At 39.0% G+C, this 144,179-nt stretch overlaps 4 protein-coding genes and 1 long non-coding RNA gene across 9 annotated transcripts; 3 read left to right on the forward strand and 2 right to left on the reverse strand.

The window, feature by feature from the left end:
* Positions 1 to 17,497: 17,497 nt before the first annotated feature.
* Positions 17,498 to 44,696, reverse strand: ACY1 (aminoacylase 1). Its single transcript, XM_070937063.1, has 15 exons — positions 44,629 to 44,696; positions 43,707 to 43,849; positions 40,073 to 40,137; positions 37,111 to 37,215; positions 34,690 to 34,784; positions 32,318 to 32,394; positions 29,173 to 29,262; positions 28,302 to 28,358; positions 26,475 to 26,548; positions 26,002 to 26,051; positions 24,169 to 24,313; positions 21,072 to 21,140; positions 20,707 to 20,786; positions 20,165 to 20,225; positions 17,498 to 20,054 (listed from the first exon to the last, which is right to left on the reverse strand). The coding sequence occupies exons 2-15, from the start codon at positions 43,816 to 43,818 to the stop codon at positions 19,890 to 19,892; spliced, it is 1,245 nt and encodes a 414-aa protein (XP_070793164.1). The 5' UTR covers positions 43,819 to 43,849; positions 44,629 to 44,696; the 3' UTR covers positions 17,498 to 19,889.
* A 184-nt stretch (positions 44,697 to 44,880) lies between these two features.
* Positions 44,881 to 59,020, forward strand: LOC139312349 (uncharacterized). Its single transcript, XR_011599991.1, has 3 exons — positions 44,881 to 44,949; positions 54,736 to 54,921; positions 58,876 to 59,020. It is a non-coding gene; the product is annotated as an uncharacterized lncRNA (long non-coding RNA).
* On the reverse strand, positions 53,816 to 64,765 carry LOC139312347 (protein ABHD14A-like). Its single transcript, XM_070937062.1, has 5 exons — positions 63,839 to 64,765; positions 60,355 to 60,625; positions 58,873 to 58,988; positions 57,003 to 57,238; positions 53,816 to 54,960 (listed from the first exon to the last, which is right to left on the reverse strand). Exons 1-5 carry the CDS (start codon positions 64,599 to 64,601, stop codon positions 54,778 to 54,780), a joined length of 1,569 nt encoding a protein of 522 aa, XP_070793163.1. The 5' UTR covers positions 64,602 to 64,765; the 3' UTR covers positions 53,816 to 54,777.
* A 7,256-nt stretch (positions 64,766 to 72,021) lies between these two features.
* LOC139312352 (putative protein-lysine deacylase ABHD14B) lies at positions 72,022 to 78,571 on the forward strand. 2 transcript variants are annotated; one of them, XM_070937069.1, is made up of 4 exons: positions 72,022 to 72,105; positions 73,708 to 73,929; positions 76,544 to 76,785; positions 77,853 to 78,571. In XM_070937069.1, exons 2-4 carry the CDS (start codon positions 73,722 to 73,724, stop codon positions 78,033 to 78,035), a joined length of 633 nt encoding a protein of 210 aa, XP_070793170.1. In that variant the 5' UTR covers positions 72,022 to 72,105; positions 73,708 to 73,721; the 3' UTR covers positions 78,036 to 78,571. The 2 variants fall into 2 exon arrangements, with proteins under 2 accessions (XP_070793170.1, XP_070793171.1); XM_070937070.1 differs by having other exon boundaries at positions 72,038 to 72,105; positions 73,711 to 73,929.
* A 10,483-nt stretch (positions 78,572 to 89,054) lies between these two features.
* Positions 89,055 to 138,581, forward strand: PCBP4 (poly(rC) binding protein 4). 4 transcript variants are annotated; one of them, XM_070937067.1, is made up of 15 exons: positions 89,056 to 89,297; positions 98,433 to 98,519; positions 113,537 to 113,706; positions 114,242 to 114,265; positions 114,355 to 114,387; positions 116,291 to 116,407; positions 117,134 to 117,265; positions 117,692 to 117,820; positions 119,236 to 119,310; positions 122,313 to 122,357; positions 123,040 to 123,115; positions 126,245 to 126,297; positions 131,384 to 131,553; positions 136,340 to 136,376; positions 138,455 to 138,581. In XM_070937067.1, exons 3-14 carry the CDS (start codon positions 113,596 to 113,598, stop codon positions 136,356 to 136,358), a joined length of 984 nt encoding a protein of 327 aa, XP_070793168.1. In that variant the 5' UTR covers positions 89,056 to 89,297; positions 98,433 to 98,519; positions 113,537 to 113,595; the 3' UTR covers positions 136,359 to 136,376; positions 138,455 to 138,581. The 4 variants fall into 4 exon arrangements, with proteins under 4 accessions (XP_070793165.1, XP_070793167.1, XP_070793166.1 ...); XM_070937064.1 differs by lacking the exons at positions 136,340 to 136,376; positions 138,455 to 138,581 and adding an exon at positions 132,913 to 136,282 and having other exon boundaries at positions 89,055 to 89,297; XM_070937066.1 differs by lacking the exons at positions 136,340 to 136,376; positions 138,455 to 138,581 and adding an exon at positions 132,913 to 136,282 and having other exon boundaries at positions 89,055 to 89,297; positions 98,433 to 98,489.
* Positions 138,582 to 144,179: the final 5,598 nt, after the last annotated feature.

A 144,179-nucleotide genomic window follows, 5' to 3' on the forward strand; every position in this document is an offset into this window, starting at 1 on the left:
ATATTGGATGTCACAAAAAATGAATAGAAACTTCCTCCTTTAAAAAGCAGAATTAACTACTAAGAATAAGCTGTTAAAATCCTTTTAGAAAGCTGTTTAAACATACAGGACATTGTTATGGACAATCATTCATCATCTTTCATATTTTAAATCCCACCAATCATTCTCTAAAAGAAAGTGGGGTCCATCAAAATAGAAACAAAAAAAAAATCACTTTTCTGAGAAAGACATAAATATATTTTATAGAGCTTCTGTTATTCTACTTATAAATTACTATAACTTGGAAGGACACTAAATATTTCAGTAACACTGTTGACAATCAGTTTTACTGCATAGCTATAAAATAGATATAACATAATAACCCAAGAAAATATGATACTAATTCGGCATCATTAGTGAAAACCTGGTGGTTTTATTTCACTGAGAGGCATCTCAATTTTAAGACTAGAATTTGAAACATTGAAACAATTCGAAGCTGCTTTGAATTGAAAATTTGTTTTAGCATTCCTCTCTTTTAAAGTTAAATTGATGAAATAGTAAAAATGCCATGTCGGGATGTGTCTGTGTCTGGTTTGTGTGTGTGTGTGTATGTACACACACACACACACACACACACACACACACATATACATATATATATATATACACACATACATCAGGGGTGGATTCTACTTACCTTTACTACTGGTTTGCAACGGGGCTGCGCACGCACACCCACTTTGCTCGCGCATGCTCTTCTGCACATGCGCAGAATGCGAAGTGTTCTGATGACGTTGGGGTCGGAGGGGAGAGCCTCCCGCCAGTTTTACTACCAGTTCTATAGAACCAGTGCGAACCAGGGGCAACCCACCACTGACACACATATATATACATATAGCTGATAAAGGGAGGAGAACTTGTGGCTCAGAGGTTAATACAACTGCCTAACATGTAGGTCAGCCCAAGTTCGAATCCAAGTAAGGATATGGCTAGCTGATGAGAGCTAAATAGCTTGAAATAGATCTATACTAGTCTCCCTTTATTTTTTTACCAGCGAAATATAAATTTGATATATCTATTCTCTCTCTCTCTCTCTCTCTCTCTCTCTCTCTCCATACATACATACATACATACATACATACATACACATATACACATATATATTCAAGTGCATTTGCTATTTTTAATCAACAAAATAGTATAATACTTAATTATTTTAATATTAGAGCACTTGGAAATTTATTATACCTGCCTTGAAACAACTTTGCTTTTTACCAGGGTGAATGAATGGATCCGTCATCCGCTACTATCATATTCAAAGATCATCTGCAGGTTTTTTAAAAACAAAGCATTTTAAATTATCTGATGTTTTTAGTCTGATTATCTGAAATAATCTATGCAAAGTAACAGTTGTTGTATTTGTTGTTCCTATTTCATCTGAAGTGTAATTAAATCTATCATATGTATTTGCAAATTTGCAAGGAGGGAACTTCACTTTGATGAAGGGATGAATGAGGCTTTCCTTTCAAGCAGCCTGACAAAGTCAAGGGCCATCTCCCTTCTAAGGCGAAAAGAAGCAGCCAAGTTCCTTGCCTCAGCTTTGCACTGGCTCATCTTCACCACAGCATTTATAGAAGCCAGAAAAAGCTTTTCCAACTTTTGTAACTGCTGGAACACAACGTTTAAGTGATCAAGGAAGATAAAATTGTCAGTTTCTTGCAAAAATCAAATCTAGAATAAGGTGACCAGATTTTAACATTGGTAAAGAGGGACATTGTGGGTGTGGCTTATTTTGTGGGCGTGGCTAGCTGGTCATGTGACTGGGTGGGCGTGGCTAGCTGGTCATGTGACCGGGTGGCCATGGCTATGTGTATAGGGTAAGGTGAACAGATTTTAACATTGGTAAGAGGGACACCATTGTGGGCGTGGCTTATTGTGTGGGCGTGGCTTGGAGGCCATGTGACCGGGTGGCCATGGCTATGTGTATAGGGACTACTCAGAGGGCTGGAAAGTCATTTCTGACAGGTCCTCACACTTTTGACTGGTCCTCACACTTATGACCATCCTCACATTTATGCCCGTGCAGCATTCTTAACAACCATGTCACTCATTTCACAACCGCTTCTCTTCACCATGGTGACAAGATAGGGCAAAAAACGTAAAATGTGAGGACAGTCGTAAGTTCGAGGACTGGTCAAAAGTGTGAGGACCAGTCAAAAATAACTTTTTCAGCCCTCTGAGTAGTCCATATGCACAAAAGGACTAACCAGAGGGCTGAAAAAAGTCATTTCTGACAGGTCCTCGCACTTTTGACTGGTCCTCACACTTATGACCATCCTCATATTTATGCCCATGCAGCATTCTTAACAACCATGTCACTCATTTCACAACTGCTTCTCTTCACCATGATGACAAGATAGGGCAAAAATGTAAAATGTGAGGACAGTCGTAAGTTCGAGGACTGGTCAAAAGTGCGAGGACCAGTCAAAAATAACTTTTTCAGCCCTCTGAGTAGTCCATATGCACAAAAGGACTAACCAGAGGGCTGAAAAAAGTCATTTCTGACAGGTTCTCGCACTTTTGACTGGTCCTCACACTTATGACCATCCTCACATTTATGCCCGTGCAGTATTCTTAACAACCATGTCACTCATTTCACAACTGCTTCTCTTCACCATGATGACAAGATAGGGCAAAAATGTAAAATGTGAGGACAGTCGTAAGTTCGAGGACTGGTCAAAAGTGCGAGGACCAGTCAAAAATAACTTTTTCAGCCCTCTGAGTAGTCCATATGCATAAAATGATACAGTAATTGAGAGGGATGAAGGAAGGGAAGGGAAATTAGAGTAGGAGTGACGGTTAAGAGAGGGAGGAAGAGAGGAGGAGAAGCAGAAAGGAAGAGGAAGTAGGGAGGAGAAGAAGAGGGGGGGAAGAGAAAGTAAGAAGGAAAGAAAAGAGAGGTGGTAGGTTTGAGGAGAAAGATTGCTGTACAATAAAAAAGATGAAAGGGAAGAAAGCCAACCCCAAACAAATATAAAGATATTAAGATAAAGAGTGAATTGTTAAACTTTAAAGAATAAAAGAGAACAAATATGAATAAATAGCAATAATTAGAAACACACATACATACAATGTATTTTCTTTGAACAGAATATTTGGCTGGTTCACAAATTTAAACAGTGTTTAGTCATTTCAATTAAATTTACAATTTCTATATTTCCTTTTTGCCATATTTATTCCTCATCTATTTTTTTAAAAAAACAATATTACCCTTCATCCTCATCTCTAATCTTAATCAAATTCAATTTTTCCCTTCTATTCTATTTTATACCCCTTCCCATTGTCATCTATTTTTATATCCATCCTCACATTGGTTAATTATGTAATTATGTAATACAGTTGTTTAATACAAATTCAACATTTTAATATAAATCAATTAGTTATATAACTATCTTTTTTGTATATTAATCAATATGAACATGAATATTCCAATTATTTCCATGCAATCCAATTTCTTACAAATCAATTAATTATACTTACCAATAATAATAAACCAAATAATTTCCCCCATATATTCCTCCAAACCACAACTTAACCATTTCTGCTTTCAACACAGTATACAATTAATAATATCTCAATTATTACAATTCCCTAGTTAAAAAGAGCTTTTTTTTCTTTTGTGTTTTAAAATCTTGAACTCTCCTCTTTTGCCCTAAATAATTTTCCATTGTTTGCACTTACCTTTTTTGGTGAGGAAAAGGAAAATAAATCTGCTGCCTAATTTTCCAACGTTGCAAGCAAACCGCAAAGCCAACAGCCTGTTTTACTTTCAGTTTCGTTTTGAGCTTGGTTTGCACAAAGAGGAAAAAAAAACTGAGCAATTTAGCAAGAGCAGAGCCCTGTGCAAATCAGCTGAGAGGGGGAAGCCGAGCTAATTAACGTAGGGCGGCCCTTTGAAGCCCCGCGGCAAGAGTTTAAACAGGTTTTTTCCCTCTAGCCATCAGCGGGGATTCAGGAGGCAGCCGGGAACCAGGAGGCAGAATGAAAAATCGGGACTTTTTTAAAACGCCGCGGGACGCGGGACAAATTGCTCAAAAGCGGGACTGTCCCGCCAAAAGCGGGACGTCTGGTCTCCTTAATCTAGAAGCACACACAGAAAACTGAGTCAGTTGGATTCATTAACTTCTTTATATACACAATAATACATGAAGCAAGTTTACAATACCAACAGCAGATTCACAGTTTCATTTCAGCTCAGAGCAGCAGACAAGTTCACACATTCACATTCCGGTTTTTGTTTCATTTCTCTGCACCTACTCAGAAGCTGCAGACTAAGTCACGCCCTGGCTCCAGTCTGTCTCAGCTCCCAATTGGCTGACTTAGTTGCTATGCCTATTCATTGGCTGACCTTGTTACCATGTCTTCCCAGTCATGAATATTCTGACAAAAGTGAAGAAGTAGAAGATAACGCAGCCTTCAAAGGGTTTTGGAAAACACAATATACCAATATGTGTTACTATGTCAGAGATTTTGTGATATTTTAGTGGTCATATTGTACTTAGTGAATTGGTGACTAATGATGTATATGAAATATCAGGTAGATCCCCCTCCCCTTTTTTATGTATACATTAAATTATAATACAGGTTCCCCACCCTTTTTACTCTTTTTTGTACTTTTGTTAGATTCCCCCCCCCACCATTTTTGGTTTGGTTTCCATTTTAAAGATTTAAAATAGAAAGGACTGTTTAAAGATTGTTCTGTTAATTATGTATTTTAAGAATATATATTTTAAAAAAGGAAAAACCAACCTTTGAGGGGAGGCAAGGTCTTTTGTTAAGACACTGCATTACCTCTCTCCCTCTGTGAAAAGGATTACATTGTTTCTGATGTGTGAAGTTTGTGAAGGCATACTTAATTTCCCTTATGGCTGCAGAAAAATATGCTGACATAATTTATGGTGTCTGAAGGATTACACTCTGAGCTACCTCAGTAGCAATTCTGGCACCTATCTTGTCCTTGGGACTTTACAGCAGGGTTAAGATTGGTTGGTGCCTTGATTTTGTCTCCTTTCTGAGTTATCTTCAAACAGCTGTGAATCCAAGAGGGTCTCAACATTATAGACCTGTGCTTTGGGGGGAATGCAAGTTCATCCAAAACTATCATGGGAAAAAGTCCAATGAGTTTAGGTAAACAGTTACTCCACCTTGTTATTCAGATTCAATCTGAGCTTTCTTTATTCCACTAAAACCCTCACAGCCATCAGACCTCGTCAGAACCACAACCTAGGGTAGAAATATATACTGTAATTGTACATCATCAGCAGATTGGGGACACATCATCCTAAATTGACAGAGGACTTGTTCTAGGCAGTTTTATATAGATGTTAAACAGCAAGGGAAAAGAGTCAGATCTGTGGCCAAAGTCTTAATGGTTCATCCTCCACCAAGACTGATTAGGACCAAGCAAAACCAATGGAAAATAACATTACTCACTCCCAGCCCTCCAAGTTGGTCCATATACTGATTAATATTTTTTTAAAAAAACAGCACTGAGTAAGTGGACCTACTTGGACTAAGGGGCCATACTCCTTACCTTCAGGCTCCAAATTGTAGTTTTGCATGATGTCTGTGATCTAAGGCACAGTCTTAGTCAGTATCAGATTTCATGAAGACTCTCTTTCCTATTAGCGTCTGTTTCCCATAAACTCAGGCCAAGTTTTCCCATTAATTCAGATGCTAGATTACTTCCAACTTTCCTTTCTCCTATAATTAGTATAACTTTTATAAGGTGTTGCAGGTTGCCGTTCCATTCAGCATTAACTTACTCTGCGTTATCAGTTAGTGAACCATACACTTAAAACCCAGCAAACTGATTGCCTTGCCTTGGATTCGTATTAAGGTTCTTTTATCTTTGTTTGAGTGGGGGTATCTGAGTACTGACTTTGAGGCTCTTTTGTTAAAAAAATAATGTCTACTGTCATTTTTTAATGATTTTTTTTGTGCTCATTAAAAGTCCTGAACTCTTCAGATGTGAAGTCACCCATTTCAGTCATTTCAGTCCATTGATTCCCAGAGTATCAGTGTTTAATCTTGACATTTCTGTTTTGACAGCCAGTTTACTTTGGTTTATGGGCCTCACATTCCACATAGCAATGATAGCCACATCTTTGTAGCACTGATTTTTTCCTTTGCCTCACCTCTCTCTTAAAGGCTTTGGTGTGTTCATGAATGGAATATCCCTGTAATGTTTTCTTTGAAATCTCCAGAAAGTAACATTAAATCTCTCCCAGTTCTTGCCAACTCTTTATTTTAGGGCAAGTAAATATAAAACACAACATCGACCCAGCTTCAATCATAAATTTAAATTCAATTAAAACTAATGCAAGGGTTGCTTTGCCAAAAGAAAATAAAATTTTCTTTTGCACTGGATTTGCACTGGATTAGTGCAATGTAATGAAGGGGTTATCTCTCTTTGTCACAAGAAAATAAATTTTCTCTTTATACTGAAGTCTTAAAACACCACAAAGTGTTTACGTTACTCAAAAGAAAATTATATTTCTTCCTACATAAGAAGAATCTAACACAATGAAGGCACTGTTCATCTCAGTCCAAAGAAAATGTTACCTCAGTTCAGCAGCCTAACCTGGCAACCATCCAAAGTCTGGACACATCAAGGGGTCTTTCCTGGGTGGGTCAAAATGGCATGCACAAACAAGTGATCAAGGTCCTACTTCTTTTGAACATGCTTTTCGTGGAAGTATAAAGAGGCAGGGCTGAGATCGCCCAGTCATGCCCACAAATTTGACATTGTTGATCTCCCTTGAAGATGGCTGTGACCTCATCTCCCTCTAGTTGCTCCCACATCTTGTCTTCTCTTCTCTTGGAGGGTAGAGCCGAGGATTTTGTACAGTATCTGTATGATAAAATCGCTCAGATTCGGGAACACCTGGACTCCGACGGGGTAGATTCATGGGGGAGGATGGAGAAAGGTCTTGAGAATATTATCTGGGAAGAGTTTGATTCTGTGACTCCCGAAGACGTGGACAGGATACTGAGTAGACTGAATGCTGCCACATGCATATTGGACCCGTGTCCCTCCTGGTTGGTGCTGGCCTCTCAGGAGGTTACACGAGGCTGGCTCCAGGGGATTATAAATGCTTCTTTGAGTGAGGGTGTCTTTCCCGCCATCTTGAAAGAGGCGGTGGTGAGACCTCTCCTCAAGAAGCCTTCCCTGGACCCGGCAGTGTTGGCTAATTACCATCCAGTCTCCAATCTTTGCTTTGTTGCGAAGGTTGTTGACAGTGTGGTAGCACGACAGCTCCCTCAGTACTTGGATGAATCGGCTTATCTGGATCCATACCTTAGGGTGCTGTCGGACAAACAGTGTCAACTGGCGGTCCCCAGGGGCAGAGCCTTCTCTGTGGGAGCACCTGCCATCTGGAACGAGCTCCCCCCGGAGATACAGAGGATCACAGATCTGCGTGCTTTCCGCCGTGCCCTCAAAACATTCCTATTCCAGCAGGCCGGCCTGGCCTAACCTCTTTTTTAAACTGTTTTTTAAATTTTTAAATTTTAAATTTGTCTTATAAATTTGGGGTGTTTTAAATTTTGTTTTCTGGGCCAAATTATTTAATTGTATTTTAACGGTTTTTAAACTTTTGTATTATATATATTTTATCTTTTGGCTGTTCACTGCCCTGAGTCCTTCGGGAGTAGGGCAGTATACAAATTCAATAAATAATAATAATAATAATAATAATAATAATAATAATAATAATAATAATAATAATAATAATAATAATAATAATAATAATAATAATATAGTATTCACCTCTTCCTAATTCTTGCCAATGGAGCAGAAAGAACCTGCAATAACTATAGTAGAGGAACCTTGAGCCTATGCCTCCTGCCCACTGGAATGTCTCCATCATGATCACGAGTCAACCTGTTTTGTTGCATTGAACTGTAGATTTGACTTCTCAGCTTTCCTTTCTGCTATCTGGATATTTGGGGAGGTTTATCAGTTCTCCCTCCCTAGCTCGTGTACTCATGGCACCAGTAGAGAAATACAGTTCTAGAAAAGAAAAGAGGACAAGAGTGACAACATCTTGGCTAAAACATTTTAAATGTGTGGGAGTGGAGTTGGGGGTGGGTGGGACTGGAATTAGAATCACAAGAGTCAGAAGAGGCCTTGAAAGTAATCAAATCTCACCAGGTGATATGACCATCCAGTCTGTTTGAAGACCTCACTGAAGACTTGTAGGGAAAGAGAATGCACCATTTAATGTGGTAGCCTGTTCCACAGGCTAGCACTTCATGCAGTCAGAAACTTTCTTCTGATATCCAGCCTGAATTTCCTTCCTGTAATTTTAATTCATTGATTTGGTCCTGTCCTTTGGGGCAAATAAATCTACTTTTTTTCTGGATGAAAACCTTCAGATATTTGAAGTTTATCACATCTCTTCTCAGTCATCACATCTATAGGCTAAACATAGTCAGTCTGTTTCATCATTCCTGATTAGGGTTGTTTCCAAATTTTTCACCCTCTTATTAGTTTTTCTCTAAATTTGCTCCAATTTCTTACTATACTTTTTGAACTCTGGTATCTAAAACTGAACATAATATTCCAACAGAGGTTCAATCAAGGCAAAGTGGAGCAGAACAATTATTTCCTGTAATTAGAACTTTATGTTTCTGGTAATAACCTCAAGCCAACATTTGCCTTTTTAGCAGCTGCATCACACATCTGATCGTATTTAACTTAGGGTCAAGCAAGGACAAATTTTCCTTTTTATGTCTACTACCAAACATGCCAAACCATGTTTTCTTACCCTATTCGGTATTGTGTCAATGTTAGTCATTGATTTGACTTGACTTGACTTGACTTGACTTGACTTGATTTGACTTGACTACTGTATGGTGCCCGTATTTGGGAACTTCAAAACTGCAGGGTCCCAACCAATGCCCACTAATTAGATCCTTGTGGTTCTATTGTAATTAATAGAAGATAGATCAAAACAGAAATAAAGAAAAAGCAGAAAAGAGAGAGGATTTGGCTTCCCAAAGACCAAAATCACTCCCCAACAGTAACTGACTCACAGGTTTTGAGTAAATCTTGATTATGATTAAAACTGAGTAAAACTTGATTCCCATGTTATTTTGTTTTCTGTGCATCTTTCTTATGCTGGCTAATAGCAACCTCATTGTGTAAAAATTATATGACACTTTACCTTTTCTGCAGAGATAGTTATTGATATCACAATCCATAGCTTTGCCCAGCTGGAATCACTCTTTGTTAGTTTTAAAAAGAGACCGGACAACCATCTATTCTGAATGGTATAAGAATGGTATAAGAAGAAGGTATAAGAAGAATGGTATAAGGAATAGTATAAGAAGGAGAATGGTCGTCTGCTTGAGCAGGAGATTGGACTAAAAGACCTCCAAGATTCCCTTTCACCTCTGTGTTCTACTGATGCATAATTGCAACCAATCAATTGCAGGTATGCATTGACAAAACAGTAACTTTACAGCCAATCCTCACATTTATGACTTTTGCAGGTCTGTAGAGCAAAGGGAAACTGAAGTAAGATCGTAAGCAGAGTTGTGGCTTCCCTTAGCAACTGCTTCATTTAAGGACCAAATTGCCAATCCCAATTATGGTTGTTAAACAAGGACTACCTATAGAGCTTTTTGAGACAGCCTTTCCAGCCCTGCTAGTTGTCAAGACAGAAAGGGAACCCAATTTTGAGGCGGCTGGACAGAAGCCTAGAAGGGCGGGGAGTTTTCCAGTGTCTCTTTTGTTGAAAACAGCTTGTTGCTTTCGAGGATGTGGCAGCCAGCCAGAAATGGAAACCACTGTACTGTGCTGTCTTGTGTCACAAGAGTAAATCTACATGAGGCATATGGAACAGGGACTTCCCTCATTGTTGCAGGGATGTGATTTGGAATGCCATGTATTGTTTTTTCTTTTTGGTTTCCATTCTCTAGCATAATAAATGGAAACTTGCAGCTTTTCATTAGGAGTTTGGATTTTCCAACTAACTACGATGAATTCAGCTTGAGTGGAAATTTCTTTAGGAGAAATTTTCTCTAGAGGGAGCTATACCAATTTGTGAGGCAGTTTGTAACGGTGTTGAAATGTGGAAAGTTGCTTGAACCCTATAAAAAGCTATTCATAATACTTTCGGATAATTTCACTAGGGTCTTGTTTTTAGGTGCTAATTTTAACATAATCAGAGCACAAAGAAACCTGTCGCCATTGACACTGAACAAGCCAGTGCAAAGTTCTGCAAGATCTCCAGGTTCTAAGTGCATATATTTAGGCAAGTCTGATCTACAATTAAACAGCGTGAAGAAATTAATTAACATTCACTTATGTTGGATCATAAATATGAAAGTAGCTTTGTAATATCCTTTTAAATTTTAGTAAATTCTGACTTAGTTTAGGGAACAGCAAAATCCTATTGTGAAAGTCACAGGGCTCCACAGAGCACAGAGGATCAAATTTGACCATCAGCATCCAAAACCTGACATGTGTGATACTGAGTCACTTATCATCAAGTTATTTCTGAGAGGAGCAAACATGTTGCTCTCGGTGTCAACTGAAGCCAGTGATGCAGCAGGTGATAGAGTTGGGAGTAGAATTACACTTTTAAAGCACTGAGTGGTCAGTTCTGCATTCTAGAATATCCTGACAATTCTCCAGTTCTAATATAATCAGGCTATGCTGCATTTATTGCATATAAATTAAAAAGTATTAAGCAATTGATAATAAGGGGACCTTATAAACCAGGGTTGTCAAACTCATGGCCCTTGGGCTGGATGCATCACGCCCGGTTTAGTGAAGGAGGAAAAAGTCCCGATACTTCATGTGATGCCGCCATGACGATGTGGGTTTGCACCCGTTATAAACCATCGAGACCACCTTTCCACTTTAAGGACCTGGGAACAGGGAACCAGCAGCTGGGATGAGGCAGGAGTTCCTGCCCGTGGGCAGAGTACCTGCAAATTCAGCAACATTTCAGCACTCCAAAAAGAAATATTTTTTTTTCCCACTTTGAGTTACATTGCAATTAAACAAGAAATAAATCAGCTCAATTACCAAAGAGAGATGATGTGGGATAACACTGAACACTGATTCTGGGAATCATGCAAAAAAAAAAAAAAAAAGGATGAAAAACCTATTAGCCGTTGGGTGACATAGATACCATTGAGGTATATGCATTTCCAGGAGAAACTGTTTCAAAGGGCAGATGCTGTAATAGAGGAGGCCCACTTCTTGACTCATTACTAGATGGTGTTATTTTTCTTAAAAGGGGTCTCAAAGCAAACACACTCTGTCAGAACAGGATGGGCAGACTCTCAAAGAGGCAATTTGTTAGGATGAATGATATGTCAAAACCCTTTTTTTCCCCCCTTTCCCCTGCCCTGCTCCCAATTTTGGTTCTAAAGATTAATTGAGTTAGCTTTAAACCAGGGTTCTTGGTTTCCCTCTTCAAATTGTTACTATTGTGTTGTAATAATTTACTATGTTTATGTGCAGATATGTACTATGTATGTGTAGCTCTCCTGCTTATTATTTTGTATACAGTGGGGAGTATTTGTGATTTTTTAAAAAATATATACTCATGCTGAGTGTCTCGGCTATCAACAAACCTTAGGGCTCCAAAAGTATATTCTAAGAGCACTTCCAAGCCTTCCTAATATCTTATATAAAAATCAGTTTTATCCCGTAAACAGTATTCATTTTTGTAAGTTCGGTACTGACATGCAAAAGCTATTAAAGGTAAAGGTAAAGGTTCCCCTCACACATGTACTAGTCGTTCCCGACTTTGGAGGGTGGTGCTCATCTCCGTTTCAAAGCCGAAGAGCCAGTGCTGTCCGAAGACTTCTCTGTGGTCATGTGGCCAGCATGAATAAATGCCAAAGGCGCATGGAATGCTGTTACCTTCCCACCGAAGGTGGTCCCTATTTTTCCAGTTGCATTTTTTACCTGCTTTCGAACTGCAGAAACTGGAACAACTAACAGGAGCTCACCCCGTTACACGGCACTAAGGATTCGAACCACTGAACCTTTGATCAACAAGCTCAGTGTCTTAGCTAAATGCTATTAACCTTAGATCAAAGTTGGTCTTATTCCATATCGTTTTTACTTTTCATGATCTATAGACAAATGTATGAACTTTGGCATTTGTATGCTCTGGACAATCTGGAGTTTCCAACATTGAATCTAATTACTCAGTTTCTTTGTTGACTCCAGCTTTCTAACAGATGAATATCCTCCTTACCAAGACCATCAAGAGTCCACTAATTGCAAATTAATTTTAAAAAAATGCTGTACTCCCCCAAAATACAATCCATTTATAAAATTGGTAGTACTGTACTCCCCTGCATACACAACCTACAGTACATACATTTTTTACATTTCATGAATAAAAAAAATGACTTTCAAGAGGCATGTATAAGGGGGACTGCAGGGGAGGAAAACCCTATAAAATAAATATCCTGAAAAGTTTAAGAAGCCTTCATTAATGATTGGGCCTTGCATTCCAAGCCATCATGTCAGGTGGCATCTCTGTAATGGGGAAGTGGGAATTTCTGGCATTTTTTCCCCATTCAGCTGCCTTTCCCAGGAATATTTTACTTTACAGGATGGCGTAGTAGTAATAGCAGTACTGAGGAATGAAAGAAGATCATCTTTAAGCTGAAGCCTTCATTGAAGTTGTTATAATGGGTGGACAAGATTAGAAGCTTGGGGAGAAAAGATAAAAATCCTCTCTAATATAAAAACAGATTGCCAGATGCACCTCTTCTTTTCCATCACTTGCACATTTGCAAATGTAGAGAGGGGCCCTTTCATCTTTGCAACTGATCCACTTTAGAGCAAATGCCTATGGCTCACTTCATCAACAGTGGATTAAATGGATAAATATGGTGCATTAGGCTACAGTGAGTCAACTGCTTTTATGTTTTCTGCACTCTCTGCTCTGCTTTCTCTCAGAAACCCAGAAAGTAATTATGGCTGTGAGAGGAAAGATGCAATGGAGTTAACAAGTTCGTAAGAGGAAGGTAATAAAATTGAATGATAGTATTATGGAAAGCAAATGAACTTTGTCAATTTCTGCACTGGTCATGGAGACAAATACTTTTTGGAAAACCAATCTCAGTATACAACTCAAAATAGATTTTTTGAAAATATTTTATTGACACCATTTTTCAAGGGATGTTTAGTTACAATAATTGGAGTAATTTCATGATGAGTGAAACCCTGCCCCTTTTTATGTGCAGTCACCCCCAAAAATAAAAATATGGGGTTACACTTTTTAAATCTGTCATAATATACTGTATGAAGCTATTCATCACGTTTTTTCAACATTAGGAATTGAACCACTGACTCAGTTTCACATTAGAATATTATTTATTCTAAGAAAATTAATGTTCAAACTAAATTTGTCAGTCTGAACCCAGTAACCTGAAACAGCCCAGGTTGTTTTTACAATACTGAGATGAAACCCTAATCTAAAAATTCCATCTCCCATTTTTCCCATAGAAAAGCCATCAGTCCTAGAACAAGTAGTGGGGTCCCATCTTTTATCTGGGGTTCAGGGCTCAGGAAATTGACCTGTGGGGACTTGCACTGACCCATTTTACCCTCTTTGGATGCCATCACAGCTACTCGCGATCTCCGATCAAGGCATCTGGGGGGCCCTAGAGACAGAGCCCTTGCCTTGGAAGACATGGATCTCATTTATGAAGAGAGGAAAGTTCAGACCCAAAGCATAATATTTTTGCATCTCATCTGATTTCAATTTCAACAGCTGCTTTAAGCCAGCTTGCTGCTTGCTGTTGTGTTTTGAGTAGTGTGGAGACAGCAGGGCGGCAGAGTAAGAGGCCTCGGCAAATGCTGGCATGCAACTTCAACAGACTGTGGTGGAAACTGATCAGCTATCCTCCCACTCCCCAAGGAGAAACCATGCTGTTTTGCGTGATGCCCTCTCTTGACTTCACATTGCACCATGTAGATATTTGTACTGGGATGTATTGTGTACAAAGATGCTAAAGAGCAGACTTGACTCTCCACACCTGGCTTGATTTATCAAATGGGAGAAAATAGCCTGTTTTGACACTCAAAATTTGGAGACCGAGTCAGAGCCAGGTCAAATCACAGATGTATCTAGGCTGTGTCTAACTCAAGAGGTTTTGATCAGATCTCTGTCAAATATCCAAGTAGCAAAGTAGTATCCTGATTTACCTCTTTTTCCCCCCCTTCCATTCAATCATGTCCAATTCTCAGGGATTACTTGGACAAGTCTCTGCAGTTTTCTTGGCAAAGTTTTTCAGAAACAAGTTTGCCACTGCCTCCTTCCCTGGAGCTGAGAGAATGACTAGCCCAGTCACTCAGCTAACTTTGTGCCCAAGGTGGGACTAGAATTTATGGTCTCCAGAGTTCCAGCCTGATGCCTTAACCACTACACCAATGTGGCTCACAAACAAGCAAATTCAAATGCAAGTAGCTTTACTGCAGGGTTTTCAAACTCCCATCCCACAGGCCAGATGCGCGTGGTTTAGCAAAGTGGGCGGAAAGTCCCGATATGTCATGTGACGCTGCCGTGATGGTGTGAGTTTGACACCCCTGCTTTACTGGATCAAAACAGCAGTCACATTTCTCCTCTGGTTGTTTTTGGCTGCCAGTAACAGAACATATTGGAGCAATACAAAATGGCTCCATCCCCTGTGGTTCCATCCTAGTCAGATTTTTTGATAGCTACAGATAGTTGTGGGGACGGCTTCCACAAGCAGACCAGTTATTCCAGGATCCTTTTTTTTCCCCTTCCTCCAAATATTTTTTCTTTCTTTCTTTGCTTTCTTTTTCTATTTCTCTCTTTTTCTTCTCCTACTCCTCTTCCTAGCATTATTCCTGTGCTATGGCAGGGTAATCCTGTCAGCAAAACTATCTCCATTTGGGTTGATCAAAACCAAACAACACGGCCATTTTTTCTAATGCAACTGTTGCTAGATTTCTTGTTGCCGCTGGTACATTCTGATCAATGTGTATGGTCACTTCCTCTTGTCATTTTGATTTCCACTTTTTCAATATGTGATTATCACTGATCACTGAAGCTCTTTCCACTTTGCTTTGAAAAGGAGCTATGCTGTCTTTTGTGGGTGCATTTTCCCCCAGCTTGGTTTTCATATCCTTTTTCATGTTTTTAATAAACTTTCTGCATTGCTAGAGCTGGTTTAATGCATTTGCTTCCTTAAATGATTTATTTGCCTCAGAGTTGTGTAATATCCAAGGCTGATGATGGTATCTGAACCTGAGACTGAACATTCACACAACTTCCTACTCTCCTCAGTAAAAAATAACCATAAATAACATTGTATTCTTTCTTTGAGGACATTCAAAACAGACATCTTGAGATTGCTTTCTATTGTAAAATTACTTATTTACATCTGTTTTTTATAACCAATTCATAAAATTATTTTATGCTACTTGTATGACCATTTCTGCCCAGATTCACACAGTATGTTAAGTCAAAACCAAGACATTATGTCAAGTCCCTCAGTAAAGGAATATTCTCTTGTAAAAGTGTTGCTGACTCTTGCAGAACTTGATGTAAATGTAACAGTGTATTAATATTTATTCTATGAAGTAATTGCTTGAGTAATTGCAAAAGAAAATATTATCACTCACTGTCTCTCAGCTAAAAAAGTTCACACATTGGGCTACTATGTTTGAAAAAATCACCCTTCTATGCCCTATGGGGCATAGTTGGCCTATGAACTGAGAATGGAAGACTCATTTTGCTTCAAGGTACATGTACATAGCTCAATTTTTAGACTATTGTTTATCATGCTATTCTGTTGTTGCAAAAATATTTTTTTAATATTTTAATATTTGTGCATCTTCTCCTTTTACCAAGCAATCATTTTTACTTATTTCTGTGTTATATCCATATATGCAGTGTTGCATCCCACTCCCAACAAATATGAGCAATATCAACAGTATTACCAATATTTGATAGTTGTTCCATAGGTTGAATTATTCCATGTTGGAGGATTTGTAGGTGCAGTTCGCCATCTAGTGGAAAATAGTTCCAAGCTATTACTGTTTGGAACAAAAATGGAAAACTTGAGACAAGCTGGATTACTGGTATACAGGGACACTTCAATTTATGACCATTCGTTCAATATCTGTTTGAAATAAAAAAGGTGCTGAAAAAGTGTCTTCAATCAGTCCTCACACTTACGACCATCGCAGCATCCCAGAGTTACGTGACTGCTGTTTGTGACCTTCCTAGGGAGCTTCTGACCAGCAAAGTGAATGGGGAAGCCAGGTTCAGTTAACAATCATGTGATTCACTTGATCCCAGCAAAAAAGTCACAAAAGTGGATCCAATTCACTTAATGAGTGCATTGCTTAGCAAGAGAAGTTCCAATCCCAATTATGGTCATAAATTGGGGACTACCTGTAGGTACATTAGTTTTGTAAATGGTCTGCCACTACCTTTTTGGGGGGGATGGGTTTGAGTTCCCAGACAAGCCTACAGTCCTAGAATTCCTCATTAGTCTCCTATCAACATGCCAACCAGGTCCCAAGCCTGCTTGGCTTCAGAATTCCAATAAGGTAAGTCAAAGTGTTACCACCTGCTGAATTCGTATCTCCCAAGTTAGCATACAAATCTAACTTTAAAATTTGAGTAACTTTGATTTATTAATTGTATTTTTTCCTTAAAATCGCCTCTATATATAAACTGAAAAAAAATATTTCCAAGATTGAATACATTTCTCTCTAGGTTTAGATAGGAAGGGCGGCAAAAAAACACCTGATTTAAAAAGACCAGGAGCTCCTTTTAAACTCTCATATATGGCCATTCACACAGTCTGCTGAGGAAAAAGACAGAGTGAAATGATAATGCTAGCTGCTCCCGTATATCTGGCATACAAGTTTTATATAGCTGATTTTGTCGACATTTATAGAAACTAAAAATAAATTATATTGTGTGCTGAAAATTATATAGGTTTCTGTCTGTGTAAAAACAGTCTTTCTGTGCTGTTAAGGAGACATATGATAGCTAGTTTGTTATAGTGGCTAAGACACCAGACTAGGACAAGGAGAAGGGTGGAAGTTCTAGTTACGCCTTAGGCACAAAGCCAGTTGGATGTCCTTGGACAGATCGTTCTGTTTCAGCCCTTGAAAGCAGGCAATGGCAAACCACTTTTGAAATCTTGCCAAGAAAATTTTAACATGGGGAATTCTGGGAGTTGAAATCCACACACCTTAAAGTTGCCAACTTTGAAAAGCGTTGCTATAATCCATGGTATGAACTGTACTGTTTTGTTCATGTGGGCACAGACAACTTAAATTTATGTGAGACAAGATGCTGCCCGCCCCCCATCTACCCCAATAGGTTGTATTGGATCAAAGAGCACTGAAAGCCTCTTGGAAGCCCATAAGCAGCTTTCTGTTCATGTTCGTAGTTTTCAATCTAATAACCACATATAGTCCTGTTATTTCTCTTTTCAGCCAAACTTAACTAAGAGAAGCAATTCATCCTGAAACATGGCAAACAGAACAAACAAAAAGCAACTCTAAACAAAATTTTGACACTATAGACTTCTGTGGAAGTGTCATTTCTCCAAAGGAGAAATGTTCATCTAAAAAATTTCCACATCCACATATGCAACAATTCAGTGCATGTTACCAAAACACAACAGGGTACAACAGGACTTTCTACCAAGTAAGATTGTACAAAACAATACAGAACTATAAAAATGCATGAGTTAGCCTTTTTCCCTGGGCTTTTAAAAGAATCCTGATTTAGCCCTATTTTCACACCTGAACATTTTGGGACACAACAAAGCATTTATATTTTCACAGTAAATTTTACAGATTATTATTGTATACATAAGACAAATCAGTGTTCTTATCTGTGCTTCAGTTTCATATTAAAAATCACTTGTAGTTAATAGACTACTAATAAAGGGGGGAAATTTCCATATTCCCTAAGTATGTGTTGCTCTATGACACTAGAAAGGAGTGTAGTTTCTAACAGGTGTTATCCAGTATTAAAAAGAGAAAGTGTACCTGACAGTGTATATCGTACAGTGGATGATCTTGCATTATAGCAGTGTGTGAAAAATAATCCTTCTGGAAGAAATTCAGGTTTTGTTACAAATGACAAGTTGGATGAAGAGAACCTGAGATAAACTATGTCAATATGATATCTGGAGAACTTCTCTCACTTTCCAATCTGAATCAATTATCTTGTATAAAACTGGGGAAAATACCTCTTTCATGGGATGGTTTGCCAATGCTATGAGTGGGGGGAAACATAGCTAATATTCAAGAGGCACATGTATGTTAACAAATTCTTTAGAGAATGGTATCCGATTGAAGGCAATGTGATTGAAAGTTTCTCCTTGTCTTAAACTATATACCTTTACTGACTGTCCTTAATATTTCAGAATTCCAGTTAAAATTTAGAAAAGAATGCCTCAAAGGGAAGGATACATCATTCTGATATAGTGCCAATATCCAAGGTATTCCTGGGAGAAAAATCATCCATGCTATTGGTGGGATCATCGCCATTTCACCCTTAGAAGTTTGGCATTTAAAGAATTCAAATGGCATTCATTTATAATTAGCTGAAATACAGGTTCAATAGATAATTAAGGCAGTCAGCCATACTGCTAGTGAATCCTCAAGGAATAAAAATTCAGGGACATCCCCATAAGGTAGTAAAATAGAGAAGGAAGTTCCTAAGCAGGTTGAATTAATTCTTAACTCCTCCTTCAAGATCTTGGTCTCTCACTGTAATTCAACTTTATTTAATAAAAAGCTGTGTGGCACAGTGGTTAGAATGCAGTATTGAAGACTAATTCGGCTGACTGCAGTTCGATCCTGACTGGCTCAAGGTTAGCTTAGCCTTCCATCCTTCCTAGGTCAGTAAAATGAGGACCCAGGCTGTTGGGGGCAATATGTTGACTCTGTAAACTGCTTAGAGAGGGCTGTAAAGTACTGTGAATTGGTATATAAGTGCTATTGCTATGCTAAATTCCCTTTCATTTACTTTCAAAACATTTTTTCCTCTGAAAGGACTCATGGGGCAAAGAGTAAGTGTCATAACTGATTCTCTTTTACAAATAGGGAAACTAAGAAAAAATGCTCAGTATTATAGCAGAGTTGGACAAATTTTCTCCGTTGTAGAATTCTACATAAGTGTTGAGATGGTCTTCCTTATTAGGCATCCCAGAGAAAGCAAAAGAAAAAAGAATAATTCCACGTCAACCCCATCAGCCTAAATAGCACTCTCACCTGACCCCCAGTGTCTCAAGATTTCAGGGTCTTCATCTCTATTTTGCTTTCTCCTTAGGTTTATCAATGTAAATGATGTTCTTTTTCTTTAAAAAACAAAACACTACACAGCAAAATGGTACGGTAGTAACAGGAAGACAATTAATATGATAGTAACATTTTCCTGCTCAATTGCATTTCAGTAGTGAGAAACTGGTCCTTAGAATTTGCTGATTTAGAAGCCACGAAGACTGTCCTTTTATCTCCAAATGGAGAAATTGTTAGTAGGGGGTTAGTAGGGGTTTTCCGTCTGGACTTGTGAGAAGAAGAGTCTCTACATTCATTAATATGCAGCAGAGAAAAAGTCATTGACATCAATAAGACCCTAATTTACATGTGGTTGCATTAACTGATGCTGCCAGTGTGCTTTGTCCCTTGTGTAACATCCAGGGATGCTGGAATTCCACTTCCTCTTGGCAAAACACAGATGATCAGGCACCATAAGCCCCTCAGTCATAATACATAGTGTCCTTTCTCAATTTCTTTGGTTTTTCTCCCCAATCCCCCTACCACCACCACCACACACCCCAAATCACTGCCATCTGCTAGGATCTCAGGCTTCTGCTTGCAGAGGAGGGACACTGGCCAGTGCTGGGATGAGGTGAGCATAGATCTCAATCCCATGAAGGAAGACCTGCTCATTCAGGAATTCGTTGTGGTCATGCAGCAGCACAGGTGTGTAGTTCATGGGGGAAAAGCCAATTGCAGGGCGACCTGCCTGAAATATATTGGAAGGAGAAGCAGCTGTGAGAAAGAGTCCAGAGCAAGTGAGTAGAAGATAAGCATTTCCACTGGTCAGGTGCCTGTAGGAAAGACATCTATACTCACTGCTCTGATGTAGCGGCTGTCAGTGGCAGCAGGGAAGATCTCACACTTCAGCTTCATATTCCTGAAGAGACAGAGACACAATGGCAGAGACGCTCCCCATGTGATGATTGTTATTTAACCTTGATATTTCTGTAGCTTCAGAAGTTTCAAGCTACTCCAAAAGTAGAATTTATCAACTGAAAAAATGGAACTGCAGGCTTCTGGGATGATCCAGAATTGGAGTAGTTGAGAAGACAAGAGTTATCAGATGGAGTTTCTATATTTTTCCCAACTTGAAGCAATCCAGACATCTTACAAACACTCTGTTGGTTTAGCCCGTCTAATCTCTGAATATAGACAGGTGGCAGTCTGGGAATAGCTGTTCTATACTAGGGGATATCCTAGTATATATCAACCTTTTTCTGAATGCAGTCAATAGCAACTTCTCCACCAAATATAAATATAGTTTGCTCCTATCTAGGAGGTGAAATTGCTCCCATCCCAAAATGATTAAGGAAAAAAGAAAAAAAAATGAGAAAAAGCATATGTAACAACATACTCACATGTCTTTGCAGGTGTCACTGAATGCCTTCCACCAGGGATCAGATTCCTCTGTGGAGGTAACTGTCTGATCCATGTATTTCTAGCCCAAGGGAAAAGGTAGAAGGTGAAACTCGTAGGAGGCAACAGATTCTCAAAATCCAGGAATGTCTGGCAAAAGCTTGGCAGAAGCAGCAGTAGCACTAAAAGAGGCTGTGGAGCACAGGGCACCAAAGAAAGACAGCCCTGTTGAGATAAAGGCCCAAGGAGGAAAGGAAGAGAAAGACAGTGGCAGTACTCTAGAAGGCTATAAGCCGAAAGCAGTTTAGAGCTTTGCTTCTAGAACTAAAGGAAAAGTAATTGGAATGAACTCTCATTTCCCAGTTACCTGCTGGAACTCATATGTAACACCTTCTCCAGCAGCTTTGCACCAAGATGCGAGTTGCTCCTCAAATGCCTGCAAAGCAAAAACAAATCAATATGTGATATGATAAGGCACTTTGTTCTGAGCAATTCTTGGCCAGATACCCTACTTTTCATTATCTTATTATTCTATTCTACAATTCTCTGTACTCTTTCCTGCCTGTTTAAGAATACTTCTTCCCTCACAGGTAAGGAACCATCAAATACATAGCTTCAAAGCTACATATTGATCAAAGGTCTGTATGATAGATACCTGACATTTGTCTCCAGGGCAGCTTTTGTGGGAATGTGTTGTAAAACACGGTTGATCTTTCATTAAACATAGAGCATGAAAGCCCTCAAGGCTACCAGAATTTGGGACGCTTGAAAGTAATCTACAAGCAAAGGAATTAAGATCTCCAATTCTTTCAAACATCAAGAAAAATTATTAAGGGCTTCCATAATAAGAGCTGCAAACGCTGCAAGATTATTAAACAAATTAACAATATTTTATGGGACAGTTTAACAAGTTTTGTAAAAAAAAAAAAAACAGTCAGAAACTGTTTTAAGATTTATAAGATTGCTCATCTCAAACAATAGGTGGTGTACAGCATAAAAATAACAATAAATCAAAAAAGGAGGAAAAAACAAAAAAAAATCCATATATAACAATAAACAAACTATAAATGTAAAATGGCGACAGGCACACAACAAAATCACCACAGGGTAACTCCCATACAACTATCCCCAAATGCCTGAGGGAAGAGCCAGGTCTTAATGATTTTCTTAAAGGCAAGGAGAATTGAGGATTGTCATATATGGGGGAGGGGAGATTCTTCTAGATTTTTTTCTACAAAAAATAGCAGCCTTTCTAGGTCCTGAAGATGACAAGATTTAAAAGAAGGGACCTGGAGCATGCCCTTCATGTGAGAGAATGTGACAAAGGGAGATGTTCTTAGGAGAAGTAATTCAGTCTTATGACATGCAGGGCTTTAAAGATAACCAGTAGCTTGAATTGCATCCAAAAGCATATTGGGAAACAGTGTAGTTCATTGAATAGTGGTATTACATGGGCATAACAAGATATGCCCGTAACTACTTGCAAATAACTACTGTACAATCATTTTATAATACCGTATTTTCTGGCGTATAAGACGACTTTTTAACACATGAAAATCTTCTAAAAAGTCAGGGGTTGTCTTATACGCCGGGTGTCATTCTCCTCTAACCAAGCAGACCAGCCCGAAAGGCTCTGACGAGCCTTAAATGGCTCTGGCGATCCAAGCTCTGACGATCCCAGTTGAGTTGCCTGCTAATCAGGCAACTCAGCTGGGATCGCCAGAGCCATGGAGAAGGAAAAAGCTTTTTTCCTTTCACATGGCTCTGGCGATCCCAGCTCTGACGATCTGCTAATCAGGCAACTCAGTTGGGATCAACTCAGTTGGGATCGCCAGAGCCATGTAGAAGGAAAAAGCTTTTTTCCTTTCACATGGCTCTGGCGATCCCAGCTCTGACGATCTGCTAATCAGGCAACTCAGCTGGGATTGCCAGAGCCATGTAAAAGGAAAAAAGTTTTCTCCCTCCAGCTTGCTTACCTTAGCTGCTAGTCGCAACGCTTGCCTTGCTTCGCTTGCCTGAATCCATTCCATCAGCAAGCCACTCCCTGCCTGCAATCAAGCAGGCAGGGAGTTGTGGACTTCAACTCCCAGAATTCCTCAGCCAGCAAAACAAAGCTGGCTGAGGAATTCTGGGAGTTGAAGTCTACAAATCTTAAAGTTGCCAAGGTTGGAGACCCCTGTTCTATTGGGTAAGTTTTTTTCCCCTTTGGGAGCTTTAAAAAAATAGTTAATTGGGGTTTTTTTTAGTTGTTCTTTTTTAGACCTAGCCATTTAAAGTTTAGGAAGTTTTAAATTTAGCTTTCATATAAAAATAAAATAAAATAAAATAATATTTGTGCAGCTTTCTGAGATTTAGTGTGTTTTTGTAGTGTTTCACTGTAACTACACAAACACACAAAATCTCACAAAGCTGTATGTGAAATTTTGTGTGTGTAAAGTGTGAAAGTTGCGTTTTTGAGCTTTTTGTGGCTGTGTGCAGTTCCTGCTTGTTTAAGGGGCCATTTTGGGTCTAGCACAGCTGCTTTTACATTGTGGGTGAGCCAGTTGTGTTGTGTTGTGTTGTGTTGTGTTGTGTGTGTGTAAAGTGTGAAAGTTGTTTTTTGGGGGCTTTTTGTGGCTGTGTGAGGTTCCTGCTTGTTGCAGGGGCCATTTTGGGTCTAGCACAGCTGCTTTTACATTGTGGGTGAGCCAGTTGTGTTGTGTTGTGTTGTGTTGTGTGTGTGTAAAGTGTGAAAGTTGGTTTTTTGGGGGCTTTTTGTGGCTGTGTGAGGTTCCTGCTTCTTGCAGGGGCCATTTTGGGTCTAGCACAGCTGCTTTTACATTGTGGGTGAGCCAGTTGTGTTGTGTTGTGTGTGTGTAAAGTGTGAAAGTTGTTTTTTGGGGGCTTTTTGTGGCTGTGTGAGGTTCCTGCTTGTTGCAGGGGCCATTTTGGGTCTAGCACAGCTGCTTTTACATTGTGGGTGAGCCAGTTGATGTTTTTTAATTTTTATTTGGTGTGCATTGGAAGAGGGGTAGTCTTATACGGCGAGTATAGCCCAAACCCTATATTTTAAGAGGAAAATTTGGGGCTTGTCTTATACGCCCAGTCGTCTTATACGCCGGAAAATACGGTAAATAATAAATACTGGCTGAAATGGTATAGGGCTTCCTGCCTGAGCATGGGGTTGGACTAGAAGACCTCCAAGTCCCTTCCAACTGGTTCCTCCTCTCCTCTCCTCTCCTCTCCTCTCCTCTCCTCTCCTCTCCTCTCCTCTCCTCTCCTCTCCTCTATTCTATTCTATTCTATTCTATTCTATTCTATTCTATTCTATTCTATTCTATTCTATTCTATTCTATTCTATTCAACTACTGTTGCTGTTTCTAGCGTCGGTGGGAAGAGCTAATACATTCTCTGGCTGGTTATGATGAGATATTCAAGGCAAATCTTTATGGAATGAAAACTGGTAACCTTCTCCTTCTCTGTACCTTTAAGTCCTCCGTGGGAGGGATTCGGATATCAAAGGCAACAGAGAGCTCAGAGGGGACCACATTGAATGATACGCCTCCATTCAACATGGTCAGGTTCACGGATGTTACATCTCCTAAAGTGAGATGTCCCTCTGTTTTCAATCTGTGAGAAAGAACCAAAAAAATACACACACACACATATATATATATACAGTTTCTTTGAAATTTTTAAATAAATTCATTGCTAAATCCCTGAGAATGAAGAAACGGCATGTGATCGCCTGCCCAAATATTTATAGGAATCATTGCCCAACAAAAACTGCAGAAGATACCTGATTCTGTAATTTACACATTATCTTAAAACATACATATAAAATGTTTCTATCACTGGCAGTACAGATGCCATCACAGTAAAGCATCCCTGCATTTATCAGAATTGTTACATGCATTAATTTAATCTCAGACATGTTGCTAAATGTTCTCAGATTCTAACCAACTATATACTAGTGTGAGCTTAAATGGACTCCAGAGGAGGTAGAGGACAGGAAGGCCTGAAGGAACGTTGTCCATAGGGTTGTGATGAGTTGGACACGACTTCGCAACTAACAATAACAACAATATACTAGTGTTGTGAGAGTGGCTCCTACAAGTGGACCCAGCCATATTTCTGAGGATTGGCTCTTCATACATGACAAATGGTAGACAGTGTAATGGGAATGGAAAAGGTGGATAGAATATGTTCAGAACAAATATCAAACTAGAAAGTATCAAATAGCTTTTATTTGAAAATAATGTATTAGAAATATTTTAATGCAAAGGGATAAAGAGGAAAAATTTTATAGGGGGAGGGACGGGTTCAGGCTTATATATTAGTGTCATTAGTTATGAGTAAGTAATAGGGAAGTCTGGGGGGGGGAGGGTTAGGGAGGGTTAGGGAGGATGGGAGGTTTGGGGCGGGAGGTGGGGGGTGAAAAAGGGGGTGAAAATGTAATTGTAAAACTTTTGCAATAAAAAAAAAAAAAAAAAAAAAATAAAGGAACGTTGTCCATAGGGTTGTGATGAGTTGGACACGACTTCGCAACTAACAATAACAACAATATACTAGTGTTGTGAGAGTGGCTCCTACAAGTGGACCCAGCCATATTTCTGAGGATTGGCTCTTCATACATGACAAATGGTAGACAGTGTAACATCCAACAATATATTAATAAATGTCATAACACAGATAATTTTCAAAATTAAATGTCCTTTGTGAATATAATGCCATTCTGGATTTACAAAGCACCTCTTTAAAGTGCTTCACTTATCAGAAATTCTTAGGAATTATGCAAAGTGCATCACTATATACAACATTATATGAAGGCAAGGATAGGTTTTATGAAATTATTTTGTGAATTTCATCTCAGTAGAGTTATAGCAGAGCTGTGCCCTGCAACTCATTACTCACCCTCTTCATCATTAAAATGAAAAACTCCCAGATCCATTTTAGAGAATCAAAGGGCAATGAGAGAAATATGTCACCTATATCTTTCAGTTCCATTATAGGAAAAAAAAAAAGCTGAACAGTTTTCCGTATCACAGCTGAAGGTTCAAATGGACGCTTGTGATAGGAATCTATTTGCAATAAAAGACTGGCAGAGCAGTGCTGGATAACAGTATATTTCATGTACTGTATTGTCTATGAAAGCCATGCCACAATCTAATGTTTTTGAGGTGACAAAACCCTCTTCTTTGGTTGTACTTTTATTAAAAAAAAAAAAAAACAGAATGGGGAAATGCCATTCTTCAATCATGAAGGTCAGGCATTGACTTTCCCTATCTTGACAGACTTGACCTATTTTTATTTCTTACCTTTGTTTTTCATGTTCTCTGAATTCAAGGAAAGAAGTGATCACTCTGTGCTATGAACAGGAAAATCAAAAGTAAATGCAAAGATAAGCATTCTCCCCACTGTCAGTGCTTCTACAAGACTGCCTTTAGTGTCAGCTTCTGGACAAGATGGGATTATACCTCTTTTAGCGAATTATGATAAAATGGAAAAAAATCTTTGTAAACCAAAAATCAGCAATTTTTTACTCTCTAGAAGCTGAGGGGCTACAACTTTCATAACATCTGACCATAGAGGTTTATTGGCTGAATTTCATAATCAAATTTGAGCACTGCAGTTTGATAATCCTACTCTAAACTGCACATTACAGCCAGCAAAACAACCAGTTCATATAAAGTGTCTGTTTCGATTTTCTACTTTTACATGTTAATACTAATAAGTAATTCTATCTGCCATCCTTCCTTGGCCCTGTATATTATAGAGAATGGTCTCTTACCATCTTTTCAGCAGCTGTATTCTCAATGAATCTGGATCCATGTCCCGGATTCCCTTCTACTTTCACTTTAATCCCTGAGGTCATTTCAAGAAAGACCATAAATGTAAATGTAGAAATAAAGTAAAGCAAAGCAAGCCAAACAGTTACATGGTTTAACTACCACAGCAAGTAGAATGGGTGCAGTAAAAAGTACATCAGTCTCCTAGTAGTTTTAAGATTGGATACTATTAATATAGTGAGAAAAAACTTAAATAATTTGCAAACTGACTTTGAGTTAATCAATTGTCCTCAATATTTCTTCCTGTTAAATACAAGTGTGAAGCAGAATAACTCTGGGTCAGTTATTCTGTGCCTCTGTAGTGCTGACAAGCTCAAAAAATTGTGCTAGGATCTTTTATCTACAGTAATTAAGATGTCAATGTGCATTTATACAGTGTACGACTCCCTAGATACAGCAAGTGTCAGCATACCCTGACAGCAGGTATTTGACATACCAGTTATTGCCATCAATTTATATATAAATTTGAGGGAAGGAGAGGGAGAGGGAGAGGGAGAGGGAGGGAGGGAGGGAGAGAGAGAGAGAGAGAGAGAGAGAGAGAGAGAGAGAGAATTTCAAAGTAGATCCCAAAAATTAACACATTTTGAATAAAGTGTATATATATGATATATCTTTCTCTTCCACCTGAAAGTGTGCCATGTTCCAAAGAAGTAACAATGCACTGAAGGACACAACTATACTTAACAGATAAACTCTTTTTTCAAAGAAATCAGCAGCTTTAATAAAAGAACAATGATCAATGAGGATAATTATACAAAGATATATATTAGACTGATAATATGAGAAATTAGATAATCAGTTAGTTATGAATATGGTGAAGATGCACAAAAGATTTGTAACCGACACACTGTTTGCAATTGTAATGGATGATGGATTTATGTTTTATTTAAAAATAAAAAAAAATTCAAAAAATATATAAAAGAACAGGCTTGCTTCTTCACATTGGAAATGGTAACAAAATTATCCATAAAACTCTATCTCTATCTGCGGTTTGTAACCATAATGCATGTACCTTTTGAAGAGAAACAAAATTTTTCTGTTTTTAATTTCTACTAATCTTTTTTCTCTGTTTACGTTTGAAGATTATCTTGTTAATTGTGTATATTCTTTGTGTTGCTTTTTTTAAATGTATTTACATTTTATATATTTTCTTGTAATTTATAAATAAAATTTGGGGAAAAGATAATGCATATACCATCTTTTATAATAAAATAGAATATAATCAACACAATAATAAAAACAATAACATGTATACATGTATACACCACATACACACGAGATAAATAGATATATATTATATATTCACATAATTTGCAAATACACAAGTAAAGGCTAATAACTAGATATAGTTGCCAACATTAACTGCAGTATTTTTGAGTTTTCAGAGAATCAGATTTCAACATTTGCATTAAATTAAATTGCAGGCATATACTATAATATATCAGAAAGTTTCACAATGCCTTTATTGAAATTCCAAACTATAAAACAACAGGCATCGGGGGAGGTCTAAAATTCTACATCAATCCAGTGATGTAACTGTGACTACAGTTCTACAGAGTGAAAACTGATGTGGCAAAGAAATACAGCTGCAACTAAGAAAAATATATAGAGTAGATATAAAACTGACAAAACTCCAGAAATTGTTCAAAAGAATTCATGCATTATGTGTGGTGGAGATACGGCAGATGGTTTTCAGCATAGATTTTAGGATGATGCAGATTAAAAAGAAAAGGGATGACAGGGAGTACAACATTTCAGATCTTACTTACACCATGGGCATTTCTCACCATAGAATACAGTGAAAGTGTCTGTTGGGTTTGCCAGACCTAGGAGAAATCAAAACAATAATTGTAAATAACAAATGCCATTCAAATATAGAGGAGCCTTTCTTCAAAACCTTTTGGCTAGGAATTATAGCATCAACTAACTGGCTTTGTATTCATGTAGGGGAGGACATTATTATTATTATTGGCAAGTAAAGAATCTGCACCAGGGCTGCATAGATCTTCCTTCTGAAACAACAAACCTTTAGTCCAGGGGTCTGCAACCTTAAGCACTCAAAGAGCCATTTGGACCCGTTTCCCACAGAAAAGAAAACACCAGAAGTCACAAAACCTGGGTGAGCGTGGCCAACTCGATGTAACTCACTTCTACCAGTCACATGACCCCCTAGCCACACCTACCCAGCTGGTCATTATGGCAGAGAACCAGTTGTTAAAAAACACCGGGAACCACAAAATCCTTTTGACATCTCTCTCTCTCTCCCCTCTCTCCCTCTCTCCCCCCCTCTCTCTCCCTCTCTCTCTGTCTCTCTCTGTCTCTGCCCTGGCCGCTTCTCCATCCCCTGCCGTCACCCTTACCTTCTCAGGCAGGCGAGGAGTGACTAGGAGGGGAGGGCGAGGGGTGGGGCCAGCCAGTGGTGGGATCACCCCACAGGGAGCCACAGTAGAGGGACCAAAGAGCCACATGTGGCTCCGGAGCTGCAGGTTGCTGACCCCTGCTATAGTCATACAGCTTTGAGAAGGAAACAAAGTAATCACAAAGAACAATTTTATTAAGAAAAAAAGGAAAATGATTTCAGTTACAGCATATTTTTCAATTCCAAAATTGCTTCCCAAATGCCATACTATGGATTTTCACCTTCATCCAGAGCAAAGCCAACATTAAGTGCCGCAAACTCAGGAGTCTTCACAAACAATTCCATCCCCTTGTGGCCCCCAATCTCTTCATCTGGAAGAAAAAGAAAGCCCAGACAGTTACATACTTTTGCTTTGATCTCCAAACCAGCATTTCAAAGGGGGAATATTTGAAGAACTAATTACAGTGCAAAGTTCCCACTAGGATCCAAGAGAGCTTTTGTGCTTTGCAATCTGGCACGCAGGGGGCCTCCTCTCTTTGTACTAGCATAGCCCGCAAAGAACAAAAATTGCTTTTTCTCCAAAACCCATTCATCAGCGTTTTTTGTGTGTCTGCCCCAAAATTTGTAATGCACTAATTGGTTCCTGCTATTAATCAGGCAAGCAATCGCTCTGTTTAATGGGACATAACATCACATTTGAGACCACAAGTGCAGTCTTACTGGGATGCAACAAAAGAAGAGAGTAGAACCATCTTAGAAGAACTGCAAAAAGATCCCAAATCATTTATTTGCTCAAAAGTCTCTGCGTCATTTTTCAATTAATTTCCCCCTCAAAGCTGCTGTAAGCCCTGGAGTAGAGTATGACACACCCTAGTAGTATGCTGCTTGATCACAGCCGCAGATGAGATGAAGGGAATTAATTGTCAAAGAAACGAAGGTAGGGTTAGTCTCTCTTCCCCTATACTAGGGTCCTAATGAAAGTTTGGAGGCACTGTGATTTTTTAAAATTGTTATCATTTTTAAAAATGGCATCGTGATGGTGTTGTATCAAACTACTTCTGAATTTAATTATCTACTCCACATGCCATCTAATATGTTCCAATGACGGTCCTGCAGCAAAAAAAGATGAGAAGTGTTTTATCAGTAAATATTTTCTTTCTCTTGCTAAAGAAATCCATCACCACAATCAGAAATTTCTCATTCCACCCAGCTGCTGCTACTGGGTTATCTGTGGAACAAGCAGCCACCCAGGGAGGAAATCAAGAGTTATCAACCTTTTATGGTTACTGAGAGGAAACATGGACACTAAATAGAGAGGTTTGGTATACCTATAGTTACAGAGTTAGTAAAGCTATCATTTATGATTTGATAGAAGTATTAAAGGAAACAACTGCTGCAGTTTGTGGGGGTTTTTTTAATTTTAATCTGTACACTACAAATTAGTAATAAAAACAGCTAATCAACCTTGTAATGAAATTTTGACCAATAGTTTGTCTTTCATTCTTTACATATTTTCCATTCTTAAATATAGCTTGTCTCCTGATATAAAACATGTATGTTTTATAGAGTCCTTGAGGCTGAACTTGCTTGTTTTCTTGCAGATGCTTCATTACACAGTTAGGTAACACCTTCAGTGCTAGAAACAAGTGGGGTTTGCTCTCTGTATATACACTGTGACTTGCCCTTTTGCTGTGGGTGGGAGTGTTGTTTTCTTCTTGATTAGGCTGTAGTTTATCTATGTTGATATGGCTGATTTGTTTGAGTCCTAGGCTTCCAGGAATTCTCCCGCATATTGGATTTGGTTTGGTCTAGGCTACTCAGTTGAAACTATGGTTAGATCTGTCCATGAGTTGTGAAAGTAAGGAATTTTCATCATGTCTTCTGACTGCTAGTTAGTGTTCATGGATGCACTCTGCTAGTCTTCTGCCTGCCTGTCCCTACTCAGTGGCTGGAACAGTGCTTATACTGTATATTGTAGATGAGTCCTGTTTTTTCTTTTGGTTTACTTACAGTGTTTTAGAATTTAAAGGCTTTAGTTGGTTTGTGGGCTATGGTGATGCCATGTTGTGGTAATAGTTTGTTAGGTTTTTTAAATGTATGGTAGTGTTATTTTTTTCATAGGTGTTGTTTGAAGAATTGTAGTGTGTTATATGGTCGGGCACTTTTTGATAAAATTGTGTTGGTGTGCATTTTGCTGGAAGATGTACAAATGATCTGTAAAAGTTCAACCCTGAGCTACAAATATTTTCTTATATTTATATGTTTTACTTAATCTCCCCATATTGTTTAACCAACAGTGATAAATATTGGTTTTGAGATTTTGCTGCAGAAATGAAATCTATGTTTTTCTTCCAAAACAATATACTGAAAACATTCTGTTACAAATCCATACTGAAAATGTTTACTTTATTGGTTTCTGTGGGTTTTGCTAGGCGACTTAGCTTGCATCTTATTTGCCTGGGGAGACTGCATTTACCAATCCTTCCACACATCCACAGTAATGGATTCTGTCCTCAAGTCAAAAATATGACAGCATAAAAAGGTTTCAGAGCTGTGGTTGGAGGAGCACTTCTTTTCCTTTTCCCTTCCATGCAGAATTATCTATTGGGAAAAATGAACAGCCGATTGCTGTCCTTGTATCTCTGCTCCAGCTTTCTCTGATGCTTCCTTGGAACAGTTGCTCTTTTTATTGCATCACACTTTTAATACAGCACTGCATGCTTAGAATCACATGCTTCGACCCTTTAAAATTATTATCTGGGCTCTGAAAATCATGCAATAGTTTTTAAAATCCTAGTCATATATGCATCAATTGCTTGATATTCTTGGAGACAGAACTTTTAAAAACCATTGTGTGACTCTTAATTTGGAAGGAGAAAAGCTCCTGGATGGAAACCCTTGGGCACAAGGGGGCTCCTACCTGTGAAGATTGTAGTTTTGCATCTCAATGGAAATACTTATCTTGTGGAAGACCCAAAACATGCTCCCATGTTTGAACAATAAGAAAACAGAAAAGGTGTGTCAGTATGGCAACCAAAGCAAGAATGGCAGTAGATATGAAACACCAGCCAGTTGGGACAGGGCAATTCTGGAGCAGACCAACAGAAGCTAGTAGACGGTTGATCTCTGAAGGTTTCTCCTCCACATACCCTAGAATGTCCACATGGGAAATTTTCTGCCAGCATTAACATTATTTTCATACCAGAACACCTTAGCCTGACTTTGATCTGCTGCTGAATGAACACACAAGAAATGCTCGGTTGTGAGAATATGTCCTCAGCAGACCATTAGTGAAGCCTCTTTGCACATGAAAGCAGAGTGAACCCTATGGTGTTGAGTTGCCATATTTTTTGCTTCTACGATCTATCATTTTGAGCAAAAACTAGGAGACACCCGATTATACTATGTGCCTATTATTTAACTCACCTGGGACAAAGCTCATATGAATGGTTCGTGGAAAATGTCTTCCTTCAGCTTTCAGCCTCCGTATGGCTTCTAGGTATCTGAAAGAAAAAATGCCTTATTTAGTGGCTCATTAATAGTAGTATAGTAGTGTAGTATAGCCTTTATTGTCATTGTACATCATATATACAATGAAATTGGTTTAGCTTCTCTGGTGCAATCCATAACAGAAAAATAGTATAGAGAATAATCCCTATACAAGTAATGGGGGGGGGGGGGAAAGACTAGTCATATGTTTCCTTATGTGCGTGGAATGATTGTGATTGTGTTTAAGAGTCTGACAGCCCATAGGTAGAAGCTGTTTTTAAACCTGTTTATCTGGCTGGCTATGCTTCGATGTCTTCTGCCCAATGGTAGAAGTGAAAAGAGACACTGGCCAGGGTGTGAATCATCCCTAAGTATCTTCCTTACTCTGCTGAAACAGTGAGACCTGGCGATTTCATCCAGTGGTGTTAGGGGGCAACCAATGGTTTCCTGTGCCGAATTGATCACTCTCTGTAGTGCCTTCCTGTCCGCAGCTGTTAGACCAGCATACCATACTGTTATACAGTATGTGAGGACACATTCTATCGTAGACAGATAAAAAGAAGTCATCAGCCGTTGTTCCACATGATTTTTCCTCAGGACTCTAAGGAAATGAAGTCTCTGTTGAGCCTTACTAACCACCAGAGACGTGTTATTTTTCCAGGTGAGAGCTTGACTAATGAGCACTCCCAAGAATTTAAAAGAGGAAGCCCTCTCCACACAGCCCCGCTCAATATACAGTGGGGCAGGTTCCTCTCTGTGCTTCCGAAAATCTAGCACCATCTCCTTTGTCTTGCTAGTATTTAGATGTAAGTTGTTTTTTGAATACCATATGGATACCTTCTGGACTTCCCTGTTTGCTGATTCGTCCCCGCCAGTTATAAGCTCCAACATCATTGTTGTCTCCAAACTTTATTATGGTGTTAGATGGACTTGAGGATATGCAGGATAACATAGTACTTTTAAGAAAAAGGAGTGTGTATGTATCGATGACGGATGCTGGATATTGGAAAGGAGCAAATACTTAGCTGGAGTCTGGATCAAAATTCCCTGAATTCTAAAACATGTCTTGCAGGGCAAAGCAGAGCCAGGTGTTCATATACAAGGCACCTATTTTCTGCTTGCAAGAATTAACCAGGTACCATTCAGCCATCTTCTGAATGCAGCAGCAATCTGCCTATTCCAGCTTGCTGTTTTTTGGCCAATGAGATACAATTTTTATATTTTTATTTAATTGCATCAATAAACAGAAATGAAGGGGGAAAGATATAACAATAAAAACAAACAGAAAAAGGATAAAACAAGATAAGGGACAAAAACATTAGAATGTATATTGTATTTATATAAAGCAACTCATCTTTAAAATACATCATTCAATCTGAACAAATGGGGTAATATTGATCAGCTTTATGTTAATAGGCAGTCAGTTTATAGTAGAAGGAAAGAGAAGAAAAGAAGAATCAACAACAAGGTGGATGGACTCAGTTACAGAGATTATGAATGACCTGAAGGACTAGGTTAGGGACAGGTTATCATGGAGAAAGTCTATGTCAGACCTGGGCATTTTACAGCCTCCAGGCTACATCCAGCCCTTTGATTATCTTTGTCTGGCTCATATCAATCGAAAATTAAATAGGCTTAACTGCCAGAAGTATCAAAGGGTACTGCCAGAATGCTTGGAAGATGGGTAGATTGGTTTATCCTTGGGCTGCCGGAGGCCCAGTAGACTGGTCTCATTTATATCATGCATGCAATACAAGTGCATTGCTTTTATTTTGAAAGCGACTTATTTTTTTCCCTTCAATTTACATATGGGTATGCATCCCTGCCTATATAGCGTCACAGCCTTTTCGGTTCAGCCCTCTACAACATGTGGTCCCATATGGTCCCTTGGGAAAATTAATTGTCCACCCCTGATCTATGTTGTCACTATGAAACAATATGGCACAACAGCACATAATCAAAACAGACAGGATTAACAAATCAAGTTATTGTACTTATTTCTATCACTTTCACAGCTATAACTAAAATGCTCTTTGCACGAATTATTCCCTTGGTCGCATCCCTTCACTTCAATCATTTTGCAAGACAAAATGCCAACATAGCTTTCCTTATTAAATCTCTTTTGTACTGTCTAGAATATGGGTGTTAAACTATGGCCTGCAAGCCGGATGCGTCACGTACTGGCCATGCCCACCTCCATTTTAGCGAAGAGGGAAAAAGTTGTGATACGTCACGTGATGCCACGACGCTGCAAGTTTGACACCCCTGGTCTAGAACATATATAGAAAGATAAGATGGGTTACACTTACTGGATAGATACACATTTCATATCTTGAGCTCCCCGTCCATAGATATTTCCCTCAGAGTCCTTGAAAGCCGAAAAAGGATCATACTGCCAATATTCCTGAAGGAAAGAAAATGAAACAATCAGAAAAATGTGAATGGATGAGAAATGAGGTTTTGCCCTTATGGCAGCCTGCTAAGACATTAAAGGAAAAGTCTGGCTGTTTTCAGAGATACGCTACAATACTGGGAACAAATCGATATAAATCTACACATTTCCTAATGTGAGAAACTAGGAAACCTTTGAAAAACTTGCTTCTGAGTTCAGCAAGGATGATTTTTGGAAAGGTGCTTTTTGGATTCTCTGTGTGAGGAAGTAGTTTTTCTGCGAAATGTTGCAAAGCATGGAAGCTGCAAGGTAACCAGGAGCAAAATAATCATGAAGGCATCATATTAATTGCCTCCTTTTATCATTACCGAAAGTTGGTGAGTCTGTAAATCTTCTATGGTAATTTAATTAAAGCTGGGAGCTTCATTTAGAACTCTCCCATCATCCAGTTTTGCTGAAGCTTTCTGGATTTACATTAACATTTCATAGAGCTTTATCTTTCAGAAGTACTTTTTTAAAACCAGAGTTTTTATGGTAATTAATTCACTGCCCTGAATGGCAGTTTTCTACTATTTATACCACAATAAAATCCCAGCAACTATGAGTAATTGTTGTGTAGCAATCTTCCACTACAGTAGTACAACTGTAATACAAGCTCAAAAGATTTGTCTGGAACAAATATACTGCATATGGACCACAATTTTAGAGTCAGACTCATAGTTGGAAAGAAAGCAATGACATTTTTCTTGAATTATTGGATTTTTTATTTATTCCTCCAGTAGATAATGCACCAGCCTAAAGTGTTGGGCTTAACTATTTCAGTAGAGTGTGTTAAACATAAGTACACACTCAAGTGATATTTCTTTCTTATCTCGTTCCCCTAAGCTAATTTTATCTAAAATGTCTTTGTAGAAACACACTTAACCCGTCAATGGAGGGAATGAATGTCTGCAAGATCCAATCTGAGTTGGTCACTGAGACCAGAGGTTTGTTCTTCCAGCTTTCAGACTTGTGCTGGAGCCCATCCTCAGGGAACAGTACAAGTTCTAAAGCTTGGAAGAACAAACCTCTGGTCCTAATGACTAACTCAGATTGGATCCTGCATCATTATCCTGGGACATGTATATTTGCCTTCATTCACAGAATGAAAGTCTGTTTAGTCCAGGGGTCTCCAACCTTTTGGACCTCAGAGACCAACCACAAAATGCATAATTTTAAATCCCACGGACCACTGGGGAGGGGGAGGCTTAGCTGTCTTTTGGGCCTACCTGTCTGCTTCTGTGTGGCCTCCAGGTGGGAGGCCCAAGAGAAAGCGCCTGGTCCAGGCACACAACCTGGAAACTTCTTTTGTGTTCCTTTTCTCAAGAAGCTTGGTCAATCCAAGTGAAGGAAAACGAAGATGGGCACAGTGACAGTGGTGGGTTGCTGACCTTGGTGGGAAAGTTGGTCCCATATTCCAGAGCTGTAGTAATCACAGGACTGGCCCTTTGGTCATCCCAGAGCAGCTCCACCACCCGGGTGCACCAGCCTGCAGGGGAGCTGCCTGCTTTACAGCCCTCTCTAAGCAGTTTATAGAGACAGCATATTGTGCCCCACCAATCTGGGTTACCTCATTTTACTTACCTCGAAAGGGTGGAAGGCTGAGTCAACCTTGAGCCGATAAGAATTGAACTGCTGGCAGTCGGCAGAGTTAGCCTACAATACTGCATACTAACCACTGCACCACCAACAGTTTTTAGTCCTCGACTTACAACCACACTTGGAACCATAAATTCATTATTAAACAGTGAAGTTGTTAAGTGAGGAATCAAGTGACCATACCCAGTTTTATGGGGTTTCTTTTGCCATGGTCATTTAGTGAATCACCATGGTCACAAAGACATCACATGATCTCAATTTGCAATCTTCCCTTCCAACTTCCCCATTGACCTTGCTTGTCAAAAGCTGGATGGAAAGTGGTGGAAGGCAAATGGTGATCACATGACTCTAGAAGACTGTAATTATCATAAATGCAAGCCAGTTGCAAAAGTGCTTGGATCAAGTTTACATGATCACGGAGGCATTGCATCGATTTTAAGTGCAAGGACCAGTCATAAGTCACTTTTTTCAGTGTCACTGTAACTTTAAATAGTCGCTAAACAAATGATCACAAGTTGAGGATTACTTGTAAATTAAAACAAGGAATAGCAAAGAGGAAGATAAAATCCACCACTTCTCCCCTGGAATAATATTTCCTGGCTTTTGCAAGTTGTTTTGAAGAAGGAACCCAATCATCCCCCAACTCTCTTTTCCAGCAAGGTTAAAGTTGCTACTGAATCCCCAGTGTGAATCTCCTAACCTCAAACACGGGAACAACATCTGTATGAGAATTTAGTAAGATGGAGCTGAGTTGTGGGTTTGTGCCTTTCCAAGTCAGAATCGTGATCACACGGTCAGGGCAGACCTGCAACAGAACATTACGTCAGATGGGATTCTTTGTGTCACTTTGGAAAATAGGACTCACTTTGAAGTTTTTACTGAAAACTACTTTGTGTAGTTTTCAGTAAGTACACACTATATACACCCTCCTCGCTTTTCATGGGGAGAAGACAATTTTATAAAATAAAATTTGAATTTGAAAAGTTGTATTATTCTAAGAAAATGACAAAATACTTTTATTAAATTTAATAAGAAAAAGCAGATTGCTAAGAATTTCAGAGTTTCGTTGCTGAAATCCTGACTTGTATGATAGTCACTTTTGCTAGAGAATTTATGTCTAGCCCAGCATCTTGCTCAAGACCCTATCATTATGGCTTAGCATGCTATGTGAATCCAGACACTGAAAACAATAGCAGAAGTACAGACACAGAAAGTGGAAGCAATAATCATTACACATAGTATTTATACATACAAACTGCTTTTCGGATATAAGCAACTGCAAAGAAAATTATTTTCAGACAGACATGCCTTCTTTCTCTACTTCTCTTCAGGCAGCTCCAAAGTACCCTATATTCAAGATCCATTAACCACTTCTCAATTTTAATTTTCTGTTTAGAGAAAATCCAGATGCCATCAGAGGGAGCCCACAGCAACTCCAATCGGCATGGGAAACTCAAAACAGGCTGGAAGTCAATTTAGTTTTATAAAACTGGTTCTGATTACCATAAATATTGAAAGAAAGGGAAGTCCCAGTTCTTGAAATGATTTATTTACATAGGAGCATTTTAACACTTTCAGCTCAGTCAACCTGGGGAGAATTGGTTTTAACACAGGAACAGACATAAAAGAACAGCCTAGCAAAATGATATTTCTTGCCTTTTCCTAGTAAAAACATTTTCATAGCATTTATTTGTAACACGTATCAATCTAAATGCGGCACATAAAGCTGAAAAGGTCAGGTTGGGTTATTGGATATAGAACCTGTAATAAGAGATTAACTGGATAGCAAGCTCTTCAAAGGATCACAGCTCCAACAGGTTTATTACAAACTATAAGCAATCTAAAACATACCATAGTATGATTCAATCAGACACTTGATAGTAAGCCTGAATCAATTATCTTCATGCCATGAACCCTAATTTATCAAAATTAGCATTCAATGGACCCAAATTAATCAAAATTAAAAATCAATTTAAAAAACCCTGGCAGTAGCACCCTTTTACTACATCTCTATTTTGCTTTTTGTCCAAAATGGTTAAACTAACCTAAATGGGTCCTTGTTTGTATTATCAGCTCATTTTCATTCTCGTAACTAGATTCTGGTGAGGCCATCAAATCAGTTACATGATGTTTGCAGATTTAGATTTAAGTTTCTCCAACACTAGTACAGTTTTTTGAACATTACATCAGATGATAACATAGAATGCCTTAATTCTATGTTAATTAGTTTTAAATAATATTGTTATAGCTCTGAAATCATTAATAAATGATTAAAAATGGATCTTTGTTGAATCAGGCCAAATATCTACTTCATCCAACATATTACTCATACCAAAATTTATCTGGGAGATTTACAAGCAGGACATGAGGATTATTGGTCCCCAATAACTAATATTTAGATACACTGTCTTTGAAATTAGAAGTAAGATACAATTATTAAGACTAACAAACTTGGATACCCATTTCCTCTATAAATTTATTCACTGCCTAAGTAGGCAGCTAACACTATAGCTGGTAGATGACATGATCCAAGTGATTTTTGAATAATGATCACTATCTCAATAATATACTTTGTACAGACACATGGAAACCAGTTCCCCATGCTGTAACCTTAGACAATTATATGTGAATGATGCAACTGCCTGGACTAATTCTAGCAGCATGAATTTATTCTCTGTGACTGATGCATGCAGAGTTCATGGAAAACAGCTATGTGAACTGATCTACTGCCCGTATGTCTGTATCTTTGCATTTATATCACACATGCAATTGTAACATGGGTATGTGTCTTGCAATTATACAGGAAATAAGACTTTACACAACTCTGGAGGAAAGAAACAGATGAGAACAGCAAAAACATTTGAAGGGGATAAATTGCAAAAAATAAAATTCCACCAATTGTCCACTTTATCCTATGGATAATTAGTATGTGCTATTAAAGAGTTTAATTTTGATAGATGTTCGGGTCACTATTTTTTAAACATGTTTATAGGTAGCAAGCCTTTAGCAACTATGCTACTGAACTTTGTTAAAATCATTTACAGTTTTTTTTCCTCCTAATTTGAAATGAATGCCTTATTCCTTATTATTCCTTATTCCTTATTATTAACTCAGTGGACAGAGTAAAGCAACGTTAGTTAAAACAATGCATAGAAATATCTCTTTGGAAAATTGCCCAAACAAACATTGCCCCAATGTACCATTATATCTATTTTAACAATGGAATGAAATTGAAATCCTGAGCTGTAGCAGTAATATATATATGAGAGTATTCCTTGACTTTGACTCAGCAGATAGCAGGTTCTAGCTGACATTTTTATAAGCTAAAAAGTAAATTAGATTAGATTTGCATAGAACTTTAATGGGAGACTTCCTGATAATGTTAGATAGGGAAATCCTTCTCCCACCCCACCCCACCCCACCCCACCCCACCCAACTACCCTTGTAGAAAGCACTAACAAATCACTTCTATGTTGCTATCAATAACAATATATGCGGGTGAAGTTTTATTTTTTTAAATCCCTTATCTCAAAGTTTAAACCTGCATGACTAAGATAAATGATGCTGATTTTTTCCTAAATTATGAGCATAAAAAGGCCATGCAGGAACAAATTAGAAACTGACAGAATCCGAATAAGTGCAAGGGGTTCTCATTATTTTACCTCCACTTTCAGACACTGTAGACCGAGTTCAGAAGCTATTCTTTCCAGGAATTTTACTGCCGTTTCTGGAAGAGAATAGGAAGCCACCATGAAAATTACACGTCTTTTTATTTCAATCAATATTTAATTTTTAAAAATGACAGTACAAGTTCTATAAAACTTTTCCCCATGTGCAATATTTGGAATAAAACTTTGCCCCAAGGATAAAGCACTGGACAAGTTTTGAAAACTTGGGCCTTCTTATGTCTTCAACATATGTTTAAGCTCACTTGTCATCTATCACTGTTTATTTTAATTATTCTACGAATATTTTTAAAGATGACAAGCATTATCGTGGAAATACAGCAAATTGCCCAAAGCCATAAAATTAACAATGAACCACCCCTGAAGAGATAACTCGTGCTTCCAGCACTCCGTCAACTGAGCCATCATTGTTTCTACTTTACATTTCAAGGTGGTGCATTTCAGTTCTCCTTGACATGTATCTTCCCATCCAAAAATAATTAAAATAAAAGCATCAATTATTAAAAAGAGAAACATTGACACACTGAGGCATTCTAGAATTAATATGTTGAGGCCTTAAGATTTCAGAATGTTATTCTGAATGAATGTTTCTATTGAATAGATTTGTTTACAATGAAAGTTCTACAAATCTATTCAATAGAAACATTAGCTCCTCCACAATGAAAACGATGAAGATCTAGATGGAGGTCAGCCTTGCACTTAACACTGATTTTCTATATGGACACAGGAAGTGTTGAAATCCAAATTTTTTTACTACCAGTTCTGTGGGCGTGGCTTGGTGGGCATGGTGTGGCTTAGTGAGCGTGGCAGGGGAAGGATATTGCAAAATCTCCATTCCCACCCCACTCTGGGGCCAGCCAGAGGTGTTATTTGCCGATTCTCCGAACTGCTCAAAATTTCTGCTACCAGTTCTCCAGAACCTGCTGGATTTCAACCCTGGACATAGGCACTGGGAGAAGACCACGGGTGTCAAATTCACTGCATCACATTGCCGTCATGTGATATTTCCCCTTTGCGGAACTGGGGTGGGTGTGGCCTGTGTGTGATGCATCTGGCCCGTGAGCCGCCAGTTTAACATCCCTGAACTAGACAGACTTATACTATTTTATTTATTTATATGGCCATCCAAACAACATGAACTTTTGGGAAGGTAACAATCAATAAAATAATCATAATGAAACATGAAAATCAAGTTAAAAGATAACTGGACACAGAACAAAATAAACAAGCAATCATCATCCCAAGTGGGCTCACTCAAAACCCAGACCTGATGCTTTGTTCTTTTTGGGGACTATTTCTAAATATCAACGGATGGATATAAAAACTGTAGAGAAATCACTGTGAGAATTAAATAAATATATTTCTCATTCAGATTATAAAAGTTCTTGACTCTTGTCATTTCCATTAATTCCTTTATTCAATTTTTATACAGTACAACTGACAATGGCCTCTGTTTCTTCCCCAGATAGTGCAAGATCAATAGTAGATACATTCTGAAGAATTGCACTGCCTCATTTATCCCACAGATGAAATCATAAGCATATTTTCTGCATAAATAGTGACAGGGAGCCAAATATAAAACTGTTTTCTTGCCAAGTCTTCTAACTTTCAAAAAGTTTGTATAGATTATATATAATATATTGTATAGGTTTCTGGCTGTATAAGTTTATACGGCCAGAAATCTAAAGTGCAAGAGGGGAAAAACTTTTATTTATTTATTTATTTATTTATTTATTTATTTATTTATTTATTTATTTAATTTGTATACCGCCCTTCTCCAACAGGACTCAGGGCGGTGAACAGCCATGGTAAAACATAACATAAAATTTAAAAGCAGTTTAAAAACATTAAATAATTTTGGCTATCCATTTAAAACAACCTGGATTAAACCAATTACAAATTAAAACCAAAGGGATGGGATCATTTTAGCTTTTACTCTTAAAAATTTCATTAGCCATGCAAACACACAACTGATATTAGCTTTCGGTGGATTCTTCTCCTGGAGATGCTCCTTTAAACCAAACTTAAAAGAGAGGTAATATTTTCTTCCTTCAGTGCTTGCTAGAGTGTATGAGTGTAACTTTCTTTTTTTGGACATAAGGAACAAGTCGCACATCATCATTCTGCCTAGCTTCTACATCTCAAAAGTATGCCACACTAATGCAAAAGAACCTTGTTTTACTCTCAACGGATTTAGATCACAATATATGTATACACACACACATATATATACACACACACACACAGGTAGTCCTCAACTTACAACCATTTGTTTAGAGTCCATTTGAATCACCGCAGCACTGAAAAAAAAGGCTTACAACCAGTTCTGGCACTTATGACGATTGTATCATCCCCCCAGTCACACAATCAAAATTTGGTTGCTTGACAACCAACATGTAGCTACGACAGCTGCAGCATCCTTGGGACATATGATTGTCATTTGTAACCTTCCCAGCCAGTTTTCAATAAACACTCAGTGGGGGAAGTTGGATTTGCTTAATGACTGCACGATTCACCTGACAACTGCAGTGATTTGCTTATTTCACAACTATGTGAAAAAAGGTCATAAAATTGGGTATAATTTAGTTAAAATAGAAATTCTGGTCCTTATTATAGTCATAGATCCAGGACTACATACATACATACACACAAGGATGCATGAGCACACACACACAAAACCACATATATTTTTCTTATCACATTATTTGGGCCATTTTTAGTAACAAATGAATAAACTATCCTACTGTAAATAAGCACACTCCTAATATGTTTCTTACATAGGCAGAATTCTGTCTGAGCATGCCAGGGACAAAATAACATACAGGTGCATAAATATATCATAAATCAAACAGTTATGTTGGTACTGTGTATTTGCTCAGGAAAATCTTCATTTAATACATATATATTTAAAATGTCATTTAATATAGCAGCTTGCAAAGATATGCTACACATTGTGCTAGTTATTTCTACAAAAGTACATAGCAAGCTATGCATAATGAAAAAAAAACCCTTTTCTTTACCAAGAATTATAATCTCATAATGTAATATAGTACAGTTTGATCATAAATTGCTCTCAAAATAAAAAACCCATGATATAATATGAAAGTTAATTCTCCCCCATCCCCACCCCAATTTTGTTAACAGGTTTCAGGTACCAAATGCTGATTATCAGTGCAACAAATTCTGAAAGTCAATATGCACAAGATATGTAGTATTGCAGCATTAAATTCATATGGGATAAAAAGGAATGAAGGAGTTTAGACATATACTGTAGTTCACATACATACAATTGAATTGGATGAGCCTTTTCTTTTCACAATAAGACCAACTGTACATGGCAAATGAACTGAATGCACCATGGACAGAACAGGTAAGATAAATTCCATTCAAGTAAACTTTAGAAATCAGTTTGCTTCTCTTTGTCTAACAAATCATGCAAGAATGCCAACTCTGACTGATAAAAGGAACCAGATTTTTGAGGGTGTGCTCCTGTGGGATGGTGGACATCTAACAGTTCAGCCAAAAGCTGGCTGCAGATTGGATCTAGTCAAACACAAAGCCATATGACTTTGTCTTTCTTTAAGGAAAGAAAAAAAAAGAGACTTAATACCATAATCAGGCTGAGGTTGGACTGTCTTGATTCTCAGATATTCCCGGAAGAGAGTGACAGATGGGTCTTCTTTGGGATCCCTCTCCCCAAGCTTTTTAGAGTCTGGTAGCATGTTAGCTTTCTGGACTCCGGAGAGTAGAGTACTATATCAAATACAGTAAGAGAGGAACATACAGAAAGTGAGGATAAAGAACACAAGAACTGCACTTTTTCAACTGATTGAGAAAGAAATTATCCCTGGAAATAAGGAAGGAGATTATGGTAATAGTTATGTTTGCACTTCGAATTCCTGCACTGTACAGTACAAAGGTACCGTACTGTACCTTCAAGTACTCAACTTTAGGCAAAAGCAACCCAGTATTAAAAAAAAAAATACCCGGAAGAGTTACAGAGGATAGAATGAAATTGCCACTCTCCCCCAAATACAGGATTGTCTGTCTTTTAACTGCTGCAGTCAAGGCAGAATTTCCACAGCTTACAACCACGCTCTGCAGAACTGTGAGAGTTACACCCCATTCACGGAGTGCTCCTCGGCTGCAGGGGCGAAAGTCCGGCAGAGTACAGTACAAGCGCGCAAGGCAGCTTGAAACTGGCCGGGGCTCTGGCCCTTAGACCCAGCCAAACAGCCCCCCTCCCCCGGCCGCCCCCTTTCATTGGATTTTTCTCTCCCAGATACCGCAGTCTAGAGCTCGCCTGCCTCCCTTGTAAGCTCCTGGCCCAGCGGCAGCCAAGTAAACAAGTTCTTTGGCAGGCACCTCGGAGGCAACGGTGGGCTGGCCTTTCTCCTCGTTCCCCCCCACCCCCCCCAGTGAAAAGAGCCGACGGTCGGGCGAAGCGACAGGGAAGCTTTCCCGGGCAGCAAAAGAGCCCCCGAAGTGGCACCGGGTGCTCTTCCCCCTCTCCTTCCTCAGACCTCACCCACCTCTTTTGCTCTTTGCGGAAGCCACCGCCTCCCTCAAGCCTTGCTCGCCGCGACTTGATTCCACACCGTCCTCGGGGGCGGCGGTAGCGGTAGCGCTGGGGAGGGCTGAGCGCAGAGCAGACCAATCTCCAAGGCGCGCGCCGGCCCGCCCGCTCGCGCCCAATCCGACGCCCGCCCTGCCTTTGCAGCCCTTTGCCTTGCTCCAGCCCAAGCCGGCGGGGATAAACCGGGAGCTCTCTCGGAGAACCAGAACCTAGGTTCCGCATGGCGTGGTATTTGTCTTCTTCGCCAAAGCAAGGAAGCAGGAAGCTGAGAAAGTAGGTGTGTAGGGCACGCAGGGATTTGGCGAAGCGCTGTCAGGAGTTTGGCAGAGGGAATGGGTGGCCTCAAATCTATCCACACACCGGTAGTCCTCCATTTACGACCGTAACCGAGCCCAACATGTATGTTGTTGAGTGAGAAATTTGCGGAGTTTTGCCTCATTTTACCACCTTTCTTGCCACATTTGTTAAATGAATCACTGCAGTTGTTAAATTGGTAACTCGGTTGTTAAGTGAATCTGGTTTCCTTCTTCACTTGTGGGTGATTTACATTCAGATGCTTGACAACTGACTCACATTTATGACAGTTAAGTGTCCCATGGTCACGTGAGCACAAGGTGGTCACGTGACCCTGGGACACTAACTGTCATAAATGTGAGTCAGTTGTCAAGCATCTGAATGTAAATCACGTGACCATGGGGATGCTGCCACGGTTATAAGCATGAAACATGGTCCTACATTCCTTTTTTTCAGTGCTGTTGTAATTTCGAATGGTCACTAAGTGAACTGTTGTAAGTTGCGGACTACCTGTATTTGGGGTTCCTCAGGACAATGGGTGATGGCCCTTCAGGAGAAATATAGTTCGGCTGCCCTCCATAGCAGTCAAACTACCATGTAATCAAGAGTTACCATGATATAAAAAAGATGTTGAGACTAGAAAGAGGACAGAAAAGAGCAACAAAGATGATTAGGGGACTTGAGGCTAAAACATATGAAGAATGGTTGCAGGAACTGGGTATGTTTAGTTTAATGAAGGATAAGGGGTGATATGATAGCAATGTTCTGTTATCTAAGGGGCTGCCACAAAGAAGAGGTGGTCAATCTTTTCTCCAAAGCACCTGGAGGGAGGACAAGAAGTAACGGATGTAAACTAATCAAGGAGGGAAGCAACCTAGAACTAAGAAAAAATTTCCTGATAGTTAGAGCAAATAATCAGTGGAACAACTTGCCCCAAGAAGTTAAAAACTTCCAACACTAGTCATTTTTAAGAAGAGATTGGACAAGCATTTTTCTGAAATGTTATAGGGCAGTGATGGCTAACCTTTTTGCCATCGTGTGCCAAAAGCAGGGAGTCATGCGGGGGAGTCGCACACGTGCGTGCCCACACCCATAATTCAATGTGCCGCGCCCCCACCGTGCATGCGTGCGCGAGCCCCCAGAATTTCCCCTCTTTTGGCACATGATGGCACAGTGGGCCTGGTAGGCGTGTTTTTCGCTCTCCCCAGGCTCCAGAGGCTTTCTTGGAGCCTGGGGAGAGCAAAAACGGTCTCCCCCCCCGGAGGCCAGAAACAGCCTTTTTCCTGACTTCCGGTGGGCCCGGAAGTCAGTTGGGGAGCTGAACTAGGGCAATGCTCGCATGCCCACAGATATGGCTCCTTGTGCCACCTGTGGCACATGTGCCATAGGTTCGCCATCACGAGTATAGGGTTTCCTGAGCAAAGGGTTGGACTAGAAGACTCCAACATCCCTTCCAACTCTGTTATTTTGTTATTCAGAATTGGGATCCTCCAGGGTTATAAACATTTTCTCCCCAGCCAGAAACCACCTGTTTTCATTTTCAGCAGCACAAACCAATATTTAATCTACCATACTGTTTAAAAGCAGAGAAGATGGATTGAGTAATTAACGGTAAAATCACCAAAAATGTACAAATACAGCCAATTGCAGTTAGCCATTTGTGTTGTGTGGTGAAAGCAACAGTTCAAATTTTGGACCAGATGTATGTTTAAGCACTTAGATAACTTCTAGTGAATTAAAATTGAGTTTTCTATACAGCCTGGTGATAAAAGTACTGCATAAATTTAGTATTTAAATTTATATAATTTATATAAATTTGTATTGTTTGTGAGCATCATAAAGCATATAGTAGAATCAAGATCTGAGGATGAAAAACTTGTGGCAGAACATTGGGAAATCATCCATTATACTTTATATTATAATATTCCAGTAAAACTAGGCTACTAAAATTCAGCATGTGGAGAAAGAAATACGTTATTTTTCCATCTCTTGCAAAGTTTTAGCAGTCAAGAGACAAGGCTCCATTACTGAAACAGTTCCAAGATTCCAGATCTCCTCTCCTACTTGGATAATCTGTTTTATTGTTTTTTAAAGAAAGTGAGTTATTTTATATTCAATTATTGTGTTGCTGATTTAACAAAGGGAAGAAAATACCAGTTTCCTCCTTTGAGTACAAGTCTTGGTGGAACACTTTTTAAGATCTACCTCCTCTGTCCAGTACTTCAATTTGTAACCCAATTCCAAGTAAACAAGTATGTCTCTTTTTCATGTTTGCATAGAACTAACAGGTTCCAGAAGAAATGCTGTTATATACAGAAAGCTTTTGACTTTTTAATGCTGTTCAGTGAGTTTTGAATGCACCTTGCATAAAAGTTGCATACTTTTAGTCTTCCAATTGCATGAAGTGACATGGCACCAGGCTTTTTGCTGGAACATTTGCTGCTAATGTTCCCTTTCAGCTTCCCAAACTCTTTGGTATTATTTCCTGCCTTTGCCACTCAAGATCTTACAGGCCAGTGTGTTCATTCAGTTGCAGTTTTGGCTGCAGCACAGGGTCTGAATTTTAAGCATCTTCCAGCATTGGCTGAGAGACCCAATCTGAATATTGTTCCTAAAACAGCCACAAAAAGTTCCAGATTGAACAGGCCTCTCAAGGTTCCAGTTATACAATAGAAAAGACTAGATCTAAATTTTGCTTCCTCACTATTCAGCAATGACAATATTTTTCATTACATAGAATAGGGCTTGGCACTTTGAAGATTATTTGGTTGAAGTGCTTCTGATCTCGTGAACATATCTCTTGCTATTCATGAATGTAAACATGTTTTATCAGACTTATGCATGAACTAAAAAAAAGGTCGTATTAAAAACATGCTGCTTTAATTATTTTATTCATTCCAGAAACAGCATCTCTTTTTGTTTATTTTGCATATACAGAATACCAGAGGTATTTCTGTATCAACCCACATGAGGTCTTTTTTGCAGATTGTTTTCAAAATATGAGTACCCTAATTAATATGAATGACTCCATAATAGGAAAAGATTTTTGTTGTAATTTGAACCTTTCAAATTATAATTACTATATATCTGGATGTGTGTGTGTGTTCCTTTGAGTTGTGTTGTATTGAGTTCTGGAGACTTCTGGAGACAACCTGGACTAACCCTGCAAGTTCTCTTGGCAAGACTCAGAAGTGGTTTGCCATTGGCTACTTTCTAGGGCTGAAAGAAAGTGAACAATACAAAGTTATCCAATTGTCTTTGTGCCTAAGGGGGAATTAGAATTCAGGTCTAGCCTGATGCAAGACGAGACTACATTACACCAAACTCATGCTTTTACCGAGAAAGTCTAATCAACTTTTGTTCATTTTGCGAAACAAATGCCTATTCTTTTTTTAAAAGTATCAAATTCTAGCTGTTTCTAATTAAATTTTTAAAATACTTTCCTATTATTTTAAATGGTAATTTCATATTGTTTTAAGAAAAAGTTGCTGAATTGCTTAAGGTGACTTCGACTACAAGTATCATTTATGAACAAAGTAATATAAGGCTACAAAATATTTTATTCACACCTTTGAAGTCGAAAGCCAAGTAAGCAATTCATATTTGCTCCCAGGGGTGTCACCATTAAAATTCAAAGGCAAGAACAAGAATTTGTACAAATATGTGGCCTATAAGGTTCCTCTCCCTGCACCCTTAGAAAAGATCTAGTATTGCAATACTGCAGCAATAGCTTAAATGCAACAAAAACAGTATCATGGAAAATATACAGAACATACTAATGATACTTTAGGTATAAATGCACTTGATCATTTTATTAACTTTTATACTGGTTGAATCATTATGAATCCCCTAAAGTTTCCAATTACTTTATTACATGCATTCTTATAATTACCTCTAGTCATGTTGTGGGATATCCTGAGTGTTTATCAGTACACTGCATCTACCTCCATGTTGGTGGGTCATAGTACATCATCTTACCAGATAGTCGCTGGAGTTGGAGTTAGAGTTAGCACAACAGGCAAAAATCTTACTCAGCTTTACCCATTGAACTCCTGGAGGGAGCATTTTTTTTTGAGGGGGGGAATTAAAAATTTTAATGAATGCAGTTGGAGAAGAGGGGGAAAGAATTTAGGTGCCAAGAGAATAAAGAAGAAATAATTGAGCTACATGGAGACCTAAGAATGAATGAAAATAGTGACAAGTATCTGCTTAGATAATAGACCTTTTGTTAAAAATACATGGTTTAAGCAGAAGTCTTCATACCTGGATGTGCCAAAGGAATTAATATAAATCTAAGTGTGATTGATTTATTTAAGATAAAAGACTGAGGCAATGAAAGGATGTAAAGGTGACAGGAGATTCTGAATGGAGGACAGGCCTATTTTTGTAGTACCAAAAATGCAGTTTGGCAAGAATGGATACAGGAAAAAAAAGATTAAGGAAAGTAAGAGTGAAAATAAGGCCACAGCAGAAAGAGATTATGAGAAAGTATTAGAATATGAATCTTCCAACCTCAAAAAAAGAAACTACATGTGAAGAAAGATGGTTTGGAACCTGCTTGGTAAAAAATGGAAATGATTATGTTACAAACAGAGAAATAAATGGTTTTATGCCAACAAGGAAGTAGGGCAAAAGGATGCTTGGTGGAATGTGGAAGAGGTTATGTATGAGAAAAATATACATAAATGTAGAGAATGTGTATATATATATATATATGTGTGTGAAAAATTGCAAAGGATTCAGTTAAACAGGAAAAATTAAGAAGCAGAAGAAATGCACAATGGTTTTCATGGAAATAAAAATGATTTAGAAAGTAGATGAAGATGGTTAAGTGAATTGAATTAAAAATAAAAGTGTTGCAAGGAATTAATGCTTGTCAAAAAAAGCAAAAATGGCTGTTTATCAAGATATATATCTGGCCACTATGTTAGACAGACTGACTGATTCTGAAATTAACAGAGAAATTTTTAATGTTTGTAAGCCGTCCAAAGTTATCTTGAGGTAAAATAGACCGCCTATAAATTTTATAAATAAAACAAATTATAAACTTCAACATAAGTTAAATAAAATGGAAATGGAATAGTTAAATGTGGTAAAATAAGAAGTAAGATAAAGAATAGATAGATATTCAATGGAAGTGAGCAGGAAAAAAAAAGTGAGTTACCAAAATGAAATAATGTTAAGGTAGTTTCATCATAGAGGATCAAATAAAAGACAAATATATAGAGGGAGACTAAATGGGGTGAGAAGAAAAATGATAACTGAAAAAGCTGAAAAAGATGATATACTCAAATAAAAAAGGTATGAAGTGGTAGAAGCAGGAATGGTTTGCAAACAGAGTGTCAAGGTTCCAAGTAACACCCCCAACTAAAGAAGACTCCAAGGCTAGCAATTCCTCAAAGATCCATTTTATTAGAGATGTCATATTGGCACATCTGGGAAAATTGGAATCTGAACGTTCCCGGGTTTTCCCCACCCATCCCCTACACCCATATGTCCATAACATGATCCAATCAATCCACTGTCTGAACTGGAGACAGCCCCCAGTCACTCCTACCCAGGTGCAGGCTGAACGTCCTTGATTCCCAGAGAAAAGAATATTATGGCTATATATGTTCACCAACTCCTTGCAAATCCCCCCTCCCATTTTCCTAGGCACTAAATGTGGCAGCCCTGAAGTTCCAAAGAAAAGATGGTCTCCAGGGCTGACACAGTAAATGGTCTTGCTGTATAGTGATGATATAACTAGAATTCATTCTAACTATTCTAACTAGAATTAGTTATATTTCCTAATTTCTAATCACACACCTTTGGAAAAAATATTTTGGCTTAGTATTTATTTCCTTTCTGCACTTTCAAGCACACTGGATTGAAAAGGAAAGATTAACATAGACCTGAAGCTTTTACACAAATCTAAAAGTTTCATAGAAGGGATGTTTCAAGGTACTCAGCAATAAGGGTCAAATAAGCTAGGTCTGTGATGGCGAACCTATGGCACGCATGCCGGAAGTAGCATGCAGAACCATCTCTCCTGGCATGCCAGCCATTGCCCATTGTTCTTTGTGCATGGGAGCACCAGAAACTGGAAGAGCAACTCCCTGGTATGCATGCGTGTGCCTGGAAGCTGAACTTCTGGTTTCTGGTGCACATATGTGCACTGGCCATCTGGTCATTGCGCACATGTGTGCCAGAAACCGTAAGACCAGGTGACCAGTGCACATGCCAGAAACCAAAAGCTCAGCTTCCAGGCGCATGCGTGTGCACCAGGGAGCTGCTCTTCTGGTTTCCGGCGCTCCCCCACATGTGCGCACTCCCATTTCAGCACTTGGTGCCGAAAAATTTCGCCAACACTGAGCTAGGTGGTTCTCGCTTACGTGAGAGACTTCTTAGCTATCAGATTTCACATGGATAATAGAAAGTGATGCTTTCCATCTCTCAAATCATCATGACAATCAAGCTTCATATTATATTAAATTGATATTTCGGATCCAATTTATTTTGATTTTGCAGCAAATAGTAGTTAGTATGCAGCATGCACATAGGCGACAAGGCCAGCCAGCATTAGCATTCTTATCAGATACCCCCACACATTTAGTAGTGTGTAACATGGCTTTTGTGGTAGCAAATTAAAGGATTAGCAGATATGCTTTTCATGAGAGAAATAACCAGTCAACAGCTTTTGAAGAAAATTATTTGAAATGATTTGCAAATGCTAAGAGAATGTGTATGTGGGTATTCAATAAAATATCAGTAATAAAATGTTATATTCTTTGGAGATCCTAGTATTTCACATAGATAAATGCTTACTTGCTTTAGTAATCTAGGCCAAAAGGAAAATTAGTCTAAAAACAACTTCTATTGCATACAAAATGTTGGACTTTGTATGTGCTGCATTGTGCACAGATAATTATTACTTAACTAGCCTTTCAATAATTATCTTGAGCATCTAACTGTGCAATTTAGCCTCCCTCTGGATTTTGTATTATTGTACTCTAGGTCAGCCTGCCCAACTCAATGCCTTTACAATGGGTTGGATACTGCCATAATATCCAATTTGCTGGAAATCATTTGAGCACCAGGCCAAGGAATGCTGCTTTAAAATGTTAACATGCGTTCCAATATTAATCCGTATCTGTGAAAAAAAGAACTAAAGCATAAGCCTTGTCTTTTCTCTGTTACCCTATAACTAAGCAGCAGAGACACCAAATGTGTAACACAGGTCACTATAAGCCAGGAGTGTCAAACTTGATTTCATTGAGGGCCGCATCAGGGTTGCATTTGACCTTGGGGGTGGGTGGGTGGCCAGCTGGGCGTCAGTCATTGAGGCCGTTTTCAGCCACAGTCAATCCGTTTTCAGCCACGACAGCCTCCTAGAGCTCTCTTGACAGGAGGCCGTCACAGCCAAAAATGGAGTTTGGGCGGGCCATGCACAGCTTCCCCGAGCTGTTTTCACTGGCAGAGGGTTGCAGGAGGCCATTGTGGCCAAAAACCGAGCTCAGGAGGGCTGCATGTGGCCCTCTGAGCTCAGTTTTCACCAGCTGAGGCACCGCGGGCCGATCCTTTGCTGTTTCCAGGGCAGGCCCATGGGCCAGATCAAAGCAACCTGTGGGCCTTGAGTTTGACACCCCTGCTATAAACTAAGGAAAAGTTCACAATCTCCAGAAGAATAGGAGAGATCTGTTGGTGCAAGGACACAGATCCAATTGTCCCTATCTACAGTACTTTCTTTTAACTGCACTCTCACTCACATGAGCATTTATAATTCTGCCAATTAAAAGATGGGTCTGGATAAAATGAAAGTGAAAGCACATGCCATTAAATGAGAACCTTAAAACATAGGCAGTTAATTTCTACAAAAGTAATAGAATGATCAGGTAGTTTCACTCTAGCATTAGTTTCTATATGTTTCTAAATGAAACATATATTTACAAACTTTCTGTTCTACTCTAAAACTATCACTCATCAAGATAAGCTACAAAACACTCAAATCTTTTAAATATCATTGCTTAGAAATTTCTGAATACCAGAATTGTTCAGACAAAAGTTTTATCTCTTCTAATAAATTCATAAGTCTGTTTTGAGACCACAAGAAAACATTTATCATGGAAGAAAATGAATTATCACCTTTTCTCATTCATCTGATGATTGAAAATACCCTGGTAATTCAGTGTGGAACAGAATATATAAACAAACTCACTTGAACATATTTAGAGGGAATTTAGTAATTGGGTGAAAACTCAGACTAGAAGTCTGTGCATTAAAGTTGGAAAACCTGTTTGGAAAATAAAAAATTAGATTATAGGGAGGTAGGTAATCCTGGGCATAGTTCTTGTAATAGATTATAATTAAAATATCTAACAAAATAGAATCTTTTTTTTTTTTATTAATTTGATTTATATGCCGCCCTTCTCTGGAGACTCAGGGCAGCTTACAATGCGCTAAGCAATAGCCTTCATTCTTTTGTATATTTATACAAAGTCAGCTTATTGCCCCCACAACTGGGTCCTCAATTTACCTACCTTAGAAAGGATGGAAGGCTGAGTCAACCTTGAGCCTTGGCGAGATTCGAACCTGCAGTAATTGCAGGCAGCTGTTCTTAATAACAGGGTGCTTTAGACCACTGTACTACCAAGGCTCTTGGTATAGAATCTTATTCTATAAGGCAGGGGTGTCAAACTCAATTTCACTGAGGGCTGCATCAGGGTTGTTTGACCTTGGGGAGGGGGAGGGGCAAGTGCACGGGGCCAGGGTGGGCGTGGTCAGCTTGATGTCAACTCCTGCAACTCTCTGCCAGTAAAAATAGTCTCTGCCCAGCATTGTATATTTGTACATAGACACATACACCAAACACCAGTATAAACAATTTATTAACCCTTAAACAGTTTGCAACACTCAAAAACCTAGATAACATATGACCTAATGAGTAGGAGAAATTATTCCTCTCCTAAGATGTGGACTATGCTTCTTTGAAAGGTTGACTCATTCTCCTTATGTCTTCCATATTTTCCTGCTCAGGTGAGAGTCTGGATGACAAATTCTAACTAAATACTTCATTCACAGAGAGTCAACATGTTACAGCTGAGCAACCAACAGATTACAGTGGTCATCAAGGTTAAAGGAAAAAACACACTTTAAAATGTGTCATTTCTTTTCCAAAGTTTTTCTTCAAATTTTCCAAATGTCTCTTAGGCAATTTCAAATATTACCTGCTCCTAGCAAGGACAAGCACATCAACTTTGTCTCCTTCCACCGCTGAAAAAACTGAAGCAGACCTCCAAACCACAACAGTAGAATTAAGATAAAAAGTACAATAAAACACCCTCAAAACAGAAGTATGCACACTAAAAGTAGTAGATGGTGGTTAATGGAAAAAAAATATCAATCTTGATGTAATATCTGCGGCCCAGGTTCCTGAAATAAGATATTGGAGTTGATGTTGTACCTTTCTCTGGAGAGATCAGCTCTTAAAACGAATGAAAATTGAATAATGATGTGCAGATCAAGTTCTTCAGTCTTTTCACAAATATGTTGTGAAAATGCTACCCTGCTCTGTATGTCCTTGATCCAATACTTCTGCCAGTTTGTAGGATTCTGGCAATTATACCTTGAGCACTTGTAAAAGAAGTAACCCCACAAAAAAGTAGAGATAAATTCTTCTATCAACAGTCAGAAAGCTCTATAGCCCTTGAAGTATAAAGAACCAGATTTATATGCACATCATCCAGGTTATATAACAGACATTCAGTCTTCACTTTTTCCCTGGGAAAAGGAAAATGGGATTCAGCAGAGCAAGTGAGAATGGATACCACAGTCATTTTAATTCACCGAGGAAGCTCAGCAGTGCTTTGTGGAACTCCTGAGGCTTATCAAGATAGCAGGCATGGCCAGCTCCCAACAGCATGACAACTCTGGATTTGGGAATCTGCTGAAGACTTTGCAGAGACTGTACACCCAGGTCAGTATCACGCTGTCCATAAATTATCAATGTTGGTATCTAAAAATATTAAAACATAAATAAATGAGCAATGGTCCACAAGAATTATGTAAATAAACACTAATATCACTTCCCAATCACTGCTAAACAATTGCCATTCTCTTCCATGCAACTTGCAAAAAGGCCCTGTGAAATATATCAGCATAACATATCTGGATGCCCTTTCCAAAGGTTGCACTTGAGGCAGTAATCAGAATCTGGATACAATGGTCTACTATATGGGAATGGCCTTGGGAGACAGGAGGAAGAACTGGAGACTACCCAATGGTCAGACAAATAGCAGCTAAGTCCACAGAAGGAATGAGGGTGCGGCGAACATCTCAGAAGGAACCTTCCCTAGTTTTTTAGACTGGCAAAGTGAGATGGGGAGAAATGTACTGTACTTTCAGACTCTCAAGATTCTGTTAATGTAACCTTACAATGAAAGTTAGAGCTAGTACTCTGCAGACTTCTTGTCTGCAGTACTCCCAAGACTGACATTAATACAGCAGATAAAGAGGGCCAATTATTCTATCAATTCTAGAGGGTGGGATCTTCAATTACTATCGGCCCTTCGACCAGTTGCTCTTGGCTACTCAAATCAAGGGACAGAACATTCGGAGCTTCCATTTCATGGAAATGTGTATTTTATTTATTTGCTCAATGCATATAGTTGCCCATCTTTTACCCTGTAAGCAGCTTACAATAAAGCAAAAAATGAGAAATAGAAAACAAAAATAAAAACAGATAGCAGCCAGGCACAGTCTAACCTATCATCCATACAACCAGGAGATAAACTCTAGCCTGTAAACTCTAGTAGCACAAAGGCAAGTTTTCAAGAATTTATGAAAGGCCAACAGTGACAGGGACAATCTAATCTCAGGAGTCATGATGCTCCAAAGGGCAGGTGCCATGGCAGGAATAAAAAGAAATAAATGGTAGGGATTGGTGATGAAATTATATTTGAAGTACTGCAATCCTACGTGGACCATTAACACATACTTGCTATATCTGTCATAAGGAGAACTACAAACCCAGCAAGTGTCTAGAACAGCCTTTCTTAAGTGGGGTTCCATAAGAGGTGATAAATTAAAAAAAAAGGGGGAGGGGGTGTTTATTACACACTTTGTGCAGTGCTGGCACTCACCAGGAAGGAAATTTTACATTCTGCAACTTAGCTGCTGGTGTGCTGCTTTGCTGTTGTTGTGAACAGTGTAAAATGAGGATTGAGTGGGTTAGAAGTAAATTGTATTGTGATGTTCTTGTGGACTTTTTTTTTTTTTTTTTTACTATTTTTATGCACGAGTTCCCTGAGGTCTGAAATTACTTCAAGGATTTCTCCAGGCTATAAAGTTTGGGAAAGTCTATACCATACTGACACAATGATTATGCTACCTAATATCTGCATAGTAGAGTTTCTTCCCTCCAGCTTCTTTCAGGCATATAAAACTAGAGAGATGTCCTTCCTGGCATCACTGTCTACATAACTTTCTCCAAGTTCCATCTCTCTTCCCTATTTCTGCATTTCAACATACGTAAGACATCTATATTATGGGGCCCTATGGGTTTGTATAAAAAGCCCTCTATGCCAGACATCAGAGTCTACACCCGCTATGTGTCTTCAAAGATTCCATTCATCCCCCCTTTTCCACTTCCTTACTAAAATTGCAAGGAAAATTTAAAACATCTTTTCTTAATAAACTCTAGACCATGGGTCGTACTGTCTGCATTCCCAGGGAGACACATCTTGCTGCAAAACATCTGTAACTTACACAGCCCCGAAAGTTAATAGTGAAGAGTGACTATTTCCTTGGGATGTTAGGAAAGAAGGGTTAATTTATGGAAAATAACTACACTAATTTAATGGAATTAAAGTTAATATTAAATCAAAAGAATTGTATTTGCTTGGAATGAATATATGTATTTTTCTGAAATAATTTGTCTTTAAAATGGAGGATCTGCTTAGATTCACCAAGAGACTTTTTTTTTCTGCTTTGAGAAGAGAGATGTCGTATTCCATGCAAATAAATAAAATTAGCTTTTCCAGTCCATTGATCTCTTACCTCGACCTGCTGATACTGTTGAGCTGTAAAATCTTTTGTACCCACTGGTGCAATAGACACAAAGCCCTTCAGCTGTTCTCCATTAGAAAAGAGGAATGGAATGGAATACCGGCCACTCATAGATGAGCTTATCAAAATGGGCTTCTGAAGGCCCAGCTCCTTGAAGACTTGCTCCAGAAAGGAAATGCGGCCTTTTGCGGTCCCGACGGAATTTGAACGTGGGGAGCTCCCATAACCTGTTCAGAAACAAACAAAAATTGGAATGACTAAAATAAGTAGAATTGGATAATGATTTTAAGCAAACAATGAGAATCATTATAACAATTCTAATATTTTTAATCATTGATACCAAATCTAGAAATCAAAACATGTATTGTTCTAATTCATATCATTCTGATCTTTATAGAAGAACTACCTTTTTTAAAAAAAAACCTCCCTCCAGATATGCTGAAATCACAGGCCACAGATCTGGAGGGTACCAGGTTCAGGAAGGCTGTCATAACTAGCAACATACCATTGTCCTCCAGCTTTCAAGGGAAAATTTGGCTCTTCTTTCTGATCCTCTAGTCAAATATGATTTAAGAGAAGCTGTGGCAAATTTATGTCCTTCCAAAGTAGCATTATTTATTTAAAGCATATTTAAACTATACAACTCACATCTGTGAGACTGAAATATGGTATAAAATACAGCACTGAGTTTGTGCAGAGGTCAAAGTATTCTCAAAGAGAAAAACAACATGGCTATCTCTATAGCCTAACTATTACTTCTGGCTTTCTTTTGACTAGTTAAGCAATTTCCCTCACCCTATAGCACCAGCCATTAGAAATCCTTCTAAAATATAAATCACTGATAATGCAAGCTGAACATTACCCTGCTATATCTCCAAAGTAATAATTATAACTCTGCCCTTTGGAACATCTTGCCTCCAGGGGTGAGATCCTCCTCCAATCTTCTGGCCTTCTGGAATGGCCTTAAAACCTGGCTCTGCTGGTTGGCTTGGGACCCCGATGGAGGTGCACTATGCTGGAGGTGGTTGACTGAACAAGAGACAAAAGCCTACCCTGTGCTTTTGGTTTTAACCTTCTATTTAATTGCTGTTAATTTTAATTTTAAAGCTATTAATGTTTTCATATTTATGCTTTTCATTAGACTTAAGGCTACCCAACTCCAGAGAGACTCTGAGGCCTACATTATAAAGAATAAAAAACGAAGACACCATACATAGCCAGACACAAATTCAAGCACAAATGTACTCAATAGGGACACAACAGCCACCTTACTCCCAAAGCCTAGAAGAGACAGGTTTTTAGGGACTTTTCATTAGAATGGGGGCTAAAAAGACTCTAGGTGGGGAGAGGGATGCTAAACAAACACAATCCAAACATTTTCCTCCAGCAAAAGCAATAAAATACAATAGTATTTGGAAGGGGGAATAAATATTTGGCAATGAAATCTCCAATGTGCTGTTGATCACAATCTTTACAGGGCATGCCATTCAAACAAACCTGGCTCTCCCTTCTACTTAACAGATTCCAAGAACTTTTCCCCCTTATTAAATAATAAACTACATTCTCCCTGTTATGAAGATAGATCAGAGGTATTAAAAGGGCCTCTACAACTGTTGGCATTCACTCCAGGGAGAGAGGGGGTGGGGGGGATTACTGCCAATGGAACATGCAGATGGGAGTGATTTACTAAATAATGCTCATCCCTCTACTTTCACTGCCTTTATCCAAAGTGAGTTGCCAAAGCTTAACCCTAACCCCAGAAATGTATATTATTACTGAATATCAGCCCAAGAGAAAATGAAGCCAAAACTGAAAAGCCAAAATGGGTTTTAAAACAAATTAATTCACTGTTTATTCTTACCAGGCAAATCAATAGCTATTGCACGATAGCCATTCTCTGCAAGCAAAGCCAGTGTTCCTAGAGTCTCCCATGTCTTGGATGTGAAGGACTGGCCATGCAAGAAGATCACTGCCAGCCTGTTAAGAAAAAGAATAGCCGCTAATGTCATATTTTGTACTATTCTGATATGAGTAATGTATTAAAAAATACTTTAAGTCCCAAAATATTATAGTAAAACAAAATCCCTAAACTAATCTCAAAAAAGGAAAAGAAAAAAATTGATCACTTCAAAACATCATTCAAGTATCTTTCAGGAACATTAAGAGAATTGGGGGATTTTTTAGCACCAAAGTAATACTTGCCTGAAGTATAGTTAGGGAAAGTTATCTGGTCATGAGATACATGAGCAATGTAATGAATAAATACAGCTGGGGAAAATAGATGCATATTCTATTGTTTATGACAATATTGCCTGGTGGATAGGTTGCAGTACATCAGATATGTTGCAATACAATCAACATCAAATTAAAGAAGACTAATCTCAAACAATTTGAAGACTTGAAAAAGAGTTCATAAAACAACATGCTATATTATTAAAGAAATTAGATATATTTGGCAATCTTTGCCATATTTATTTTCCAATCTTTAAAAGGTTATATGTTATAGGTACTAATACAGAAGGAAATAAATATTCAGATTATCTGATAGAAAACATCTTCTTAAATAGGTTGAGTAATTACCACAATCACTCAATAATAGAAGTGTATGGCAGTCATATAGTAGGGAAAACATATTACGCTCCTAATTGTAAATAATTGCTAATTAAGAAAAAGTCATTTTTTTAAGACATGAAAAGTGATGCTTTTACAAACTTAGAAAATGAGTTTGCTTTGTGGCAAATGTGGTGAGAAAAATGTATTTAGGCTCCCTGCAATGTCCAAGTTCTGTCTCTTATTTTATATACCAAAAAAGCCACAGATTAACACAACAAATGCACAGTAGAAAGAAAATTTCAGCATCAGCAAGCATGATTCAGCCATGGATTACCAATGCTGAATTACTCTGCACTCTGCACGAAATAAACTGTATTCTCTCTATGGATCCAGGATCTTGGGTTTTTTGAAAGCTGCATGGTCATACAAATAGGGGCAGCTTATAAATCAAATAAGTAATATGACATCTATCTAGGAAGTGTCAAGGAAAATAGATCAGTAAATATATATTTCATCACCTATTCACTGAAATACAGTAATACCAAAACTGCCACTTTTACTGAAGCAAAATAAATCAACCATTCAAGAGAATGATTCACTTTTAAAAACTAAATCAGCCAATACTCGTCACACTTTGGTACTCTTTAAACCAACCAGAATCACTGCCAGCAGCCCAAACTCAAGCTAATGTTTCTGTGTACTATTAGGATAGATAGGATGCTTGAGTGTCATTTGTTATGTGAAGGAGATTTAAGTCTTTGAAGTCTCAAAAATCAGGAAGGTAATTTACCTTTCAGTGGAGGAAGCCACATCTTTTTGTACCAGCACAGCTTCTCTGAAGAAAACAGAAGAGTGCAAAATTGTCCCTGTCGCAATGGTGACATTCCCAGCACCTGTACCCTTCACCTCTTCCTCCATGGCCCGTGGTTTAGGGATGTCTACTGAAGCAGTAAATTTTTCATGCTGGATTGCAGGAAGCAACAGGTAGAGGACAAAAGTGACAAGGATTCCTAGGACCAGCAGCGCCAGCCTGTTGCGGATCAAAGTCATAGTCATCTTTTCTGAAAGGATTTGAAAGAAAAAGAAAGATCCACTAGGATCAGAGAGCTTGCTATGGTAAGGCAATGAGCCAACAAATACCACGCACCACAAAACTGCAGGATTACTGCTGTAGTCTGTAAGAACATGGGAAAGCAAGTGACTTGACATGTTTTCTTTCCTCCTCAACCATTATGCCTTTTTTGAGGAGGGAGGGAAATATTTATGGCTTTATTTGATACAAGAAATCAAGTTTATGGTTGAGTGATTGGGATAATCATATATCAAGTTCATCTTGCTTAGTGTTAGCCATGTTAACTTGCACTTGCACCAGGGCTTAAATCTTTCAATCTCTGTTGTAACCACTGAAGTTGGAGATTGTGAGTAGCACTGCACAATGGGATTTAATGTTAAGAACTGAAACTATTTGTACGCCTCAATAATAATATCACATTAAATAGCTATATAAGATTCAAATTTCTTTTTTAAGCAATACCAATATAACCATCTTTGGAAAAACATAGGCAATCACCAGGGCTGCTGGGATGTAAAAGTTAAGAATGTTGGAATAAGACTGGAGAAAGCCAGATTAAAATCCACAACTCAACCATTAGGATTACTCGGTGATTCTGATCAGCAACCAAGGGCTACTACAGGGATCAAATTGCATACAGAACTAAGTATAAAACTAAGTACATAATTTTAAAGATGGAGAAAGTAGAGGGCATATACAAACTATAAATTAGAATCAGTTTGATATAGTGGTTAAAGTCATGGCCACAGGAAACTGTGACTTCTAGTTCCATCTTAGACAGGAAAACTGGCTAGGTGACTTTGGGCCAGTCACTTTCTCTCAGCCCAACTCACCTCACAGGGTGGTTGTTGTGGGGAAAATAGATGAAGGAAAGAGTATTGGTACGTTTGCTGCCTTTAGTTGTATATGAGAAAGGCAGGATAAAAATACTTTTAAAAGCCCTCCTGTGTCATTTCATCTTTCCCACCTGCCTGTTCTTTTTCCAGGTAATCAATGGCAAGAGACAAAAGCAGCTGCCAATATTAAATCCCACCTTTCTCCTTAGCAAGTAAGTATAAACTATAAATCTTTTGAAAGGTATAGGATAGTCCCACCTGCCTTGCACAAATGACCTTTAAAGTCCAGAATTTGTATTAGCAGGATCCAGTTCATAATCAGAAGGTAGTTGTAGAAACTGTCTCCTTCCCTATAATGGTTGATATTTTTATCAGCTGGCTGATTAAAAAGAAATGCATTCTATTATTTTTTGCCAATACTTACTTTCTGCATATCCATGCCAGTGAAAACAATTTTAATTTATTAATAGATTTTAAATATAAGACAGCAACTATACCTCTTCCCTTGTCTCATTTACAGTTTAAGACCTACCCATAACCACAGGAAGGAAGATTCCTGCTTTCTATACTTTCCTTTTTCTGAACTTCTTATCTGTTAGGCCCCACTGAAGCTCAAAAATATCTGTCTTTCCTTTTATTTTGCTACTGAAACAAAGTTCTGCTAAGTTTACTCAGTCAGTACAGAATTAAAATGCATTCTACGTCTGCCATATTGGTGCTATGCATCAGACCAGGTTTTGTAAAATATTTGCCCCTCCTTTCCTTCTAAACTCTCAGGTTTTGCGGCTCCTCTGAGGTTTTTTTCAATCTTTGTTAATGATATGTCCAACTTGTTAATGATATGTCCAACTTGTCAAATCAGGCATGTGGCAAGACAAACACAAAAGATAATTAGATTCAATGCATAAATAGTGGAGTCTATGGCCTTTTCTCAACAAAAAATATATTAAGCTTTTTTACCAACAGAGCAAATTGTCACTTTCAAAAGTGATAGGAAAGCTGTAGAATACCCCACCCCACCCAACATAAATTGTGGATATCCATGCAAAAGTGCTTACGAACAGCTATTTCTGTGCCTTTGAGGAAAATAATTCAGTTTCCAATATGTGAGACTGTCTTAGGTACCTCATCTTCTAGCTGACCTCACAATAATTGGGGTTTTGTGTTCAATTCAAATATTTCAGAAGTCATCATCTTGATGCACAGATTATTTAAAATAGCACCAAGTGCTTCTCCCACCCTTTTAGAATCAGCTAAAACGTTACATTATCAGTTGTAAACAGCAATCAGATTAATAACATCCAGTCACCACTACAATTGGGAATTATTTTCCAGATTTCCTAAACATACTGATCTAAATCTATACAAAAGTTGAATACATAGCTTTGTGACTTTGTCACTTGTCCAATACGAATTTGCCAAATCCTACAAGTGAGGTTGCCATTATAAAGATGGGCTACTATTCTCTCTGAAAGCAACTCCTGCTGGACCCTATAACAATTGGATACTAAATGGTGAAAAATATACTACAGGGTTGGTCATATATATTTGGAGAGATTATCAGTAGTGAGGAAAATGTATTTTTTAAAATCACAGCAAAATAATTGTTATGGTAAATATTTCACAAAATCAATTTTAGGTAAAGCCCATCTGCAGGCAAAATTGAGTACGTATGCGAAGAAGAAACATCAGTCCATTATTTTCTAGCACTATAGGATATATTCTTCTAAACAGTTCTGTATGCTTGAAAGCACAATAATACAAACAAATGTCTTGCTAGCATGCCATTTCAAAATCCTTTATAAATATGGTAGAAGTTGGGTACTCAATGAAAAAAACCCTCTTGTAAATGATGTACTTTTCTAGTTGATTACAAGGGTTGGAAGCACCTGTTTCACCTCTATATCAATAGCAGAATCTTGCAAATGAGTATAAAAATACCTCTCAATCTTCTATGCTTATTAGTAGGAGATAAAAGAATAAAATAGGAAGCAAACTCAAAAGGAACCAAGATACCTCTATTTCATTAAATAGACTCAGGTGAAGACCCTAAGTCATATATTCGGATTTACCTATTCAGACATATGCAATGAGTGATGAAGAAGATGAAGGCCTTCCAACATTACAAGCCTTCCCCAGTGTCTCAGGATGTCACTGTCTGAAGTGAAGGCCTGGTTTGCATGTCTGCATATCATGGCACACCTAAACTAGATTTCATTCCACTGAATCTATTACTACCAGTATTCATTATCCTTACTTCAAAATAACAGTCAAAGATTTCTAAAGTAATCTTGTCAATACTATACCCAAAAGGAGCAAAGCTTTCTTCTCAAATCTGTACTAATTTTTCTCCATTTACCAACTACCTTTTTGGATTTCATCCAGTAGGTGAGCTGCAGACTGAAGGTCCTTGAAGATGTACATTTTCCCCTGGTACAGAACCTTTAACTTTGCAGGGTACAATACGTAGGCCTCAACTCCTTCCTTTACGAACTGTTGCTTGAGAGCCACAAAACGTTTCCGTCGGGCATATGTGACTGGGCTGAGATCAGGAAAGAAGGATACCTTGTGTCCATGGAAGTTTGTTGTACAGGATGTCTTCAGTATTTTCTCCCGATGCCGCAAATCAGAAAGAGTAATTAGTACAGTACTACCATTACCCACCTGGGCATTATTTGCTGGGAGACGGTAAGCACTTTCTATACAGATGGGAACCTTTTTGCCATTTAAATCTAAGGCAGACGGTAACAGATTTTCTATGAACGGGATAAGGTTCACATTTCCAATGGCTGCTGGGATACCTGTCACCCTCAAGTTCCGAGCTCGCAATTTGTTTTCTAGTGTCTCCAGCTTGTAGTCAGCCACCAACTTTCCTACTGCCAGCTCCTTCATTAACGTAGCATGTTTGACAACGCAGCCTTGAGTAGATACCACCTTTGCTTCCAGGGCTCCCACGCGGCAATCTGTGTCTTCCAGGCGTTTCTCAAGCTTTGCTAAACCAGCAGAGAGAGATGCCAGGGCTTGGCGTAAGGCATCGCGTTCCGATATTATTTGCTCCAACAGCTCCCGAACTGAATTTGCCACATGAGGAGAGAAGTGCGCATCCTGAATTCTTCTAAGATCCATCATAACCCTTGCTCTATTTCCTTTTTGGATTCTTTGGAGCCATTAGCTAATTCCAGCTCAGAACAGATGAAACATTGTTATGTGGAAAACAGTAGAAGCAGCACCATTCCTGCTGAGACAAACTGAAGCTTTCCACTGCCTTTGCTTGGTTTAAGTATAGGAGGACACACCCTTGTTTACCAGGTAATTTTTTTTTTAACCTCAGACTGCGCACACCTACTCATACAAACCCTGTTTCTATTCAAACAGTTTCACTGGCACATAACGGTGAGAGGAAGGCATTGTTTAATGGGGTGGGCAAATATAAAGCTTACTGGACGCTTACAAATTCACAAAGGCCTATGAGAGAAAGCAAGAGTTTCACAGTCGACACCCATCTTCTCCCACTCTGCTCCCCATAGACTTCTTACATCGGCCCAGCAAGCCTTTCAATTCCAAGCTCTGATGTTTCAGGCACTTCCAAGAGCCTTCGCCCCCAACGCGTCAACCTCTTGATTGCTCTCCTCTCATTTCGAAGGATCTCCTAGGCGGGAGACCCAAGCACCTGTCGGGCTCCCGTTCTACTCCCACGCCCGGCATCCCGACCCATAGGCCATCCATGCAAAAACACACACACACACACACACACACACCAAAAACCCTTTTGCATTGGGAACTGGAGGAGGGCAACCCGTTCTGCGGGAGAGGGGAGCCAGCCTCGGCTTCAAAGGGGAACCGTACACACACACACAAAATTAATTGCAGGCTGTTTTTCTCCCTTTGACTGCGCGCTTCTCGCAAAAAAGATCTGACATGCAACCCGTGCGCACTAAAAAGCAACCGAGCTTTTAATCTCTGCAACGAAAACTTCCGAAGGCTGGGAAGAGACTCCTGCAAAAATTCTTCCCGACAACCCAGGGGAGGCACGATCCCCCGGCGAAACCCTCCCCGGGCCCTGGTCCGGAGGGAAAGGCGAGCATAGGCCGACAGCCACCCGCCCCAGGTGTCTCTCCCCGGCCCGCCCAACGCGGGAGGGCCTTTGTCAGCCGCCGGTCATGGACCCTGCGAGCCAAGCCAGACGCCGCGGGACCAAAACGCTCCTCCCTCCGCGGGGCAGGCCAGCCAGCCGACCGGCCGACGGTACCTGCGCTTGGCAGCCGCTGCGTCTTCTCTCTCTCCCTCTCTCTCTCTCCCTCCCACGAGCGGGCGCTGCGCGAGCTGGTGACGCGAACTCTTTTCCTCCGCGACCCGCCAGCCCGGCTCCCCGCCTCCACGCGCCGGGCCCCATCTAGCGGCCAAAGGGAGCCCTGCCGCCCGCCGAGGATTGGGAGGCGCAGCTGAAGCGGGAGGGGGAGGGTCTGTCCGCAGCGGGGAGGGGAGGGGAGGGGAGGGGAGGTTGGTGGTCCTTGTGTTTTCCTCGGACCCCTCCGCACCTCCTCCGAAAGGGTCCGTCGCCTGGTTTGGCAGCGGGCGGGATCGGAGCGCGTTCGCGTTTGAGGCGAGGAAAATTCAGGGCATTTTATTTAAAACTAGAGGGGCGACAGAGACGCCCCAAATGTGCTTTTTCAAGAGGCAAGTGGGCTTTCTGGTTTTTCTTTGAACACGTTTTGGCTTCTCATCCAAGAAGCTTCTTCAGCTCAGAGCTCCAAGAAGCTTCTTGGATGAGAAGCGAAACGTCTTCAAAGAAAAAACCAGAAAGTCCAGTTGTCTCTTGAAAAAGCACCTTTGAGACAACTATCACCTGGATGACTTGAGAATCTCCCTAGACATCTAGAGGGACGAGACTTTCTCTTTATTTAAAGGTAAAGGTAAAGGTTCCCTCGCACGTATGTCCTAGTCGTTCCAGACTCTAGGGGGCGCTGCTCATCTCCGTTTCAAAGCCGAAGAGCCAGCACTGTCCAAAGATGTCTCCATGGTCGTGCGGCTGGCATGACTAAACGCCAAAGGTGCACGGAACGCTGTTACCTTCCCACCAAAGGTGGTCCCTATTTTTCTACTTGCATTTTTTACGTGCTTTCGAACTGCTAGGTTGGCAGAAGCTGGGACAAGTAAGGGGAGCTCACCCCGTTATGTGGCTGTAGGGATTCGAACCGCTGAACTACCAAACTTTCGATTGACAAGCTCAGCGTCTTAGCAACTGAGCCACCGCGCCCCCTTTTCTCTTTATTTACTGCCTTCCAAAAAAAAAAAAAAAAACCCCAGCATGGATGTCATCCTTAGAAGATAACCTTGATTTGGAGCTGTCGGATACGGGAGGACCGCTAAATGGGAGCAAAAAGATGGTTAGTTGAGTCTGTTGCCTACTTGTAATCAAGGTTCCTGGTTTAGAGACCTTTCTAAGGGAGCCAATCAATTCCTAAAATAAGGGGGATTGGGAAGGAGCAATCTTTTTCCATACAGGGATTGTTTTCATTTCTGCCCTACAGACACTTTATGAAGGAGCCTTATCTTTTCTAGTGTTTTCTAAATTTTTGAACTTCAGACACCCTTATCTCATATGACCATGCTCCTTCCAATGTAGGCTGAGTAAGGGGCTATCAAAATAGAAATCCAAACTCACCTGTGGACTGCCAAGGCAAAGAATGTGCACTACCATCTGATAGAAACCTAATCAATACATTATGCTAAACCATGGTTTGTTCAAAAAGCATAGTGTGCTATTCAGACACATACAGAGCAATGGCTTAAATCATGGCTTTTAAATGACAGTAGCAGTTTTCATGCAACACACAAAGCCAAAAGCAAATCATATTCAGCATGTTGTATGACAAAATTATTCACACCAGGAAAATGAATGTGCAGATGGTGAATATTGGCTCCTTATGATGTATTTAGGCTGTTTTTCCACTTCCGCTCAGTCTATGTATGGCTGTTTTTTCACATTTGTTTACAGAAACCAGATTGCAGCTGCAAAATTAACATGATCACTAGAAGCAGCGAAGTTGTCCACAAAACGGGGTAGTTTAGTACTTGGCTGCACTACAGTGGGTTTATTTGGTTTTAGTTTAGTGAAGGTAGAGTAGGGTATGGAAATACAGATCTAACCAACTGTGATTTATTTAAGACACAATAATGGCTCAGTGTGATAAGCAAATTCAGCCTATTTGTAAATAGATACAGAGCCACAAAATACTATTAGTACAGTTTGAACCTTTTCTAATCCAGGCCAGTTTTGTGCCGTAGATACTCAGAGAAATGGGAAGAGACGATGTTTGTTTCTATTTTGTTCAGATGCTTAGCAGGTGTTGATGTTATTTTCAAATGTTGATGTATAGTAAGGAATAGTATTCCCCAAGGAAAACCTTGAACAATTTTAATGAGCTATTGCAATGGAAAAAAAAGGAGCTGCTCTTAGTATAGTTCTTTTTCCCCCTGGAATTTTCTTAGTCATCAGATCAGAGCCTTGGGCAGAGTTTTGCTACCTAAGAATGCATGACTTGGTTACTGAAAATGTTGCTTCTATGCTTGTTGGGAGAAAAAAGCATAGATTACCTACTAGTAAAAATAAATGGATTATCAGTAATTTCTGCTATTACCCTGATCTATTTTTTTAAATGAAACCTGCCCTGAACACCAGTATATGATTGACTAAAAATTTTATGCAGTAGAAATTGCCCAACCAAGTGCTGCTTCTTTTTTTTCTTCCTCTAAGAAGAAACACAAGATTGCCTTTTTCTCCTTCACTTAAAAAAACACATAATTCTTACAAAAACCCAGACATTTGCACTTTTATTCAATCCCTTGCAACTTGTGCATTGCACCGTGCAAGAAGGAAGGACTAGCAATACAAGCTGTTCTTCAAACATAGCTGAAAAAACACAGAGTGGGGTCAAAATGGCGCCAAGTTTGGATATCTGTTTGTATGTATTTATAAATTAAGCCACATGAACTGAGTTAGGTCAAATAAAGAGATTAACTAGTGCAGTGTTTGTCAACCTTATCAACTTTGAGACGTGTGGAGCAAAGCCTGCACTGACTACAGGAAAGTTCATGCCTCAGTGCCACATACATGTTTCTATGAGTGCTTCATACTATACATAGTCAACAGGACACTAAGGACCTACTTGCTGCAGCTGCCAGAAAAACCAACATAATCCTAAACTGCATTAACAAAGGGATTGAATCAAGATCATATGAAGTGTTACTACCATTTTATAATGATAAGACCACACTTGGAATATTGCATCCAGTTTTGGTCACCATAATATATTTAAAAGATGTTGAGACTCCAGAAAGAGTGCAGAGATAAGCAACAAAGTTTATTAGGGGACTGGAGGCTAAAACATGTGAAGAACAGTTGCGGGAACTGGGTATGTGTAGTTTAATGAAAAGAAGGACAAGGGGTGACATGATAGCAGTGTTCCAATATCTAAGGGAGTTAGATTTTCTTGAGCTATGATGGTATTCAATTAGGATACATAAAAGTTCTGAAAATGGCATAAAGGTGCATCCAAACTGGCAGATTTTCTTCCTCTGAACTAAGATAAGCCATCTGCTTTGTCAGCTACCCTTCTGAACCAAATGGATAATTTTATTACTGTATTACTTTTCATTTCTAACCTTAAGCTACAAGTGTTAATACTCTTTACAGTAAATTAAAATTTTCCTATTTCCTAATGTAGACCTAATTCAAAATATTCAAGCTGTATCAACACAGATTCATCCTTGCTGCCTGAATGATCAAAAGGTCAGATGAACTCATTTTGTAGTCATTAGCTATAACTGGAAGCTGGAGTATTCTTCCAAAATAGTTGGTTTCTGGAGCATCCAAAAATTAATGTTTCAAGCTTTCTGTCTAGATTTTGCTTATTCATCCCATTTAAAATCTTTTATTTTATGTACACTGAGAGCATATGCATATCCTTGTGTGTCCAATTACACTTGGTCAATAAAAATTCTATTCTATTCTATTCTATTCTATTCTATTCTATTCTATTCTATTCTATTCTATTCTATTCTATTCTATTCTATTCTATTTAAGGTCTCTGGATTTAAATAGCAGTTCACTCAACACATCAAAACTAAATATTAATCTGCAAGTAAAAAGTAATTTTACTATCATGCATTGTATTAAGTTTGCTTTGTTTAATTTTCATTGCTTCAATAATTTATGCACCACACATCACACTTAGCCAAATAAGCCATAGCATCAATTAATGCAATGTGTGAACCCTCTCTACTTATCCATCAAGGCCAAAAATTTATATTTCAATTGTTAGTTGTTCTCTAAGATATCAAGCAAAAAAGTCTGTATTTATTTATTATGAATTACAGTATTGGATAAAATTCTTTGAATTAACTGTGTTTGGAACGAACATACTCAGATGTTACTTACAAGATTGTTTGATATGTATGGCAGAGGATCTAGAAGAACACCAGATTTTATTTGCTAAAATAGAGATGGAGATTGATTTGAATGCAGATGAGGAGTTTAAAAAATGTTGAATTATAAAAGTGATATGGAAAAAAGATGTTGTGGATCTGAAAACAGATTTTAAAATGCCAGAGTGTGATATGGAAATAATGCCAAAATGGATTTACAAATGAAATCAGTTGATGTCTTAATAATTAAAGAGGACATACAAATAATAAATTGGAAGAGTGATTTAGAAAGCTTTCTTATTTTGGATTTATAAAAGGAATGTGGAATCAAGGAAACTCTTTCTGAAACGAAAGGCAAAGAGGAGTTGCTCAAGCTGTTCTTGGAAGGAGACAAAGAAAAAATGATAACGAATTAATTTGTGAGTTACCACTTAATGGGACTAAAGATTAAGCTTTTTAAAATAACAAGAATATTTATAAAATGAATCTGCTTGATCAGGGTTAAAATATACATGTTGTGGTCTCGTAGCTGTTAATGGTATTTCTTGTGGACTAAGATTAAATGATAAGGCTTTAAAGATTTACTAATAAGTGGGGAGAGATTTCTTCTGTTTTATTTCTTAGAGAAAGTGCTAGGTTTTGATTATAAATTGATTTTTTTTATTAAGATTAAATTATGTTAGTATTTCTGATCTTAATATGCTATTAGGATGAAATGGTGTGTTTTTGTAATGACTATTGATAAGGGATAAGATATGGGATAAAAAGGGTTTTTTAAATTGAAATATTAGAGAAGCTGTTATGTTACCCAAATTGTTTAATCTTGTCTGAGGGCAGGAATCATTTTTATGTATCTTCTTTTTCTTTTTTGTTTTCTACCTTCTTTCACTTTTCTTTTTATATTTTTATTAGTTTGTATTCATTTTTTTATCTTTGTATTTGTAAGTATTAATACCATTATTCTAAAAAAAAAAAAAAAAAGAATGAGGGAGGGAAGGAGGAAGAAGGGAAGGGAGGGAGGGAGGAAGCAAGGAAGGTTTATTTATTTATTTATTGGTTCAATTTATATGCCGCTCTTTTCCGGAGACTCAGGGCGGCTTACAGTGCGTTAAGCAATAGCCTTCAAACTTTTGTATATACCTGCTTAGTAGGGCTTCCGCCCCCCCCCAAGCGGTGTTCTTTTTTATACAAAGTCAGCTTATTGCCCCCACAAAGCGTGTCCTCATTTTACCTACCTCAAAAGGATGGAAGGCTGAGTCAACCTTGAGCCTGGTGAGATTTGAACTTGCAGTAATTGCAGGCAGCTGGTGATACTTAACAGCACTTTAGTCTGCTGCGCCACCAAGGCAGGGAGGAAGGCAGGCAGGCAGGAAGGAAGGATTGATTTCTGATGCTCCCTGCCATCTTTCCTCAAGAAATTTGCTCCTGCTGTTCCCATTGGTTTTCTTTGCTCAGCTGTGGTCATTCTGTGTCTCTATTTAGGTAAGGAAATATCTCTAAAATGATGATCGAACATGGCATGGGTTGTTAAGCATTACTTTATAATTTTTAAAAATTGTAATATTAATTTGGATTTGAGCTTTTTAAAAAAATGACTTAACCCTGCCTTAGTCATAAAGCCAGCTGAGTGACTTGAGCCAGTCACATTCTCTCAGTCCTAAGAATGAGACAGTGGCAAACTATTTCCCAAAACTCTTGCCAAGAAAACTGCACAGACTTGTCCAAGCACTTGTCAGGGTCAAAAATTAACTTGAAGGCGTGCGCGCACACACACACACACACACACACACACACACACACACACACACATATAAAACCACACACACAAATGTTTCTGTTTATTCCTTGTTAGGAATAAACATTGGAAGATATTGGAAAATAATATAAATACTATATTTACATAGTAAGTGATAATATTAGAACCACTTATCTGCAAATTTTACTGAATTATTGTAGAAATAAAAGTATGGTATTCTGTTCATGACCACTAGATGTCCCTAGTGTTTGTTTGAACTTTTGCTTAGAAAATGTTGCAACTTTCACAGTATTATTACCCTTTTCCCCTCTTTCGTCAAACTTCCTCTAATACCTTTGGACCCGGAAGTTCTGGCGAGTGCTAAATCTTTCAGTGATCGGTTTGCATGCCTCTTGCAAGTTAGCCTGTTCTCGAAACTTCATCGTTTTGATTAATTAAGGCAATAACTTGGTAAGTTTTACAGAACCTCATTTGTTGGTTTTTTCCCCTCGATCTTGACAATGGCTCACTGCATATATTGTGGTTGCATTGAGAAAAATTATCATTATTATTATTTTATTTGTCTAGTTTACTTTATTTTGGACTCCCTATTACACTGCACTTTACATAGGAAAACCACAGGAAAAAACCCAGGCAGGTATGACTAATTTAAAAAGTTACTGTCTGATGAAGAGTGATTTGGTTCTTGAATCTTTCCATATTACTTTCTTAAAAGACATAAAAAAAGATCAACAAAACCCAAAATGTCTGTGGGAATCCAGTCCCACTAACTGCAAGTTTCAGGCAAACATCTTTATTTCTAATTATTTATTACTTGTTTATCCCAGTTTTAAGATTGCCTAATTCCTCAGTGACTCTGAACAGCTTACAGATAAGAGGAAAATACAGATAAAAGGAAAGTACAGATAAGAGGGAAAATACTGTATGTTAAAGGAATACATGGATGACCAGAAGAGCTAAAGTTAGCTAAATGTAGTCCCATCCTGAGATTGCTTGTATGAAAATTTATTTGCCCAGCTGGGAAATGGACATTTCTTGTAGTTCTGTCTCTTTGAGAGGCTTTACGGGAATTTAACAAGTTAATAAAATATATATTGTGGTATTGGAAAAAATGCAGTTCTTAAATATTTTTATATCTTAATTACATCCCTTAAATATTTTTATATCTTAATTACATCCCATTGTTTATAGCATTAGTGTCCATTCTGACCACTTTAGCCATTTACTGGTGACAAGAATCCTGTAGTTGTTCAGTCTATAGACAATACACATAACACAACCCACAATCCAGTCATTATCACGGCATCCAGGAGCCCTATCCTCCACTTATTTTTTCCATCTAGGTTTCTTGTATTCTACAAACAGAAAAGTATTGGCAAAGCTGTGTGATACTTCTTGCCTACTGCTCACTGGCTAGTCAGGCAAAAGTGGTTGTGTCTTGGACATTGCAGCCAGACAGTTGTAAGGACATGTTTTATTCAGTTTTGTGTCAGAGTGCCTTGTTGTTGGTTGCACTGGCATCCATCTTGTTTCATTCTCGGGCTCAAATCTGAGCAGTACTTCACACTTGACTGGATTTTCAGAATTACATAACAGCTCAGCAGGTAAGAACAGATTTGAATTAAATCCTCCTCCTGTATTAAGTAGGTCAGTAGTTCACATGACATGCAATGTATAAATTATCTAGAGCAGACCCAACTCTATTTTTATAGCAATTTTAAAAATAGAATTACAGAGAAAACTACATACAAAACATTTTTTGAAAACTAGAAATATACATAGATCTAACAATTTAATTACTGGTTATAATATCAAACAGATGAAAAAAATAAAAAAATATAAGTATCAGACCAGCGAAGGGGGGGAGGCTCTTAAAAATGAACATACCAAATCAGTTAAGTATGTCATGTATATATTTAATAACAAAAATTAATCTATTCTTGCAGCATATTATAAAATCAGTGTCAAAGGGAATCATATTGAATCTTTTTTTCTGCCTGCTTTTAAAATTTTGCTACATTTTCTCCTTGTTTGATACTCATGTCTTCCTAGGAGATCCCAAAGTGATGGCTGCCATACAGGTGACAGAGGAAACCATTGTAGTGGGTGGGCAGACTCTGTTCTCCCGCCAGGCTAAACCTACACAACAGGCTCCTCGCCTTTCCCTCCTGCTGCTCCATGGCATTCGTTTTTCATCAGAGACGTGGCTCAACCTGCAGACTTTGTCTAAGTTGGCAGAAGCTGGATACCATGCTGTAGCTATTGATCTGCCAGGTGGGCTTGTCTCTCAGTGGGCAGTGGAGATTTGGGCAAAAGAAAGACAGGTGTATACAATTTGCTATTTAAGAAGACTGTCACTTTTGCTTCTGTCTCACCAGAAGCAAAAATAAGGCAGAATATATAAAATCTGATTCCAACAAATTGAGATTAAAATGAGGCTTTGGTATTATGTGATACAATACCAGAGTAAAAGAATTATTCTTTCTCTGACTAATTATTATGTTAATATGATAAATTATGCTTGTTATGCTTATTTTTAAATAAATACACGTATGTGTGTGTGTGTGTGTGTGTGTGTGTGTGTGTGTGTATGTCTTCTCAAGTTTTCGCGGGTGTGTGTATGTAAAAAGTTAAAATCTCAGGTGTTTTCCCGCATCATTAAAAGTCTGTTAGTTAAAATGCTTAAAATCTTAAAATCCTGGCTAAAATCCCAGCTCAAAATCCTCTAAAATTCTAACAAAACACTTTGTAAGGTCTTTTAAAACTTTGGCTAAAATCCTAACCAACACTTTTAAAGGTTTTTTTGGCAACGTTTCAACAAGCTCTCTAATTTGTCATCATTGGGCCCCTACTTTAAGTTTAGAAGCTGTGGGTACGCTGCGAGGTCGGAGTTGTCGCTTTTCTCTGTTCGCTGCTGCTGACATATGCTGGTTAGCCTGCAACTCTGTGTCCTGATTGGAGGGCAGCCGTTTTTTCTCCTGCTTCATTATCATAGCTGCAGCCTGACTGCGTGTTAAAGGCCCAGCTTTCTCTGGTTCTCTATTACTAACTGTCAACTGCAAAGAGGGAAGGATTCTGGTAGGCATCACAACACCACTGGTTGCCTGTTGAGATCTCAGCCTATCTTCTGGCTCGGTTCTCTCCTTCTCCCTCTTGCTAGCTATCATCTGCAAAGAGGAAAGGATTCTGGCAGGCATTACAACACCACTGGTTGCCTGTTGGGATCTCTGCCTATCTTCTGATGTTAAGACTCGAGTTTCCCTCAGTGCAGGTCTCCAAATACTTGATAACCTAGAAGCGTCATCTCGTCTATTCATATTCTGCGGCCTCTTTTCAATTTCGATAGCCTCCCTAATTATTCTCTTATTAAGATGTTTCTCTTTCACCACTGTTCTAGTATTGTTGAAGTCGATATTATGTCCAGTGGCCTTCATGTGTTGTACCAAAGAAGAAGTTCGTTCTTCCTTTTTCACTGCATTTTTGTGTTCTTCTAAACGCACACTTATTCATCTGTTCATCGAACAGAGAAAAGCGACAACCCCGACCTTGCAGCATACCCACAGCTTCTAAACTGAAAGTAGGGGCCCGATGATGACAAGTTAAGAGAGCTTGTCGAAACATTGCCAAAAAAAACTTTAAAGTGTTGGTTAGGAGTTCAAACATCAACAAATTGATTGTTTTAGGCTAACTCTGGTCTCACTGTTGTGGTATTCAACTTCGTAAGTTAATTTCCATCTTTACGGTGGTCTTATACACACAATAAGCATCCTCATTTCTTGGTGTACTAATTTTGGGTGTCCTCTTATGTTTTTTTTTTCTTAACATTTTTTAAAATTATGAAATCAGGGACTATCTTCCTTTTATGCTATATTGGTTACCTTATAATAAATATTTAAAGATTGTATAAATATGTGGGAATGTAGATTTATATAATCAGTAATAACAGTTTGCAATAGTGGTGAATATCTGTAGCTCAGGTGTAGGATGAGGTTGATATAAAAACAGTAATTGGGACCAGCAATTTGGCTGATGCACAACATAGTCACTTAAGCCCAAATCAATTGATTGTGATGCATTTACCACCTTATTTTGCCTTTGGTTTTTAAGCAAAGTGATTGCCACGTAAGCAAAAAATAATGCCACTTAAGATTTCATTTCTGCATTCTCTATTAATTACTTGTCACAAGTATGAATGGTGATCATGTAACTGCAGGATACTGAGACAGTTGTAAATGCAAGGATTGGTTGCAAAGTTTTTTTAGTGCTGTCATTATTTCAATTGGTTGCTGCATAAGGCAATCAGTAAGCAAGGATCACAAGCAAAGACAATTGGTAAAAGTATAATATATGGAAGGACTAAGTTGTTTTCTCTTCTGCCTTGGAAAATCTAGTGGGCCAATCCACATAGAAACAAAGCTTGTATCTTCCAGTGCAGGGACACATACCTTCACAAAGCCAAGACTTGCAATAGGATGGTGTAGTGAAATATAACCAGAGGGTTCTGGAACAGGATTTTGGAGGTGCTTCCCATCTGAGTCTACCTAGCCACAGTTCTCTATCCCGCTGAAAAGAATAGACAAAAACATCTTACTGAATGATTTACCACAATTTTGATGGTATACTATTGGGGGCTTCAAGTGTCACAAAAATGAAACTTGAAGATTACACGCAGGCCATGAATCCCATCTACCCCATTTATAATTTAAGTGCTTATATATGGCTCAATCCTCAAACAACCCCTTCGAGAATTCCTAGCCAAAAGGGCAGTTGTCTCTCTGAGCTGGGAATGCTAGGAGTTGTAGTTACCATCCAACTGAGGATCCTTGGTGGAGAGGGATACATATACAGAATATGTATGATGCAGGATGTCTTGTTTCTTGTGATCCAGGATTTGGCCGCTCTAAAGATGCTGTTGCTCCAGCTCCTGTTGGAGAGCCAGCACCAGGGAGTTTCTTGAAGGATGTCTTGGAAGCCCTGAAATTCAACCAAGCAGTGGTGATCAGTCCATCTCTCAGTGGCATGTATTCACTCCCATTCCTTTTTCAGCACAATCACCTTCTGAAGGCCTACATCCCAGTGGCTCCAATCTGCACAGAGAAGTTTCCTCGCACCCAGTATGCCAGTGTCAAGGTATGCTCATCTAAAGAAGAATGGAATTCTGGAGCAGGTCTTCTCTGGTACAAGACATAATTAGAAGGGCTGAGTTATCTCAGTTATGCAACTGGCATTTCACAACTATGTGAGGAAAATGTGGATGGAAGTGGATTTACAGATTTACTGTAAACCTTGGAGGAGTTCATCAGTTGTCCATTAGGGGGCAATGCACACTGCCTTACCCTCAAATACAATACTAATATGGTAAAACAGACCTATATTCAATCTGGGGAATATTTATAACTTTGTGAAGATATACCAAGAAAATGGGCAATACCATTCTAAAAGAATACTTAGATGAGTTCCGGGAATTCTCTCTGGGTTCAGTTTCATTTTATGCATGTTTTATTGCATTAGCTGAATAAGTTCCATGTTCGCATCAACAGTAAGAATCTGGTACACTTAAAATGAATTGTAGTTTTGAATGTAGAAGAATTACAACAATCACTGCGATAAATTTCTGTGAACATTCTCTAACCTCTATCATGCCTCTTGTGAGCGTAGAGCATTTAATTTGACCCCTATCCAGATTGCTCCCTTTTTGGGATTTTAGCCTTTTCTAATATTAATCTCTAGCATGTACCTTTGTGCTTGCAAATATGATCTGCACATTTTTTTAGCTAGGGTGATGGTGGGTTTTTGTTAATAATGGGAATTCCCTGTAGTCCTGCTGAAAATATCTGCTGCAGTTACTCTGTTTTGCAAATGTAGGTTTGTTTTTGCTGAAGATTTGCATTTCTATCACCACTAGGAAAGGATCATCCTCTTGCTAATACTGATAGGATGTATTTATAGCCTGAAAACTGGGCTAAGAGCATGCCATTATAAAACTCAGAGAGCAAGTACAAATTAGCTACGTGGTTAATGTAGCCACATAAATTGAACAGCAATACGGGAAGTTTTTTTTTTTTTTTTCCTGGAAGAGAGCATCTCTGTCTCTATTTTTCATCTGAACTAATTTTTCATTATTAGGATCTAAGACAGGCAAGAATGTTCATTCATTGATTGAACCAGGCTTGATTTTTTTTCTCTCCTGCATACAGACACCAGCTCTCATTGTATACGGGGATCAAGATGTCCAACTGGGTGAAGTGAGCCTGAACAACTTGAAGAATTTACCTAATCACAAGATAATGATGATGAAAGGGGCAGGCCATGCCTGTTATCTTGACAAGCCAGATGAGTGGCACCAGAGGCTGCTGGATTTCCTGAAGAACATAGAGTAAACAGCAAATCAGCCAGCACTGGCCTAGCCAACCCATAATCAATGAGGACCTAACCAGTTTTTCTAGCATACACATGTAAGGAGCTGGGATTTCTTTCTGCAGTTCTGTTAGTAACCTGAGTGGGGCACAGATTGTTTATGGACTGTCTAACCATGATAGACCTAAAACTATCAGAAAGTGTTACATCCAGAATACATTCATATATTCATGATTCATTAATTGCATAATTAAGATGACCAAATACGATTTTTCTTGCTTGGGTCATGAGATATTTGAAGTCAAATTTACATAAAATAATCATTCATAGAAATGTATTAGGATCTGTACATGGATCTGTCAAGATTTTAATCATGAACAATTTTTTTCTCAAAGCTGATTGAGTGCTGGCTGAGATAGATGTAATAAAGGTAAGGCAATGGCTGGGTTTAAGTATCTTATAAACATATGATTTAATTTTTTTGACTTAGCACACCAAAGAATCTATCCATTATAACATATCATCATGTATGACACTGGAGTGGCGATTAAAATTAAAATCCTGGTTTGTTAGCATCAGACAAAGTTACTATGGCTGATTTACTATATGAAAACCAAAATGTCAAAATATATTTTTCTAACCCATAGATTCTTCTATAAGCTAACTTTCATTGAGCGCTATTTCTTTGTTAGCAGGACACTTTTTGTTTTGATGACTGGACATAGCATTCTCCAATTTGATATACTATATGTATGTTGGGTTTTAATTTCCATAATTCTCAGCAGGCTTGGAAACCATGCATGGGAATTGTGCTAGTCAGAATGTATGTGAGTTGGTGTCCATTACATCTGGACATCGAATAGCAGGTTTAAAGAAAGCTGTACTGCAATTTATGCTATTTGACCCACACATATTTTTGCATCTGGATTAGCTTCTTTGGGATGGAAGAACTGCATACAGTTTTCTTTTACCAGAGCCCATAATGGCACTAGAGACTTTGTGAAGAGCATTTTTATTGGGGCAGAATGTATGTTGGCACCATCCTCTGAATTTAATGAATGTTGTGGGATAAATTCTTACTTTCTCCTACTGTTTTTCAAAGAAAATTGACAAGGTCTATACATATGTTACATGACACCTCCACTTTTGGAAGCCTGATTTCTTCAAGAATGTACAAGTATTCATAGTGATAAACTTGTCTTCCACAGATAGTGTGTTCATTTTCTTGGGCAGATATTTTTAAAAGTTTTTAAAAAGCTTAAAGGGGCTATTTAATTAGAGCTGTGCTTGACCATAGCTGTAGAACTAGCAGGATTCCCTGGATAGCACCTGCATAGTCAGTATAAGGAGAAACTGATCACACTTTTTGAACAAGAGAGTGTGAGCATCCTGTTGCACTTTCATACTTGTTCCTTTGCTCTCGAAATATAATCAAAGGGAATGTAGACTTCTGAGAATAAGATTGGAGCAGGAAAATTAATAATAATAGTTGTACAGGTGCTGCCTAGATTTCAGGTGAGTTCCTGCTGTACCAGTTTTGATTATCAAAATGGATTCATTTGTAATTAAATAAAACTGATTTATATCTATTTTATAGTTATTCTTTTTTTAAAGAAATCTAAATACACTGTACTTCTGTAAATTATATTTGGAGTAGATTTACAACAAAGGTGTGAAAAACTGCTAATAATATTTGGTCTGTGTGGAACTGGTTTTAGTATTACTTGATAGCCATACTATTTTACTTTTTTCAAAATTAAATTAAATATGGACTATAAGAGTATAAATCAAAGATGGATTCCACATACATTAACAGATATCAACATCATAAATAAAAGTTTAATCCATCATTTGGACAAAACATTCTGGAAAGTAGCATTGCCTTCTTAAAAGATCAGAAAAGTATCAGCAGCCATGCTACTAAATTCAAGACAGGATAGTCCAATTGTAAGCGAAAGAGGCTCTTAGCCTAAGAAGCTGAGCATCTGCTAAATCTTATCTAGATGGTCTTCAAAACTGAAATTAGTCTCAGATAGTATAGATCTAAAATTCTAGAAAAGGACAAGAACTGTTTCTATTGGGGTGGGGTGGGGGAATTTGTGATGTAGCAAGTGAGAATTAGAAGACTGAGAAGTCCCTGTTGTTTTACTCTATCACAGGGCTTTTATCAGGTCAAAACTTCAGCAGAACAATGGGAAATCATACTGTAGAAGAGAATGAATTTGTAGCCCTCTTGATCTGATTGGTTTATACTTTTCATATTCCTCAATCACTGGTACGAAGGGCTAATGGGAGCTGAATATTTGGAGTGCCATCAGAAACAGATGGATCGGGAGGGTTAGGGTGGTTGGGGAGGTTAGGGCGGGTTGGGGGGGGAAATGGGGAGAAAATGTAATTGTAAAACTTTTGCAATAAAAAAAAAAAAGAAAGAAACAGATGGATCTGTTTTATACAATACCGGATTATCTAACCAGGATTTGGATCTTCTCTGTGTAAAACAAAAATATAGAACATAATATTTGGGATTAAAAAGCCACAACTGCCTTTTGAGTGTACTGAATGCAAAATGCAGATGCTTTTGGAGCAAAAAAACCAAAACCTTGCATTCCTTTTAAATTTGATTAAAATCAAATTAAATATGTTAGCATAAGTACCCCTCATGTAACGGACAACATTTACCTTCATTTACTAAATTACAACCTAGTGACAATTTGGGGATGGACTTCAGGAATCACCTGCAAGACTTTCTAAACAAACACCCACCCTCAGATTCTGCATCAGCGAGGTAGGCCATGTGCCCTGCCTAAATTGAGGCTAACATCCCTCCACTGTCCTTTCCCTCACTGCATACACAGTCCAGCTTAGTACAATATGAAAGAAAATGCCAGCTCAGCTCTAGTATAAAACCACAAGTAGATTCCTTTAAACTCCTAGGGGATTATTACATTAGTAACCAAGGTGAACAGATGGGAAACAGGTTAAAGATGGCTATTCCAGAGCCACCTGGCCTAGTTCTTTTGTGCTTGTTTTCCCCAGATGGACTGTGGACAGATGGAGCCAGCGGTAAGAAGTAGAGAAGGCTGTAATTGTCACACTGAGCTCTGAGTAGCTGAAGGCCGGCCGGGATCGCTGTCAAGTATCCAACTTTATCCTGTCAGGCAGAGGATTTGTTGGCAGAGGGTGGGCCAGGCCTGACGGGTCTTTAGTCCACAGCCAGAGACATCCCTTGAAATCTAGGATCTAAAGCCCTGGGATTGACTGCACCTCAAAGTGCACTGGCATTTCTAAGAAGCTGAGACCTTTAATGCTGAAATGTTGTGGTATGAAAACACATCAAAGCTACTGGAATGTGGAGTGGACTCATATGCAGAGGCGTTGGTGTAAAACAAGTAACTGATGGAAAAGGATTCAAGTCCTACAAGACCAACCACAGCTATATTGGCCGAAAATACAATCTGCCATGGTAGCATCACAGTTAATGAATCTTCAAGGCAAAAGATGCAAGGGCTTCTGATTTCTGGCCCTCCACTACCTTTCCAGCCAGCTGCCATAACTAAACTAAAGTGAGACCAATAGTGAGAGATGCTGATAGGTGTAATTCAGCAATATCTAGAGGGCCAATTTCATTTTATTCAAAGCATTCCATAAGATTTAAGACAATTTCAAACCCCCTTCTAGATGTCTATTGAAGTTACAGCTTCCAGAATCTCAGCAAGCGTCCCTAAGAACTATTTAGAAAATGAGTATGGCTAGAAAATAGCCATACAAATTACTACTCATCTGTAGCAAATAAAGTATCTCTGTGACAAGGCAAGCTAGTTTTTACAACTGGAGAAACATGTTTTACTTCTCTGTACTCCTAGTTCCAGGCCTTTGAAAGGCTCTTTTATGCTTAAAACAATATGTGATCATTTTATTTCATGGTAATTCCATGTAACTTATTGCCTTGCCATCCAGTCTTTGAGCTTGCATTTAATTCTAATGCAGTAATATTTATTTATTTATTTATTTATTTATTTATTTATTTATTTATTTATTTATTTATTATTTATTGGTTCAATTTATATGCCACCCTTCTCCGGAGACTCAGGGCAGCTTACAATGCATTAAGCAATAGCCTTCATACTTTTGTATATACCTGCTTAGTAGGGCTTTCGGGGCCCCCCAAGCGGTGTTCTTTTTTATACAAAGTCAGCTTATTGCCCTGACAAACCAGGTCCTCATTTTACCTACCTCGAAAGGATGGAAGGCTGAGTCAACTTTGAGCCTGGTGAGATTTGAACTTGCAGTAATTGCAGGCAGCTGGTGCTATTTAACAGCACTTTAGTCTGCTATGCCACCAAGATATTTCTGTATTTCTTACAGATGACATATTTCTTATGTATTTCTTTCTGTATTGTTATTTCGTAACGAAGTATGAGAATGCGAACAAAACCTTAACCTTTTTCATATTTGCAAGTATGTAAACATGGATTTTAGTAGCTGCTAAAAAGTAAGTTTTACTGGCTGGATGAAAATGTGGCTATTTTTACTTTAGCATTTGAAAGAAGGAACTTGCTATAGAAAATCCAGTTAGGCTTTCATTCATGTCCTAAAATGGTGCTGAGGCTGTCATAAGAAGCACTGAGTTATTTCCATATAAATATAAAAAACAGTAACAAGTCTACAAAGAATAATTACTTCCATCAGTAATCTTTGCCCCAGGAAAAGCATGTTGCCTACTCTCCCCCTTTTTATCATGGTGATGGGCCCTTGCCTACTGAGAAAGGTTGACATCACCTAATGACAAGACTTGACTGTCCTCTCTCTGCAAGTTAACCCTCCAATCTGCCTCTGTTCATGGGCACATACATGCATAAGCAGACACTCAGTATCTCATTTCCAACTTCTAGACAGAACCACTGACTTTCTACCTTTTTTAGTTTAAGAACTAGTCTGATTATACTGCTGGTGGTCCACTAAGGAAGTTCACAGAAGAAAATTCTTCCCACTCCTGTGACTAAGTAAGCATTTTCCCCATTCTCTTCTCTTTCAAGAAATCTTCTGCTATCCAGGGTATGAGCTACTCCTGAATGCTAAAGTCCTACTTACACAAGATTTGGTGCCACAACAGGTGCTTGGCAGTGAACCCTTACTGTATTCATGAAGCAGACGGATAACAATGGCAGTTCCTTCCCCCCTCCACCTTTAGAGCAGTTGTTGTTTAGTGCATACACAATTTCTTATGTACTCAGTTGCATCCAGTTCTTCTGTTTGGATAGTTGATAGCAGCTCACATTACTGTGTAGCTTTTCTCACATCCCACACGAGCGTCACATATCACTGCCAAGGCTGCGCTGATGACTGCTCACTGGTGTAAGCTGCATTCTTCATTGTGTGCTTCAGATTTCTGTGCAGATTTAATTGTGAGTGAATGGGATGAACTCTGTGTGTTCAGAAAACAAGGATGGTGTCATGGAAGTATAAGCCAAAACAACAGATGGGTTTTTGTTCACTCATCACAGAATCCGGGTTGAGAAGGAATTTTAGTTCAGGAGAGATCAATAATCAGGACTTCTGGGCAAGAAATTGTGCAAAATAGTCGATGGCTTCAGCAAATGAGAGCCAGAATGAAAAGCCAACTCTTTGGAATTTCTCTCTAGACAAGGAGAGGACGAAGATCATCTCCAAGTGCTCTAGACAGTTGCTCCTTGCCAGGAGACCACAAATCAGTCATTCCAGTGGGTTAGAGATCTGGGAGATGAAAAAAACACCACTGTAGTCCAAACCATAACTCAGTGCCTTTAAAAAGGACTGTGTTCATATCCTTCTTTCTTAATCAATTTTGCAAATTGCTTGTAAATTTCAGATATTAGGAACTTTCATAATGCCATGTTTTTACTATACCAGGTAAGTTTTGTTCAAACTTTCATTCAAAAGACGTTTTATGCAAATTTAAATACTTAAAAAAATCTTTTGGTTTGGAATAAATAGCAAATGAGTAATTAGAACATTGAGTTTTGAACATTGCAAACGAACAAAGGATCTAGATGAATTTCAAAGAGATTTTGAAATTAATTATAAGAATCATCCCATGGGAAAATGCTGTTGTTCTGAATAGTGTATAAGATGGGATTTGGAAGGTTGGACGCTATACGGTAGGACAGTAAATGGATCTAAAGATATGACTTAAGGCGCCACACCATTGCATAGTCACATATCTATTGGGCTCAAACCCCCTACTTGAAACTGAACTCGCAGAGAAATTGCTTACTTTGTAGTTTAGATGACTCTATATTTTAAAACTGACATTGGTGCTATTGCTATTTTGAGAATACTATGGGCAGTCAAGAAAACAAACGAACGGATCACTGAATAAGTCAGCTCAGAATTGTTCTAACTTGAGGCACAAATTACTAAGTTTTAGACTCATTATCAAAGATCTACAGTATCTCTGTGCAGAAAGCTGTAATGCTGGGAAAAGTAGAAAGAGAGAGAAGAAGAGGACGATTAGAAGACGACTAGTGGTAAGGTGGATGGACTCATTTACAATGGTGATGTGTGCACTGTTGGAAGACTTGAAGGACCAATTTAGACACAGATCATCATGGAGAAAATCTATGTGGTTGCTAGGGATCAACATTTTAATGGCCCATAATCAATCAATGAAAAGGTCTTGATCTTCAGCAGTTGCAGGAAGGGATATCTAGAAGCATTATCAGAATGGTGCACCTTCTGTTAAGTTCCCAAAGCAAAGAGATACAGATCTTATACACTGCTCAAAAAAATAAAGGGAACACAAGCAGAAGACATCCAAGATCTGAATGAATGAAATAGCCTTATTAAATACTTTGTTCGTTACATACAGTAGTTTTGTGTTCCCTTTAGTTGTTTGAGCAGTGTATAAACTACACTGCTCAAAGAACAGTAAAGAACAAAATATTTAATAAGAACAAAGTATTTAATAAGAACAAAGTATTTAATAAGGCTATTTCATTTATTCAGGTCTCGGCTGTCTTCTGCTAGTGTTCCCTTTATTTTTTTGAGCAGTATAATATGTCACAACCCCATTTAAAGGGTTTTACATGACTTCTACTCCCTCCACTTTTACATGGCTTCCAGAGAGGTGGAAATCATGTAAAACCCCATACTTGGTGGTATATTACATATTCATATATTCGTATATGACGATATACAAAAATAAAAGTTGTGTTTGCCCAACTTCCTTAATTTGATTATTGAGTGAATCCATTTTCATTATACACAAAATGTTCTGAGCCAGTAAATGCTAACCCGGGTTAGTAGTAATCAAGTTTCATTTGCTGTGCTCTATTTTTTTGAACTCACTGGTTAACAATGTTATGTAAACCCCAATATATTATGCATAGCCATTCCTAAAATAATTAAATATATACTGCATATAAAAAGTACCCCATTTTTTTTTAAAAAAGTGTTGATTCTTAGATCTAAAAGTAGGTTTTTTATACACGATTTTACCAAAACATATCATATGAATCAGAATTCAATATAACTTACACAGGTTATTCAGATATAGTAATACAGGTCCTGTAAACTAGAGAGTAACACAGTATACCTCTTTCAGAACACTTAAAGCCCAGCCCTACCTGGAGCAGGATAGAAGCAGACCTAAAGAAACCTCTTTTCCACTGTATTATAATGATAGTGTCCTTGAAGGCAGAAATGAATTTCTTCTTGTAGATATGGCTTGTTCTCAGGAGAATTTTAATGGTCCTTAATAGAAAAAAATGGATCCTATATTTATTTGAATGTAGAAGCTTGCAGTCCTTATAAATAAAGCATAGAATTCTAGAAAATCAACTTCTTGTTTCAAGAACCTGGTCCTGTATACTTGGCATTGTCCATGGTACACAAAAAAGAGTAATGCTGCCTTTGTAATGCTTTTGATACACAAAGGAGAAGAGTAATACCCCAGAGGGGTGATGCTGTCTTTCTACACTGAGAGTACACTTACATCTAGACCATCTGCATTAGCTCCTCTTCCCCACGTTCCTAGGTATAACAATGGATCCATCTCTTCTCAGAGAAACCAGCATATAACAGTCTCTTACCTCTTACTATTTTATAGGGCTGAATGTTTTTACCTGCATGTTCCCTCCACCCCTTTATGCCAACATGCCTTTATGGCAACAGTGGGCAATTTAAAAGATCTGTTGGCAGTCATCTGCTGGCAGTAATACTGCTGCCAACGAATAATTAACATGGATGTGTGAACTGATTGCTCTACTCGCCTTTCTTTCTGTGATGCCTACTAAAATAGATAGGCGCATTTAAACAGCAATTGCATTATGAGACAATGCTAAGCATCCAAGTTCCCTTCATTACTTCCCTTGCAAATTGTCAGTCCTTCGCTTGCATTTTGCTAGTCTGGTGCAAACAGCTGGCTATGTTACAGAACCTACTGCACTGACTGAACAATTATACATTTAGGCATGGAAGGTACTCTGTGACAGCAGCAGGGTCCGGTCATCAGAACATATTGTAAGGTAATAAGAAAACCGTTGACATGCTATGAAAAGTAACAAAGAAATTGGGAAGTTTCTTAAAATAAGAGCAAGTAATTTGCTTAATTTCACTGCAGAAAAAAAAGGAGGGGTAGACACTTGGCTTTAATACTTTGGGAAAATACACATTTATTTCTCTTATGATCAAAGTGATAAAGAGGAACTCTTTTCTCCTGGAAGTGATGGGCTCCCATTCACTGCATATTTTGAATCAGAAGCTGGGCAAAACTTAGGGGAAGTTTTAATTCTGATTCTTGCCTCAAATGGATAGGGGTCTCAGTTACCTAACTCTGATTCTAGGAATCTTTCTTTCATGACTGCTGTAGTAAACAAGTGACTATAAAGAACTGCAGCTCCATGGCAAAGCTCATGTGGTATCAGTGGAGGGTGCCATATTCAAAGGCTAATGCCAGATCAGGTAACAAATGATGGAGGGAAGACCCTTGGGAGTTGCCAGCTGCTGGAGAGAGAAACAGCTTGATCTGCTGCACATATTAGGGGGCAAAGGTGGCATAACCGACAGCTGAATGATAGACAACACATGGATTTCCTTTTCAGGACCCATTTACTGTAAATGTATTATATATTTCAACAATCCACCCTCTTCTTTATATTTCTTTCAGCTGTAAGCAGCTTCTGTTAGAGATGAAAGAATTTATTTTCAGGCACTTTTTTTCCAGCCAGGGGAGGTAAGGAGTGAGCATGTGTCAGAATGCTTATATGGCATCTCTAAAGCACTAGGTGGTCTCTGGTGATTTCTTGAAATGCAACATCTCACATTTCCATTTAGCCACTTTTTTTTCCATTTTGCTTTTTATTAGGCATGAAAGCTTTTTCTTTTCAGTCCAGAGCTATTGTTTAATTTAAGGCAGGAGTGGGGTGGGGTGTGGGAAGCAATCCTCAAATAGACAACACAATGCAAACCTATATTTTAGTTTGCACTTGAGGACTGAGACAGGAATTCAGTGTAGTGAATAAGGGGTTGTCATTGAAACAGTCCAGCAACAGTTCAGGGCATGGCTGTAAGATTGCTAACTCTGAGTGGGCGATAAAAGCACCCTGCTTTGTCACCCTCGTGGGCTCCCAGTGTATTTCTGAGTTAACCATTAAGGCTCTTTCTCACAGCTCAAGATCAGGGTTTACTCAACGCCTGCTTTTCAAGTGAAGGAGGCTGTGCAGTAGAGAAAAGAGCCTATTCAGTGGTGGCCTCCAGCTGTAAAACAATCTACCCGAAGAAGCAGATCCATTTTGGTGCATTTTGGCACTAGACAAAAAAGAAAAAAAACTTTTGAAAGCCCTCCTAATCCATGCTAACATCAAAAATACCTCTGCAACTGTTCTAAACATTTCTTCTTGTTTTTATTATTATTGATTATATTTTTTTTTTTAAAAAAACATCCTTCTGTTCAGCCCTCCTATAAATAGCTAGAAGCATGGAAAGGGCACAGAGTTTTTAAAGGCAACCTATAGCTTTCCTCTGGACTGCCAGGAACACACTGTTCAAAGGACATAGTTTGTGCTAATGGTGCTGATACTTTCTCTGATGTAAGACTGCAATGGTCCTGAGGGTGTAAGAACAGTTTTACCATCTTCCTGAATGTATTCTACAAAGACGGAAAGTATATTACAATAAAACGGCTACAATCCGCCTCTCTTCAAATATAAAATGAATAGTATTCTGGCTCCTTGAAAGGTATATAGGACTTACCAGTAATTCAGCAACCTCTCCCCAACTTAATGCCTTACCCACCCACCTACCCACCCCGTTTTGAATTTAATCACAATAATTCCCCACAAATATGTCTGGGACTTCATAAGTCCAACCACACTGTGGAGGTGGGGGGAGTATTCGTTTAGTAGCGGGGTGGAAATCAGGTCGAACCAGGGACACACAACCAAGAGATATATCAGCGAAGAGGGTTCTTGATCTGGTTAAAAAATGCATTAAATGTATTTAATGGTTGAAAAATGCATTAAATGCTAAAGACATCGTAATAAATCCAAAACTCACACATTTAAAGGATTCAGCCTATCTTGCTTTAGGATAATCATTATCTGACTCACTTTTCCTGCTGGTATAATTGCACGGTATGCACAAATCACCACAAAGACGCGGTAACCGCACCAGGGAACTAGCTTCAACTCCTCTCCCTCCAACTCTTATTGCAGAATTACACGCGTTCCGTTTTGACAGACAGACAGCAAGCAACCAAAACCCATCTGGTTTCTTATAAACAAATTGAGGGGAAAAACCGGCGAAAGTGGGAAGATCAAGTATTGCAGGCGCGAGGAGGGCCAGCCTTCTGCGACCTCCTGCTCTGGCTGGCTGCAAAGCAGGCAAGCGATGCCCGCTCGCTCACCAGTTTCCAGGAAAAGAATTCAAACTACAACAGAGGAAGGGCAATCTGCATTGCAAGCGGGGTGGAGGGAGAGAGAGAGAAAGGGGGGGGGGGATAATGTCTCTGTCCTTGGCAGATGGTCTTACCCAGTGTGCATTGTTCCTTTAGTGTCTCCTTTATCCACTGTAATTGGATCCTGGAGGGAGCCAGCGAGCAAGGGAGGGACAGAGGGAGGCTGGGCGAGATCGCTGGGGGCGGAGGGGAGGCAAAATAGTCCCGAGGCTTTGGCCTGCGCCTCCCTCGCCTGTCAAGCGCTTGATTTCATTGTTCCAGGCTGATGTCACTCCCAGTTGTTACAGACGCTTCTTCGGGTAACAATGTGGGACTAGGAGGCACAAAGGACCTTTCTGGAGATACCCCAAAGGTAAGAGGGAGAGAGAAGTAAGTGCGTCGGAGTTGGGGATGCTAAAGGAGCCGGGGCGTCTTGGGGGAGCGAGCCCGGAGCAGCCCGCGCACCCCAGGCACCATCGCCTCCAAAACAACTTTAGCAGCCGCAGGAGTCGCTCGCTCCCTGCCGCCGCATGCAAAGCGCGCGGCCCCTGGGAAGGCGCGCGGCTCGGCTCGGCCGGCGGGAATTCTAGGGAAGGAGTGGGGGGAAAAAAAAGTTTGGCCTCCCATTTGCCTGAGCCCCGTGTTTCCGTGCCAGTTTTGGACCGAAGTTGGAAGCTTTTCTTCGGGGAGCGGTCAGGACGGGGTCCGATGTTGCGGCACTGGGAGTGGATGGACTAGTTGTCGGTGCCCGGTTTCCCCCACGCGCACGCAGACCGCGACGCGCCATCCCACCTCGCGCTGTTAGCTCTTCGGTCCTTGCGGGGTTCGGATCCACAGCGCGTTTCAAAATCCGATGCCTGGGAAGATCGCTTTCCCCCACGAACCCCCTAAGGAGCTAATCCAGCGGCCTGATTTGGCGCTGCGTCTTTGCAGAACTTTGGCAGGTGCGACCGGTCGCACGTACTTCTCACGTTCTCAGAGGAGGGGAAAAGTGTTGAGTTAATTGAGGCGGTTGGAGTCCAAGAAAGGACTATTATGATCCCTCGCCGAAAATTCGGCAGTTCTGCCTTGATCTTTATTCCCAGCTCTGGTTTATGTACCAAACCTCGCTGCCGCTCGGGGATCGTTCATCCTTCTTGTGCCACTCTGTTCTCGGCTGACGATCAGCACCTGCTCTTTTCCTCCTGGATGATCCCGTCAAAGGCAGGCTTCTCTGGTTCAAGATCTTCAGCCTCCTCGGAGCTCTTTTGATTTTATTAGCTTCCTGTCCTGCTTTATCCTGCGTGGTTCCTCCTTTCTCTCACTGGCCAACTTCTTAAATTGTCTGGTGGCACAGATGAGTTGTTAGCACCTTTCAACTAACTTCAGGGCTGTGCCGTTTTTCATTGCTTGTCGTTGCTTACACCTGCCTGCGGCGCCCCCCCCTTCCTATATTTGTACCCTGTTCATCTTCCTTCCTGTCCTGAGTTTAGAACTGGCATGGCCTATTTCTGTGCTCAGATTGCTATTGTGGTGAGGCCCTTGGGGACAGTTTGGGTGATGAATCTCTACCCAGCTCATTCCATTTGTCACACAGCCTCTGTTTCCAGCACCTGCCCCCCCACCCTGCACTTTGGCAGCAGATTGCATTTGTTCTGTACACATCCTTTTGTTCCCCTCCACTACAGAATGCTAGCCCTCTTCCCAGTCTTTTCTCATCCTCTTTATTAAGAGAAATGGAGGGGAGGGCACAAATTATGATAACCGAAAATAAGGATGAAGATGGTACTGGCTTGGTCAAGGGAGGGGAACTTTGTTTCAGCCAGCCTTGTGTTAAGATGATGCCAAGAAGGGTATATGGTACTTTATTTTTTTTTTACTATAAACTCTTTTTAATAGCAGGTGACATTCTTTCCACCTGGTGTGCTCCTGATATATTAAGAATGCAACTCCCACAATTCTCAACCATGCTGGAGAGAGCCACCAATGACCTACCACTATACAAAGTGGCCCGTTGTGTCACATGACCACTCTAAGGCATTCTGTGGGGATAGATTTGTGTCCCCAGAGCTGTCTGACAATATTGGGAAGGCTCTGATATGAGATCCTAAACATACTCGACACATACTTCCTTAAAAATAAGTTCCTAATAGTGTTAATTCCAAGCAGATGTTTTTTTTAAAATCAAGAGACAACAATTCTGTCCAAGGTGGTATCTCCCAATTTGTTACAACTACCAACAGCCTGAATGTCTAGCCAGAGCAACAGAACTGGAGAGCGCAAATTTAGGAAAGGCTGGAAAAGCCAGTTTGTTAAAGAAATTCAGTTAAAGTGAGCTTTTGCTTGCTGAAATGTCATTTTCTCCTAAAAGGCAGAAGCGTGTGTGTCTGTGTAAGTAATTTTTACATGTTTTCCTTCATGTTGGAAAAATGAAAGTATACAAATGTAATCCTGTGAGCTCCAAGAACAAAGGTTGGATTCTATTCCCATCCAGAATTTTTCTCATAAATTAGGGATCTGTAGTTGAAGGGCCACACCATGCAGCATGTCAAGAGCCACACTCCAAAAAAGGCTGGGCTGGAGCCCATTTTGAGTGCAGGATCAGGAGTTTAAACACATGAAATGGATTCCTGGAATATCCACAAGGCATAAGAGACGCCTTAACCCTTGCCCTAAAAAAGGGTCACAGATCTTTGATTCCACCTGCTCAGCAAAGAAATAGTGGAGGGTTACACGCAACTCTGGACTGTACCTTTTATAGAATTTTGTCTAACTAATTTTGCCTTTTTAAAAAACAGCCCTTGACCTCATTAAATAAGTAAATAAGAACATTGTCTCCTAAGGGGTGCCTCCTCCTCCTCCTCCTCCTCCTCCCTCCACTCTTCTGATAATAATCTATTTCATGTGACCAGCTAACTCATCCATAAGGCCTTCTGTTCAGGAATTCTGCAGGGCATCCTCTACAGTAAAAGCCCTGTTCTAGTGAATTTTTCATCCTCCTCTGGTGCTTTTACAGCCTTGATTACATTATCCCAATTCCCCTTTTCTCCTCAAACATTTGCCTCTTTGTCTTGCTAAGATCCACACATCCTCCACCCTTCCCTGTCCATGCAGTTTGGGAACTGCACATCAATATTCAAAGCAGCAATGAGGTCATTTTTCCAAGGGCTTCTCCTCTCCTCCTCTTCACTATTCAGGAAACACACCAGGAATTGTTCTTGTGCTCCAGTAAGAGATCCCTCTCATGTGAAAGCTGGGGGTGAGTGGGGGAAGATTAATGAGAAAGCTGCCCACATAAGCAACCTTCCATTGGCAGCTTATTAAAACTATGTTATTCTTTGTGCTCTCCAGCTGCATTGGTAGGAAATGGAAAAAGAGTTCTTACTTAGAGGGGCTTTGTAAAAAGCCAGGATACAATCAGTGATATAGCCATTTCAGGAAAGTATCAGTGTTTAGCCATTATTAGGAAGATAAAGTAAAATCACTAAATGATGACGATTTATCATTTTTAATTGCTTTAGGGTATGATTAGAATCAAGCCCAAAGATCCTGTCTCACCACCGCAACATGTCCCTCTATTGTCATCAGTGATAAAAATAAGTTCTGTGAATACCAATTTCAAACTGGTGAGGTACTGCTTTTAAAGTGTCCTCTTCTGAATATTTTCCAGTAGACACATTCATATTTGATTCTTTCTACCCAGTAGAAAGAATTAAAGGCACTCACTCTTTAAAAAAAAACAAACAGTTGGGAATGATTGGATGTGAGAAATTGTTAGTTGACTTTCATCATAACAAAATCCACATTAACTTTTAGCAAAGTTAATGTTGGTTTTATTATGATGAAGCTAGACCGACTATTACACCTCGGTTTCATTTCTATACCTTCCAAAGGTTCTTATGGTTAGTAAATTAAGGACGCTGTAAAGAAGTAGCAGGATGAGCTAAAGATGGACAACACTGATGATGTCATGCAACAGGGAGGAATTGAGTTTTCTCAGGGGAACAGAATGAGACAATAAATCAAATTGCAGATAATCAAGGTCAGGAATGAGAAATGATGCAGAGCCTTCTTTACCACAATGCAAAGTGAAACCCATTTCTCAGATATCAGATTGTTAAGGAAGCATCTTTTTCGTTTTCCAGCATCCGTTCCCATATATTGGGGAACTCCAAAGACTGTAGGGGTTGTTTTGATTGATACTTTTAGCTTTAATAATGTTTAAAGCAAACATTCATAATTTGTCAATATGTACTTTCAGAGGGAGGTGTTTTTTTAAAATAACAGTTTTATTTGAAAGCTTTTCTTACATGAATGTTTACGGGTAATGTTAGATTTTCCTATAGTATTTCAGAACAGACTGGGGTAGGCCTTGAATACTGCCTGTGGGTTTTACTAGGCCTGGACCCAAGTTTCTTCATTTCTGAATATACTTTGTGGAGTCTAAATGTCCACTAGTGCCTGCCTTAAGGTTATAAATGCGTTGTTAGAGTGATTTTTTCTTTAAAAAAAAAAGGGGGGGGGGAGGAATTTCCAAGTGGTTCAAACATGGTAGAACTTTTTCCCCCCTCCCTCCCTTGCTTCCTTACTTCCTTACTTACTTCTAATGGAAGAGATGATGCCTGAGGTCCAATTTATTTTTAGAACAAAAGGTGGCAGATCTATTCACCCTGAAATTCTGTATGTGCAAATTATACACCCAGCACAAAAAGTATAAAACAAACCTCATCAGTCTTGGAAAAGGATGGGAATACTGCCAGGAGCCTGCTACCGAATGCTACAAAAGCTTTATGAAATTAAAAGTGGCCTGCAAGTCCTATGGGAATGTAAAGATGAAGTAATATTTATTGAATGCATATATATTGGGATGCGAATAATATGATATATGTAATAATAAGGAGCATTTGTGTATGACATTTAATGTGTACTGAGTACTTCAAGTATAGTAATGTATCCCGGCAATATTATTATTGACATACACAATTGCTGCATACGGTCCAATGCACAGGCCTGTTCCCGTAGCTCAGAGTATTTCTTATAAAAGTAGGTGTGAAAAGCAATAAGTGAGTCAGGTATAATGTTGTATCTTAGAAGGGTTTGATATCAGGCTGCATGTGATGCTGTTCAGAATAGGGTTGGTGGGTAAAATTGCAAGGTGCCATTCAGCCAAAGGGCCCCCTAATATAGCAGTGTTAGCTTATCCCAAAGATAGATAGATAGATAGATAGATAGATAGATAGATAGATAGATAGATAGATAGATAGATACTGTGTTTTCCCAAAAATAAGACCCTGTCTTATATTTTTTTGAACCCTGAAATAAGCGTTTGGTCTTATTGCCTTGCCCTCAAAAGCCCGATTGGGCTTATTATCAGGGGATATCTTATTTTGGGTGAAACAAGGTAGATAGATACATAGATATTGCCATCTAAAGCCCAATGCCAAAATTATTCAGCTGCTCCACTGTCTCAAAGTACACCTTGCATCAGCCAGGAAGGCTTCTTGGATTGGCAAAGTACATTACAAGACAGTTGCTGGAAAATGGGCTAAGCTATTGAGCCTTTTCTTCGTACAGTTTTAAACTAGTAAGTTTAACTTAAAACTATGTATATGGCAGCTCTGTGGCTCAAGGAGAAGAGATTAGTGTAAGATTCATTGAATCCTTCATACTTTTTTTTTGGGCAACAATTTGACATTGATTGAACTTTCTCTCCTATCTGCCAAAGATTGGCTTTTTCTAAGATTAGGCCACAAAAGAGAACATGAGGGGACAGATAGCTAAGGAAAAACTAAATCTAAAGTCACCTCATTCCAAAGACCCTCATTCCAAAGACCTCCCCTTAATAAAAAGAAGTTTAGAGTTTAACAAAAAGAAAAACATTCTAATGTGGAGCAGTGAATTCTTATTTCCATCCTGTTGATTTTCAATTGGAATGTCTCAGATATTCTGGTAAGAATTTAAGATTTATTTGCCCACATGTGAAATAGTTTCATCAAATAATGTTCTATTAATTTAAAAACTATATATAATTTAAAAATGTGTATTCACAAATTATAATGTAGGTAGGGAAATATTGTAATCCTGGCTAATAGGAAAAAAAAACCCTTTTGTTTTTACAAGAAAGGGAGGTACAAAAGTTGTCCTATTTGTACAATAAATAAATGCAAGAGAATGAAATTAATTAAGACCACTTTCTACCTTTCATTTTTCAAGGCCTCTCGCATTCATTAATTAGGATATCACAAAATATGGTTTCCATGATTTTTGTACATGGGTGTGGATTCTAATCCCTAAACTAAGGTTACAGTTTTATTCAGGACAAGAATTATAATAAGATATGTAGCTTGGTTTATGAGGAAGATAAAACCTCAAATTCCTTTCCCCATAAATTAATTCACTCAAAGAATCTAAAGAATGAAATGAACAAATTAAAAACAAATCTCTTTATCAAGTTATATAACTATTAGATTGTGATTTGCTTTTTAGGACTTGAATTCCTGTTTTCATATTTTTCAGTGATCCATATTAATATTGACTAATAATTAATGAGCCTGTGCCAGTACTGAGTTTTCAGTAAACCTCCACTATATATCCTGACCATTGGGTAATGTTTGATCTTGGCTTTTCATGTTGGGTTGCTCGGGTTTTTTTTGTTGTTGTTGTTGAGTTGACTTCACCCTACATAATTTCATGTTGCTAATTTCAACAAATATCTAGGATACATTAGAAGAATAGTGATTGAGCCCTTGCATTTTTAGAAAGCCTAACATAAACATATTAATCTGATGAGACAGACAAGGCCTATCTCAAAAAAATTAATATCACATCTCTAAACTTGTCCAGTGATAGCCCCTGGCTAATTTTGTCTGTGCTGAAAAGCTAGGAAGGATTTGGTATGATTAGTACTTGGTTGAGAGGCCCCCAGAGAATTCCAGAACCCTGGGAAAATTGAAAAATCACCTTGAAAGAAGGCAGTGCAGCCAACCACTTCTGGATTATTGTCAGGAGAACTATGTGGTTATGTCCATGAAGTCACCAGAAGTTGAACTGAATTTGAAGAAACTTTAAGCTTATCTATTATTAGATGTTTGTTTCTTATGAGTCATCTAGATATTAATGTGTTTTTACATAGGTCACTAATGCACTGGTGCCTACCTTGCAAATTAAGAAAATTTACTTGATTAGGCCTCCTAGAGAAAACAAGAAAAGTTAATATTTTGAGACTTCTGGCTCAATAATTAACAGGTTCCATAGCACTTTGACAGCCCACCGCCTAAACTGTTTCTGGCTGCAGCTGGTTAAAATTCAGTTTTCTCCTCTGATGGTAATCTGAGGGTTTTGAGAGCTGGGCTGAGACCTGGGAGCCAAAGTGCTGTCAATGGATCAGGCACTAATAAGATGCGAGTGCTGATGATCCCTTCCATTGGCAAATATTGCCATTCTTACCATCTGCTGTCTTTTCAAGCTGCTGGTTGCTTATACTGTCTGTGGCATCTTTGTTTTCCCTGTCATCTGTGAAATCAACAATAGCCACAGCAGGAGATTTCCTATCAGACAGGCTTACTTTTGCCTCAGTTTCTAGAAGTGGGGGTTGGCATTTCTTTCTTTCAAATCCATCCAAAGTATGACAATATGAAAATGTGCATTAAGATTGATCGTGTTGGATGTAGTCTAAGCATGTATGTTCAAAAACAAGTTCCATTGTGTTAATGCCAAGTCAGTAAGAACTATATGTTTGGGACTATAATCTCAAAAATACCATAGTTCTTTGACAAAATGACAAGATTTAATATTTCTGATACCCCTCTGGTTTCAAGTTGTTATATATCCCTTTTTCTTTCTTGTTTTTAAGATGTCTGCTTGTTCATTATCATTCCACATAACTGAGTAGCTGTTTACTTTTCACTTGTCCTTTATTTTTGAAATTTTATTCAGCTGGGAACAGAGCTAAAGCTGCTTGTACTTTTCTACTTTCTGTGAGCAAGTCACATATTTGCTCCTCAGAATTTCATTTCTGTAACTTTATGCCAGAAATGTAACAGTGACAGTAAAATGCCTATGTAATCCACTGAGCTGTCTTTGTTTTTTTAATCACAAGATCCATTGTCCTGGTAAAAATAACTACTTGGATTGTGCGAACAAACGTCTAGGATCTAAATTGACCCTTATAGCATTGACGTTACCGCTGAAACTTCTGAACTAAGCCAGTCTCCATGGTCACCAAAGAATCAGGATATAAATGAGATTAAATGCTTAATGAGGTTGTGTTTCAATCACATGTATGGAGTTATATTGATTACTTGCTCAGGAAAAGTATTTTGCTATGTTGAACCATGCAAATGGCATGTCATTGTGTGTGATCAGCCAATCTAGATGTAACACCCCATGCATAAGAAATATGAAGCAGCTTGAAATGTAACATTATACTTCAGTAACAAATGATAGTACATTTATATGTGAAAGTTCAACGTTCTTTAGTCAAAATAAACTCTGTTTACAAAGTTAAGCCGCCTCTCTTATTTCTACTCTTATTTTCTTGTCAATGTATTTGTTCCCTAATGTATAAATCTCTAGCGGCACATTAATAATAATAAATGCTTGGTATGGGTCAAGAGCTGAAATCCATCTGCAGAGATAATGTTAAGTATTATCTTGGCAAGAGTTACATTTTTTATTGCATGACTTTAGAAAAATAGGTGCCCTCTGCCAATTGGATTGTGAGTAAATAAAAATATAGAAAGTAAGTCCTTTTACAGTGCACATTAGTGGGGGGTTGCTACTGGTTCACCCCAGGTTGGGCGAACTGTAATAGTGGCAGTGGGAGGCACACACCCACGAACGAACTGGTAGCGGCTGAAATTGAAACCCACTATTGATGCACATGTACTAGGCACAGAAATAAAGAAGAACATCCTTAATGGAAAATGCAGTATTATGGAGCATACAGAATAAGGGGAATAGGGAATACTGACATGGATAAGTAACAGTGATATAATTTTGTTCCAACTGATTTTATTGAATTGACTTATACATTATCTTTTTAACTTAGAGAATAAATAGTACTTTCATCTATATTAAAGTTTAATTCTCAACTTATGTTCTCATCTAAAGTTTATAATAGCATTTTGGATTGTTCCCAAGGTAAGGGAATGAATGCATCTCATTTTTAGTTATGCTTCAATGAAGTTGTCAGTTCCCGGGATTGTTTTGGTCCTATTGAGAACTCACTTAGAATCAGTGCTACTCTGGTATTACTTTGCTATGCAGTAGGCCAAGAAAGGCTCAACCCAGTAAATCCCCTTAAAATTACCTTCCAGATGTCACCAAACTTTTGGAGTTCGTGGGTATATTTGGAATTTTGAGGATATATTATGGCCACTAGGCAGCTTTCTAATTCACCAAATGGCTGCCACAGATGAATACAATCATTTACAAAGTACTGGTTTACAAGAATACTTCCTGAAGCTAGTCCCCCCCCCCACCGCATGATGCTCTCTACCACCCCTGCTTATCTTTGTCTTTTTTCTAGGCAGCTGTGCACACTTCTAAGCAAAGTACTGTACTTCAGCCACTGATCATGCTTATGGTGAGGCCCAGAAGCATCTTGAAAATAAAGGTGATGTTAGATGTGTGTTGGGGGGTATACTTTGCAGCAAGATGGGGTTGTGTTAAAAAAAATGAGTGGGGATAGGAAGACTGATGGGTGGAAAGAAAAGTGTTTACTGCCATGTTGGTATTTCTAGATGTGACCTTGGAGTCCTGTATTTTGTTCTAGGCAGTTTGGAAGCTTTTGTCAGTTTTGCCACTCTAGAGCCACTTGAATTGTATGCCATGTTAAAAGTCCACTCTACTTTTTTTCATAGCATATCAAACTTTAGGGTTTGTGGAATTAACATGAATCATTACAAAAAGGAAATGATGTCCCATAGTTTCCTAATGGGTTGTCTATCTCAGGGTTCTTCAACCTTGGCAACTTTAAGACTTGTGGACTTCAACTCTCAGAATTCCTCAGCCAACTTTGCTGGCTGAGGATTTCTGGGAGTTGAAGTCCACAAGTCTTAAAGTTGCCAAGGTTGGAGAACCCTGGTCACTCTCTCTCTCTCTCTCTCTCTCTCTCTCTCTCTCTCTCTTTCTCTCTCTCTCTCCCTCCCTCCCTCCCTCCCTCCCTCCCTCCCTCTCTCCATCTATCATCTATCTGTCTATCTATCTATCTATCTATCTATCTATCTATCTATCTATCTATCTATCTATCTATCTATCTATTTCAGGGGTGTCAAACTGGCGGCCCGCAGGCCAGATGCATCACGTGCAGGCCACGCCCAGCCCAGCTCCGTGAAGGGGAAAAAATAACAAAACCTCACATGACGGGAACATGACATGGCAAGTTTGACACCCGTGATCTATCTAGATTAGATTATTGAGATTATGAAGTCAGGGTAGAGTATCTGAATTTAAAATCACAGTTCTTAAAATTCTATTTGTTTCGAATACTCCCAGTTCTTCTGCCTTCTACCTGGTTTTGTATATGGTAAGAGTATAGAAAAAAAAGCATAATGGAGGGAAGCCATACAAAAGTAAAATACGTTGATATTGTATTTATCAGTTAAATCATTTAATTCATATTATTAGAAATTCAAATAGCATTCAGTAGGTAAAATTTGAATTAGACTTGAATTAGCTATTTACAGTATTATTCTTCTATGACATTCAGAAATTAATATCTACAATCCCAAAACCATTTTTAAAATTATGTTAAATTTTTTGGAACAAGTACAAATAATATTTATCTCCAGGTCTTTCTCTTTTTCCCCCATCCCAAATCATCCTTACTTTAAGCATGAAGATAAATTTGTTCTATTCAAGGAATAGCATAGAAGATTTTATAGAATTAACTATTAAATTATTGATGGAAACTCTGGTAGTGATGAATATATTCTGCAAAAGATTTGTCACAAGTTCTAGTGAGTCAAGTTCAATCCTTTTCTCATGAATTATTTATGTTTCATCAGCTCAGACTATTATCAGCATTTGAAGGATGGTATACATCTACTTCATTGAAAAGCAAGGGATTTTTTTCAATCTTATATTAATCACACCTCTTATATTAATCATAAGTCTTTAAGAACTTTAGGAAGGCAATCTAGAATCACTACTTGATGAATCTGATTGGAACTTTAGGTAGAGAATGTGATGCAAATTATCAAGCACTGAGCATGAAAGTGATCTACGAGTGGCATTCCGTTCTGTTAAAATTACAATTATGTAAGCTTTTTAATTTTGTTGGTACAGTTGCTATCTTTGTGATTAGGGACAATTAGGTAGTTGCTTCAAATGAACGTTGCTAATGAACTATTGTTGAAATTAAAGGATCATTCAACTGACTTTCACAGTTAATACTGTTGTTGGTTTATTGTACATTTCCCACCCCAATAGATAAGAATTCATGTTGCCTAAGGAATTGATTCATTTTCCATTGCCAATACAATGGAATTCTTTGCTGATAACACTAGAAAACTGTAATACATCTGGTCAGTGACATTTAAAAGTGCTAGTTAAGTGCTTAGGCTGAAAAAATGTAAACACTTCAGTAACCAATTATTAATTATATTGGCAATAATTTTTCCTAGGGAGACCATTAGGAAACTCCAGGATTATAGGAAACAAAAACAATGCAGCATTCTTTGGTATTGTTGTGAAGCGTATGAATGTGCCCATATTATGACTAGGAGATCAGCATCTTTCATCCTGCCAAGTGATGGCATAAGGTCATCTTTCAAGGCAAGTTTGGCTTGTGGTGATTTCACAGGCACACCTATGTAGCTTTACTGTTTCATGGTCTAGACCAGAGGTGTAAAACTCGATTTCATTGAGGGCCGCATCAGGGTTGTGTTTGACGTCGGGGGGTGGGGGCATGGCCAGAGTGCACATGGCCAGTTTGACATCACTCATGTCAGTGCCTGTGGTGGCCCGAGCACACTACCAGTGAAAACGGGCTCCCAAGCTCCATATCCAGCCATGACGGCCTCCTGCAACCCTCTGCCAACGTGGCCCTCCTGAGCTCCATTTTTGCTGGCAGAGGCACCACGAGCCAGTCCTTCGCTGTTTCCAGGGCGGCCCCATGGGCCAGATCTAAGCACCCTGCAGGCCTTGAGTTTGACACTCCTGGTCTATACTGTAGCCCTAGGATTTCTTGGCATCCTTCATCTAAAGCTATTGCCTTTGGCCCTGCTTAATTTTTATTAAATTTTATTTTTATTAAACATTTATTTATTAAACACAATTAAACATTAATTGACTAGATATGACCCCTTTGCTGGCCAGTAGCATGATCTTCACTGACTGTTTTTACCCTTTTTTGCAAAACAAGAGGCTTGATTTGGTAAGCAAGCATGCTTCTGCTTGGCCCAGTCTAGGCAAGTTTAATCACATAAAGCTGCAATCCCCACATCTATCACTTGAATCAGTGTAAAGTGTTTTTGAATAAAATTGCATAATAGTGGACTGTAATCAAATTTAATCATGATATATATATCATTACCAACAACATTAGAAATCCAAATATCTGAAGATAAGAAAGGAAGCATATGTGCAAATTTACCTAATAACACAGTAACAACACATGTAAAAATTGCATAGCATTTTCATTACAGTATTTTAAATAATAGTCCAGGGTGGTTTGGTTTGGCTCAAAACATCATCTGAAATAGAGGATTTGTCATCCTGTGTTAAAAAAACAAAATTAAATGTTATTTATTTGAAATAAATTATTAATAATAATTTTCAAATAAGTAATATTATTTATTTGAAATAAATTATTAATAAAATCATGAAATTTAACAAAGGTTTGATTTCTCCTGGGAAACAGAAACTAGAGAAAGGGTTTATTGGTAACAGCCAATTATGTAGAAACATACCTGAAAAAAACTTCATAAATATAGGCTAGCTGCCAGTAATTCCTCTGAGTGAGAGCATAACTTTAGCGATATAAGATCTAACATTTAAAGAAAAGTGATTCTACAATTGATCAAAAGGCTTATAAGCAGTAATGTATTCAACTAACTATTGTTCTTATTTTTTGAAACCTATGCAAATATTTACTGAATTTATATGTTGCCCAGTAAATTAGAGTTGATCATAGGTATTTACTACAAACTGCAGTGCCAAAAAACCATGAAATCTATATTGTGACATCTCACCATAGATCCCACAATATCACAATCCTGACCTTTCCCACTTGCATTCCAGGGGTGTTGTCACAAAGCATTCACACCCCTTGCCCACTTTTCCCTACTGAATTTGTGGGAAATTGTACAGTAATGATTTTTGCTATTGCACAAGAAATAGTTTGCACTGACTTTGATAAAAATACAAGCATTTTGTTTTGTAATGTTCCTCTGGAGGAACAACACTGGAGGGTCAAAATATTTTCGAATCCTTTTTGAAGTAGTCAGTTGTCCCATTTGTGATTGTTATTTATACAATTAAAAGTAAACTTGGCCGTTTTAAAAAAGAAATACAGAGAAAACAATATATAAAAACAAATTTAAAATATCATGTACCTATTTAATAAATTAATAATCATAATACCAAAGCAAACAAAACAAAAATAACCCAAGAATTAACTTGCTGAAATTATATACACATTTAGTCCAGCCCTTTCCAGTAATGGGAAAGGGTTAGGCTGAAAGACAGTATTGAAGCACTGATCACATCAGGAAGGAGTGTGAGAAGCTGGAGAAGTACCAGGGCTTGAAGGAGGAACTAGAGAAGATGTGGAGCATAAAGGCTGAAGTGGTTCCAGTGGTGGTAGGAGCACTCGGGGCTGTGACTCCTGAGCCTAGACTAAAGTGACTCCAACAGATCCCAGGAACAACATCAGAGATCTAGAAGAGAGTAAGGATAGGGATAGCAAGATCCTGTGCAGAACCCTCAAACCCTCAGTTCTCTGGTAGAGGATACACGATTGTGGAAAACAGACACATAGGGGTAAAAAGTGTAGGAAGTTAGCACCCACCCGTCTTCTAGAAAAATGAAATATTCTAGGAAATATTAAAAAGGCAGAATATTTCCCCTAAAAGAGAAATAGAAATCTTAAGACAGAAACTCAGCCCCAGCTCCCTACCCCCAGCTCCAAAGCAGGGCCCAAGAAAGGGTATAAATCTATCCTTCTCCACTCGATGTGGTCATTTTGCCCAGGACCCAAAAACCCCATGTAGTCCTGTCTACCATTAAACAATCTTTCCAAACAGTCTCCATGTTTCCAGTACCTTTCTCCCCACTTGAAACTGAACCCAGATGGACATTTCTCCCAACAGAAGGGAATTGTTTTTTAAAAAATTTAATTTATTTATATATGTTTGGTGTAGTAGTTAAGGCACTACACTACACTAAATTGGGAGACCATGAGCTCTGATCCTGCCTTAGGCATAAAAATCACCTAGGTGATGTTGAGCCAGAAAACACAAAACTACACACTATATATCAAATTGCATATTAAAATGTGTTTGTTCTTGTAAAATATGGAATCTATAAACAAAGGGAAGAAAACAAACATCTCATTTTTTTTAATCAGTAGGCTACAAATGGGATCTTTCTCTTCATTTGGGGTGGGTGGGGTCTTCCTGTCTTGTGTCTGCTGAAGGAGAAGCAAAGTAAGACTTGCGCTTCCGAGACCAAACTTGTGTCTGGAAGCAATGGTACCTCTTTCCGTCTCTCCATGGCTCTTTGCTTCACCCCATGACTTCACTTTTCTAATCCTTTTTCTAAAGTCTTACCGCATAGTAGTGGCATGCAGACTCCCTTCTTTAGAAGGTAGAAGAAGTCTGATGGCTTGACTATAGTTGTCCAGCCTGCCATAACTTGTCCTCCTAAACAAAGCCCCAGGTTTTTCTGACACTCAATCTGCCAGGCAAGAATAAAGGCGGTGGAGTCTAAGTAAGCCCCTTAAAACTCTTTGATAAGACAGTTGCCGCCTGGGACAGCTGAGAGATCAGAAGGGAGGTGGTGACCACGGCTGCATTTACACAGCTGTTGCCTTCTCGCCTCATCCCAGGGTTAACTAGCATTTTCATCTTGCTTTACTTTTGATTTTCAGGAGGGATTTAATCTCATGTATCTTAGATAATCAAAGACGAAATCACCATAATCACCAATCCAAAGCTTTTTGGAATCCCTAGTTCCCCAGAAAAACAATATCTATGAAATCAGGTCAAGATGGGAAGTACATTGTCCATCACTGATGTGCCAAAGTGTGAGGAATAAGATTAGGATTGAGACAGCATGGCAAAGGTTATGTAGAGGGCAGTACTGGTTTAAACATGGATTAGCAGGCAGACATGCATGGAGCATGGATGTTTCGGAATGGGAAAGGTTTTTCCACAGAGAAGATAGAAGGAGAAAGCTGAGATTCATTTCATGCAAAAACAATAAAAACAGCCACAAAAGACAAAGTAGACATGGGAAAGCCTTATCACAGACAGATTTGGAAAATTATTTGGCATCCATGTGTGCTAATTTCTTTAGAGAAATTAGAGGGCAGGCTAAAATTTCACTTGCCAGATTGTGCAGGGACGTGAGCTCCCATCTCTGAAGATACTAGGCAGATCCAGCACTTGGGCACATCCAAGTCGATCCATTGCTATCTTCCACCTGGCAAAGCACCTGTCTTGTCTATTAATGGTAGTGCCAACCTGAAATGGAAAGGAAATAGAGGCATAGAGAAAATGTATGCAGTCTAATGTTTGATATTCCTAGTATATACCTTGCAAATGATACACTCACAAACTCAAAAGCAAAAGAATGGCAAACATGGGAAAATATATTTCACAAGTTACAAGCTACTTTATCGTAGAATATTTCCAGTGGGAACAGTCACATCCTCAGTCTAAATTATATATTGTTTTGAAGATGGCTATAAAAATGGGAGTTAGGGGGGGCATGTAATATAAATGAAACCAAATAAATATATATTTATTGTATTTCTTAGTTATCTTTCAGTGTAATTCTAAAACAGTATTTTTATGCACTTTTGTTTGGGAATGAACTCTATGAAAGTTCCCTAGAGTAGCCTCACGGCCAGATAGGTGGTAAATAAATTTAACAAATAGATAAATAAAGTCAATAAAAATGCATACCACCGTGTTAAACAGTAATGTATATAAACAATTTTTTTTAAAGTAAAACTTATAGATTGCCTTTCCATCACTTATCTTACCCCTGCGTCCTACCTGATAGAGTGGCAAAGCTTTTATTTCTGCATAGAAATGAGCAAAAGTCATATTTTCAATTAAAAAAATTAAGAATTACATCAGTGCAATTTTAACATAAATAGTTTCAAGCAAAGGGATGTAATAGAACCGTGTGCGTGGTGAGGCTTTGGTTTGCAACTTCTAAAGTCTTGTTTTCTACAAATATGTGATCATGACTTTTGACACTTGCTTTATTTCTGTAAAAAATAGACATGACTAGAGAACAGCTTAAATGAGACAGATGGGAATCTGATAAATTAGAGGGCACAGTTAGGGTTAGAACCTGCTATAAAGAAACAAATTCACCCTTACCAGCACTCATAGTAACCATAAAACATTTGTTTAGGAGGTAGGGAGTGAAGAGCCACAACATTTTCTTACATCCATAAGGCATTCCAAACACTTCCATTTGTTTCTTTTCTTCCAGTGATTTCTCTACTGTATTCACTAACCCTCAAATAGCTCATCAAGTAATTTCCTATTACTTATTTTAAACCTTGATCAAGAATTTGGAAATAATGGAGATAATTAGAAGGGGATGGAAAATTCATCACCACTCATACATCTGGTCTAGCCATCAGATGACTTCCTACTTTCTTGGCTGAGCAACAATCTAGTTCTTTTGTGGTTTTGTGGAGGAGGCGGGAGGGGGGATATTTTTCCTTCTTTCTGGCTCCAACAAGTGAGCAGGGAATTAAGAAAAACATTTGCAACAACAGGATGAAGCACAACTTGGAAAGAGGGAAGCTCCTCTATACAGGGGTAGAAAACTTAAACCAACTTCTTGTATGTATTAAACTCAACCTTAGTGTTAATATTTATTGTTTTTAAATGTTTTATCCTATTGTTTTTAATAGATTGTAAACCACTTGAAGTTGCTTCCATAATAAACAAAGAAATAATGACTATTCTGAAAAACACACACATTAGCCATCTATTTACCATGGTGACTTTTATGACTGGCCCTAAGCAGCTTCCAAAGTCGAACAATAGTGTGACCTGCAAAATACTAATAAACTTGGTAGCAAATCCATTCCACCAAGCACAGCACCACTTCTGACCTAAGACAAGATAATGTATTCCATGTCATCTTCAGTCCCCAAGGCTTTTCAAACTTGCCAGGTCTAAGCAAGTTTCCAAACAATAGGGGAGGGGAAAGGGCTGCTTCAGGATCAAGTTGATTCCCAGGAGGGAAGCCCGCAGTAGGGAGTACTGCAAATATATATATATGATGAGATGATTGTTCTTGTTTACTGAGGACTTTTTGAAACTATTTATAACACTCCAAAAAAGAGAAGTAAAGAAAGAAGCAGGTTATCTTTATCTGCCTGTTCTTGAGTGGAACTGCATTATTAAGACTATTTCATTTCATTTTTTGACCATCCTTAATATGACGCCATTCCTACAAATCTACATGGTCTACAATATATAAAACAAAATATGTATACAGTAAATAATGCATAGTTAAAAAAAAAACCCTCAGCTGTTGGTATGTACATATTTCCAGACCAAAGGGTGTCCAGAAGAAAATTGTTAACTATTTTTCTAAATAATATGAGGGTGGGAGCACACCTGATTTCAGGGGGCAAGTTGTTCCTGCAGCTATTATAAGAATATCCTTCTCCGGATTCCAATCCCTGATATCTTTGATATAGACACCTGGAGACTTTGATCACAAACAGTCAAAAACAAATGCAGTAGCTACATTGGGGGCCAGCATTTCCATGTCATAAGCAAATGTAGTCACCCTTCCCATAATTATAAGTTAGGATTTTTCGAAATGAATAGTATTCAAGGCACACAAAAACCCTCAGAATCTTCACTAGTTAACCTCCTTGCGTAATGGCTATTTGTAAGACCGTGGTGGTGAGGCTATTTTTTATTTAGCTTTTAATAATGGAGAAATGTTCTGTTCAGTGCATTCATTATTACCCAGAGGACCCAGATTGTTGGGGGCAATATTATGTTGACTCTGTACACCGCTTAGAGAGGGCTGTAAAGCAATATGAAGCGGTATATAAGTGTAAGTGCTATTGCTATTAAGTTTGGCATCTCATTCAAGATATGATCTGCAAAAATCAGGGCACCCATTAGATGGCAGAAAAGCAATGATCATCTCATGGCCATCCAAATTTTTGCATCTCTGAACTAATAGTCCACCTATTATTTTGCCTAGACCAGAATCTTCACCATGCGCACACATACTGTAAAGTTTGCTTCATTAATATTTGTTCATTGAAAGCAATAGCCCAATAAACAGGAGCACGGAAAAATCTGGTGTATGAAAAGAGTCCTTGTGATGTCCCAGTTCTTAATTTGTGTGCCACTTCTCTTCTTTCCTGATCAAAAAATTCATCTTTTGCTTATATTATAAGAATTATGCACCACTACAAATAGTGTATCTTCTTTAATGTAGTTGTATTTTTAGCCTCTTTCAACAGAAACTAACACTACCTAAATCATAATCTAAGAACCTATTTCATTATCCATAATAATGTTCCCCTTTCCCCAAATGCACACTCTTTCTTGCAAACTGTAAACTGTTACTGTATGCATACACTTAGGGGTGCAATTAAACAATTTCTATGTTTATTAAAGAAGATAATTAAAAACAATATTATTTTCTTCCTAAGCTTCTGTGGGAGTAAGCATGTATATCCAGAAAATAAAGATCAGTCTGAAGATATTAGAAACCAGTATGGTTAGTAAATAGATTATTGGATCAGAAAGAGAGAGAACAACCTGGGTCAAATGAAACCAAGACACTCTATTGATAATATGGAGCATTTTTTAGCTTCATCTGTTTTGCAGAATTGTGAATTGAGAATATCAAGTGAAGGAAGAAAGAATGCAAAATAAATATAAATTGACATCCTGTTATCTCTTTAGCTAAAAGCCTCTTTTAAATTTATGTCTAAAAATATAAAATATAAATGTGACTAATACATATGCTCATTGGAGAGTTAGATTAGTTGTGAAAAACCAGGGTTTGATTGACAGGTGAACTATAATATCAGCCACTTTCATTAATATTGCTCTCTTCACCTGATATTTGTTTATCAGGATTAAAATTCCAAGCTGTTTTTATCTAGCCTGTCCCATGTCCCCAAAGACCTAAGCTGGATCCTGTAAATGTTCTCATTTTATTTCCTTATATCAGTATTGTAGAGACAATCTCTATGAAGGTTTTTAATTGTTCCTTCTCAGAATGATTTATCAGGCTTGCAGTAAATTGTGATAGTAAATTAATAAAAATAATTCTCAGAATATTCACCAGCAAAAGGCAAGTAGCAAAAGACATCTTATTTTGAACTTCTAATTAGTGTCTTCCTAAGGTTTGGAAGTGGCCAACTAAATGGGTGGATAAGTGACCCCTTTTTTCATTTTCTTCTATAAATATTTATACAATTTCTAAAGCGCCCAAACAGAATGAAGTTGTAAGACAAAATATGTAAAAAAAAAAAAAAGCCAGCTTTACAAGCTCTGCAAAAAACTGATATTATTACACATTTTATAAATGTATCCTTGGGTGTACGAAAAGACTGTAATGGCATATTACTTTAAACATAGAGGTTAACTGTAAAAATACAGAGATATTATGATCTATGTAAAGGCTATAATAGTACTACAGCATTAATTGTAACTTATCCCCTTTGCAGATAAATACATGTAAAGGGTTTTTCAAGTGCTTTTAAAAAAGATAATGAGACCTTAGTCTTTCTGAGCTTGGCAGGAAGTATTTCTAAGAAAAGGGAGATGTCTTTAAAAATAAAAGCTCTGCTTTAAAACAAGATGACAGCTCAGTACATTTGAATTCAAACAATTAATTTACTTTGCAGTCTGATTCTCTGCATTGTACTCAGAGCCACTTCCTCCTAAGTAATTTCAATGCTTGACTGATTGTAACAACTCACTTTAAGATGATGTTATGTGGTTTTAATTTAAGGAACTTTCACATCATTATGACTTGGAGTATTTTCTGTATACTATCTTATGAGCATAGGAAGTCTTGTAAGATGGTTTTTTGAACCCAGAAATAAATAAGCAGATTTATTCTACTTATTTGAAATTACAGGACAGTTGGAGGTCTCAGTTGCAAAATTAGGAGCAAGCATCAAGATCCATCAGTGGTTTAGAAAAGAGATGATGGGGAGGGTGTATGAGAGAGGCATATAAAATGCACTCCAATCAGAAAGTGAATAGAAAGTGTTTTTTCCCCCTCCTCTCATTGAACTTGATATGGGTCATTCAATTGAGCTGAATGATAGATAATTTGGAGCAGATTAAAGCAATGCTTCCTCATGGATTTTGTTATTTCTAGATCAGTGTTTCTTCAGTTTGATCCTAGAACTTCACAGGGTTTCACATAATTCTGTGAAATCAGAATTATTACTAGCCCATATTGAAAAATACAATATTAAAATCCCATCAAACAATGTTGAGAAGTTGCAGAAGTGAATGTGTCAAGTTTAATTTCTTAATATAATAAATATCAATAAATATAATCCATGCAACCAAAAGTTCTTTGGGGGGAGTCCTCCACAATTTTTAAAAGTGGGAAAGGGTTCAGAGACAAGTTCAAAAAACACTCTTCTAAATGTAACATCAGCCATCCATCCACCCACCCACTTCTGAAAGGATTAAGAGACAGATTCATAAAAGTTAAGACCCAACAGTTACTAGCCTTAGTGGTTTTACATGATAGCCCCAGCATAGCAGTTGATGCAATAAGAAAAGAGAAGAGCATTATGGGACTCAGGTGGTTTCACTTACAAGCTTCCCAAGGGCATCTCATTATCAGCTCTACTGGCTTGACCTGAGCCAGCATGGCTGTTTCTTCTAATCCGAGGCCATCTGGAGTTAGCTCAGCACTTACCGTAGTACTTGTTATTTGCCTGAGAGACACTCCAGTAATGTGGCTAAATCTACTAATGTTTACTGTTATTCATCATGACATTCATACTATATTTCTGGAGATCTGATTCACAGGACCAGTCCCAGGATTTATTCTGATGGTCCTGAAACAATTTCTTGGGGAGGGTTTTTGTCTGTATATTGTCATATGGAGAATCCTGTAATGTCAAACCAGATTGTCTCTGAGGCCAGGAGTTTCAAAATAGCCCTTTATCATATACCCAGTCCTATTTTTAAGCCCTTGGTTGCTTTGTTGTGGTTGAGCACACAGACGAGAAATGCTAAATCTTTTGTCCTGCAGTCTCTTTCTCTCCCTCTCTCCCTCTTTCTTGTCTTTCTTTCTCTCTCTTTCTCTTTCTCTCTTTTTCCTGACTCTCTGCCCTGATATTATAGGATGTTTCCAAAAGGGGGAAAAAAATGCCTTTGAACAATACTTTGTACACACTACACACATACATCCCAAATTCAAGATGACTGCCAAGACTTTGAGTAAATTGGTAATATTTTCCTATTTATATATTGATCATGTGGAAGCAGACAGGCACCCAGGCAGACAGACGGCATCAATCTCTGAAGTAGCATCAGTTTTCCTAACAGCAAGCACTACTGGACGGAGCCTCTTAAGGGGCCTTTCTGTAGCAGTTCAGATCTTTTCTCCCTCTTGCTAGCCGTATTGCAGTTGACAAATGTTTTTCTCATCTACAGCAGCAGAACATTGGCCGATGCCCCACCCTTGTTGGTAGGCGTGCTTGGCTGGGGCCACTGGAAGAAAAATCACTAAGCATTAGCAAGCAATCAAATATATGAAAGACGACCACTTAGCAGCTCTTCCAATGCCTTCCATTAAGCTGTAAAGAAATAGTGAAGAAGAAGAAAAGTACCATTTCTTGATTCCATGCCAAAACCTGCATCAATCTCTGCAAATGTTTTTCTCTCTCTTAACAGCCTCTCCCCAGCATTTACTTGTATTCAGTTTATCCTGTAAATTGAATTCAAGGGAAGTTTTTGATATATATTTTGATATATCTACGCAGAGAGAGAGAGACTTATTCTGAAAGTGAGGCAAAAATATTTGTGGAGGTTCTGCTGTCTTAGAAAGCAAAATAAGTATTTTGAGAAAAGAATAAATATCCAGCATTGCCTTGCCTCTAAGGGCTGTGCTTTGTAATGCCGTTGTGACATGGTGGTAGAATTAGCCATGCTCTATACATAACTCCAATGGGATACATAAAAGTATTAAGACAAAGATGGGCTGAGACAACCACCAGGAATCTTTGCAATATATAAACTCTTTTTTCAGGTCATTTCTCATAACAATCATTTTTGGTAAAGCTGAAACTGAATGCATATAGTTGTTCCTTTCTGTATGGTTTTCATCTATGGATTTATATTAATTTTCCTCCAACCTGGCACCTCTTATAATTCCCCAGATAGTATGGTCAGCAGAGGGATTATGGAAGTTGAACTGCAATACATCTGGAGGACCTCAGCATAAAGCTGATATATCTATAAACAGGTCACTTGATTTTTGTAATTAAGTTATGATAGATACCTGGAGCCAGGTGCCATCTTATCTAAGTAGAGATTTGTGCATATAAGAAAAACACTTGCAATCATAAATTGGATTATTATTATTATTTTTTTTGCAGGGGGTGGGGATTCTCATTGCTAACCAGAATCATCAGTTTCTTCTGCTTTGGTTTTTCTGTGTGGATGGTAGCTGGGGAAAGAAGGATCTCAAGCAAGGAGGAAATGTATCTTTGGATCTATTGTCCACAATTTAACTTCATAATGCTTACTTTCAGCTATGAAAAATTACCATTCCTTTCCTATGAGGGAGGCATAGATAGATCAATATTATTTCTGGAGCAAGGAGGATAGGAAGGAATGGTTGAGCTGCGTGTAAGAACGAGATTGATCCATCTGCAGATACAAACAGGTCTATAGACTGTTCCTCTTCAAGATACATTTGGAGTAAAAACTTCTCCTACTTGTATAAGTAGCTATTCTAGACATACCGGTAGTTTGTAGAACAAACTGAAGTGACCTGGTTCATCCATAAGTCATAAAGCATGCTTTACATATTATATCTGTATTCACATTCCATATTAGGTCAAAATCAAACAACCATATTTGTGACTGCTACTTATATACCTGGTAGGTTGGTAAATATGTGTTGGTGGATGAATACAATTCCATATGTATGTACTTGAATAAATATGACCTCCATGATTGTTCACCCTGCAGTTGGCTTCACTACTGTGTATTTTTTAAATGTATATGGATTATAATATTTTATAGATCAGATATAGATATGTGTTTCCATTAGTTTTCTCCTTCCTAATGGCTAAATAAGCCATGTTTGCTTATATGATGTTTCCCTTCATCACAATTATCATTATTCTCCAGATGCTCTGAGACAGGAGTATCAAGGGATATTGCATAAAAGCCAACCCCTTCTTTCTAACATTTGACTGAACCCTACTAAGACCAAATAGCTTTGGATTCGCGGGGCTCCGGGATCCAGGACTTTGTCAACTTTGACTCTGAATGGGGTGGCACTGCCCCAGACAGACCTGGTCCACAACTTGGGGGTTCTCCTGGACTCATGACTTTCTTTCAAGGAACAGGTGACAATCGTGGCTAGGAGAGCCTCTGCACAACTTTGTGCTGTGTGCCAGTTGCAGTCTTTTCTGGATCAGGATTCCCTACACTCAGTTGTTCAGTCCCTAGTCATCTCACGACTGGACCATTGTAATGCACTCTACATAGGGCTACCCTTGAAGAGCATTTGGAAGCTACAGCTGATGCAGAATAGCAGCACGGTTAGTTTTGGGGGCCCCAAGAATGGCTCCTGAAACAACACTGCACTGGTTACCAGTCTGCTTCTGGGTACAATTCAAGGTGTTGGTGATCACCTTAAAGGCCATACTTCATGGCATGGTTACTTGAGAGACCATCTTGTCCCACTGGGATTGGCCCATACCATTCGTGCCGGCAGAGGAGGCCTGCTGTGGTCCTGTCAGCCTGAGTATTCCGGCTGGCGAGGTCCAGAAGGAAGGCCTTCTCTGCTGTTGCTCCTGCCCTCTGGAACATCTTGCCCCCCTATGAGAGGTTGGCCCCAATCCTATCTTTTTGGAAGAGCCTAAAGACGTGGCTGTGCCACTCGGCTTGAGGCCCCAGTGGGGAACAGCACAATGGAAGTGGTTGATTGAGTAATAAGAGATCCCACCTCTCCCGCATTCCGCCCTTGTCCTTCCCATATCTTTGATTGTAAGGTTTGATTTTAACATGTTACTGTATGTTTTAACTAAGATGTAACTCCAGAATTATCCTATGGTAAGGTGGGCGGCCAATAAATTTTATGAATCAATAATATACTAATTGCCCTTAACCCTCCAACTTAAGGAGCTGATTTACAAGGAAGATACCATATGAGACTTTTTAAAAAAATTTCTCTGTGCATCTGCAGATTTGCCGACTTCAACACCTTCTAGGCCCAGGGTGTTGATTTTCCTTAGAAGCAAATCCATGCATTCCTACACCGTGGCATCACCAGATAGGATGAGTGGCTCAGATAATGGATTGGAGGAAACAGAACTCAGCATTACTCTCACTCTCCGGATGCTTATGCATGGAAAGGTAAGTACATTAGGACTGCCATATTAGGCTTCAGTCTTGGTCTCTGCATAGTTAGTAACAAATCTTGCACGGGGCAGAATGGCCAGTTGAACTGCAGGGAAGTATTATTTTGCAAATCCCAATATTAAAGCCTGGTGTGCTACAGTACTGTTCCAAATTTGCATGCGAGTCTGAAATATTCTCTCCAACCTATAGTAAGTTTTTTAGTACTCTGCAGAGACACTTGAAGTGCAGTTGTGAATTAATCAGTTAAAGCAAAATAGTGGATTAAATTGCCAAAGTGACAAGATTAATACAAATTCAACATTAAGTTTTTTAAAACATCTAATAGTGAAGGAGAAGAAAAAGAATGATCATGAAAGGGAGAATAACCCTTTCATTTAATTTGTCAAATTATGAATTAACTTTATTTTATTTTTTGAGAAGGTGTGTGCGATTGCTTCCTCATTTTCCAGCCAAAAGTATATGTTCAGGCATTGCTAGACTCTTACAGATTCGGATATCTCTTCTAACCCCATTTCTCTTGTCTCTGCAGGAAGTTGGCAGCATCATAGGCAAGGTAAGATCAATGCAGGTCACTCTGTGCTTTCAAAATTCCTTTGCTCTACATTTTAAGACTAATTGTCTTTATTGTCCTTAATCCTACAGAAAGGAGAGACTGTGAAGAAGATACGAGAACAGGTAGGCATCATGGGGGGAAATAGTCCAAATACAGGTGATCTGCTATTCCAGCGTTTCTCAAATTCGGCAATTTTAAAATGTGTGGACTTCAACTCCCAGAATTCCCCAGCCAACCAATTTGGGAGTTGAAATCCACTCATCTTAAAGTTGCTGAGGATGGGAAGAAGCTATCTACTTGATAGTTCTAGCTGGATGAATTTCTAACAAAAGTGAAAATCTGTTGGGAGAAAGTAGGGAGGCAGAATGAGGATCAAGAGGAAAGTGCTAGAAAATATGGAGAGACAGAAAGCAGGATCAACCTACTTGTAGTCACTATTTTTCTGAATGTAATTCATAACTATTCTAAAGTAGATTCTTCAATAATGAATACACTTCCCTCTAGCTCCTCATTGTCATTGAATAAACTTAAACACTACTAAATGAGATCAGTACCGGTATTTCTACCCTCAGAGATGTCCCAAAGGTGCTTTTTCAGGAATCAACTGGACTTTCTTGTTGTTGTTGTTGTTGTTGTTGTTTTTGAAGATGTTTCGTTTCTCATCCTAGAAGCTTCTTCAGCTCTGACAGGATAATGGGGAATGGAAGAATTTATATTCCTTGCAGACAACTATCCCCACTATCCTGTCAGAATTGAAGAAGCTTCTTGGATGAGAAGCAAAACGTCTTCAAAGAAAACCTTGAAAGCTTGAAAGAGCCTGTAGTACAGTGAACTAAAGCACTGTTATTAACAACTGCTGCTTGCAATTACTGCAAGTTCAAATCTCACCAGGCTCAAGGTTGACTCAGCCTTCCATCCTTTCAAAGGTAGGTGCAATGAGGACCCAGATTGTGGGGGCAATAAGCTGACTTTGTAAAAATATACAAAAGTATGAAGGCTATTGCTTAACGTATTGTAAGCCGCCCTGAGTCTCCGGAGGAGGGCGGCATATAAATTAAAGTAAAAAAAAACAAAAAACAAGAAAGTCCAGTTGCCTCCTGAAAAAGCACCTTTGGGACAACCATAACCTGGATGACTGAGAATCTCTACAGAATCCTCAGAGATGCTTTAATACTATACTGCATGAACCTGCCCAATGATGGCGCTCTTTTTTTCCAACATTGCTGTGCCTTTTTTTTTTTTTTTTTTTTTGAAGCTTTACATCATGTCTTTATTGATAATTAACTACCACTGTTGGATTTGCCAGTTTTATTTCAGTATCAATCTAGGTTAAGCTCACAATGCAAAAAGACTTCATGAAAACAGGATTGGAAAATAGAAATGAAACAGAATTTATTATCTATATTAAATATATTATTACATTCTATGATGCAATAATAGTAAGAGGACACTATAGGTATGACGACCATTGACTTTTGAAATTATCCTCTCTTGAAATGAGAGGATTTGATTCTCAAGTAGCAGATTTATTTTTATTCTGTTCAGTTGTGTCCAATTTTTAGGGATTTCCTGGACAAGTCCCTGCAGTTTTTTCAGCAAGGTTTTTCAAAAGTGTTTGCCCTTGTCTCCTTCTCAGGGCTGAAAGAAAGAGAGTGGCCCAAAGTCCCTTTGTGCCCAAGGTGGGATGAGAATTCACAGTCTCATGGTTTTTAGCCTGATGTCTTAACCACCACAGCAAACTGTTCTTTTAGCAGATACCTCTCAGACAAATGCAGGGATGAGAAAAAGAGATGTGAGCCATGAAGTCCTTGCTTCTAATTTAAATTCAGACTAGACTCCCCAAACAGACAGGGCCTATCTCTTCTGTTTCTCAGCCACATCTGCAGTATGCCGATAGCAGCCAGCTACTTGGCATATTGGGATGTTTATGAAACATTTTGTGCGCTTGGTAGAAGCGTTCTATAAACAATTAGAAAACTTAAAGCCTATTTTTCCATGATTATTCCTGGTTTGCTGTGTCTTTAGAGTACTGCCCGGATTACCATCTCAGAAGGATCCTGCCCTGAGAGGATCACTACCATTACAGGTTCCACGGATGCTGTTTTCAGAGCTGTTTCCATGATTGCCTTCAAGCTGGAGGAGGTGAAGTAGCCCCAGTCTCCGTCTGCTGCATGTTGCTCCCAGAGCATGTCTTACTTGCTCACATTAAGTATATTGTAGCACTAAAAAAATCTATCAGTTTTCCATTAAAGCTAGAAGCTTTCCAGTGAAAGCTGGCATTGGCCATATAAACCATGTCTAGTTATTGAGAGCTTACAATGGCTGTTGCACCTATGATCAAATGGTGAGATTTCATACCGTTCCTGCCAAAAAGAAGGAAGAGAGTCATGCAATTTATTTTTGAGAAAATTGATTTTGTAGTGGTGTTTTGAAACAGAGTTCTTAATAATTTTCTGGCATGTACTGTATCTCGTTAAAGCATTAAGGTTAAACAGCCATTTGTTGTAACATGCTTCTCTTGGTTTATATAATTTAAGTTTCCCTAGGAATTCAAAACAACCATATTAAAGCCAGTGGGGGTGATGTCACTGATGTCTCACCAAATTGTATCTGTGATTTAAAAAAAAAAAAAACCAAGACAGAATATTATTAGGAATGCAGCATGCCAAAAAACAACAACCCCAAACTGGATATCAAATATCATCAAATAGCGGATCTTAGAAATTAGGAGAGGAGAATTAGATTCTTAGGATTTTTTTTTTACCTATAATGGGGGTTTTAACACAAAATTGCATACAAATAATAACTAAATATGGCTTTGAAAGGATCCCTTTGCACTTGAATTGAGTACAAATTCTTTTATTTCAGGACTTGGGAAATGGAGCAACCAATGGAGGTACCGTCTCCAAACCACCCGTAACACTGAGGCTGGTCATCCCAGCTAGCCAGTGTGGCTCACTCATTGGCAAAGGTGGAGCCAAAATAAAGGAAATCCGAGAGGTAGAGCCTTCAATCGTTTTATCTTGTTCACTTGAGCATTACTGTTACTTTCTTATTTTTTTTTATTTTTTGTGCCTTAACTTTTTTCCTTTCTAGTTTCATTGCTATTGATGTGATGCTCCCAGAGTGAGTGGCTTAAATCTCAGAACCGGCTTGCACACTTCTTTCTTGTTAAATAAAAACTGAAACTAAATTTACAACTTTTTTTCATTTGCATTTCTTTGTGAAAGTCAAATGAAATATTTTGTTTGTACAAGAAGTCATATCTATGTCAGGGAAGAGGTATCACAGGAAACATTTAGATCTCTGAATAAATTAGCTCCTTCAAAAAATGCCATAATAATCTCACGGGATTACAAAATGTTCTTGACCCAGCTCCATGTAAGTAGAGGCTGCTGAGAAAAACAGAGCATTTGTTCATTCCAGACAACAGGTGCTCAAGTCCAGGTGGCTGGAGACCTTCTCCCCAATTCCACTGAAAGGGCTGTAACAGTCTCTGGAGTACCAGATGCCATCATCCAGTGCGTGCGACAGATCTGTGCAGTTATACTGGAGGTACAGCTTTTGTTTACTCTCATGTGTCAGGCGAGGATAACACTCTGCTCTTTTGTGGAGAAATGGGACTTTGGGTTCAGAGGCATTCCTTGGGTACTTCAAAACCTTGTATCCACTTGGAGTGCCATTCTGATTTTTTCCCCCTATTTGGCCACTGTGGATACCATAAAACCTCCCCCCGCACCCTGCCCCGCATTGGGGATATAATTTTAAATGAAGAGTGGCGGCAGCAATGCATGTGTATTGTGAGCTGCCCAGAGTTGGTTGTAAGATGAACAGCTACCGTATTTCCCCAAAAATAAGACCAGGTCTTATATTAATTTTTGCTCGAAAAGATGCATTAGGGCGTCTTTTTCTGGTTAGGTCTTATTTTTGGGGAAATACGGTACTAAATGTGCCTGTCTGTCTGACTATCTTAACTGGGGCTTATTTTTGGGATAGGGCTTGTATTACGAGCATCCTGAAAAATCATGCTAGGGCTTATTTTCCACTTAGGTCTTATTTCTGGGGAAATACGGTAAATAAATGTTGGGAAGGAAGGAAGGAAGGAAGGAAGGAAGGAAGGAAGGAAGGAAGGAAGGCACGTCCACTTATGCACATGCACTTCTTTATTTTTAAACATTTTGTACTGTTAATAGTCTGCTGTCTAGCTGCTTTTCTACTCTAAAGAGAAAAGATGGTCATCCCCGAAACTTTCTTTTCTATTGTGTAGCGATTTGATTGGTCAGATGGCCTATAAAGAAAGATTTAAGTGTACCTCTAGCATATTACTGTTAATTCCTATTTGCAGCTGCCAGACCTATTTCTAAGGAAAGCAAACAAGCAAGCAAAAAAGGACATTTGCATAACTGTCGAGTCAGACATTTAAATGAGTTAAGTATCAAGTACCCTCTTCTAGATACTGTGCTTTAGGATTTCAGGCAGGAATCTTTCACAGCAGTGCCTGACCTTCTGAACACCAATCTGGTGCTCCCTTTCTGAGTCGTTTGCCCAGAAGATTTCTCCCACCTTGATTACACAGGGGAAGATGATTTCCATAGCAGAAATCTTGGGATAATTTTGATTCATCAAAATCTGCAGTTTGCTGGACAGCCATGTCAAAGATAGATTTCCTTCCCAAAGAATATAGAATAAGTAGCAACTTTCCTTACTCTCTTGTATTCTCTTCCTTTAATTGTCTACCAGGGGCAAGAGACAAAGCATGATCAAAGGTGATCTTTTACTTTTCATATCCTGCCCATATGCTGAAATTACTCAGCATAACCAAACGAGAGTTAGCTAAAAATATCCCCTCTTGATGTAATGCCAAGAATGCCTGTTGTATGATAGAAGGCAGTGCCTGTTGGCATTAGAAAGCAGCTTGGGGTACATAAAGGTATCATTGTGCAGTGATACTTCCTTCTGATTTCCTTCAGTCACCCCCAAAAGGTGCCACGATTCCTTACCATCCCAGCTTGTCCTTGGGACCGGTTCTCCTGTCAGCCAATCAGGTAAGAGACCTTTAAATAAACTATCAGTAGATTGTTTTGCCAAGACATAAAGAGGTTTTGGGTTCCCCTGTTATGATAGCATTAGTGGGAAGGGGTTTGAAAGATGGGAGTTGGATGGGCCAGCAAGAAGACACGTGAAAGGCAGGACGGTGAGAGACTAGAGATTGAGCAGGCCAGCAGGAATGTGCTGGGAACATGGGGGCAGATCAATAGGAATATTAGCTGCAGCAGTGGGAAAATGCTGGAAAGGGGAATTGGGTATCCAAACCAGCTTCTGCCTGATATAGGTAATACTCTCAACATAACTGGAATTTGGATTGCCATTTATTGAGAGCAGTTGGGATACAATATTAGGAGGGGGAGCTTGCCTATTTACGATATGTGTGTAGTAGTGGAAGTGGCCAGTTGTAAAACATTTCCTGGCAGACAAACTGGCAAGGTTGCTATCTTCTCCTAGTGTTAACCCCAAGAATACAACTTTAAGTTGTTCTTTTTTTTTTTTTTTTGTATTGATGGGAGTGCTTCCAAAGAAACCACTGGATACATTTTTACCTTCTGGGGCTGAGATATTTTCTTGTAAATGAAGAAGATGCTAGAAACTGGTTTGTCAGGCATGAAAAGAAAGGTTCACACAGTTAAGCCGATTTATTGCTAAAAGACCTATGTACAAAAATCTCAACCAACTGATCAACACCTGGTTAGAGTTATATAAGGGTCAATGGCACAAGAGTGGAAGTTTGTTTGTGGCTACATAGGGATTGTAGGCTGATCCCTCTTTTAACTCCACCCCTAAATTCTGCCGTTCCTTCTCCTACATGGTGCTTTGTTTGCAGCATGCCAACTTCCTATGTATTCCTGTATCATTAAAAGAATCTAACCAAAAAGAGTCCAGAGTTGATGAAAATACCTATGATCTCATTTACGTTTGATGATAGAGGGAAATGGGCAGCATATAAATTAAATAAATAACATACTGTTTGCCTTGGAGAACACAAAAGGATTTTCTTTAATTTGAGCATCCTGATAACCTTGAAAGGAACCCCAGTGATTCTCAGCAGTCCCTGAAGCGAGAGAGCTGACCATGCACTGAGCAATCATTTCTTGCGTTTCTATAAGTCAGGACAAACCATTCTTAGTAAGAGATTCTGACTAGAAGAGTGAGGTTTAAGGGGTGGTTTCAGACTTTTAGAGAGAGAGGGAGGGAGGGAGGGAGGAAGGAAGGAAGGAAGGAAGGAAGGAAGGAAGGAAGGAAGGAAAATATAATCAGTTTGACAACTTTCCTGTCTAAGTGAACCCCAGGTTTTATCTGTTCATTTATTTTGTATGGCCACCCATCTCACAAAAAGCAACTTTCGGTAGCATACAGCAATCGAATAAAACAACAAAAATAAATACAACAGATATAAAGATATAACAATCTACATTAAAAAATAAATATTATAAAAAAAACAAGTATACAATCCCTAGGCAGAGAAAGGATAAAGATGCACACCTCAGCAAAGAAGAAGCATTCTCTGGTTCCTGGGAGCCCAGGACTGATAATCAGGTCTTGAGGAAGTTCTGGAATATCATGGATGGAGCTAATCTAATATTTGGGAGAAAGAATGTTTAGTTGGGTTAGGGTTAGGGTTAGGGTTAGGGTTAGGGTTAGGGTTAGGGTTAGGGTTAGGGTTAGGGTTAGGGTTAGGGTTAGGGTTAGGGTTAGACCACAGCAGGGAAGGTAGGTCCCTAACTGATGGCACTCATAGCATGTGTCATTTCTTTCTTATACTAGCATTGAAATCCTAGTACAATCTAACTGCTAATATGAGCCAAATAAAAGCAGAATAATTAAAAAAAAAAACAAATCTTATGTGTTTATTTACTGTCAGTCACAAGGAGACTGACAAGCACTATGCACATTCCTAATTTAAAGAATTACTGAAACTACATGGGGATAATTAAAGATATGTAAAAGATATGTAAAGAGGAAGAAAAAATGTTCTTCACCAAAGCTGCATAATAACAATTGACAATATAATCCAGATTTGGAAGTGTCATAATTTTAATTTCCGCCAGACAGGATTGCCATCTGAACCTATAAATCTTAGGGAGAAAAAAACAGATATTAACGTATTATATAGTAAATCAGTTTGTAGGGATTTCAATGAGACTTCACTATAATTTTGAACAAAATCCGCTACTGTTTTGTTTTTCTTGCACTGTTCTACTTTGATTATCATAATGCACACAGTATTAATTTTAATCACTTTTTATACTGCAGTACAACTGAGAAACATTAACTACTGTTTAAAAATTAAAACATATTTACTAGATGGCCAAAGATGTATGAGTTAATGCACAAAAATGCTGAATGACTGAATAAATCAAATTACTACTGCGTATAAATGCTCTTAGTAAAATGAATGACAGTGACTTCGTTTTAGCCAGTGACAAAGCACTGATATACAGTATATTCAACTTTTCTTGGTAACTATCAGCATTAATTGTAAAGGTGTAATGGTGTTGGTGGCCATTTTAAAATAATATGTAGTAGTACTTAACTCTTCTGAATATTAAACTCAGAGCATCTCATTTACATTTCAGCTCAGATAAAATAGATCATAAGAGGAGAATATTGTGTAAATTGAACAAACTAAAAATGTAACACATTAGGTATGGAAATGGCCATTTTTTTTGTAAATGAAAAGGCTCAGGCCATTCAATCAAACTTGGAAAAGAACATTTGTTTTGGCAACCTAGGGTAGCATCAGAGGCAGCTCTACTTTAACTAATGGCAGACAGGTGCAATGCTTGCTTGAACCCTGAAGTATCTTTTTAAAATCAAAATGGGAAACATTGTCCAGCTCTCTTTTTCTGCTGCAACTGCACCTGTCACTTTTCCCCTGTGTTTTTCTTTCTTTCTTTATTCTTAAACCCTTTCAATAAATGAACTTTTCAAGGAAGCTCTAATATATTTTCAGAATACCTTTCTTCTTTGTCATTATTTCCCCATTTTGTAGGGATTTTCCATGCAAGGACAATACAGTGGAATATCTCAAGCTGAGGTGAGTCCAGCCGGCAATTTATATTTAAACTCCAGGTCTTCCCCTCTGTGATCCTCACAACTTGTTTTTGGTCTCTGGACTTGACCCATCCTATGCTTCTTTTCTTGAAAAGATTATAGAAGCATCATCTTTCCGACCAGGTGTTTCAAGTATATTGGCCTCTCCATAGTGTCTGGAGATCACAGACAGATCTTGAGGGCACTGTATTGAGGTCAGCTATTAAAGGCTGTGGCAGAATTTACAAAGCACTTAGAATGATTTAGTTTTAACCAGTCAATGAATCTTGACCTTCAGGAAAACTTTTTATATCTTTAGTAGTAACTCTGTTTAACCGGACGGAGACGATCCTACAGCTATAGCAGAAACCTAATTTAAAATTGGCATGAACCATAGTGAAAAGGCCTCTGTTGTTATGAGATGGATAGCTCAAGATTGCTTCATAAAAGATATCTTCATAAAGTTTACTACCCCAGACTTATTTGAAACAGTAATACAAACACAGTGGTTGATAGAGTTTCATTGGTTCCTTTTCACAAACTGGTGAAATGAAACACATATTTTTCAGCCATGAGAGATTCTTGAGCTTTGAGAGACCCTCCAAGATAGTCAAGAACCACTTACATAGAATTGTCAATTATTTATATTTAAGGGTTATCTGGGTTTTTTTCTTCCTATTGTGCAGGTGACAAAATTGCAGCAGCTTTCGGGACATCCTGTCTCATTTTCATCCTTGGCACAAACTCCATCTCTAGTTGCAGGTAAGAGAGTTAGTGTAAGAGTTCTGAGATCAGATAAGGCTATATAGTTTCTAATAATCTCAGATTATTAATTATAGTTTAAAGACTATACTTTTTTTTGCAGAGAGAGTAGACAGAAACATATTTATAAATAAACCTAATTAGTAGTAATTTTTCAGCAAGAAATGTCACTAGAACAATATAACATGAACAAATAAAACATTTCATTCCAAAGAAAAATATGTCTTTTATTAAAATGTAAACAGTATTTTTATTAGAGTTACAGATAAACTTATGGAGTCATTCTTTCATGCCATACCTTTGAATTGCATAAAATAGGCATAAAAATGAATCTGCATTAAAATGATTTTTTACAGATCAGGCAGTGGATTGGTGACAGATATGATATTGGTATTGGTAACTGATGTGAAATCTAATGCATTGTTGAGGATTTATTTGGGATATAAATACTAAAAGAAGAAAGCAAAAGAATTGTGGAGAGCATTTGAGAGCCTCCGTTAAGACACTTATGTTTCTAGCCTGTAATTTTATAGCAGCCTGCCTCAACCTCCCATCCTCTAAGTGTGAGCATTATCCCAAGTTAGCAAGGGCAGACTGGTTGGATGAGTATTATGGAAGTTGTGGTCCAGCATTCATGGAGGATGCTGGGTCAGTAAGACTATCTTTCATGGAAAAAGAAAGCAATCTAAGAATAAAAAATAATTATTGGGGAAACTTGAGTCAGAGACTTAAATAGGAAATATGTCTGTAAAAGGACACAGTTGGTGAGATAGCGTTATTGGGGTAATGATTATTGATTTGTTAATGTGCACCTCAATTTTTATACATAATCTCCAGGACAGTCACCCACTTATTAAGATGCTTACTGAGCCCAACTGTAGATCACTTGGGTCATTCTCAGTCTGCTTGAAAAACTGTAATTGATTGCGCCAAACACAGACATCTGGATTACATCATCTACAGCAGGACAGGAAAGAAATATGGCCGGGGGGATGGGGGGGGAGAGAAAGCTGTTAGACCAATTTCCAAAGTGGTTCTCATCTTCTAGAACAATCGGTGGCTATTTCCTAAGCACCGACCAGAATCCTAATTCATAATAAGTCATGGTGTATTGAATAAATTGCAATACACTGGGTTCATACATAACTAAAGCAGAACCTGTAGTTTACAGAGAACAATTATTGCACTCACAAAAACAGGATAAGCTGAAACCATAGAAGCCACATTGTTTAAATTCAGATGTTAAAAATAAGTTATAGAGCACCATCAGTCAGTCCCCCGTTAAAGAATAATATTTTGCAAATTCACCTTACTAGTATTTTTGTTTTTATTAACTTTTAATTTTCAATATATCCGTCATTATAACAATCTTCAGATTAAAATACAGAGGAGAGGAACAAAGGAAATCAGCTCAAGAGGCCAAGCATACACTTTTTCTCAATGTCTCTCATTTTATTTCTCTAAATACAAACACACACACACACACACACACACACAAGAGAGAGAGGGGGGAGGGGGAGAGAGAGAGAGAGAGAGATGAAGGAATATGTGATCTCTTGCTATCTATAGCAAATCTTGAAAAGCAGCTTTGTGGCAGCAGTCAGAATCAGCAAATGATTTTGAGCAGTTTTCAAAGGCAGCCCCATACGGAGCACATTGCAGGAATGCAAGTGAGGCATAACAAATGCATGTATCATTCTGGCTGGATCAGATATTGCTGGAAATAGTTTTAGCATCTTTGTTCTTATCACAGAAAAGCCATTAAGCAAAGAACAAAGCAACAGTTTACACAATATCCTTTGATTTTGGTCCTAATGTAAAATCTATGCACAGGACAGGAAGCCATCATCCACACAAACATAACAAAATAGACTAGCTTCACGTGGCAAAGGAGTGAGACAAAATTTTCCCCTTATTTTTTTTTTTAATATACATCCTGAATATATATTGAGAGAAACTAGATTAGAAAAAGATGAGTGTGGTTTTAGAATTGAAGGAAGAAACATCAATAGCCTTAGCTATGCTGATGACAAGACACTATTTGAATAACTGAAAATGCAAATGACTTCATTGCACAGTGGTTTTTCCTGTGACACTTTATGGAAATAAAATCTTTACAACAACTATACAGATTCCTAAACTGTATCCAGGCAAAGTTTCAAGTAGTTTGAAGAAGCAGGCTAGAAAAAGTATTGATATTTGAAGGCAGTGATGTTGGATGGCCAAAAAACCCGATCATGGATCATAGAACAAATCAAGTTATGGTTCGTATTAAAGAGACAAATGCCCAGGCTCACATAATCATATTTTAGATATATCTGGAGCTCTCTTGAGAAGTCTGTAAGTTGGAAAAAAATGAAAAGAAACAGAAGAAGGCAACCAAGTATATGGACTCAATTACAGAAGCAGTGGGTGCAGTCACTGTTATAAGATTTGAAAGTCTGGGTCAGGGAGGGATCATCCTGGAGAAGGTCTATCTGTGTGGTCGCTCAGAGTCAACATTGAATTGATGGATTCAGTTATTCCAAGAATAATTAGGAACTGAACATCTGGATGAAGCTACAAGCCCAAAGTTGAAATCTCTTTTAATGGAAGGAGCTCAGATAAACAATGCATAACAATAAGAATTCTTCTTTTGAGTTTTGTTTATTCATCTATTGAACTTGGCTTTTCCAAGTAGCCCCTGTAAAAATGCAGCAAATCCATGCAATTGAACCAAAACTCTTACCATCTGAATAAGGACAAGGATTGTTTCTTATGTTGACAAAAGAGTATCTGTAGCCAATGGGGTCTGCATCAAGCAGGAAGAGGCAGGGATAGGCTGGAATTCCACCGGGACTATCTAAAATTAGTCCTGTGTAATGTGACCTAAGTGAAATGGCATAAAACAAAAGCCTCTTCTTGGAGCTGCTGATTGCTTTGCAAGAGCTGGGAAGCCATCCAATCCTTTTTGTGTCCTCCCTGCTCTTTGTAACTATGGTGCCTAGAAAGGATCTTTAAGATGCTAACGTTTCAGTTCTAGCTTATTCTAGGGAAGGCAGGATTATGAAATACCCATTCAAGGAGTAACCAGGGGGGTAGCCAAAGGGCCCCAGTAATTCTGTTTCTTCTTTCTCTCTTTCTCTGTAGGCCTGGATGCAAACTCTCAGAATAGCTCTCAGGAGTTTCTAGTTCCCAATGATGTAAGTCAGACTTTGATGTGAGCTGCCTACTCTGTTGGGTTAATGCTGTGGTTGGTTTGGTCTTTTGTTTGCTCTGTTGTAATTGTACTCACTTCCGTTCCTCCCATTTCACATCAGTATAAAAGCTCATTGGGCATAAATCCAGACCATTTTTTATTCCTTTCCTCTGCTCCTGTTCACCAAGGTCTGTAGAGAGGGACTCCATTCCGATAAAAGCAGAAATCTACGCCCCAGCCAAATCTTTCCCTATAAAGGGCCAAGTTTTGCCAAGCAACTATGTCAGAATCAAAAATCCAAATTATTTTATTGTTGCAATTGAGAAAGCTGCCTTATGGCGGGTCCAGCTATTTTTTTCAACTAAACTAATATTGTTTACTCAGATGGATAGCAGATCTGCAGAGTCTTGGATAGAGAAAGGGCTTTAACTTCATCTGTTATACAATTATTTTGAACTGGAGTAGCCAGTTAATGATTTAGGAATCGTCTTCTTGAGAACCTTGTGTTCTGCCACAGAACTATGGTCTTTGGGGAATATAGTTAGGTAGCAGACAGTTTTTAAAAATAGAATTAATATGCTAGCCATCTACAACAAGCACAGGCAACTTTTTAAATTCTAGACAATGCAGTTTTTAATTGTAATTATTTTTAGCTTTCAGAGCTGGCGAAAAGTGTGGCAGGATACAGTAGTTTCATTAGACTTCAGAAGACTTGAAAATTCAAGATCTTTTTTTTTTTAAAAAAATTGGCATTGTGTGACTTGTTTGTTTTAAGATAAAATGGGTTGTTGAACCTCTTAAATGTTTAGCATACCTATTTTAAGAAATTAATTTTGGAGTTCTTGAGAGGCAATGCACGGCCCAGACTTCAGGGATAATATCAGGGGTAAAATCCAGCAGGTTCTGGAGAACCGGTAGCAGAAATTTTGAGCAGTTCGGAGAACCGGCAGCGGAAATTTTGAGTAGTTCGGAGAACTGGCAAATACCACCTCTGGCTGACCCCAGAGTGGGGTGGGAATGGAGATTTTGCAATATCCTACCCTCAGGAGTGGGGAGGGAATGGTGAATCTGCAATATCCTTCCCCCAGGAGTGGGGAGGGAATGGGGATTTTGCAGTATCCTTCCCCTACCATGCCCACTAAGCCATGCCCATAGAACCGGTAGTAAAAAAAATTTGGATTTCACCACTGGATAATATGCTCTCAACATAAAATACTTATTGGCAAATGGACTACAGCAGTGATCCTCAGACAGTGGTCCATGTTGTCACAGGAGGTCCATAAAGGCTTCAAGAAATGTTATGATTGAAATCTGTGCTTGATCCACTACTGCTAGTCCTGTGGCCAGAAAAAGTATTTAAAGGAGATCCGTGGTGAAGAAAAGAAGGTAAATTCAAGGACATATCCATGTAGGGTCCATTACAGGTGTCTTGATGAGCAGTGTCAACAGTATTAGTTTTTTGTGGCAAAATCCTGTTTTAGACAGAGTTACAAAATAGCATGTTCGTCAACTTTGGGGGAAAATCCCCCAGTTACAGCCTCAACTAGCTCACCCACCATAGGATGAGAATTCTGAAGGATCTCAGGTTGTAGCCCCACTCATTCAGGAGTAATATTTCCTGTCAGAAGAAAACACAGAGAGCCTGATGCACAAATGGCTCTATCTTACTTGGATTCAGGTCTCGCCTACTCTATCCCATCCAGACTCTTACAGTCTTCAGATATGAGGACAAAACATCTCTAGCATAGCCCAGTGTAGTAATACAAAAAGACGTTCATGTAGATATCAAAAGGGGGTGGGGGAGGGAAGGGAAGGGAAGGAAAACAAGCCCTATATAGCTTCCCACAGGAGAGTAGCCACTGGACTAACTCTTCACTATATCTGCCAAATGGAACGACTGTGAAATGGTGCTCCCAACCCTCAACCCTCACAAACAGTCTGGAAGGACACCTTGATCTCAAAGGCCTCTAGGAGGAGGAGGAGACTGAAAGTAGGGCATTGCACCATCTGGAATCTGACAAAGATAATTAACTTGAGTGACCTGTGCTATCTATCCCAGGTCTAAGCATAAAGAATACGGTGTTATTTATAACTCTGCTAAGACAAGGAAGCAGGTGGAAAGCCAATTCCTAAGCTTAGTAATGCTTAAAAGTCCAAGCTTCATCACCCTACCTAAGACAAATGTTTTAAGTAATAATGCAGTCTACACCGAGGTGGCCATCCCAGGGAGGAAGGTTCGAAACCACAATTTGCATTTTTAATACTAATTGTGCTGCCGCGTCTTTCATGGCAGCCTGACATGGAAACGTGTAACTTAATCGTTGTACCATGAAGGGATTATCTGGAAATAATTGAATCTTCAGACATTAAAGGAATTAAAGATTGTTTTGCATCAACAGTTACTTGAGTCTGATCAGCATTTGGCTTTTTCCTTTTACCGCAAGGTTCAGTTGTCATTGCGGTTGTAAAGGAATGTAGAGATGACTTTGGAAGAGAGTAACTGCTAAGGGAAATGAAGCAACAATTCAGTCCTGAGAAAGTGAGAAAGAATCTCAAAATAGTCCTGTCTTGATTCTGTTTCGTGTAAGAGGGGGCAGAGAGAAAGTCTTGTAGGCTTTCATGATTCTGTTATTATACCCTACTACAGTAACATAGCATTCCTAGAATCCTGTGGGGCCCATTTCCTGGCCTGGCCTACCTCACAGGACTAGCAGTAGTCAACAAAGCACAGTAATCACACAGGAAAGTCCTAAGAGAGATGGGGGGTAAAGACATATTTTAAACCCACTTTCCCCTCAACTTCAGAAGCCTCACACTCACTCCTCCCTGGAAGCAAAAGCCAGAATATCAAGCTAAAAGAAGAATGTGCCAGTTACTCACCCACACAGCCAAACCCAGCTGCAAGCCTGCTCTGCAGATAGCAGATACTGTTGGGGAAACTGAAGACTTTATTCAGTCATTTTTTGAAGGCAGGAAGCACGTGGGTAGTAAGCAACATTGACCTTTACATAGCACCCCAGTTTTACATGCAGAAGGAAAAGAAGGATGGAATATTTTCTTTAAAGAAAAAGTCTTACAAAACAAACTGCACTGCTTTATTATTGTAGGTCAGTTCCTGCCACAGTCTGGTAGAAACCTGAACTACATGACTTAATTATTTTTTCCTGTCCCATTCAGTCTCTCACTTGTCTAATAGAAAGTGGTTCGGTCCAACAAATCTTTATAGCTGAATAGCTTAAACAGGACAATCCTGGGGACCCATACAGCTACAAACAGGATTGATGCTGTCCTTTACTAACATCTGAGTTTGAATCTGTGACTCCCAGAAAAGGACAGTATCCCTGGGCTGATGAACCTAGCACTTCTATATTAGATCCATGAGCCTCCTGGCCATCCAGTGATGTGCCCTTGGTCAGTGTGGTGTGTTTCTTTGAGGGGATGGTGGCACTTCCTGTCTTGAACATAGCTTCCTATCCTCAAAAAACCTTTGCTGGACCCAACTGTCCTAGGCAATTTTCATCCAACCTTCCCTGGAAAAACAATGTTGTTGAGTATGTCGCTAGGTTACAGTTTCAGTGGCCCCTGAAAGATTCAGATTGTCTGGACTGATTTCAGTTTGGTTTCAGACCAGGGCATAATATCAAGATGGTATTAGAATTTGTTGATAACTTTGATGGAGTCGGAACAAAGAAGCTGTAATCATCCTGGTTCTACTTAATCTCTTGGCAGCTTTTGATACCATCAATCATTGTATCTTTCTGGACTGCCTGAAGGGAGTAGGAGATGGAGAGAAAGTGTTCCTGTGGTGATTTTCCTTTCTCTGTGGTTGGATTCAGTAAATGTTGACGAAGAAGAAATTGAGCCAGAATCCCCTCTTAAGTGGGAGGGTTTAAGGTTTGGTGTTCCCACCTCTCCTGGTTAGCATCTGCATGAGGCCACATAGTGAGGTGATCTGTCAACTTGGGGTCAAATTATGCATCTTGGCTTAGGGGTAACCAAATGATATTATCAGTGTCTCATTCCAGTATGTGGAGTTTGTATGATTCTGGCTTGGAAAGGATGAGCTTAGGCTCATCTCTGACAAGACTGAGTAGCTGTGAATGTTTGCACCTCCTGAGTCTGGAGTGGTTTCATTGTTGTCCCAGATAGGATTGTACTCCCTTCTCAAGAACTGGAACAAAATTTGGGGTCTTCTTGGACTCATAGCTTTTGCAACAACTGGAAGTTGTAGCCAGAAAACTTTGACATAATTTCTCTAGTGTTCTACTTTGTGAACATACTTAAACTGGGAGGCATTAAGGTAGTCACTCATGTTTTGATCACCTTGTGGACTCCAGTAATTCATTGTGTATGAAGCTGCTCTTGAAGCTGTAGCTTGTCCAGAATGCAATGCTGTGAGCAATTTGGGGTGCAATGGTATGCCCCTATAATAACCTTCCCATGAGCTACACTGTTAACTCCACATGCAGCTTGGGTGCATGTATGAAGTGCTTCATGACCTAGGACCTGGTTATTTGAGGGACTGCCTATCTCCAGTAGTCTGCCATATTCTGTAGATAATTGATAAAAATTGATTAAATATCACCCAGTTAGACCCAGAAGCAGGCCTTTGTCATGCAGCTACCCTCTGGAATATAATTTCCTTTCAGATTTGTACAGCTCCACCCTGGCCTTATTTAAATAAGCCCATAACATCTGACTCTATCCTTAGGCCTCAGGCTAAATTGGATGAGAGACCCCTTTATCCTGTGTCCATCTGTGGAACATCTGTTTCTGAATGTTACTTTTCTTTTTGGCAAGGTATTTCTTTGATTTTAGTGCTGTATCCAGTTTGTGACAGATTGGAACAGCCTATCAGTTCCATAACTTAAATAAGGCATTACTGAATTTATTTGTATCTTGGGGGTTTCTTGCCTAAAGAGTAAACATTACTGTAAGTAAGGCACCGACAGTCCCCTGTTTCTCACTGCAAGAAATCTATCACTGAATGATTCAGTATTCTCCATGCAACTTAGTTCAGCTATTTTCTTGGGGGATGAAATTCCTGGCATCCTTCCCACCTAAAGATGATTCTTCTTTGTCCTCCTTAGCTGATTGGCTGCATCATTGGCCGCCAGGGGAGCAAGATCAGTGAGATTCGGCAAATGTCCGGAGCACACATCAAGATCGGGAATCAGACAGAGGGTTCTGCTGAACGTCATGTGACCATCACAGGCACACCGGTCAGCATCACTTTGGCTCAGTACCTCATCACAGCCTGGTAAGAGCCAATACAGCCTCTGGGGGAGATGAGGCAGGGAGGAAACCTCATTGTCACAGATATATGCAGGTGTTGCTGTGGCATCTTCCTCCTGTGTCTGAGCCCTGGGACTCTTAGATGGATAGCTTTGTAGGAACCGAAAGGCAATCCTTTGCTATGGTGGGTGAGTTGTTAGTTTGCAACCATTCTGCCTTTTATTTAATAAACAGGAATGTTAAAAGGTAACATCCTGCTGCACTCCCACGAGTGTCAAATAGTTTTGCACATTGTCTCTCCAGCCTGCAATCTTTGAGTTTCTCATGAGCCAGACTAAGACTATTATCATTGACTACACTGCAGTATTTTGGGCAGCTGCCTCCGCTTTCTCCTCAAATTTCCCTTGCAGCTGCAAGTACCTATGCAGCCTTCAGTTCTGCTGAGAAAGGGCTCTTGTTTTCAGTGTGGAATAACTGCCTTTTATCCACAAAATGACAACACTTGAATGGAATACATGAGAGGATATTTACCATGGTGTATCACAATCTGGCACTTGAGATGCTTTAAGATTTGGAGCAGGAAATAACCGTTGCTCTCTTTTTGTGCATTATGGCCACTAGGGTACAGGCTGGTAGGACATGGCCTGCTTCTTGAAGGATGCGCTTTCCTGTTTATACAGTCAGTTTTCTTATGGAAATCATTCTGGCACTTATTTTGTATATTAATATATTTACATATTCAGAACCAAAGTAAGCTAATTTTTATCACCATTGCCACTCACTGCCTTCATCCTGGACAGGTAAATTGGTTTCAGGGTGTGAAATTCAGATATTGATTCAAGCCATTGGTCACGGGTCCAAGACACATAAGTGCCTGAAATACCTTGGAATGTTTTGATTATATAAACAGGAGCTGCTAAAAGGTATAAGATAACTTCCCTCCACATAACCAGCTCTGAACACTGATCGAGGAAATAAGCTCCTCTTATCAAAGTAAAGATTCCTTGCCGTAAATGTATAATCATAGTCCTAGGGGGATTCTGGAGAAAAAGATCTTATCCGGATGCTGAAATGCTTCAGAGCACCTTGTTCACTATTTCCAGTCTGTGTGTGTGTACCTATTCTGTTGCACATGTCATTATGCATGCCAGTAAAACACGTCTTTCTGTGAATGCATATCCATATCCATAACCATACTGTTATATATGTATTAAGCAAACTATACATATTAACCCACACCTATGCATATTATGCTGTGTGCAAGCTTGTTCCAGCACACATTGGTACATATACTTCCAAGTATATGTCCACAGATGTCTGCATTTTTATATGTAAATGGGCATGCATGCACAGGTCTCATTCTTTCTCCCTTCTTGTTCTTCAGTTTAGAGACGGCCAAATCTACCTCCCAGACGCCCCCCGTTGACCTCGGCATGACTTTCTCCCAGTCCCTCACCCCTTCGCCAGCCCCAGCGCTGACAGCAGTGGCCGCACCTCCCCCAGCCTTGCTTGGTCCCCCCTATGCCATCTCCCTCTCCAACTTCATCGGCTTGAAACCCATTCCCTTCTTGACACTGCCCCCTTCCTCAGCCACGGGGCACAATGGCAACCTTGCCACCTACACGACCAAGATCTCCACAGCCAATGCAAGCAAGAAGGGTGAGAGACAGAAGTTCTCCCCATACTGAAGCAGGAAGGTGGGCTGTGGGGCAGGGAGGGGAAAATTGGGGGGGGCCTCCCATGCTTCACGAGATGGCATCAACATCAGGCCACTCCAAAATGAGGTTACATGGGGGAAGACTAAGTATGATGTGAGAGGCAAATCAATTGTATTGGAAAGTAAGGAGATGAGAGAGAATATAACCTCGGCAGCTGTTGAGAGCAGTGCTGACTAAGAGTCCAGAGAGAGAACTGGTTCTTCTCCATAGTTCCTACTTGATCCTAGCTGAGAAGTCTGTAGTGATTAAGACCATCTAAACTTAAAGTTTCACCTCCGTTGGACAATTACTGCTCCACACTCAAAGTGTTATGATTTTTTTTTACCTTCCATAAATATATCTGATCTCCTTCAGGAAATGGCTTCTCTCACCATCTGATTTCCTGTGGTGTTGTTAGGAAATCTACCGGTTTACTTAGAGAAAAATAGAATCATACACAAATTCTCTATTTCAAATTGAAGGCACTGGAGGTCTTGGGAAAGGTCTTAACTCAATTGTGGGAGTAGATGAAGCTTATTTGACCAATGGTAATGATAGAGTATATGCTGTGCCACTGCTATATCTCATGGATGGTTGTTTTCAGGGGGGAAAAATGGGGAAAAAATCTGACTGATAAAAGAAGAAGAAGGCATGTAGGATTTAAATATGACGGAACATACCAAGAAGCAAACTTTTTGGTTCTCTGTTCTAAGTATTTCTCTCTTGATATGAAACTGCTTATGTATCTCATTCTAACTATATAAGAATCTCAATTTAAAAAAAAAAAGTCATGGCTGTATCTGACAAACACACAGGGCTTTGAATTTTTGCTTCCCCCTAAAAGCTGCTAGAATAAAAAGAGACTGAAAGGAGTAACTTTTACCAGAGGCCCTCTCTTGTTGACAGGGAGTTGCATAGCAACCATTGGCTTATATTTGGCTTCCCTGCTAAAAACCTGAGCAAAGGCTAATCAGATAGTGTAGTACATTACTAAATTTGAATCTCCAGCACTGGCTGCCAATTCTACTTAGTCTCAATGGAAGACGCCTACTCCAAGGTCTTTTTTATGGCAGATACCTCAGGAAAACTCTTCTTAGCAGGTCATAGAATAGCTATTATGCCATGAACACATCTTTGAATTTATCTTGCCCTCATGGGATGTTGTCTCCAATGAATGCTTACTAATACTGTTCAATCCCTCATAGTTCAGCTCTAAGCAGGCTTACTCAGTAATAATAATAATAAAAATAAAAAAAAAACACCCTGTTTACTCTAAGCATAGGAAACTGCCACCTAATAGCAAGTCCAACTACCAGCCATCTCTGGTTCTATGTTGTCTCTTGTGCTAGCTGATAGTGGCTCTCCGAGGTATCTGAGAGAAAATTTCTCAGCTTTACCTGAAGATGACAAGGATTACATCTGGCACCTTTTCAATGCAGCCTTAAGGAATGAGTACATGCTCCAAAAAGAGTCCCCCATTATCCCCATTCCCTCTTATCTATTGCTATTGGGAGGGCACTTGTCAATGCAGATAAATTAATGTGAGTGAAGAGACAGGAATTGTAATTGATCCTGACTCTTCTGTCTAAGATAAAGTGTCATTCCAGAGATATACAACCATGTTGCTACATTTGGTAATCATCTCAATAAATTGAGGTCCTGTCTAGCAGGAATTCAGCATAGCTTGCTCCTGAGTAAATAGTTACAGGTTTGCAATGTACAGAAAATATACTGCCAAGCCAAGGATTTTACAACCAAGTTCCTAACTGGTTATAAACAGTATAGCTTCTCCAAAGTGACTGAGATTGCTGACTCAAGTTGGCATTTTGTATTTCTTTATTCAAATACTACAAGGTTAATAGCAAACTGTTATCTTTATAAGGCACTGGATGGAATGTGCTTGTTCAGTGAATCAGGCTAGAAAAGAAACTGAACTTGCCTTTTGCTCTGCCTCTCCTGTGGAACCAACTGACTCATTAGCAAAGCCCAGGGCTGTGTGTAGTGTCTGCATTCAAGTAAAACAAAACAAAAATATTTAAAATTCTGCATGCACGCAACCACATCCTGTGCCATAAAAAGTTCGTTATCTGACCTGTATAAAATATGCAACTATACATACATATCTCCTTTGTGCATGGTAATTTTGGGAGAGGAATGTTTGTTTGTTTGCATTGTACCCAGATTTACAATTCATGGGAGAAGCAAGAAAATCAACCTGCCCCTTTCTAAATAAATGCTAGTTCCCAAGCAGCACATCCTGTTTTTTTTTGTTTTTGTTTTTTTTGCTGTTTTCCTCCAGGAATCACAGGTTTCACACAGCCCTGATTATGTTGAGCTCACGCAATTGGGTACGATGCCAAAGGTGTCTGGAAAAAAAAAATTAAATCAGGTTGACCAAAAAAAAAAAAACATTTCAGGATAATTGGGTTTAAGGATATCTGCAGATGCGGAACGTTGAAAGGCAGTGGCATCTGTTTGCTGACGAGACTATTTCATACCACTTTGGATGGTATAGAAAGGTCACCATGCATGTGTAGTCATTGACTGTATGGTGGTTAAAGGTTTGCCATCAGTGAAGAAATGCTGTAGGTTTACTGAGCTAATGAGATAAAATTCTCAGATGGTGTAAATCAATATGCATCCCACTATTTTGATTTCACAAGAAAGGGAAGGATTGGAGCAAAAAACAAAAAGCAGGGGGGAAAGGGGCTATTCTTATAAATCAACCCAACCAGTTGTCCATTTGGCACTATACCCTGGCTGGTACAGATCTCTTTAATTTCCCTCTATCACTTCCTGGCAAAAAGCTCTCATCTTTTCTTGCAGCTCTGAGGAATTTCCCTCCTACCCCATAATCCCCTTTGGCTTATCTTTGGAAATGCTGTACATATAATTCTATATTTTTCCTCCTTTGTAACTTATCATTGATTTAATAAAAATATAAACTTTGTCAACTGAGAATTAATTGTTGTACCTTTGAGTCAGGCAAAATCCAGAAAGTATTAGCTGGTCACTGGAATGATTAATAAAAGAGGGAAAAGAAGAGATTTTGTAATGTTTTATCTAAGAACACAGTGAAGGCTAGCATTGTTCGCTTTTTCTTTTCCCTGGCAGCTGGACTCCTGCCCTTTGACAGCCAGGAAATCAGCAGGTGAAACTTTTCTTGTTGTCTTGAATGCTGGAGAAAATATTGTTGATTAAATTTCCGCTTGTCACCGATACTATGTTCATTGAAGACCTGCAAAGGGGCAAAGATGCATCTCGAGAACATGTAATTAATTCAAAATAACCAGCACACCTTAGTTATGTTTTGATTCGTGGTAAAATAAATCAGAGACTCAAACTCATCAATCATAGAAATTATAAGAACAAGTATTTCTAGATAAGCTTTAAAGATCAAGGTTAACCTTCTATTGCGTAACAGGGGTTTCCACAATTCTGGACTCTACGACTTTGTGCCCATAGCATGCTACACCATGATTATGATTTGTTAAATAAAGAACTATTGCTGAGACACATTAAGCCATATACTATAACTACAATGAATGGCTCCATCTTGTGATCACGGACCTTGATCCATGACATTGTGATTTTTCTAAAAAAAATTTCAGCAATGCAGTAGAGGGATCTATGGGGTTTTTGTCTGTTTAGCAATAGCAATAAGACTGCATTGAACACTGCAAGAGAATCCAGTGCTGCTGCTCTTATATGTTGTTTTTTCATTCTGCAACCTAGAAAAATTGGATAAGGAGGCTTGGAATTGCTCATCGGTCCATCTGTCTGTCAATGGGACAATATCCCCAAAATGGCATAGGACAAAAGCTTGTTAGTATGGCAGAAATCAACAAAAGAAAGATGGAATTCCAAACTGGGTTAGATCTCACTGATAAAAACCAAATAAAACCCAATAAATATTATCCAATGTATTTCTCTAAGAGAGGCTATTGGTCAAGAGCTCGGAATATTAGTAACTCCCCCATTTCATGCGCTTTTCTCTCTATGTGATATACATGGAGCTGATATTAACGGGTTGAAAGCAGCTCCAGAAATTTCTGCCTTATTTCTAAAAACGTACAATGATTATTTGCACAGCTTCACAATTGCAAAGAAACCCTGTTTAAAAAGTATGCACTTGAAAACAGCCTTTAAAAATGGCTTCCCTCCTTGTAAAATGGACTATATGGCTTCTGAAACACCTATGCTGGTAAGAGTTTTTCAACTTGGCAATTTTAAGATGTGTGGACTTCATCTCCCAGAATTCCTAGCCAGCATTTTGAAGACTTGTGTCTTGTATTGCCTGGAATAGCAATAGCAATAGCAATAGCAATAGCACTTAGACTTATATACCACTTCATAGTGCTTTTACAGCCCTCTCTAAGTGGTTTACAGAGTCAGCATATTGCCCCCAACAATCTGGTTCCTCATTTTACCCACCTCAGAAGGCTGGAAGGCTGAGTCAACCTTGAGCCTGGTGAGAATCGAACTGCTGAACTGCTGGCAGTCAGCAGAAGTAGCCCACAATACTGCATTCTAACCACTGTGCCACCAGGGCTCTGGTGGCACATGATGTAGTACCATGATGGGCAGCTTAGTACCAAGATGGGCAGCTTTTAAACAAAATGTTTGCCATAAACTGTGGTTTAAGCTTAAAATATTCAGCAAAAATCCAGATGGCCATTAGATGGTATTGAAAGGATATCAGACATTCTAATTCTTCACTGCTATCCCGGTGATCAATCAGATATTTTCAGCCCGAATATATTGACCCTAATAGTTACTCATTTCAGAGCAGACACAAATATGCTTTCAGTCCATGCAAAGTGCCAAAACACATAAGCCGAGAGTGTACAGCTGGTTGCAGATCCAGTCCTTGTCCTAGTATTGTCGAAACATTTTTCTGTGTTGAAAAGAATAGAATGGATACTCTTACAGCCCTTGGTAGTCACCTGCGCAGATTGCCATTAGTCCCAAGCTAGCTTCCTCTTTAGCTCCAGCAAAAGAATTCATTATGGCAGCATTCCCACTCTCAGTAGCAGCAAGAACCCAGCAGTAGTGACTCTAGTGGATGGAAAGGGGAACATTATGTAGACATACGTATCCAACATTCTAGTCCCTTTCAGAGCTAGCCACTTAATGTGGTATGCAAAAAAAAAAAAAAAAAGTTTAAGGAAACAACCGCTTCATGCATTGCATTTTGTTCTTTAAACTTCTCATCTCTCTCTTTTTCAGGAACTCCACAACTCTATATAACCACAACTTTTTCCATCCTCCCTTTTCTCTTAACCTAGTCATTCTTCCTTCATGTATTTATTTTAATGATTATAATAAAGTATTAAACGTGGATGCAGCCCATCTATCAATGACTTTGGGCAGCTCACAACAACGAAACAAGAAACATGTCGAATCAATAGAACATTAAAGATATAGAAGATGGCAAATGTAATGAAGCGAGGGTCTCATTTTCCCTCCCCAAAGGCCTGGGTGAAGAGATAGGTCTTCACGGCTCTTCTAAGCAACAGCGGACTGGAGTCTATCAGACCTCAAGGGGAAACCTGTTCCAGAGGGCAGGCACTGCTACGGAGAAAGCACATTTCCAGGATCCTGATAAATGACATTGTTCAATCAAAGGAACCTGGAGGGCACCGGCCCTGTAGGATAGAATCAGCCAGGCAGATGTCATGGGAGGCAAGCCGTCCCTTAAGTATTTATCTAATTTGTATAGCTTCCCATCTCACAAGCAGGTGACCCTGGGCAGGGTACAGCCAAACTAAAACAGCAAGTATTTAAAATAATTATCATTCACAAATTTAAAGCATCAGCAAGCTATAAAGGCAGCTAAAACAAGATTAATAGATGAAGGGATGTTAATGGTAAAGGTTCCACCTCATTCGTTTATCTGTCCCTTGATATCCCCAGGCCTGCCAGCATAACCAAGTCTTACGGATCTTCAGAAGTCTAGAAGTGATGAGGTAATCCTCACTTTAGGGAGTAGTGTAAAATTCCACAAGTGGGAGCCATAGCAAAAAAAAAAAGGTCTGTGGCCTAGGACCCAACAAATATAGCTGCCCTTTCTGTTAGATCTGGCGGCACGACTGGATGAAAATTGGGGTGAGGCTGTCCCTCAAATAAGGTGGTCCCATGCAGGAGTGGGTTCTACTTATCTTTACTACCGGTTTGCAAGGGGATCACGCGCACGCATGCAATGGGATCACGCGCACGCTTGCGCAGATCGCTGATGACGACATCTGAGGTGGTGGGTGGGACCTCCCGCCGGTTTTACTACCAGTTCTTGTGAACCGGTCCGAATCGGGCAACCCACCACCGAACCAGGCAATCCACCACTGGTCCCATGCCATGTAGGACTTTAAACAACTCAACACCAGCATCTTGAATTGGATCTAGAAGCAAACTAAGAACCAGTATAACTCTTGCTGCAGAGGTGCAATATGTGCATTTTGCAACAGCTGAACTTTTTCAAATACTTTTCAAGGACAGTCCAGTGTAAAGTGAATTGGAATAGTCCAACCAGGCAGTCACCAGGGCAAAAATGACTGAGTAGGGCCCCTTGATGCAGGACTGGTACAACTGGTGCATAATATGAAGTCGTTCCAAAGTTCGCCATGACTGCTGCTTGCTCCTTGAGCAGGAGTCATGAGTTACACACAGTTGGTTGGAGGAAAGGCAACCTCATCCAGTACCAAAGCAATAACAATAGCAATAGCAATAGCACTTAGACTTAGACTTAGACTTATGTACTGCTCCACAGTGCTTTACAGCAGTATATGAGAGGTTTATAATGTCAGCATATTGCCCCAACAATCTGGATCCTCATACGACCTTGGAAGGATGGAAGGCTGAGTCAGCCTTAAGCCTGTCAGGATTGAACTCCTTTCTGTGGGCAGAATCAGCCTACACTACTGCATTCTAACCACTGCATCATCACAACTCCTGGTGGAATAGAACCCAAAGCCACTCAGTCTTGCCAGATGTATGATCCAAACCTTCATAGCCCCCAGACACCAGGATAGGATATCCATAGCATTGCTTAATTCATCAAGATGTACAACTGATTATCATCAGCATACTGACAATACTTCATCCCAGGTCAACAGATATGTTCACTCAGTGGGCTCATGTAGATGTGGAATAGGGGAGGGAAAAGTAACCCTGTGACACATCACATAACAGGGGCCAAGGGTGGGAATGTCTCCTCCCCAATCACCACCAACTGGAACTGACCCCATAGAAAGGAAGTGAACCAGCATAACTGTGTACTGCCCATTCACAATCCTTTAAATCGATCCAGGAGGATACCGTGATCAATAGTATTAAAAGCTGATAAGAAATCAAGTAAGGCAAGGATAGACCCCACCACTGTCTTGCTGTTGCTGGAGATCATCCAAAAGTGCTGATTTTGTTCCATACCAAATCTGAAATCTGAAGGAAACGACCCAGATAATCTGATGCATCTAGGGTCTGCTGAAGGGATTACACAACCACTTTTTCAATCATCTTCCCCCAAGGAAAAGTTGATTACTGGGCAAAAGTCCAGTATTGCGTGATCCAGCAATTGTTTCTTGAGGAGGGAACACATGAAGCCTTAAGAGATAAAGAAGCAATCCCCTTACTCAAAAGTTAATCACTGCTAGGACCCACTCACACAACACCCCCTATTGACTTTCATGTGCCAGGAAGGGTATGGATCTAAAGAGCAGGTGACTGCGCCCACCTTTCTAAGGATGCTATCCACTTCCCTAGGTCCAACAAATTCAAAACATTCCCAGATAACCAGGTTAAGACTACCCTAGACATCTCCTGAAGACCAGCGTTCAACTGTGAGCAAATCCGAGTAATTTTGTCCAACAGATGCTGAGCAAATTCTTCCACCAGTCCCTACAAAAGGTTTCCTTGCTCCATTTTACTCAAGAGGGCTGATATCACCCAAAACAGATCTGTGGGGTGGCAATCTGCAGACACAACACGGGCAGGGTAGCATTACTACTTCACTGCTAGAAGCCAGGCCTCTTGCGATTATAATTGATGTTCTAAATCGAGTTTGTCCTTAGTTGAATACCAATGTTGTTCTAGACATCTCCTATTTCATCTCCCTCAACTCATCCATAAATCATGAGGAATGACTATATTTGTGAAAGGGAAGATGGTCACAAAGGCATGATCCAATCCAACACCTCAATCAACCCTGCATTCCAAACAGCAATAAAAACTTCAGAAGGACCATTTAGCAAAGCAACAGGAACAACTCCCAACTACCCTCTGAAACCCCTCTGGGTCCATCAGTTGCAAGGGGTTGACCAATCTAATGGATCCAGCCTCCCTGCAGTAGATTGCAGCTTCAGAGAATCCCATAATAATCAGGACGTGATCGGACCATGACAAAGGGGACAGTAATAACTCCACCAGCGAAAGATCATATAGCCACTGCTCTGACAGGAACACCAGCTCTGGTGTGTGACCACTGTCCCATGATGCCCATTGCCATAATGGTAGCCATGGACTCCTGAGCTACCTCAGATTTCACTCCCAAGGAAGGCAGATTGAAGGCCCCCAAGACCATAAATCCAGAGAACTTCACCACCAATCAGGAGGTGGACTCAAGGAGCTCAGGCAGTCAGCAGCAGCAGGAAGCCAGGGCTTCTGAAAGTCTGCTATCCAGGTATCAGAGCTAAGATCAAGGAGCTGGAATGCAAAACTGATATAAAACACTGGTCGAGTATTCTCTGGGAGTGGCCCATTCCTCCTCTCCTGCCATATTTCCTAGGCCAATAACCTGTATCAGGTTATATGCCATGTAGGGCTTTAAAGGTAACAATCAACATCTCAAATCACACTCTGAAACAAACCAGCAACAGTACAGTTTGTGAAGCAGAGATGTTACATGGACATATGAGATATGCCAATTACTGATGATGCTACCACATTTTGGACCTGTGAGTTGACTAGGGCATGCTTGAGGAGTGACCCTTCCATCTATGAAAGCATGCAGCTGGTGTACCAGGTGGAATTGTGCAAAGATCTTCCTGGCTACAGCTAACATCAGCTGCAGATCCAAGGAGATCCCCAAATTGTGTACCAACCTTGGACAGCAAATTGTTACCTCATCAAGTAAGCAAGGTCTAAAATGGAATATCCTCAGATCTGGGTGAACCAAACACTCACAGCCATTCTGACTTGGTAAGATTGAGGAGATATATTTCTTCCCATCCAAACTCATGTGACCTCCAGGTACTGGGTTTTGACAGCCTCATTGACTGGCCCAGAGTCAAAAGATATCATTGGGTATCATCATATGTCAGTTCAGCCACTCTGGCTTATTAAGCAAATCATGGCTAAAGCTAATTGCAGCTCAGCAGGAGGAATGGACTTTGTCAAGCTGGAGGAGTGGAAGATAGAGCTCTCTCTATATATGTTCATATTACAAAAATACGTATTTCATAAGGATTTGCATCAAATGAAATAGTATGGGATTAAGCCTTGAGGAAGCACTATAGAGAAACCTTTGTAGCAGGGGTGAAATGCTACTGGTTCGCGAACCAGTAGTGATATAAACTTCAAGTTTCAAGTGAACCGGTAGTAAAAAAAAAAAAGCTATCGATTGGTCCGAACTGGTATTTCCGACGATCAGCTGTGCCGCGTGATTTATATTCTGCTTTCCTGCTTTCTAACGAATCTAAATAGTGCGGCACAGCTGTTCTCCCCCCTCGCTGTTCTACTTACCTTCAAATGGCTCCTTTTTCCGTCCGAAGCGCGCGTTTGGTGTGCATTGTGCATGTGCACACAGCATGTGTCTGGCACACACTGCACATGCGCACACGTGTAGCATGCATCTGGCACATGCTTCGCATGCATGCGCACAGCGTGCATCTGACGCGCACCACATATGCGTGGGCAGCGAACTGGTGGCGACCAGTGGAGGATTTCACCACTGCTTTGTGGATACAGCTTGCTTCCATGCATCTTTCCCAGATGGAAAGTCAGGAGAGCTCTGCAGTGCCATTGGGGCAGCATAGAAATCCTGTAAAATAAGCATATATATTATTAACTCGGGAATTTTCAGTAATGTTAGTCTGGGCTGGGGAACTTTGATTTGCTTTTCTGCTTAAATAAACTAACCCAGTGAAAGCCAGGCAGCCCTTTCATAAAACCACTTTTGCTGGTCAAAACTAAATGTTTGAATCAATATAAATCGGGGAGTTACAGCCTTTGCAGCCCCCAGAAACAGCAGAAGCAGGAAGAGCCTTTCTCCTCAGATGCTTCCAAATTATAATTCTAAAGGAAAGTTAAAAATGGTATGAGTTCTAAACTACGTCAAGAATAATCTTATTTACTATGTGTTAATTCATGTTAATTACATGTGATTCATTTAATCACATTTACTCTTCATTTTAACTCCAGCTGACTGGTTTTGGAAAGCGGTAGCTGGCAAGCCACTTACGGTAACACTTTTCCTGAAGTTGTGCTTTCCTGTTACAAATGATTCCAAGTGAAATGGCCAAGATTAGTTTGCCACACATAAGTATGAGTGTAGTAACAGAAGATAAAGCATTTCTTTCTTACACAGGGTGGCAAACTAGGGCTACAATTGCAGCCATGAGAGTCACTGATGCCACTGTGAAGGAAATGATGGCAGTCCAATAGAAAATATTTGTAACTCAGGGTTGAACTGTGGGGTCCTTGAGGCTCTCTCAGCTTGGTTGGGTTTTGTTTTGTTTTGTTTTTTTGCAAATGTTTCATTATTCAACTAAGTAACACAGGGGTGTCAAACTCACGTCGTCATAGCGGCATCACATGACATATCACAACTTTTTCCCTTTCGCTAAACCGGGCATGGGCATGGCCAGTCATGACGCATCAGGCCTGCGGGCTGTGAGTTTGACAGCCCTGAAGTAACATCATCAGTACTGAATGGATAATGAAACGTCTGCAGGAAAACAAC

Source organism: Pituophis catenifer, unplaced genomic scaffold, assembly GCF_029215685.1.
Source record: "Pituophis catenifer annectens isolate HBS135680 unplaced genomic scaffold, rPitCat1.0.hap2 SCAF_2, whole genome shotgun sequence".
Classification (NCBI taxonomy): Eukaryota; Metazoa; Chordata; class Lepidosauria; order Squamata; family Colubridae; genus Pituophis; species Pituophis catenifer.

Bases quoted from the DNA above. Each gene is read 5' to 3' on its own strand.
- LOC139312352 (XM_070937069.1), top strand. From the start codon at position 73,722: ATGGCTGCCATACAGGTGACAGAGGAAACCATTGTAGTGGGTGGGCAG. The intron at 73,930-76,543 runs GTGGGCTTGTCT...CTTGTGATCCAG, and splicing joins TGTAGCTATTGATCTGCCAG to GATTTGGCCGCTCTAAAGAT. The intron at 76,786-77,852 runs GTATGCTCATCT...TCCTGCATACAG, and splicing joins CCCAGTATGCCAGTGTCAAG to ACACCAGCTCTCATTGTATA.
- PCBP4 (XM_070937064.1), top strand. From the start codon at position 113,596: ATGCATTCCTACACCGTGGCATCACCAGATAGGATGAGTGGCTCAGAT. The intron at 113,707-114,241 runs GTAAGTACATTA...TTGTCTCTGCAG, and splicing joins GGATGCTTATGCATGGAAAG to GAAGTTGGCAGCATCATAGG. The intron at 114,388-116,290 runs GTAGGCATCATG...CTGTGTCTTTAG, and splicing joins TGAAGAAGATACGAGAACAG to AGTACTGCCCGGATTACCAT.
- LOC139312347 (XM_070937062.1), bottom strand. From the start codon at position 64,601: ATGATGGATCTTAGAAGAATTCAGGATGCGCACTTCTCTCCTCATGTG. The intron at 60,626-63,838 runs GTAGTTGGTAAA...AAATCCTTTCAG, and splicing joins ACTGGATGAAATCCAAAAAG to AAAAGATGACTATGACTTTG. The intron at 54,961-57,002 runs GTAAGAGATCAA...TAATATTTTTAG, and splicing joins AACAGTATCAGCAGGTCGAG to ATACCAACATTGATAATTTA.
- ACY1 (XM_070937063.1), bottom strand. From the start codon at position 43,818: ATGCTACCAGACTCTAAAAAGCTTGGGGAGAGGGATCCCAAAGAAGAC. The intron at 29,263-32,317 runs GTGAGTTAAATA...TTTTTCTTCCAG, and splicing joins TCATATGAGCTTTGTCCCAG to ATGAAGAGATTGGGGGCCAC. The intron at 26,052-26,474 runs GTAAGAGACCAT...TCCTGTTCATAG, and splicing joins ATACAGCTGCTGAAAAGATG to CACAGAGTGATCACTTCTTT.